At 39.9% G+C, this 118,927-nt stretch overlaps 4 protein-coding genes and 1 pseudogene across 17 annotated transcripts in view; 2 read left to right on the forward strand and 3 right to left on the reverse strand.

Annotated features, from left to right (window-relative positions):
• The first annotated feature begins 5,015 nt into the window (after positions 1–5,015).
• On the forward strand, positions 5,016–48,340 carry Lct (lactase). The gene is made up of 17 exons (XM_046463748.2): positions 5,016–5,655; positions 9,180–9,259; positions 14,231–14,314; positions 17,689–17,791; positions 19,463–19,541; positions 23,129–23,855; positions 27,479–28,124; positions 30,544–32,094; positions 32,757–33,025; positions 36,381–36,671; positions 36,931–37,129; positions 38,663–38,859; positions 41,009–41,118; positions 43,419–43,553; positions 45,000–45,223; positions 46,015–46,245; positions 47,020–48,340. Exons 1-17 carry the CDS (start codon positions 5,016–5,018, stop codon positions 47,241–47,243), a joined length of 5,790 nt encoding a protein of 1,929 aa, XP_046319704.1. The 3' UTR covers positions 47,244–48,340.
• LOC124106131 (ATP synthase F(0) complex subunit C2, mitochondrial-like) lies at positions 10,041–10,632 on the forward strand (annotated as a pseudogene).
• Positions 48,341–50,037: 1,697 nt separating the features above from the next.
• Ubxn4 (UBX domain protein 4) lies at positions 50,038–86,607 on the reverse strand. The gene is made up of 13 exons (XM_046463752.1): positions 86,450–86,607; positions 77,466–77,568; positions 74,735–74,763; positions 73,450–73,568; positions 72,126–72,303; positions 66,804–66,897; positions 63,030–63,084; positions 62,167–62,331; positions 61,009–61,136; positions 58,019–58,121; positions 55,978–56,109; positions 54,715–54,917; positions 50,038–52,333 (listed from the first exon to the last, which is right to left on the reverse strand). Exons 1-13 carry the CDS (start codon positions 86,529–86,531, stop codon positions 52,195–52,197), a joined length of 1,530 nt encoding a protein of 509 aa, XP_046319708.1. The 5' UTR covers positions 86,532–86,607; the 3' UTR covers positions 50,038–52,194.
• A 15,499-nt stretch (positions 86,608–102,106) lies between these two features.
• R3hdm1 (R3H domain containing 1) overlaps positions 102,107–118,927 on the reverse strand; it is a 174,547-nt gene continuing 157,726 nt past the window's right edge. For all 14 annotated transcript variants that reach the window (XM_046463695.2, XM_058585380.1, XM_058585382.1 and 11 more), the window contains 6 exons: positions 114,999–115,102; positions 112,442–112,614; positions 107,983–108,127; positions 104,891–104,973; positions 104,383–104,467; positions 102,107–103,439 (listed from right to left, as the gene is read on the reverse strand). In XM_046463695.2, coding sequence (XP_046319651.1) covers positions 103,084–103,439; positions 104,383–104,467; positions 104,891–104,973; positions 107,983–108,127; positions 112,442–112,614; positions 114,999–115,102 — 946 coding nt within the window. In that variant the 3' untranslated portion in view covers positions 102,107–103,083. The remainder of the gene's footprint in view (positions 103,440–104,382; positions 104,468–104,890; positions 104,974–107,982; positions 108,128–112,441; positions 112,615–114,998; positions 115,103–118,927) is intronic.
• LOC124106134 (RNA-binding protein with serine-rich domain 1) lies at positions 110,175–112,026 on the reverse strand. The gene has a single exon (XM_058585385.1). It carries the CDS (start codon positions 111,872–111,874, stop codon positions 110,957–110,959), a length of 918 nt encoding a protein of 305 aa, XP_058441368.1. The 5' UTR covers positions 111,875–112,026; the 3' UTR covers positions 110,175–110,956.

Below are 118,927 nucleotides of genomic sequence, written 5' to 3' on the forward strand. Positions count from 1 at the left end.
CTTCTGTGTTCTAAGGGAAATTTTTAAATTGCTCTTATAAAAGTAATGTCACTTTCTGTATTATAAACTTTGTCTTCAAATTTTATGACTTTTCTAGAAAAAATTATTGCTCTCCATAAGATTTAGCTATGACCCAAAAAAAAAACTTTTGTAATACTGGGATTGAACCCAGAACCACTGAGCCACCATGATGTCTTAATTTTTTTTCTCTTATTCTTTTTCCTTTTGTGGGGGGAGAGGTGGGAGGCCAGTGCTAGGATAAACCCAAAGCGTTATGCAGGGGCTGAGCTATGTCCTTAGCTCTTTTTTATTGATTTTTAGTCTCACTAAACTGCCTGGGTTGGCCTCAAATTTGTGTTCCTCCAGAGGGGGGCCCCAGGCTGGGACAAACCCTCTCCTCTCCGACAGAGCAAGGGGAGGCGGCCCCAACACCCTTCTTTTCAACATGGACCTCCTCCTCACTCTGCTGCAGCATCCTAGGGGCAGGACCCCCCCTTCCCTGGGACTGGGGTAGTAAGTAAGGCAGCCTTTTGCACCCCAGTCCCCCTTCCCCATTAGGAACACCTTGGGGAGAGAGGGGAATGTGGCAGAACAGGGGAGGCAAGAGGATGAACGCCTGGCACTGGTAGCGGCAGTGACTGGTGTCTAAGAATAAAACACTGAAAAAAAAATCAACACAACTGTCCAGAGGTAGTTTGTGAACAGAGGAAAGGATGGAACCAGAACCATGGGGGTTGGGGAGGAGTCAGAGAGGCAGTGTGGGCAGGGCAGGCTCCTTGTTAATAGTGCCCCAGCATGATGCCACCTTTAACAACAGATGGCCTTCTAGGGGTCTGCGCGACCAGTGAGTGTTTCTGTGTGGTTAAGTTCTCCAGTCAGGTACATTGGCATGTGCCTATAGTCCCAGCCTCTCAGGAGGCTGAGGTAGGAGGATTGCTTAAGCCCAGGAGTTTAAGAGCAGCCTGTGCAATGTAGTGACCCAGTCTCAGAAGAAAAGAAACCTGACTTGAGAATGATGGGGTGAGGCGATCTGGAATTCCACAGTAAATGCAGGGTAAAAGTTACCGTCAATGTATGTTCCTAATTAACAAGGTTGAGACACTGACAATGGGATGAGGAGGCTCATGGTAAAAACTCAAGAAAGCCCTCTCCCATGTCTAGTAGGAAGTTTCTTTTTTTTTTTCCCCCATCCCGCCCAGTCCCCTCCCTCCCGCTCCGCCCCTTCCTCCCCCCAACTCCGTCTAGCACTCTAGACACCTCTCCCCAGCCCAATTCGCTCCTCCCTCCCTGTCCTCCCCCAACTCCCCAGCCTCTTTCCTATTTCGCCCCGCCCTCTCGGGCCACACCTCTTTATGCCACGCCCCTCCTTCCTCTGGGTCTGAGCCCCGCCCCCGCAGGCAGGTCTCACGGGTAGGTGTAGTAGGAAGTTTTTTTACTGATTTGGGGTGGGGAGGTCCTGAAAGGAAACAACTTGACTAGAACTGAAACATTAATTTGACCAAACATATACCCCAAAGAAAACTTTAAACCCAGGAAAAATGCCTTCCTTTTTGGTGAATTTGTCCTCTCCCCTCCAGTCCTGCCATTAGAGAAGAGGGGACTCCAGAGCAAGATCATGACTGCAAACAATGAAATCCATTTTCATAGCTTACACATCCTCTTAATGCAGTACTTGGTAGGGAGCTAAAGTGGTAAATGGGTTATAGAACATGTATAAGATCTTGATGAAAATTAGAAAAATATTTAAGGTGAGTATAGACTGTTCCGAAAGGAAAAGTTTTGAATTTTGTAATGTTGTCAACTGATATATAAATTTAAAGGATTTTTAACCAAATGTCAACAGATATCCATCAGTAAGGAAATCATAAGTTGTAGCATTGGTTTACACACAAAATTACATAGTCATAGATATTGTGAAATGGGGGCTATCTCTAGGACACGTGCAAGAGGAAATATATAAACACTTCCAAGAAGATTCTGGGAGAATGCATGATAGGAGAGGCCTTGTCCTGTCAGAAAGAAAAATATACTACACAGGTATAGAAATTAAAATAGTGTGTTAGTGGTGCTGGAATAGGTAAATAGGTGGAAATCTATAAACTTCTGCACATATAGTTTTTCTTTCCTGGTAAATTAGCATTTCAAATAGTTCAGAAAGATGACTTGAGAGGTTGAGGCAGGGAATCACAAATTCAAAGCCGATTTTTGCAATTTGTTGAGACTGTCTCAAAGACTAAACAGGACCAAGAATACAAGTTAGTAACAGAGCACCCCTGAGTTCAATCCCTAGTAGTGGGGGGAAAATGGGGAAGAACAGCCTATTCAATAGCATATTAGAAATGGGCCTGCCATACAATATGTGCCGTTAAAATTCAGGGTGGGTTAAAGATCTGAAGATATAAAAAGAATAATCAAATATTAGGTAGGTTTGACCTGGGATATTTTTTTCTTTTTAGAAACTGGTACTAGTTAATATATGTTGAAGACACTAGGGAACCAAATTAGGAGAAAATTTTTTCTATCCTGTTTTTGATGAGATGTTCAACCTTAAAATTTTATATCAGTAGTAAGAAAATAAAAGTATATGAACATAAATCACAGAAAAATAAATGGCCAGTTTACAAGAACACCTCTAAATCAGAAAAATTAGAATCATTTTGGGGCAGTAGCTCAGTGGCAGAGCACTTGCCTAGCAAGTGTGAGGCACTGGGTTCGATCCTCAGTACCACATGGAAATAAATAAAGGCGTTCTGTCAATTTACAACTACAAAAAAAAAAAAAAGGAAAATGAGAAAATCAAGGAAGTATTTCATTTTTTCAAAGTGTCAAAATGTGAAATTTTATAACATGTTAGCAAGGCAGAGAGATTTAGGAATACTACCAGGAAGGATTTAAATTTGAAAAAAAAAAAAAACTTATTTTACTCATTTTGGGTATGCCTGGCATAGAATCCATCTGTACAAAAAATGGTCACAAATGGACTATCTGTGAATAAGAATATACATTTGAAGCATTGTTTATAACACATTAAAACAAGCTGTATGTGGTGGCACACGCCTGTAACCTCGGTGTCTCAGATAAGGCAAGAGGATCACAAGTTTGAGGCCAACCTGGTCAATTTAGCAAAATTTCATCACAAAAAATAAAAAGGGCTTCGATGTAACTCATTATGAGTGCTCCTGGGTTCAATTTCCAGTACTGGCAGGGGGATGGAGGAAACAACCTTAAAAGCAATGAAAGGGTTCAATATGCAAGAGGTTTAATTATGCTCAATCCTTAACTGGAATGCTGGGCATCTGTTAAAAAGAGATTAGTCTATGGAGCTGGGGTTGTGACTGGGGTTGTAGAGTGCTTGCTTATCATGTGTGAGGCACTGAGTTTTATTTTCAGCATTTCATATATAAAAAATAAAGGTCCATTGACAACTAAAAAAAAAAAAGATGAGTCTATTCTGAGATCACTCAGTTATTAAGTGAAAAAAGGAGCTTAGTAACAATGCATATGGCATGATTCCAAATACATTAATTTATGTCATATACTTTGAATGCTATATGCATATTTGCATTTTTATGTAATAATCACTGAGTTTCATTATTCTAAACATCTTACAATTATGTCCCATTACTGTCCACAATATATCATTCATTATCTCCATTCTACAGGCACAGAGAAATTACTTTCATCTGTGATTTTAAACTTTTTTTTTTAGAGAGAGAAAATTTTTTAATATTTATTTTTAGTTTTCGGTGGACACAAAATCTTTTTATGTGGTGCTGAGGATCGAACCCTGCGCGCCCCGCGCATGCCAGGAGAGCGCGCTACCGCTTGAGCCACATCCCCAGCCCATAAACTTTTGAATAACCATTATGCCATGTGGCCAAAGGAAATAGGAAGAAATTATAATGTGCCATTTTTTAAAAAAAAAAAAAGCAAGCTGGAAGAATCCACATTGTTGAAGGTGTTTATTCTAGAAAGAATATGGAAGTGATCAAAGGAGAATTTGCAATTTTCATAGATGTTTCTATACTTAAATATTTTACAAGATGTATTCATTGTTTTCTTTGTGTGTGTGTGTAGTTCTGGGGATTAAACCCAGGGACCCCTACCACTGCTACTTCCCCAACCCTTTAACATTTTTAAAGTTTTGAGACAGGGTCTCATTAAATTCAAGACTGGCCTAGAACACACATTCTCCTGCCTCAGTCTCCAGAGTTGCTAGAATATCAGTTGTGTGCCACCTTGCCCAGCTGTTCACATATTTTCAAAGTGGTGGGGGGAGTTGCTGAGGGACTTATTTCTGTTTATAATATGTCAAGAAATTTTGAAGTACCAGGTGCAGTGGTGCACACCTGTAATCCCAGCAGCTCAGGAGGCTGAGACAGGAGGATCATGAGTTCAAAGCCAGTCTCGGCAAAAAGTGAGGCACTAAGTAACTTAGTGAGACCTGTCTCTAAATAAAATACAAAATAGGGCTAGGGATGTGGCTCAGTGGCTGAGTGTCCCTGAGTTTAATCTCTGGTCCCCCACCCCACAAAAAAATAAATTTTAAAGTAATAGACAGGGCTGGGGATGTGGCTCAAGTGGTATCGTGCTCCCCTGGCATGCGTGCAGCCTGGGTTCGATCCTCAGCACCACGTACAAACAAAGATGTTGTGTCCGCCGAGAACTAAAAAATAAATATTAAAAAAATTCTCTCTCTCTCTCTCTTTCTCTCTCTCTCTCTCTCTCTCTCTCTTTAAATAAATAAATAAATAAATAAATAAAGTAACAGACAAAAAGTGGAGAATTTTTTCCCAGATATTTTCTAGGTTCTTCTGCTTAAATTCAATGGATAGTTTGAGGGTTTCATGTTATTTCTTATCATCTTTAAATTTTTAAATATTTGTGAACCATGTACTTCTTTCACTACCATAGATAACCAGGTTAAATATTGTTAATAATCATGTAGAATTTTACAACCTCAGCTGTTGTTATAAAGTCAGGATTCCTTCCATATACCTAACAGTTCCCTGAAAATGGAGCTGTCTCAGAATGTAGTCTTTATTGTTCTACTAAGTTTTTCATGCGAGGGGTTAGACTGGGAATCTGACAGAAATTTTATTTCAGCTGCTGGTCCTCTAACTAATGATTTGCTGCACAACCCAAGCTATCCACTGGGAAACCAGAGTTTGAATTTTGTAGCTGGGGACAAGGACATTTATGTTTGTCACCAGCCACTGCCCTCTTTCCTGCCAGAATACTTCAACAATCTTCATGCCAGTAAGATCACCCATTATAAAGTATTTTTGTCATGGGCACAACTTCTCCCATCAGGAAGCTCCAAGAATCCAGATGAGAAAACAGTGCATTGCTACCGACAACTCCTCAAGGCCCTCAGGACTGCGAAGCTTGAGCCCATGGTTGTGCTGCACCACCAGACCCTACCCGCCAGCCCTGTGCAGAGAAACGAAGGCTTTGCTGATCTCTTTGCTGACTATGCCACATTTGCCTTCCACTCCTTTGGGGACCTAGTTGCGATCTGGTTCACCTTTAGTGACTTGGAGGAAGTAATGATGGATCTTCCTCACCAGGAATCAAGAGCTTCGCGTCTCCAGACTGTCACTGATGCCCACAAAAAGGCCTATAATATTTACCATGAAAAATATGCTTCTCAGGGTAAGTACACATTGACCCTGAAGCTAATCCACCAGCAGCTTTGGCACACACCTTCCCCCATCCTTCTTAGAGCTGGACTTGGTATTTCTTCTGCTTACTTTCAATAGACTCCTCATATCTATACAGTGGGAGAGACCAATGTTGTATTGATTTTCCAGTGGAGGTAGGAAAGGGTAGTTTATATTGCATAATGCCCTTTGAAAAATATATTTTAAATTTCTTGCCCACTCTTGAAACTGTGCAGCCACTGATTGTCTCATTGTCCCCTCTCCCTTCACAAGGAGACCTGCCTTCCTAACTATCCAAGGCTTCAAGATTGCCTGTGCTTCTTCCTCAGCCCCCACCCCTTTTCTTATGAAGACACTAAGACCACTGTATATCCACTGCAGCTAGAGCTTACATTTCATCAAGGGAGACAGACAAACACAAAATAAAATGATGATATACTGACAGGGAATGAAAAACCATAAGGTGTTTTTTGTTTTGCTTCGTTTTATGTGTGTGTGTGTGTGTGGTGCGGGTTTGAAACCAGGGCTTTACTCATGATAGGCCCGAGCTCTACCTTGAACTATACCTCCAGCCCTGAGAATACTGTAAGTTTAATTGTTCATATTCCTATTTCTTAGGTAACCTGAAGTTCTGATTCAGTAGTTCTAGGCAGAACCAGAACATTTATGTTTTTAATAAATTCCCAAAGTAAATGCTAGGTATACCGATTTTGGACTATGTATGCTTTCTTCTTTCTATTATATACTATATGTATGTGTCTATACTATATAATGTATATGCACAATTTTTTTTGTGGTGGTAGCAGCAGTGGGGGTTGAACCTGGGGTGTTTTGCCCCTGAGCTAATATCAGCCTTTTATAATTTTTTATTTTGAAATAGGATGTGCCTAAGGTGCTGAGGCTGGCCTTGAACTTACAATCCTCCTGCTTCTCACATGCTAGGCAAATGCACTACCACTGAACTGAATCCCTAGTCCTTTTTGTTCATTTTGTTTTGTTTTATTTTATTTTAAAACAAAAAACAACCCCATGAAAAACAGGCAAAGGATTTGAATAGACATTTCTCCAAAGAAAATAACACAGATGGTCAATAAGCACATGAAACATCACCAATCATATAGAAATACAAATCCAAACCACAATTAGTTATCACTTTATACTCATTAGGATGGCCATTATAAACAGAGAGTGAGAAATAGAGAAAACAAGTGATGGTGTGAACATAAAGAAACTGCAGTGCTTATGCATTGAGGTCAGCAAAGTAAAATGGCACAGCTACTCTAGAAAACAGAATGGTGGTTCCTTTAAAATTTTTAACTTAGCCAGGCTGCATGGTGCTGCATGCCTGTAATCCTAGGAAGTGGGGAGGCTAAGGCAGGAAGATCACAAAGTCAAGCCTAGCCTGGGCAACTAAGCAAGACCCTGTAATAAAATAATAAATAAAAGAGCCTAGACAGGTAGCTCAGTGGTAGAGTACCCTGGGTTCAATTTCCAGTACTGCAAAAATAAATAAATAAAATTTAATTTAGGGGCCAGGTATAGCTCAGTGGTAGAGTACTTACCTAACATGCAAGGCTCTGGTTCAGTCCCCAGGACATAAAATAAATATTTAATTTAGAATTACCATATGATCCAAATTCCACTTCTGGGTATACACCTATAAGAATTGAAAGCAGACTGTTAAACAAGAATTTGTAGACCAATGTACATATTAGCATTATTCATAATATCTAAAAGGTGGAAACAAACCAAATCTCTGTCTATAGATGGATAAATATATGTGGAATGCACCTACAAAAAAATATTATTCAGCCTTAAAAAGGAAGGAAATTCTAACACAACAACATAGATTAACTTTGAAGATGACATGCTAAGTGAAATAAATCAGACACCCAAAAAAAGACAAATACTCTATGATTCTAATCATATGCAGTAACCTCCAGTAGTAATTCAGAGACAAAGTGGAATAGAGATTACCAGGGGCTGGAAGAGAAGATACCTAGGGGAGTTACTGCTTAGTGGGTACAGAATTTCAGTTTGGGAAGATGAAAAAGTTCTGAAGAGAGATGCTGGTGATGACTGCACAATAATATGAATATACGTGATGCTGCTGAATTGTACAATTAAAAGTATTTATGGGCTGGGGACATGGCTCAGTTGGTAGAGTGCTTGCCTCGCATGCACAAGGCCCCGAGTTCAATCCTCAGCACCACCCTCCCCTGCCACACACACAGTGTTTAAAATGGTAGATTTTGTTATATCTTACCACAATTTTGTTCTTGTGGTGGTGCTGAGGATTGAACTCAGGGCCTTGTACATGTGAGGGAAGCACTTACCAACTGAGCTACTTCCCTAGCCTTATTTTAACATAATTTTTAGCAAATAAAAAAGTATAATCTTTCTGTATGTGTTATAAACCTTCTACTGATTTGTTAGATGTGCTGCCAATCAGGAGGAAAAAGAAGATATGATTTTTGGCAGAGTTGGAGGGATGAGAAAAAAGTGAACATCCCTCTGATAGGAAGAGTAGAATCACACATAGCACCCCCATTTGCCCAGCATTGGGACACACTCCAGGGCAACATCTAGTAACCCCTGCCACACCTCTAGCAACAGCAGCTTGTTATTGGCCAGATTATTTTGATCAATGCATTCAGGGAGCCAGATATTGTGGTGCACACCTGTAATCCCCGCAGCTCGGGAGGCTGTGGCAGGAGCATTGCAAGTTCAAAGCCAGCCTCAGCAATTTAGCAAGGCCCAAGCAACTTAGTGAGATCCGGTCTCAAAAAATTAAAAAAGGGCTGGGGATGTGGCTCAGTAGTAAAGCATCCCTGGGTTCAATTCCCAGTACCATCATACCCCCCCCCCCCCCGCCAAAAAAAAAGTTGGCAATGTAAGGCAACTTAAGAAGAATACAGCTCAGTGTTTATCAAATTACGGTCTCAGGACCACTTCAAATCACATAGGTAGCTTGTGTTAAAATGTGTGTTCCTGGGCTCATCCTAGTTGGCTGACTCCAAATCTGAGGGTGGAGGTCTGGAAATTGGCATTTTAAAATAATCTTGGCAGGTGATTCTGATGCATACAAAAGTTTGAGAGTCACTGTTAGATTCCTTAAATCAAAACACGTTGCATACGGTAATATTCTCTTTGTTTCTCACTCAATACACAGTAGGACTTTATACTGAGATCTACACAGTGAACAAGGACAAAGTGACATCAGTTTCCTGAGTGCACCCTGCCTTCAGAGCAGGTTCTTCCCTTGCCACCTTTTATCTTGCTGGTGGTAGGGCAGGGATATTGTTCCTACAAAACGGTCTCTCAGGGACTTTTTCTTCCCCCACTACTTTGTTTTCTATAGCCTTTCAGATAAAATCATGTGAACTATTTCTTTCATAAATCCTTTTTAAAGTTCTACCTTCCTAGAGAAAGGTGGATAGAAAATGAATGCCCCAGTGGCTTCCTTGGTCAGAGCCTGCTGCTCTCGCTCACCTGCTCTTCTTCTGATTGTTTCAGGTGGAAAGCTCTCTGTGGTCCTAAGAGTGGAAGAGATCTCGGAGCTCCTGCTAGAACCATCCACATCTGCACTTGGCAAGGTGACAACAACCCAGAGATACAGCCTCTATAGTACCTGGGGGAAGTTGTTTGTTTTGTTTTTTGGGTTTTTTTTTTTTTTTTTTTCTTGGTACTAGGGATTGAACCCAGGGGCACTTTACCTTTGAGCTACATCCCCATTCCTTTTTAAAAATTTTTAAATTTATTTTTATGTTTTTAAAAATTAACCTTTAGTTTACTTGTTTTTATGTGGTGTTGAGGATGGAACCGAGGGCCTCACCCATGCTAGGCAAGCGCTCTACCACTGAGCTACAACCCCAGTTCCTAAATTTTTTATTTTAATACAGGGTCTTGCTAAGTTGCTGAGGTTGGTCTTGATCTTTTAATCCTCCTGCCTCAGCCTCCCCAAATTGCCTAGTATTATAATAGGTGTGTGCCGCCACGCCCTGTAAAAGTTGTAATTTTTTCTTTATTTGAACTCAGGGGCACTCGGCCACGGAGCCACATCCCCAGCCCTATTTTGTATTTTATTAGATACAGGGTCTCACTGAGTTGCTTAGTGCCTTGTTTTTGCTGAGGCTGACTTTGAACTTGTGATCCTCCTGCCTCGGCTTCCTGAACCACTGGGATTATAGGCATGTGCCACTGCGTCCAGCAAAAGTTGTGCCAAGTTTTTGTCTGCTGGTTTGACATTTGTATAAATGCCTTTTCTGAGTGTCATACATTCCCTAAATTCAGAATTGCTTTAAAAACAATATCTCATTTGTGGTATCCCTAGCTCTTGCATTGTCCGTGTCGGCTTGCTTATAACAAAGAAGCCAAATGCTTTCTGCTTGCCCTGATTCATTCTTAAAAGAATTCAAAAGTCAGGCACACTGTCTTCTCTGCACAGGGAGCAGCTTTCTTGCCACAGCCCCTCACTCCCTAAAAATATATGCCTGCTCCAAGTTCCTCTCCACCCACTCCTTGGTCAGGAGCACCTCTCAGCTGCTGAGCCTACCACTATCTCCCACGGTGCTGAACCGACCAGAGACACATAGGAGAGCTGCAACAGCTTGGCAGTCCCACGTCCCTTGACCTCACTTTTCCCTCACCCCAGCTTCCAAACCAGCACCATTTTAGGGGCCATCAACATAGCAGCCAAGTTCATTGGGGCCGGGGCTGCCACAGTCAGGGTGGCTGGCTCTGGGGCTGGGATTGGGATTGTATTTGGAAGCCTTATCATTGTTTATGCCAGGAACCCTTCTCTGAAGCAACAGCTCTTCTCCTACGCCATTCGGGCTTTTCCCTCTCAGAGGCCATGGGACTCTTCTGTCTGATGGTGGCCTTTCTCATTCCTTTGCCAAGTGAAGGAGCAGTCTCTGCCTCACATTATTCCTCCCACATCTTGTCCACCCTGTATGTCCCTTTCTAGGCAAAGTGGTTGGCTCAGGGTTTGACAGAGGGAAGACAAATAAATACTTTTTTAGTAAGAAAAAAAACAAAAAAGAGTCAGGCACAGTGGCACACATCTTTGATCCCAGCAACTCGGAAGGCTGAGACAGGAGGGTTGCAAGTTCAGGGTCAGCCTGGGTAACTTAGTGAGACTCTGTCTCAAAATAAAAAGAGCTGGGTGTGTAGCTCAGTGGTAGTGTGCTTGCCTAGCCTGTTCGATCCTAGTACTGAAAGAAAAGGAAACAACAACAAAAAAATGTCCAAAAGCTTACAAAAAATCCATTTATAGCAAAATAGATGTTAGAGTAGAGGGGTTTTAGAAATGTGATCCCTAGAGTATCTACCCTGGTTTCTACATCTCTATAACTGTCCATTCTAAAAAGAAAAATTAAAACATCTGAGCAGTAAGCAGGTTTGCCTCCTTTTGACTGCTGGGCAATGTGGAAAGCCATCAGAAAAAACAGCTGATCTCTGTAGTTCCTGTGACGTTGTCACGGTACTGTCATTACCCCATACTACTCACTGGGGGTTACATGTATCAGGGTTCAGTTTTCAGATTTACAAGTGCAGGAACTCAAACCCCAGATGTGATAAGATTCTGAATAAACAACTCTCTCGGGCTGATTGCACAACCAGATTGCTGCCTGAATTGATTTACAAAGGGTAATAACTGCTATCAGTTATAAACTCAGAAGACCAAAGTGCTCATCAGAAAAATGCGTGTCTGGCAGTAGCCTTTGAACTGGTCTTCCTACCTAGATGCATGCTGCGCCATGCTTCAGGGTAACCTTCCAAAAGCACAGTTTTTTCGGATCCCATCAGGATGCCACACTCCCCTGAATCAACAAATCCCTCAGGGCTTTCCTCTGTCTTCCTCAATTCTTATTATACCCAGTGTATACACTATGCTAGCTAACTCTCTTCAAGATGATGCATGACATCTACTTCTTGTCCTTCCTGTCCTACCTTCCTCAAATCTTTTTCCATCAAAATCCTACCTACAGGGCTGGGGTTGTAGCTCAGTGGCAGAGCACTTGCCTGGCATGTGTGAGGCACTGAGTTCAATCCTCAGCACCATGTATAAATAAAGAGATAAAAAATAAAGGTACATCAACAACTAAAAAAATATATTTTTTAAAAAATCCTACCTATTGTTAATGTCCATGTGAATGTGCTCTATTAGAAGGCCTTACTTAACCACACTCCCAACGCTTTCTAACTCAACCTGCTGAACTCTTTCCCCACTTAGACCCTTTAGCCATTTGTTTAGACCAATTCCAAAGCTTTGCTGTGTATCAGAATTACCTAGAGTTAGAATACAGAGACCAAGGCTTAGTGTGGTGGGACAAATCTGGGCCCTTGGAAGGCATCCACATTCCCAGGTGGGTGTGATCCCCACTGATGTTTGAATATCATCGGTGTGGGCTTTTCTTACAGCACGTCTTGTTTTCTGCCTTTTCTTCATGTAAGTGATGTCTGTATTAATTTTCCTTATTAACTTGTAAGCTCCTGTGAATTTTTTTTTTTGGGGGGGTACCTGGGATTGAACTCAGAGGCACTCAACCACTAAGCCACATCCCCAGCCCTATTTTGTATTTTAATTAGAGACAGGTCTCACTGAGTTGCTTAATGCCTTGCTGTTGCTGAGGCTGGCTTTGAACTCGTGATCCTCCTGCCTCAGCCTCCCAAGTCGCTGGGATTACAGGAGTGCGCCCTTCTCCTGTGAATCTTATTTATCTTTAAATATGAATCCCCACTCACGTTTCTAACACAATGACTTTCAGGAGTAGGGACTCAATTACTATGTATTATATGGAACTGACAAACAGAAGCAAGAACGGAGAAGACGGGTAAGGGAAATTCTGAGTGAGCACAGGCAAGTGTGAGGAGTCTTGTTGACACTGATGATAACTTGATTGGGAAAGCAGTGGGGAGCCAGTGATGAATCAGTTATCAAAGTCCATGACACACTTGGTTCTCACCAGATGTCCTAAGGGAAAAGATGATCCATGACGGGGAGAGGCAGGCCATGGCTTAACTATGACACGGTTAGAAATGTAGTAGCCCAGTAAGATTGGCAGCCATTATGAAGTCAAACAACAACAAGTGCTGGCGAGGATGTGGGGAAAAGGGTACACTTGTACATTGCTGGTGGGACTGCAAATTGGTGCGGCCAATTTGGAAAGCAGCATGGAGATTCCTGGGAAAGCTGGGAATGGAACCACCATTTGACCCAGCTATTGCCCTTCTTGGACTATTCCCTGAAGAAGACCTTAAAAGAGTGTACTACAGGGATACTGCCACATCGATGTTCATAGCAGCACAATTCACAATAGCAAGACTGTGGAACCAACCTAGATGCCCTTCAATAGATGAATGGATAAAAAAAAATGTGGCATTTATACACAATGGAGTATTACTCTGCACTAAAAAATGACAAAATCATGGAATTTGCAGGGTAATGGATGGCATTAGAGCAGATTATGCTAAGTGAAGCTAGCCGATCCCTAAAAAGCAAATGCCAAATGTCTTCTTTGATATTAGGAGAGCAACTAAGAACAGAGCAGGGAGGAAGAGCAGGAGGAAAAGATTAACATTAAACAGAGACATGAGGTGGGAGGGAAAGGGAGAGAAAAGGGAAATTGCATGGAAATGGAAGGAGACCCTCATTGTTATACAAAATTACATATAAGAGGTTGTGAGGGGAATGGGAAAAAAAAAACAAGAAGAGAAATGAATTACAGTAGATGGGGTAGAGAGAAAAGATGGGAGGGGAGGGGAGGGGGGATAGTAGAGGATAGGAAAGGTAGCAGAATACAACAGTTACTAATATGGCATTATGTAAAAATGTGGATGTGTAACCGATGTGATTCTGCAATCTGTATTTGGGGTAAAAATGGGAGTTCATAACCCACTTGAATCTAATGTATGAAATATGATATGTCAAGAGCTTTGTAAGGTTTTGAACAACCAATAAAAAAAATAAAAAAATAAAAAGAAATGGAGTAGCCATCCACTCACTGAGAGAAGTGGGCAGTGTGGTATCTTCGTGTTGAGACTCTGAGTTTTTTCAACATAGGCAGGCCAGAGACAGGGCCAAGGTTATATCCTTAATCAGAATGTAGACTAGGACCACGAGAGTCATGCTCTCAGTCGATGGGTCAAGCTAGGGTTAACTGGGGTGCACTTCAAACTGCTCTGAAACTATAACAAAACCCCAAACCCCAGAAAGGTCCACAGAGCTCATGAGGGCCTCAAGGAATGTGCTGTTGGGGACACCTCTGACCTCCAGTGCCTTCCCTTGTCTACATGGTGTAACCCACCATTTCTGGAATACTCATGTGCTCATTTATTTAACCATATACACTTAGTGAGCACTTTCTGTGTGCCAGGCTCTTGGCAGAGCACACAGATGAGGTATTCCCAAAAAGACATAGGCATTCCCCCTTCACACACAGTGGAAAACCTCACATTGTGGTATTCAGTTTAGAAATAAGGGGAGAAATAAAAAATACTTCTAAGCAGCATTTTGCCTTGAAATTTCTTATTCTCTAATGACCCTATTTGTTTATTTCTAGGACTCAGTTGATTTCCTATCTCTTGATTTGTCTTATGAATGCCATAGTGTGGAGAGTCTACCACAGAAGTTGAATATATTGCAGGTAATTTGATCCCTTTTCCCTTAACAACAATGAATAGTGAGGGTTCCTAAGAGCCTATTAGACCTCTAATGTGTTGGTTAATGTGTGAACTGAACTTCTACACAGTCAAAAGATCTGCCACGATGCATCTGGGGATATTTTCATTAAGAACATCCCTAAAGAACACTGGGTATTAGGCAGTCTTTCCTAGAAAAGGAAACAAGGGTTGAATTGTTAAGGTACATATTCACGTTGGATCTTCTACTCTCATTGGAATTGCCTGATTGAAATTTCAGTGTTCTCCGTTTTAAAAAGACAGTTCATTGATGGTAGTGACGATTGCTGTGAGTTCATTTTGTATACTACAACAAAATACCTGAGGCAAGCTAACTTTATTTTAAAAAGAGGTTTATTTAGCTCACAGTTCTGTAGCTTCAAGGATGGTGCACTGGCATCAGTTCAGCTCAGCTCAGCTCTGGTCAGGCCCCTCTTGGCTGCATCCCATCATGATGGGAGCTTGTGTGTGATGAAAAACATCAGTGAGACAGGAAGCCAGAGAGAGAGATTGGGGTCCCACAGTCAAGGGGACACTCCAGTTGCCCTAACACCCTCCCATTAGGCCCCACCTCTTAAAGGCCCCACCACCTTCCAATACCACCACCCAGGGAACCAAGACCCAACCCACGAACATTTGAGAGGACACACTTAAACCATATCTAAACCAACGCATTTGCACAAGTGTAAATCTACTTAATGAGCCTAGGTAGCCAAGGTCAGATGCTTTTTAGTAAGTGCTGGAGGTAGGATTTGAACCAGGGCTTTCTCATTCTAAGACACTACACTGCCTCTCCAAAACAAAAATAAGCAAAATGTTGGCAACTTTATAATGAAGGTTGAAGGTTGAATTTTTTTTTTTTTTTAATCGCATACTATTTTAATTGTTTTGTAAGCTTCTTCTCACCTGAACCTAAACTTGCTTGAGAACCACAGCCTGCACTTCTGGGCTTCCTGGATGAGATTTCTGGGTCTTAAACAGAATGGTGGTATCTTTGAGATCCTCTTATGCCTGACAACAAAATTTGCCTTTCCCTGCCTCAAGGGATTAAACCAGAGCTTGTGGCCAAGCTAAAGGCTTCAGAATCTAAAAAACATCTAAAAAAGCCCATCTCAGTTATTCAGATGCAGCTTTCCTCCAGTCAACAGGAGTATCTGCAGGATTTGTGTTAGATGATGTGGTTTACAGTGCTTCTTTTTCAAGATCTACACCACTGGTGTCTGGAAAATGCTATGAGACCTCAGTTCATAGCTGGCCATCCTGTGGACAAACTTGGGAGCCATATATTAAGCCCTGCAACAGTTCTTTCTTTCCTTCTATTTCCTTATGTAGGAATTCAATTCCAGATGTTGGACTTCACAACTCAGATGCAGCCTCAAAGATTTAGAATGGGGCAGGGGCTACAGCTCAGTGTAGAGTATGCCCTGTACATGCATGAGGCCCTGAATTTGATCCCCAGCATGCAAAAAAGAACAGCTGAGTTCTCCCTGAGGAGGGGGGCTGAGGAGCATCCACAGGAGCCTGCAGCATGCTGCCTGTAGCTTCTTTCTCAACATAACCTCCTTTCTCACCCTAGATGCCCCCACACTTGAAGGGGCCTCTCCCATGGACTACAAGGGGAGAGGGTGGAGGTGTTGTCGAGATCAATATACACTCACTTCTATCCCTCCTATCTCCCCAGAGCACCTTGCTGAGCCTCAGGGGCCCTCAGCTGCCGCTCATCAATGGTGCACAGGTATCTTAGGGCCTGAGAACATCCTCAGCACCTTGGTAAAGAGGCACAGCACAGCCCCAGCTTCTGAGTTCTGCAAGAGGCACACACTGAGTCCCATATCAAGTTATCAGAAAAGGCTCTGTTCACCCAGGGTACGCTTCATTCTGCAGAAGGCAGGGCAGGGGCCCCAAATATTTCTAGTTCATTAGTCCTAGAATGTCACAATTTACCCACACCCCCCCACCAGTTGTATGGATCCTTCAAGAAGGAAAAAACCCTCAGTTCTGTAAGTATGCTGCCCTCAGTTGTTTGGATCTCCTGCATTGACCCATCCCTGGGAAAGGACCGAACCTGTGTGGAGGTGCTGCTCCACCAACAGTGTGCTCATGGGCAGCTCACCTGGCTTCTCCGAGCTTTGGACGCCTCATCTGTCAAGAAGGGACATTGTCAAAGGAAGCTATGAGAAAATAAAGAATGTGACTGGCTCCTTTTAAGTAGTTGCTATTGGTATCTCTTGTAGCCTTTAATGGCTCAGAGGAGGAAAAATTAGTGAGAGGGAAAATAACCAGACAGATCCCAGCCTCCCAAGAAAGGGTAAGATGAAATGAAGCAAGTCAGCTTGGAGATACTTCCCGTGATACTAAAGTGGAGAACACCTGCTCTACACTTAATGTTCTAGTCACCTTTTCACCTCTGTGACCAAAAGACCTGACAAGAACAATGTAGAGGAGAAAAAGTATATTTGGCACTTACTGTTTCAAGGGTCTTAATCCATTGATGGCCAACTCCATAGTTCTGGGCCCAAGATGAGGCAAAACATCATGGTGGAAGGGTATGGCAAAGGAAAGCAGCTCAGGACATGGCAACAAGGGAGCAAAGAATGACCTCCGCTCAGCCGGGACAAAATATAAATCCCAAAGGCACGCCCCCAGTGACCTACCTCCTCCAGCCACACCCTACCTGCCTACAGTTACCACCCAATTAATCCAAATCAGTGATTAGGTCACATCATATCCTTGATTATGTTGTAATTCTCATAGCCTGATTGTTTTTGAACAATGTTTCTGAATGTTCTTGCATTGTCTCACACAAACTTTTGGGGGGCACCTCATATCTAAACCAAAATAGTTAACAATGACAGCTCTTTTAACTTTATTATGGAAAATTTCAGGTGTATCTAAAAGTAAGGGGAAAAGTATAAGGAACTCCTATGAATCCATCTGTAGCTGCAAGTACTATTTTTCCTATCCCCCTCTCCTCTACCTTCTAAACCAGATTATTTTGAAGCAAACCTCAGACATCTAAAAATATGGTGATGGTGGTTTCTTGAGTAACATGGGCTCCTCATGAGAGCAGATGGCCTTGTTCTTGGCTCCAAGACATTCCTTGTGTACCTAAGATGAAGGAAGGGTGCATGTAGGGGTGAGGAGGGTGGCCTGTGTACTAAACCGTGTAGGTCTTTCTCCTTCAAGGTCTAGAGTCAGCTACTCTAATTAACTGATATGGCGAGAGGTCATTTTCAAAGCTAGGGAATGTTTGTGACATCTCATCTTGAAACCCTGTCCCTCTTTTCAAAAGATACTTCCTAGGGAGCTTCATTTACTTGCTGGCCTTTATATTTTTCAGACCATTGAACCAAAAGTGAAAGTTTTTATCTTCACCCTAAAACTTCAGGACTGTCTCTCTACCAGGAAGAGTCCTGCCAGTCTGCTTTTTAGCCTTCTGGAAGGTAAGTGGGTCCTCATGGGAGAGATTTTGAGAGACATTTGGTTCACTAGCCTGGTGACTAACAGTCTTAAAAGCTGGGGTTTGAATAGGAGGAGGGGCACGGGAGGACGACTGGTCTAAGAAACCTACCCAGGTGGGTCTGGGGGCCCTCTGCCTTCCCTGGCAAACAGCTCCCATTGCCCCAAGAAAGAGGTGAGGCTCTGGGGGCTGGGGATGTGGCTCAAGCGGTAGCGCGCTCACCTGGCATGCGTGTGGCCCGGGTTCGATCCTCAGCACCACATACAAACAAAGATGTTGTGTCCGCCGAAAACTAAAAAATAAATATTAAAAAAATTCTCTCCCTTGGGGCTGGGGATGTGGCTCAAGCGGTAGCGCGCTCGCCTGGCATGCGTGTGGCCCGGGTTCGATCCTCAGCACCACATACAAACAAAGATGTTGTGTCAGCCGAGAACTAAAAAATAAATATTAAAAAATTCTCTCTCTCTCTCTCTCTCTCTCTCTCTCTCTCTCTCTCCCACTCTTTCTTTAAAAAAAAAATTCTCTCCCTCTCCCCACCCTCTTAAAAAAAAAAAAAAAAGAGGTGAGGCTCTATATAAGGCCAGGGATGCCTCTTACACAGATAAAGACCATTGGGCCTCGGATGTGAACTGTAAGCATGAAAGCTGATCTTTGTTTGCTAGTCTCCGTCCATTGCCTCTTCCTCCAGGGTCTTTCATCTCTGCCCCATTCTGTAGGACTGCTTCATGCCTGTCCCCAGTCAGTGCCTTCTGTTTCCCCTTGTCCCTCTGACCTCAGTTTGACTATAGCCCTGGGTGGGCACCTAAGCTGCTAAAAACTTTCAGGTGCAGGACCTGAAGCTCAGGGACCATCTTCTCAGTGTTTTAATGCAAATTCTTGACAGAATCTGATTGACCATGGATCAAGAGGCTGCTCCTGGTCCAGTTGTGCCAGGGGAAAGCCGGGGTCCATTAAGTCTGTGGCTGCTAGAGACTCCACAGGAAGGGGCAGAGGGACATGTGCTGGAGTGCCCTGAGACTCAGTCCCACCCCTGTCATCTATAGGCCAGGTTCTGGGAGAAGTCAGTGGTGCCCTGTTTCCTGTAACCCCTCCCCTCCCGTCCCTGTGCCTCACTGACTCCACGGGCCTCTGCAGCTAATGTGCACACTCACCTAATATCCTCACCCCAACTCATTTTTGATAGCACCATGAGTACTGTTTTTAAATGCCAGACCTTTATAAATGGTTAAAATGGTAACTTTTATGTTGATGTATATGCAAACCACAATTTTAAAATTCCACTGCTTTCAGATGTTTAAATTCTAAATCAACAGTTCTCAAATTTGCAGTTCCTGGACCAGCAGCATCAGGATCGGCATCACCTGGGGACTTAGAAATGCGTTTCCTGGACCCCCCCCCCCCAGACCAGTGTCGGAGGCTTTGGGGTGAAGCTGACAATCTCTTTAATCTTCAGATGATTCTGATTATACCATTAAGTGTGTAAGGAGATCAGAAATGTCTGCTCTCCTTAACCTTTTAGCCCTTGGTATATTCAGAGGGACCTGGAACTGTTGCTTGGAGTTTGGGGATATTTTATGAGTGAGGAAAACTGCTGATATCAGATGCACACGTTCTTGGTTGAGTTTCATACAGAGTTCAATTTCTTCTTTTACAGCCATAAATAAAGACCAAGTGCTCACCATTGGGTTTGATGTTAATGAGCTCCTGACCTGCTCATCAAGTTCCAAGAAAAGGTGATGTTAGATTAAGTCACTGATATTTTTAGATTATTCTGCTGTTCTTTCACATGGGATCTCTTTTTGGGATTGTTGGCACTGCTTATTGGACCAGCAGGTTTATTATGGTCATTCAAAAACAAGGAGAACGGGTCAGAGGAAAGCTGGAGAAGTTATCCCTCACTGGATTTTGGCTTAGGCTCTACGGTCTGGCTTCCTCTGTTATCAATTCACTCCAGCTGCACACAATTAGCAGAGCTGAGATTTGAATCCTTTCTTCTAGTTTAAGATCTTAGAAACAGTGCGTGTGGAAAAGAGGCCAGGTTAAACAGAGATCTGACCATCCCACTCGGTTCATGAAGTGAGTTCTTGCCCCCATTTCCTTAAGTGAAATGTCTTCTCCACTGGAGACAGTGTAGACAGGAGGGACAGTTTTTGCAGAAGGCTATCTTAAGAGTTCTCAGGATAGAGGTTTTAATCAATGATGAGACAGCAAAAAAATTTATCAATGACTAAAGTTTGTAAAATTACAAGGTTTATAAATTATATACTTTAAAAGAAATTGGAGCAGATTTAAGGTTAGCCCTGTAATTATATCATATCCCACATTAAATGAGCAAAAAGAGGATGGTGTGGAAGGTGGCACTGAGAATTCCCCACAACCTCAGCACTCCCTCAGGATGTCACAGGTGGACTTTATACACCATGCTATTATGTAGGACAGACTGGAGACCATCATTTGGCTCCCAGACCCTCTGCTGGAGCTCTCCTTGTCATTCCTCTGACATTTTGTGAACAGTGGTGCCATTTAGCTGTCCAGAGCCATAATCACTTCTTATTGTCCATATTTTCAACTCACTTCAAATCAGCAGTTGAGTTTAACAGATCTTGCTTGGGTAGCTGTCATACGTCAGACTTTCTGCTGTGTGGGCAAAATAGTGCCATGAGCAGAGAAGTCACCTTCTCCCTGACCATACAGTCCACCAAGAAGTGCTGGGCTATGTCTTCTGGCAGAGAAAAACAAAAAACAAAAAAAACAGACCAAAATAAAATGGATTCCCTGGGAGGTCAGTAAGTACAAAACACAAGTGACACCAGCTCTGAGGTTCTCTCCAACACCCTGACCTCATTGCATTTCTCCTGAAGGGAAGATCCAACATTGGTTTACAGCAGGGACCCTGACTCAGTTGGATGTGGATGGAGACCTGCTGGTGGAAGGGAAGCAGGGGAGGAGGATTCAGGACTACCAGTTTTCTCCCTCGAGAATTTTAGACTTCACAGGTGAGGCAGAGAGGTCCCCAAAAGACCAGAGCACAGCAGGGGAGACAGCCCTACATCCCAAAGGGACAGAAGAGCATTGTTTGGGACTCTCTGAGGTAGGTGGGCTGAAGCGGGGCACTTGGAATCTCTCTGGCCACAGAGTGCTTCTTAGTGCACTAAATCTTTCCCCAGGTTAGGCAAACCCCAGACTCCCTGCTCCAAGGCCTGTTCCACCCAGGGCAGTTTATTTCCTCAGACTTTCTTTCGTCTATGTCAGGAGTTCAGAGTCAGGGTCAGAGGGCCGAGTGAGGTCATGATCAGCCCAGGCTGTGTATGTGCGCAGCTGACTAAGCACCAAGCAGCTCCCACATAACTGGTCGGGCTCCACAATTCATGTGTTTGGGATAATCCACAACCATAAATGGTGGTCCCCCCCTCTCCACTGCTCTAGCAAATCTGGGGAAATTGATGCTAAGTAAAGCAGAGGGGCTTGGTCTAGAAGATCCCTACTGGGGGGCTGATTTGCTCTGGCATCCCCCCTTGGAAGGGAGACCCCTCTTCAGTGTCCCTGTCACTTCTGCCAGTTCTGTGCTCTGGGCCAATCTGGTCTAGTGTGGTCTCCTTCCACATGACGGCCCTCAGAGGTGATGCTCTTGACCTCCACCTTCTTTTCCCCATGTGGACAGACACATCCTCTTCTGCTAGCCTTTCCTCAAGGTTGGCTCTGCTGGGTACAGTTTGCAGTACACTGTGGTTGATGCTTTCCAGCCTGCAGGGCCCAGCTCACTGAAGGTGAAATCAATTTAGAGGATGACAACCAAAAACTTTTTTAAAAAGAAAGGAAAGGAATGGGAGACGGACTAGAATAAAATAGAAAATAGACTATGTCGCATGTAAGGATAGCACTTCACGTGTGTGTGTGTGTGTGTGTGTGTAAGATTTGCTTTTGTTTTAATTCTGAGGATTGAACTCAGGTGCTCTGCCACTGAGCCTCATGCATAACCCTTTTTTAATTTTTTGACACAGGGTCTTGTTAAGTTGCTTAGCACCTCACTAAGTTGCCCTCACTAAGTTGCCCTCACTAAGGCTTGCTTTGAACTTGCCATCCTCCTGCCTCAGCCTCCCAAGTGTCTGGGATTATAGGCATGTGCCTGGTTGATGTGGTGTTTTATTTCAAATATATAACATATACACATAGCAGAAACATTCACACATTCACATAATGGTACGTGGTTAAAAATAGAGACATTACTACCACTTGAAAGGTTTGGGATCAAGGAGAAGTGATGCTCACCAGGAGTCCAGGCCTCTATCTTGTTACATTTTCATCCTTAAGTTGGGTAGATTGGTAGATGGACGCTCTAGCTCCTGGCATCCTGTCCGCAATCCAGACAGCAAGAGGAAGAAAAGAGATTGTAGACAAGACTGATATTTAGTGGGTACCTGTCTGGTTTTTGTTTTCATTGTACGGCGATGAACCCAGGATTTAGCACATGCTAAGCAATCACTCTACCACTGAGCCATATTCCCAGACTCCTTTTCCATATTTTTTTATTGGTGCATTGTTGTTGTATGTAATGGTCTTCACTGTTACATATTTGTACATGCACACACTCTAACAATATAATTTGGCCAATATCATTTCCCAGTATTTCCACTGTCTCAGCCCTTGTTATTTTTTATTTTGAGACAAGGTCTTATTAAGTTACCCTAGGTTGGCCTCAAACTTGCCATCCTCCTGTCTCAGCCTCCTAAGTTGCTAGGATTGCAGGTGTGTGCTGCCATGCCCAGATAGTTGGTACTTAGCAGGAGAGCTATATCCACAGTTTCATTATTGAAATACTCTTGTCCCAGCTGGTAAATAGCTGCTGCCCCTGAGGCCCAGAAGGTATGCATTTCTTTAAGTCTGTTTCTCGCTCTGTAGGATGAAGATTAGTTGTAGTACCTATCTTGTAAATTAGTCATAAAATTAAATGAGATAATATACATATACTCTTATCACTGTGATTGGCACAGAATCTTGGCTCAAGAAATTTAAATCCTCATTATTAGTTGTTTTACACAATAAGTCATAAGAAGAATAAGTTCGGTATCAGAACTGAAGACAGTATTCAGGGTAGACCAACATGGGGATCAGTAGCACTGTTACTATTCTCAAGTAAGAACAATATTTAACAATTTCCACAACTAAGAGTCACTGCCTGCTATGACTTTGTGAATGTGGCAATTGACTCAGTGTTTCTGAAATCTTTACAGATTAAGTCCGTTGAACCCTATTCATCAGCATGGGGGTATTTGTAACTCCAAGTCACTAATCATTCCTTTGTGTCACTTCAACCCCACAGCGTATCTTTTTCTCTGACTGAAAGCCTGGCCCTTCAGACCGACCAGCATCAGGACCAAGAGATGGCAGTTGGGTCCTTGTACTCAGGCTCAGCCTACCAGAGAGTCTGGGAAACCTTTGCTAACCAGTCCAGGGCAGAAAGAGATGCCTTCCTGCAGGATGTTTTTCCAGAAGGCTTCCTCTGGGGCGTCTCCACAGGAGCCTTTAATGTGGAAGGAGGCTGGGCTGAGGGTGGGAGAGGGGCGAGCATTTGGGACCAATACGGGCACCTGAATGCCATCAATGGCCAGGCAACACCAAAGGTGGCCAGTGATAGTTACCACAAGCCAGTCTCTGATGTCGCCCTGCTCCGCGGCCTCCGGGCTCAAGTGTACAAGTTCTCCATTTCCTGGTCCCGGATCTTCCCCACTGGGCACAGGACCAGCCCCAACCTCCGAGGGGTTGCCTACTACAACAAGCTGATTGACAGCCTGCTGGACTCTGGAATCGAGCCCATGGTGACACTGTTTCACTGGGACCTGCCTCAGGCCCTGCAGGATCACGGCGGATGGCAGAATGAGAGCGTGGTGGATGCCTTCCTGGATTATGCCGCCTTCTGCTTCTCCACTTTTGGGGACCGTGTGAAGTTGTGGGTGACCTTCCACGAGCCATGGGTGATAAGCTATGCAGGCTATGGCACCGGCCAACATGCACCGGGCATTTCTGACCCAGGAGTAGCCTCTTTTAAGGTACTGCCCATTCCCACAGCTCCTAATTGGGCTGGAAGGAAGTAATTTTATCTGTCTCTTTTGCATCAGCAAGTCTTTACTTTTTGTTGTTTAAAGGTGATCAGAAGGAGGGAAAGGAAACCATAAATTAATTACCTTAATTTGTCCAGGCACTGTACTAGCTCTTTAAAAATAGAATTCCTTAGAATTGCCCTGATGGATGAGAAAATTGGGCTCAGAGAGGATAAACAATGTTTGTGATGACCTCACTGTTGGGTTGCAGGTTGAAAGACAGGTTCTGAGACTCCCTTCCTGACTCAAAGCAAGTCCCCAGGCTGGAACCATAGCCAGAGAGGGCTTGCCTACCCCTAGGTTCCACCCACAGCACTGCACTTATTTTAAAAAAAAAAAAAAAAAAAGCAAGTTTCTCATGTCACCTAGGCCTCTTTGTGTTAATCAAGGAGGGAATTTGTGAATTCAGCAAACTGAAAAATCTTGGTTGTAGCTTAGTCAAGATGGAACTTGATCATAGCACAGGAGATAGTTCCAGACCCAGCAGCTCTCTCATTTCCCTTATTGTCTTCATCCCTGGGATCCCTGGGCAGCCATTTGCTTTTGCTCCTATCTCCTGGTCTCTGGGTGACCACAGACACACTCCTGAATCCATCTCTGGATCTCAGCTAGGGGACTCGTGACAGGTATGGGCCAAGGTCCCAGGCCCTACCCACACTGAGAGATGGGGAGGTGGGACACGGAGGTGGCTTTCTTAGAAGGCAATCAGATATCGTTTCGACAAGATGGAGATAGACAAATGGGACCAATTTTTAATTTTTCTTTTCTTGAGACAGGCTCTCAGGTGTTGCCCAGGCTGGTCTTAAACTCCCAGCTGGGCTCAAGCAATCTGTCTTGCCTCAGTTCCCCTAGTAACTGGGACTTCAGGCATGCACCACAATGCTAGGCTCTGGGGACCAAATTTCAAATGGGTTATTATGGGTTCTTTCCATCATGTCCCTTTTTCTTTCAGAATCTCCCAGAAAATCCAGCAGCTTTCCCTGGTAAGATTCTTTAGAGTAGATTTGTTAGGCTGGCTTTCCCTTTCATATTTTGGGTTCTGTTCCAGGTTAAGGGGAGAGATCAGCCATGTCCTCAACATGTTATAACCTTCTAGGAGAGATGTTAGTGGCACACATAATAAACTTAGAACAATTTGAAATGTTCACAATTAGAGCGAACTGGAACATCATGTGTAAGCAACACGATGAGATGCCAAAGCCCCTCTCTCAAAGCTTCTGTTCTGCTCTTGTTAACAAGTGACTGCGTGCCTGGAAAGCAGCCCCTTTGAAATCAAAAGGTTTCATGCTTTCTCAGTGTCTGCCTGTTGTAAAACTCATCCAAACCTTTTCTTCTTAGGTTTTTCTTATGACTGAGACTTTCTTAGGCTTTACTATGACTCCCAAGATATTTTTAGAGACTTTGAGAAAGTTCCCTTCACTCTTCTTCTCAAATTCTATTTATTTAGGCAAACACTGTATCACTGAGCCACATCCCCAGCTCCTTCAATTGTTGCTTGTTATTTATTAATTAACATGTTTTAATACTGAGATAGTCTTAGTTTGTAACAAGATACCATAGGCTGGTGGCTTAAACAACAGAGATGTTTTCTTCACACTACTGGAGGCTGGGAAATTCGAGATCAAGGTCTCTCTGGGGAGGGCTCTCATTCCGGTCTGCAGACTGCCCTCTAGCTATGTTCACACATGATGGGGAGAGCAAGAGCACACCCTGATGGCTCTTCCTGTGAGTACACTAATCTCACCAAGAGGGCGCCACCTTTGTGACCTCCCCTAAATCTCTTTACCTCCCTAAGGCTTCCTCTCCAAATACCGTCGCCTTGGGGTCTAGGGCTTCAACATACAGATTTTAGGGTGACGCAATTCAGTCCATAACAACTATTAAGGAACAATGTCTCATTACTAGTATTTCTTTCCATTCTTGGCTTTTTGCACTTAGGCCTTGGTTTAGTGCTCACTATTTACTTGGCATCATGTTATTAGCACTTTCCACATTGTATCACAGTGACAATGACTGTTTCTAATGGTTGCCTAATGGCCCACTGAGCACCCTGCCCAGCACAGACTAGTTAAGTAGGGCCCATTCCTGCATTTTGGAAAGGAGAAGTTTGCCAGTAGTGTTTAGAGCTCAATTAAGGACTAACATTCAGGACATAAGAAAAGCCAGGCGTGTTGCTTCCCAGGCCACATTTTGATATGAAATTCTTCAAAAGTACGTGTCCATCTTTTCAGATGATAAAAAGAAAAAAAAAAAACTAAGATTTAGCAACCTCCCTTCAGCACTCCAAGTTTTTGCTTGGTGCTTTACGTATGCGAATCTCACTTAGTCCTCCTGCATAATATACAGTTCTTGTAGAAAAGCTGAAATTGAGGGAACCGATAGTTCAAGTTTGCAGAGCAAGTTATTGACAGTCTTGATATGAAAGTAATCTTGTTATACTCCATACCACTCCATTTTTATCCCTATTTTCCCATGTTCCACCAAGAAAGCTGATAACTTTTCCAAGATGATGAGCTAAGTCTATAAAGAGACTCTGGGGATGCAGCTCAGTGGTAGATCACTTGCCTAGCACGCCACGAGCCCTGGGTTCCATCCCCAGCACTGTGGGGGGATAGTTCCTGGTTGTGGTTTTTCTTTATACATTTAAGAAGACTACAGAACAAGTAGGTTAGAAAAAGTGGTCTTCTCCCTTGTGCATTAATTAAAATAATACCCCTTTACCCTGGACTAATTGTTCAATAATCACTTATTGAGTAGAGAGGCTGGTTTCGAACTTGTGATCCTCCTGCTTCAGCCTCTGAGTCACTGGATTATAGGGATGTGGATTACAAACAGGCCCGGAGTCAGACTGTCTTGGTTTTATATTCTCACATTTCTCCTGACTGTATGTAGCCTTGTAGTTATTACACCTACGTGGATCTTGTTTTCCTCATATGTAAAGTGATAATTGCTGTAACTTGCCACATGAGGTGGTTGAAAGGATTATGTGACAGGATTTATTGAGCAGTAGGTGCTCTCGACATGTTATGTTCAGGTGGTTGTTGATGCTGTCGGTGTTGATTTGTTGATGTTGAACGTTTAACTCGTTGCCTCCCTGGTGTTAACACTGATGTTGATAGTGTTGACAATAATGTTTTTTCCTCACCGTACTGGGAATTAAACCCAGGAGGGTTTTACCTCTGAGCTACATTCATAGGCCTTTGTTACTTTTAACTTTATTTTATGGCAGCCCTCACTAGGTTGCTGAGGCTGGTTTTGAACTTGTGATCCTCCTGCTTAGCCTCTGAGTCACTGGATTATAGGGATGCGCCTCACACCTGGCTGATGTTGATTTTTTGATGTTATTATTGACTAGTTGACATTATTGACATTGGTGTTAATGTTGAGTTGTTGATGACTTGTTGAAAATAGTGTTGATATCATGTTGACAAAGTGTTGTCTTCTCTGTTGCCTTGATATTGACATTGGTATTAACTCATTGATGTTATTGTGGCCTTATTTTTGGCTCATTAGTGCTATTGTTGACATTGTCATTGACGCTAAGCGCTGTTTCCTTCTTTCTTCCTCACAAGGTGGCTCACTCGATCCTCAAGGCTCACGCCAGAACCTGGCACCACTATGACAGTCAGCATCGCCTGCAGCAGCAGGGGCATGTGGGCATAGTGCTGAACTCACACTGGGCAGAGCCCCTGTCTCCAGAGAGACCTGAGGACCTGATAGCCTCTGAGCGCTTCCTGCACTTCATGCTGGGCTGGTTTGCACACCCCATCTTTGTGGATGGAGACTACCCTGCCACTCTGAAGGCTCAGATTCAACAGATAAACAAACAGTGTCCCCAGCCTATGGCCCAGCTCCCTGAATTCACCGAGGCCGAGAAGCAGCTCCTAAAGGGCTCTGCCGACTTTCTGGGCCTGTCACATTACACCTCCCGCCTCATCAGCAAGGCCCAACGAGTCACCTGCATCCCCAGCTATGATAATATCGGAGGTTTCTCCCAACATGTGGACCCTGCATGGCCCCAAACTTCCTCTCCTTGGATTCGCATAGTGCCCTGGGGTATAAGGAGGCTGTTGCGGTTTGTGTCCCTGGAATACACAAGAGGAAAAGTTCCCATCTACCTGGCTGGAAATGGCATGCCCATAGGAGAGAGTGAAGATCTCTTTGATGATTCTTTGAGAGTGGATTACTTCAACCAGTATATCAATGAGGTGCTCAAGGGTAAGGACTGTGGATATGCTGGTGATCGGAAGATGGGAAGTATTTTTCCTCCAAGTCATTAGAGTTCTGTTAATGGAACAAAGAAGGTCTCCCAGGGCAATGAAGCCCAAAAAGCAGTATTGGTATCAATAGTGGGGAGTTCTTCACATCATCCTTCTAACTCTATTTCCCTGAAGGCTTATGTCTTTATTCCTGGGTTCTTGTTCCCTAGAACACCACCCTTCTACATTCTGTCTACCTGAGTTTTAGCAACCATCAGTTTTATCTTCTTGTTGTTGTACCGGATATTTAACTCAGAGGGCACTTTACCACTGAGCTAGAACTCTTTTTATTTGGAGACAGGGTCTTGCTCATTTACTGAGGCCAGCTTTAACCTTACAATCCTCCTGCCTCAGCCTCCTGAGTAGCTAGGATTATAGGTGCATGCCATGGTACCTAGCAAATCTTACCATTTTTAATACACTTTAAAAACAAATATTGAGGGGCTAGAGTTGTAGCTCAGTGGTAGAGCACTTGCCTAGCATGTATGAGGCACTGGGTTCAATTCTCACCATCACATAAAAATAAATAAATAAAATAAAGGTATTGTGTCAATCCACAGCTAAAAAAAAAATTGAGTGCCTATTATATGCCAGGTATTGTGCAAGACAGTAGAGGTACAATATTGAACAAACATTATTCCTTCCATAGGGAATTCACAATCTACTGAGAGTCACGGGCAAAGAATTAAAGTGTAGGATGACAAGGTCATGCATGGTGTGAGGACTCTTAGGTGGCACTCCAGCCCATTAACTCTTCCCTCATTGCTCTAGCCACCCTGATAGCCATCTCCTTTGACTGGCTATAAAATCTGTATTCCACATGACCTGGTTGACTGGTACCTACAGTTTCACTCTTATCTAACATACCAGTTCATATGTCTTTTTATTCCTAATGAGAAAAGATGGCAAATGGGTTTCCTCTCACAAGTGAGTCATGATCCCTGGTAGTAAGTGGCTGGCTGTCTGACCACAGGGCTGTGCTGACAAGGGTAGGAAACTGTCTAAATTCAGAGAGAAAGTCAATCGGTAAGACCTGAGGGGATAGGCACCCTCTGCCCCTCACTGGGACACATCTCAGTGTTAGCTACAATTCTGTTTTTCTTTTTAAATGATCTTGGAATTCCTTTGAGACATTATCTCAAGGATCCTTGAAATAGCTTTGTCCAGTAAAGACAGCGGATACTCTCCTCACAGGACAACTGCAAAAACCCATGCTTTGAGAGACTGACATCCCCAAACAGGAAGTGATTTGAGCCAGAAGCTTTATTTCTGGCTCAGTTCCTCCCTCTGCCCACTAAGCTGTAATGATTTTATCCATCCTTGTGTCCCCAGAGCCTAGCATAGACCTTGAACAAAGTCCGTGCTTATTAACTTATTTATTGAATGAACAGTGTTTTCTACCTCTTATGCAAGCAGTTGGTTAGTTGAGAGGTTTGTATAGCTTGAAAACAAACAGGCCTAATTCTCCACTGGCTCCAAGCTAGAGCCCACTACAGCCATTATCTTTTTACTTTGGCTCTGGTTTTTGGTTGACTTACTAGATCATTTGGCAAATTGAAGGTGAGTGAGGCTGCTGTAACAAATTACCCAGACTTGGTGGCTTAAAATAACAGAAATGTATTATCCCACAGGTCTAGAATCAGGAAGTCTAAAACTGAGGTCTCAATAGGGCTGCTTTCCCTCTCAAACCTGCAATAGAGATTCCTTCCTTGCTCTCTGCAGATTCTGGTGGCTCCAGGTATTCCGTGTCTTGTGGATACAGGACTCTAATCCCTGCCTCCAGCTTCACATGACCTTCTCCTGTTGTCATGCTTGTTGTCAGGATTAGGGTTTACCCAGTTAACCCAGAATGACCTCGTCTTGAAACTGTAGATTACCTGGGGTTAGGACTTGGATGTATCTTTTGGCAGGTCACCATTTAACCTACTGTACCAGGGAATAAATTTCTTTAGTCTTTTTTTAACATAGCATGTGTCATCATTTTATGCCAATATTACTAAATGTAAATAGGGAAGAACAAAAACAGTTTAAAAAAATTCAGGGCTGGGGTGTGGCTCAGTGGTGGAGTGCTCTCCTGGCATGCAGGGGGCACTGGTTTGATCCTCAGCACCACATAAATGTAAAGATGTTGTGTCCACCTAAAACTAAAAAATAAATATTAAAAAAAAATTAAGGCTGGCTCGGTGGCACATGACTATAATCCTTGTGCTCATTCTGGAAGAGGAAAAAGAATTAAATTTGAGGGGTAAACAAAGTCACCTCCAAAACTTTCAAGTCAGGAGAAAAAAATTTTAAAGCAACACTAGTAACAGAGTTTACTTATATTTTTTTCAATAATGATTATTTTAAAATAACCCTAATTTCTGTCTCCTTCACAGCCATCAAGGAGGATGCAGTGGATGTCCGTTCTTATATTGTTCGTTCCTTCCTTGATGGCTTTGAAGGCTCCTCTGGTTACAGCCAGAGATTCGGGCTGTACCATGTCGATTTCAATGACAGCAGCAAACCAAGGACTCCCAGGAAATCAGCTTACTTTTTCACCAGCATCATTGAAAAGAATGGTTTCCTCGCCCCAGTAGTAAAAAGACTGCCTCCTCCTAAAACAGCAGACTTCCCCTCCAAGGCCAAAGCTTTCACTTTTCCATCTGAGGTGCCCTCCAAGGCTAAAGTAGTTTGGGAAAAGTTCTCCAAACAACCTAAGTTTGAAAGAGACTTGTTCTATCATGGCACCTTCAGCGATGACTTTCTGTGGGGCGTGTCCTCTTCAGCCTATCAAATCGAAGGAGCTTGGGATGCTGATGGCAAAGGCCCCAGCATTTGGGATAACTTTACTCATACTCCAGGGAACAATGTGAAAGACAATGCCACTGGAGACATAGCCTGTGACAGTTATAACAAACTGGATGCGGATCTGAATATGCTTCGAACTTTGAAGGTGAAGGCCTATCGCTTCTCCATCTCCTGGTCTCGGATTTTCCCAACTGGGAGAATCGACTCTGTCAACACTCATGGTGTCAATTACTACAACAGGCTGATCAATGGTTTGGTGGCAAGCAACATCTCTCCCATGGTAACACTGTTTCATTGGGACCTGCCCCAGGCCCTCCAGGATATTGGAGGCTGGGAGAATCCGTCCTTGATTGAGTTGTTTGACAGCTATGCAGACTTCTGTTTCCAGACATTCGGTGACAGAGTCAAATTCTGGATGACCTTTAATGAGCCCACGTTCCAGGCATGGTTGGGTTACGGCATAGGAGAATTTCCCCCGAATGTGCAGGACCCAGGATGGACACCTTACAGGGTTGCCCATGCAGTCATCAAAGCTCATGCCAGAGTCTATCACACTTATGATGAGAAATACCGGCAGGAGCAGAAGGGGGTCATCTCACTGAGCCTTAGTGCACACTGGGCAGAACCCAAGTCACTAGGGATCCCAAGAGATGTAGAAGCAGCTGACCGAATGCTACAGTTCTCCCTGGGCTGGTTTGCCCATCCCATTTTTAGGAACGGAGACTATCCTGATGCCATGAAGTGGAAAGTGGGGAATAGGAGTGAACTACAACACTTGGCCAGCTCCCGCCTGCCCAGCTTCACTGAGGAAGAGAAGGCATACATCAGGGGTACAGCCGATGTCTTCTGCCTCAACACCTACTCGTCCAAAATCGTGCAGCACAAAACAACCAGGCTAGACCCACCCTCCTACGAAGATGACCAGGAGATTACTGAAGAGGTGGACCCTTCATGGACTGCCACGGCAATGAACCCAGCCGTGCCCTGGGGGACACGGAGACTGCTGAATTGGATCAAGGAAGAATATGGTGACATCCCCATTTACATCACAGAAAATGGAGTGGGGCTGTCAAACCCAGCAGTGGAAGACACTGATAGGATATTTTACCACAAAACCTATATCAATGAAGCTTTGAAAGGTATGTGAAGGTTCAGTTCATCTTATAAAATCTGTATGTCGTGTGCCTGAAATGTTTTGGCAGTGTGCTTTCACAGTCTCACTTTTATGCCCTAACTCCATATATTCCTTTCCTGTTTGGGAGTTACACATCCACTGACAAGCTGGGGGAAAAAGGTATGATCCTTTCTCCAAGAAAAATGTACAAATGTATATACACATAATCCCCCCCAAAGAATATTTTCATTAGTCCATTTATTCATTATTGAGCAATTACTTTGTTGATAAGTTCTATTTTAGATGCTGGGGATGCAGCAGGGAACAAAACATAAATTTCTGCCCTCATGGAGTTTCCATTTACCTCAGAACAACACCAATAATAACAAAAACCCTTCTTCTTTAAATGCAAACACCTGTGCTTCTGAAGTGGACTGAGGCCTTGAATTCAGGACATGCCTCTTTCTCTTAACAAAAGAATTTGATTTTGCAAAGATCAGTCATTAATACTGTAGGGTTATCTGAGATGGCAAAAAGTAAGATCCACAAGGTGTTTGGCTCTTAGAGCTTATGTTACTTTGTGTACAAGTTGATAGTTTAGGGTTGAGGAACCAGCACTTGGTGGGGTTCCTTGGAGATCCTGCCTCTTGATGTAAAGCTCTCCTCTTCTCTTTGGGATGTTCCCAGCCTATAGGCTGGATGGTGTAGACCTTCGAGGGTATTCTGTCTGGTCTCTGATGGACAACTTTGAGTGGCTGTTTGGCTACACAGTCAAGTTCGGACTGTACCATGTTGACTTCAATGACACGAACAGGCCTCGCACAGCAAGAGCCTCAGCCAAGTACTACACAGAGGTCATTACCAACAATGGCATGCCACTGCCCAAAGAGGATGAATTCCTATACGGACAGTTTCCAGAGGGCTTCATCTGGAGTACATCATCTGCTGCGTATCAGGTGGGGAGCTGAGAGCCCATCAACACTATGACCACATCCCCAAATCCCTGCTCCTGCCAGATCCTAGGGGTCCAGCTTCTTTACTTCCCCAAATTTGGTCAGACCAGCATGGTTGGTCTGTGCTGAGATGGGTGCTTGTAGAGCCAGGAGCAGGGAGAGCCTGGACGCCAACACAGGTAAAGACATGTGCGTATGCAGAGTCTTGCTGGACGCCTCTCTTCCTTACCTGGTCCTTCCAAGCAGGCAGGTTACCCAGTTTGCTTCTAAACCTGGGCCTGGGATTTTTCTGATGATCTAACATGAGACTGTTACCTTATTTATGCCACATGAGGCTCAACCAAAGATATGATAAAGGGCAGTGAATGCCTTGCTGGGAAGTTAGTAGTGGGTCTCTACCTCTATTTATCTGATACAGTAATGAGCATTCTGGACCTGGGCAGGGTGCTGAGCCTGTGGGGATTTTCTACATGACTATCACTGCTGAAAATATTTCAGGAAGATGAGGGTTAGCTACTCCCAAATGACTGCGTTACCGAGTGATAAAGGAAAGTCTCAGGCCGAATTCTGCTAGATATTTATCAGCTAAGTTAATTTGTGGGAAAACATAAAAAAAAGTTCATGTGTACTGTTTAGAGGATCAAGGAAACCCCAGATCTCAGTCCTCTTAGGTACTCTGGCCAACACCAGAACACAAAATATTCACTTGAGAGAATGCCAAGAGGCTGGATCCTGCTAAATCAGGCAACCCTCTGTCAGAGGTTTCTCATTAGGGGCTGACTGATATTTTGTACGAATGATTCCTTGTCACGGGGACTCTCGTGTACACTATAGGATGTTCAGAAGCATCTGTGGCTTTCTACACACTAGATGCCAGTAGATTCTCCACAGCTCCCAGCCCCTCCTGGCCCCATGCCCATTGTAATAACTGAAGCTTTCCAAACACTTGTACAGACATTTCTAACTGTACCCTTGAGGGCAAAATGACCCAGGGAGAACCACTGTCCCCTGGGTTTACAAGGGACACAGGAAGGACTAGATTTCTCCAAGGCTACAAGCCTTGTTAACTTCTTAGACCCTGTCTTGCAACGATAGGGCATGACTTGAAAACATTTTAGCCACCTCACATCTTGAATTTTGAGTTGTCATTGAGTGTCCATTTCCATTCATCATGGCACAGTCAAAAGGCATAGTTGTCACCATTCGTGACACTGAATATTCTGATGAGCAAAGTGTGGGTATGAATCAGGAAGGATGAGAAGCACTTATAGTTTGGGCTGTCAGCGCTTCTCAGCCATAAGCCTAGAGCACCAGTCGTCTTCCCCTCAGGACTGTGTATTCTTTTTTATTTTTTTAGTGTTTATTTTTTTAGTTGTAGTTAGACACAATACCTTTGTTTTACTTATTTATTTACTTTTTATGTGGTGCTGAGGATCGAACCCAGGGCCTTGCATGCACTAGGCAAGCTCTCTACAGCTGAGCCACAACCCCAGCCCCAGGACTGTGTATTCTTTAAAAAAAAAAAAAAAAAAAACTTTTATTGGTAAATCTTTACAGACATAGAGAAAAGTTGCAAAAATAGTAGACTCCCATATACCTTTTCCCAGACTCCTCAATTCTTTATATATCTTACCATATTTACTTATCTCTATGTATGTACACATGTATATATGTGTGCATGTGTATTTTTACAAATACTCACATGTGTATTATATTGAAATTTATTTTATTACTTGAATAAAAATAGTCATCTACCAGGATTTTCTACCATAAAATCAATAATATCTATTTCATACTTAGAAGCATTTTGTGGGGAGCTTCTTGGAGACTGTAAATATGTCCCTCATCAAATTTTACCCACTAGAGCTGGGGTTGTGGCTCAGCGGTAAAGTGTTCGCCTAGCACGTGCGAGGCCCTGGGTTCAATCCTCAGTATCACATATAAGTAAATAAAATAAAGGTATTGTATCCAACTACAATTAAAAAATAAACATTTAAAAAAAAATTTTACCCACTAGTTTTAGGAACTGCTAATACTGTTTGCTTAAATCAATTATTACCATAATGATTAACAAATAGTGATTTTTTTCAAATTCCATCATTCCTTTTATATTAGGTGACAATCTTTTTTCTCTTATTTATTTACTATATTATGTATATATCAATATATGTCCGTATACATAGTGATGCTATATATGTAAATACACATATTGATATATATTTACATATATATCATTGTTATGACCTTGTTGAATCCTATTTTATCCAATGGATTATACTTTTTACTTACTTATTAATTTAATTTTAGTACTGGGGATTGAACCCTTGGGCACCTTACCACTGACCTATATCTACAGCTCTTTGGGTTTTTTTCAGTGTCTAGTTTGAGATAGGGTCTTGTTGCTGAGGCTGACTTAAACTTGTGATCCTCCTTCTTCAGCTTCCTGAGTTGCTGGGATTATAGGCATCTACCACTGTACCTGACTCATTATTTAGATGCTCAAATTGTCCCAAATTTTTCCACGGGGGGGTGGGGGGTGGGGGGTGGGGGGTGGGGGGTGGCTTTTAGCTGGATCCTACACATTTTTTTTTTTTTGCTTTTGTTTTTGGCTGTGTTACGGATTAAACCCAGGGCCTTGGGCATGCTAGGCAAGTGCTCTATTAGCTCTGAACCCTACATCCTTTTGACATGGCCCATGTCAATCACTTCTCATCTTGCACCTTTTCTGCTCCAGCCTTTATCCAGCCTTTTCTACAATGACTCCTGGCTCCTTTAAGTGGAGCATGGTATTTAGAAACCATGATCTGGACACTGAATTTGCTCACTATTCGGGGGTGTCATTTCTAGGCCCTCTCAAGAACAGAGCCAGGAAATATAAGTACATACACACACACAGATTTATGTATATTTCTGCACCCACCTGTATATACTTAAAACCATGAATTCACACCATTATCATCAATATCAGTCCAACTCCATAGGGTCAATGCTAGCCTTTTCATTTTCTGTATTTGTATTTTTGCTTTCTGGTGCTGAGAAATCTAGCTTTGAGTATATTCGATATAGTTCATTCGATTTGTTCATCTCACTGCATTACCTAATCTTCCTCCCAGACCACCATACACACTGATAGCTTATTTACGTGGTGGGTGCTCTCCCAGCCAATCCTGGATGGACACTCAGTGTGATGGTGATACATTTGTACAGAAAGCTATAGGAGTTCAGAAACTGGAGGGGTAGTGAGAGAAGGCTCCCAGAGGAGGTGATGTTGAGAAACACCTGACTTGGGTTTTCCCCCCTGACAGGAATTTGAAAATTGACTGAATGACTTAATTTGACCATATCTTGTCATCTTAAGATCGAAGGTGCATGGAGAGCAGATGGCAAAGGACTTAGTATTTGGGACACATTTTCTCACACACCACTGAAGATTGAGAATGATGACAATGGAGATGTGGCCTGTGACAGTTATCACAAGATTGCTGAGGATTTGGTCGCCCTGAAGAATCTGGGTGTATCCCACTATCGTTTTTCTATATCCTGGACACGCATCCTCCCTGATGGAACCACCAAGTACATCAATGAAGCAGGCCTGAACTACTATGAGCGGCTAATTGATGCACTGCTGGCTGCCAACATCCAGCCCCAGGTGAGGGTGGGCCTTCATCAAGCCCTGAAAAGGCCCACATAGAGGAGTGAGGAACTGTTATTATAAATGAAATGTTATTGTAAATGAAATGCTGTTTTCAAATTTGATTTTTGAATTGTCCAAAAACTCACATGGCATTTTCTTTCCAACCTTGACCCCCATTCTCAGGTTTAGCAACATTTTTATGTAGGTGCATCTCATGTCAGTTATTTCCCATGGAAAGATAATTGTTGGAACTATCAATTCGGTTTTCCCACAGGTGACCCTGTACCACTGGGACCTGCCTCAGGCGCTTCAAGATGTTGGAGGCTGGCAGAATGAGACCATTGTGCAGCGGTTTAAAGAGTATGCAGATGTGCTTTTCCAGAGGCTGGGAGACAAGGTGAAATTTTGGATCACACTGAATGAGCCCTATGTCATTGCTTTCCAAGGCTATGGCAGTGGGACAGGAGCACCAGGTAAATGTCCTACACCTAACTTCTCAGCTCTTTGGAACATGGGCATCTTTGCACCTTGAAGACATGAAATCCAGGTGACAGGGAAGGATATGGCTATAAAAGCCCCATGGCAGTGTCTCAGAAACCCTGCCTCCTGCTCAAGGCTGCAGAGGTTTCCCTTCTTTTTTTTTGGGGGGGGGGGAGGGGTACTAAGGATTGAACTCAGGGGCACTCAACCACTGAGCCACATACCCAGCCTTATTTTGTATTTTATTTTGAGACAGGGTCTCACTGAGTTGCTTAGCATCTTGCTAAATTGCTGAGGCTGACTTTGAACTTGAAATCTTCCTGCCTCTTGAGCCATTGGGATTACAGGCGTGCACCACAGTGCCCAACCTGTAGAGGTTTCCCTTCTGGCACCACATTTGCTAAACACAAATATCACATCTTAGTACCTCAAGATGACTTCATTTCTTTGCTCTGTGACTCTGACCTGCCTCGGAGGGAAGTTCTTTCAAATTGGGATGTGGCAGATTGTTGTAGAGAAGGGCAATTCCTCAGGCTGCACAGGTTCATGTCTATTGCTCATAATCCCCAAATCCTGAAGATTCTAGTTACTGATTTTGGCTGACTGAGCCCATTTAATCTTAGTGAAGTCTCACCTGAGCCCACATGAGCTGCTGTGGTCTTACCTCACAGTGTGAGCACTCCTGAGTTCAGTGGAGTTACCACTGTGTTTGATTATGGAGAGTTGTCTTGGGCCCTGGTAGAGTGGTGCTATATCCTGGTTTGTATATACAAACGTTATAGACAATGTTTCTAAAATTAAAACAAACAAAAAACTAAACATTTAATTCCAAAACACATGGGACCACGAGGGCTTTGAACAAGGGACTGTGAACCTGTTTTTGCCTCTTATAAAACATCCAACTTCTCTTTCCTTGGATTCTAAGCTGATGAGAGTAAATTTGTGTTCATCTTTGTGATTCCTCCGAATCATGTGTAAGAGCTGGAAAGAGCCATGGGGAGATGGCTCAGATCATCAGATCATCAACTGGGCCTTGGTTGGCATTTTAGTTTGGGCAGCCTTTCCCATAGGATTTGCTCTCAGTCATCTTCTTATCAGCTGCTTGCATTTGCTATGTTCTCCCATCTGGGTCCCCAGAGAGCTCTGAGACGTAACTCCTAAGGCACACGCTGTTGTGTGTATTCTGCTTGAGACATACGAGCCATTCTTTTAGGGGAGAGAGAGACAGAGCCAACATTCATCAAGTGCCTTCCCTTTGCCAGACATACTGGGTGCTTCACATACAAGGGACATACAAAGTCAACAACTTTCCTTCTCACCATCACTCTCTGATGCCCATTCTAGTGAGGAAGAAACTAAGGCTGAATTACTTGCTCAAAGTGACAGGGCATCTAGTAAGAGGTAGAACTAGGATTTGAGTTTGTCTTCCTAATGCCAAATCTTTCTCCCAAACACAGAGGGACTTTTGTATGCAGGGAATAACTCCCTTGGTCATGCTCATTCTGTTGACATGTGTCTGTTTCCAGGAATCTCCTCTGACACTGCTCCCTACATTGCTGGCCACAACCTAATAAAGTCTCATTCCGAGGTCTGGCATCTGTACAATGATGTGTACCGCGCCCAGCAAGGTGGCATTATTTCCATCACCATCAGCAGTGACTGGGCTGAGCCCAGGGACCCCTCCAACCAGGAAGATGTGGAGGCAGCCAGAAGACATGTTGAGGTCTGGTTTCCTTCGGGACAGTGTTCACTCTTATCTGTTTTCCTCTCTTGTAGTGGACCAATGGAAACCAAATTACACTGGGAATCAAAAATTTAGGATCTAGGCTCAGTTTTGCTATTACCCGATTTTGTGAGCTTGGGGAAACCATCTAACTTTCTACACCTTAGTTTTTGTTTTTTTTAACCTGTCAATTAGAGATGCCCTACCTATCTTGTAGGTTTGTTGTGATAAAAGATAACCCAACTTCTTATCACGCTTAAGTCCTAAAAATTTATTTGTACATGTAGTCTTTCCTGAATATAACACTGATTTGAAGCCATCTATAGAAAGAAATCCCATCTCTTCAATCTCTCTGCATTGTCTTTAGTGGCCAACAGATCTGGGGCTGCACACTTCTCTCGGTGTTGCCATCTAATTTTATTTGTTCCAGCCTAAGAATTCCTTAAATTGGGGGCTTTAGATTCTGTAAAACTCATTAGTAAATACCATGAGTTTAAGTCAAGGATGTCCATCTTGGTTGTGGAATCTTGCCCCTGGAAAATAGCAACACCAGTAGTAAGTTGATGGTAACATGGCCCACTGCATCTCAGTATGGCTCCTGACAAGAAAGTGGGGGTAAAGAATGGCCCTCATTCATGGGACAGCTTTTTCCCTGGATCCTGCTAGCACCCCTGAATTAGAAGGCACCCTCTACCAAGTCTTGGTATCAAAGGCAGGCATGGGTCTCCATCCTCCATATTGTTTCCCACTTTTGGTTCTGCAGAGGAGTCCTTCATTTCAGAATCACAGCACTAGTAAATTAGAGCAGTAATTTTACCCCCTGAAGTCAAAATCCCAAACCTCAGGAAATGTTAAGACTGTAGTATCATTAGATTGCACCATTTTTTGGGGAACTGTAGTACTGCAGCTCAGCACTACAACAGACACATCTCCTGTTAGTCAGCTTCCTCAAAAGGTCCAATTTGTTACCCTACAAGTGCACTGTACCAGGGTATATGTGTTCTAAGCCTCATCTCAGACTGAGTGGAAGGCTGCCCTCGCCCCACATTCCAGAATAAAGAAGCCTCTTAAGCTCTCTAGCATTATATATTTTGGTGCCACATATCCTCTTAATAAGGATGGCTTAGACCTTATTAAAGAAAATAGGTTTTCGGTGGAGGTGGATATAGTTCAGTGGTCGAGTGAATGCTTAGCTTGCATGAGACCCTTGGGTTTGATACCCAGTACATGTGTGTGCACATACACACACACACAAAGGTTGAACAGATCCCCACTTTGAAGGGGAGGATACTTTTTTGGGGGTATTAAACCTAGAGGTTCTTCACCATCGAGCACATCCCCGGCCCTTTTTATTTTATTTTGAAACAAGTCCTCACTAAGTTGCTGAGGCTAACTTCAATTTTGCAATCCTCCTGCTTCCACCTCCAGGGTTGCTGGATTACAGGCATGTGCCACAGGGTTTTGAACCTAAAGTCCATAAAGCAACCTGGGCAGCCAGGAAAGAATTGCAATTCAGCTGGGTACGGTGGTGCATGCCTGTACGGTGACTCAGGAGGATGAGCAGGAGATCAAAGCCAGCTTCAGCAATGAAGAGGTGCTAAGCAACTCAGTGAGCCTCTGTCTCTAAATAAAATACAAAATAGGGCTGGGAATGTGGCTCAGGGGTTGAGTGCCCCTGAATTCAATCCTTGGTACTCCCCCCACCCTCCCCCCACACACAATTGCAACTCAGCCCTTCTCAGAAACTTCTGGTTGATCTTTGATAAGGATTAAGTTATTAGTTCAACTGCTCTGCAGTAGGAGAGGGAATCAGTGGCCTAGGGGCTTTGAGTGTCTCCTTCCTTTTCTGTCCAACCCTTCTAAGGACGGCCAGGAAGCACTTGTGGAGAACCAAGGCCAGTGGTCAGTTTTTCCTCCCACTGTAATTACTGAGGACATAGCTCTGTCCTAAGAACCATGCTGTAGCTATGCAAACAGAAGCAGGTAGAAAGACCTGCAGAGACTTATTCAAAACATGCACATACTAGGGACAGTAGAGCACCAGGTCATGGGAAGGGGAGGTTTTGTAGGCAATGAGCAGGGACACTGCTCTCTCTCAATGACACTTATAATGCTATATATAAGGCTGACTGTTCCCCACCCCCAACAGTTTATGGGAGGCTGGTTTGCACATCCTATTTTCAAGAATGGAGATTACCATGAGGTGATGAAGACTCGAATCCGTGAGAGGAGCTTGGCAGCAGGACTCACCAAGTCTCGGTAAGGTCTTATGCCCACAGTGGTGAGCGCATGGGTACTGGGGCCAGAGAGGCATGTCTCAGTTAGCTTCTCTCTGAATTTCCTTGCTTGCTGGGAAGATTATATGTGGTGGCATATGTTAAGTTTGTACTTGACAATTATTATACTATTATTGTTATTCTTAGGAACATCCAGGGACTCTGTCCTAAGAGCAGCCATGTCTTAGCAATCCTACTAAGTCACTCCAAAGACAAATTGGCCAGCTTATCCGATCTTATTTCACTTATCACTTTTTGAGTCAATGTGGATAGCAATGGGTAACTGCCCATTTTGTGCATTTTGTCGGCAGAGGTGATTGTTTGAATCAAAGTATCCCCACTTCCTGGTCCACCCCACTTCTTGTCAAGGAAGTAATAGCAACAGCAGGAACTGCTATCATTTGTTGATCTTCCACTGGTACTTTTGTTCCTAATTTAAAGATGAGTAAACTGAGACACAAAGATCTGGGCAGGAGCTGGACATGGTGGCGAATGCCTGTAATTCCAGTAGCATGGGAAACTGAGACAGGAGAATTGCAAGTTCAAAGTCAGCCTCAGCAAAAATGAGGCGCTAAGCAACTCAGTGAGACCTCTTTCTAAATAAAATACAAAATAGGACTGGGGATGTGGCTAAGTAGTTGAGTGTCTTTAAGTTCAATTGTCAGTACCCCAAAAAAACCCATTAAGGCAAGTTCACTCACCTATTAAAGTGACGCAACTGGGATTCAAAGCCAGGCTGCCTGCCTCCCGGATCCACAGCGTAGGTCTAAGAATCATCCAACTGGTAGAAGTGTGGTGTGTGGAAGGGCACAGAGCGATGGTCACTGGCCTTATGGGAATATACACACTTCATGATGGCTCACAAGGGAGGGTGGTGAAAGGAATTCACCAGGCATGGGTTCACATACAGCTTTTAAGTCTTTTCCCCAAACGCCACCAAAAAGCCCATCTGTGAATGATTAGAAAATCCACTTCTCACTGTATAACGCACTCCTGGCTTGTTTAGGACAATCCTGCTGAGCAGGTTGTGCCTAAAGGTCTGATGTGCTAACTCTGGTCTCCAATAAGCAAGTGAGTAGTCTGGCCCATTCATACAACTTTGGTGAGCTGCTACAGGGTTATCTAGGTCAGAGCCCAGTGGGGGCCAACTAAGGAGAAGAGTACAAGTCTGGCTTCTCTAGTTGCTGACAGACCAGCTAGAAGACAGTATTCCCTGGAATTCTATTCTCCAATTTCTTCAGTACAAATAAAACTCAGATGAGATCAGGGTGTGCAAGATAGACCTAGGAGACTTCATAGATGAGGCAGAACATCAGTCGACAATGACTTGCATTTAGTTGAGTAGAGGTCATTCCACCCAAGAAGTGGGGGTGTGAGTACAAGCCTAGAGGTAAGAATGAAGTGTGTGCTGCTAAAAGTGGGGAGACGGAACTGTAGCAGTGAAGAAGATTGGGACTGCGTGGTGGGGGGTCTGGGAAGCCAGGCACAGGGCTTTGGAGCCACAGGCCCTGAGGAGCGAGGATATGAGAAGATGCTGGGCTTTAGTTTTTACGCAGCATTTCAGAAACCCTAGAGAAGGTTGGTTTTGATCCCCTAGGTTAATGATAGCAGAAAAGTCAAGAATGTGTTGAGGTCTAAGCAGGGTAACACCTGGTATATCTAAACCAGAGCACCAGGGTCTCCCTGTCAGCCTGTGTGTGCACTTGTGATATGGGTGAAAGGCTACCCTGTAGATACAAAACACAAGTGTGTGGTAGTCAAGTTTCATAGAAAAGTCTCCTCATTCAGAAAACATGGAAACCAAGTCCCAGGTACACGTTAAGCCCAAACATCTATTACTCAATTTGTAAAAATATTCCCTTACGAATTAAGGATAGACTTTAGAGAAAAGACGCCTGAACAAACCAACAGCAAAAATAGATGAACTTTAAAAAAACAAGGAAATACAAGTTATAAGAGAGAACTTTATGAACAAATAGTCTTGAGATATGTACCTCAGATATGTTTTTGATTTTGAAATTTATCACAGATGGTACATATCAGAATTTGCATGTTAATGCTGGAAGAAAATACACTGTGTGTGGCCCTGCAGCGGGAGCTTATAAAAGGGCAGTGAGGTTGTGGGTGGGAGGAGCCTACTTGGCCACTCCTACCTGCCAGCAGCCTCTAGCCATGGTCAAGTGCCTGGAATCCAGAGCGACCCCTCATAACATAAGGGGGTTTCCATAAAGGTGATTCTTCCTAAAAGTCCCTCACCCTTAATGCCTCATTTCACCCACCCAGGCTCCCAGAGTTTACTGAGAGTGAGAAGAGGAGGATCAATGGCACCTATGACTTTTTTGGATTCAATCACTATACCACCGTCCTAGCCTACAACCTTGATTATCCTCCTACAGTATCTTCCTTTGATGCAGACAGGTAAGTCAGTCAGTCTGTCTTTTGGAAGGACAGAAAGGTCCCCCTGATGCCATATACACAAGTGATGGGAATATAATGCTTGCTTTTCCTACATGCTTCCCTTAAGCAGAGGTGCTTGGTTTTCAGAAACATTTTCAAGTTTTTTTTTTTTCCCTGACAAATTTATCTCACTTCTTAGATTATTTCAGTCAAAATAACAATGAGCTCCCCCACGATCCCATTTCAAGGCAATAGCAAACTATTATTCTGTACTACACAAATAGTACAGGTTCATGGAGGAAACATTCGAAAATAAGAATGGGATCACCTGATCCCCTGGTACTGGGGATTGGACCCAGACACACTGTATCATTGAGATAAATCCCAGCCCTTTTTATTTGAGACAGGATCTTACTAAGTTGCTTAGGGCCTCGCCTCACTTAGTTGCTGAGGTTGGCTTTGAACTTGGGATCCTCCTGCCTCAGTCTCCCCCGTCACTGGAATTACAGGTGTGTGCCACCACGTTTCAAAGTTACATATGGGGAGCATCTACATCTTTTTCTACATATTACTTATATAGGAGTATATGACATGTAAATTATAACTATTACAATAAGCAGGACTAGTTTCTACATTATTTTGTTCCTTTTCAACAAGCATCTTTCCAAATTAGTACTTCTGAACCTGTTTAGGTTCTTTTTTCAAAAACAAGTCCTTATACCCCTATTACCCCCACTGTATTCTGAAATCACCAGCCAGGCTCTCAGAGAGGGGCTGTCAGTACTCTTGGTGCCTCATCGATCCAGGGACTATATCCTCCACAGACTTAACTAAAGCTTACAAAACAGCCCACATTTAGTTCAGCTGAGTAATTCAGGTACTAATAAAACTAAACTTTTTTTCCCTGAAAGATTTGTGTATAAGTATTTAAGTGGTTGGTCTAAGAGATGCCCCAGCATGGTGTCTCCCCCCACCCCCCAGCAAATACTCTTTTTTAAGTAGTTCCCTCCCTTGTTCATCACTGGAGATACCCGAAGCAGGCCCAAGCCTGTCCGTCCCTGTCACCACAGTGACTCCCAGTAAGGGTGCCCATGGCATTGACTAGACATAGGTGACTCAGGGAAACCTGTTTTGTTGGGAGATAGGCAGAGCCATTCATATCAGTATGAGGTGACATCTGTGAACAGGGAGCCCATGGAGGGTTAAGCTGCATGGGCAAGACCATTTCTCTGCATAGGTGGAGTGCAGAGAATGGGGAGCAGAAGTGGTGTGTCAACAATACATCAATATTGAGTGGGGCAATTAGAATGAATGAAAGAGATTTTGGGGTGATTGATTCTTCTGGGTTTAGCATGACCCTTAAGTTTAGAAAAACCTAAGGCTTTTCCTCCCATAAATCCTGTTTTGTGTAAAGAGCCTCTGAGGAGTCACAAAACAAAACCTAACCTTTAGTTTTTGAACTCATAGGGGAGTTGCCATAATTGCCGACCCTACTTGGCCAGAATCTGGCTCCGTCTGGCTGAAGATGACACCTTTTGGCTTTAGAAGGATCCTTAACTGGTTAAAGGAGGAGTACAACAATCCTCCAATTTATGTAACAGAGAACGGAGTGTCCCAGAGGGAAGAGACAGACCTCAATGACACTGCAAGGATCTACTACCTTCGCAGTTATATTGACGAGGCCCTTAAAGGTAAAACAGACCTACGACTTCTTTCACGTGCATCTTTCACTGTTGGAGACATGGCCAATATCTGCAGGGGAAGGCTAATGCCATATCCCAATGTCAAAGTAAAGACAAAGATAAGGCTTCTTGCTCCTATTGGGGCAGGACTCCCCCGCCCATCCCTTCTTTCCTAGCTCTACATTCAACGGGAAAACCCAGATGCTCAACACTGACTAGACCTAAGTTCTTGGCATGAGTCATTTGTTCCCCTTGATCCTATGCTGGATGGTTCTGAACGTGGCATCCCCAAGGCAGGGCCAAGAGAAATAGGCTGGGTTGTTGCAATGTAGAGTAGCTTGTTCCTCAAGCAAAACAACTTAGGATGGGACTTACGGGGGGGGGGGGCGGGGGGCAGAAAATGATTCTAAGTGAGCCATGCTAGGTAAGAAGATGGTCAGGAAATCCTTTCCTTCTAGGAGCTGTTGGTTTCCTGTAGGGAAGAACACTGACATTCTAAGGCCCTGACCCACACCAGTCTCCTATGCTGAAAAGAGAGGGGCAACAGATTGTTCAGTGGAGTTAGCTTAGTCTACCTATGTGCCCAACACCCATTTAGGGCTGAGTCTTTATAGAAAGATGTTGGTGGCACTGCAGCTTCACCACAAAGGATTTGCTAACAATCATTAAAAGTAAGGGGCAGCTCTTTTAAAAGGTAGGGCCTGGGCTCCCTTCACTCTCCAAGTTGGGACACAGGAAGCCTGGCAGAGAGGTGCCTTATGAGACAAGGAGAGCTCATGCCTGGGCCTCTGTTTGGACAGCTGTGCAGGATAAGGTGGACCTTCGAGGATACACGGTTTGGAGTTTGATGGACAACTTCGAGTGGGCCACGGGCTATGCAGAGAGGTTTGGTGTACATTTTGTGAACTACACTGACCCTTCTCGGCCAAGGATCCCCAAAGCATCAGCCAGCTTCTATGCCTCGGTAGTTCGATGCAATGGCTTCCCTGACCCTGCGGCAGGACCCCACCCTTGTCTCCACCAGCCAGAAGGTGAGAGGTGGCTCTGGAGGGATGAAGGGTGAGCGGGAGGGCCTGTTTTCATCTACAGTATTACCTTCCTCTCTGCCTCTCCATCTTCATTCATTCAACCAAGATTCATTTGAATGCTCCAGACATCCTTAGAATGCATGAAACAAAGGACACGTAGGGCTGGTGTTACACCCAGAAACTATAGAGACCTAATGTAGGAACAAGCAGGTTCAGATTCTTCTTCCAACCCTACCAATAACATGCTGTGCCACCTCAGGCAAAAAACTATAGACAAATGCTTTAGGCCATTACAAGGATCAAATAAGAGGACTGTGAAAAGCACACTGCAATGGCCCATTGTTTGTTGACTGCATAAATGTACACAATGCAATTTAGATTACATCCTAATTACTAATAGAAATATTTAAAATATAAAAACTGCCAGCCAGGTGCTGTGGCACATGCCTATAATCCCAGCGGCTTGGGAACCTGAGGCAGGAGGCTCACAAGTTCAAGGGGCAGCTTCAGTTGTCGCAAAAAGGGCTGGGAATGTGGCTCAGTGATAAACTGTCCCGGTTAAATCCCCAGGAACCTCCCAAGATTTAGAGGTTCTTAATACACCTCAAGGGATGGGCATCTTCACTGTAGCAACATGCCCACACTGGCTGTGCAGATTTGGGGTACTATGTAGCCCCCGGACTTCAAAGACTCAGCTGGGGCCTCTCTATTGTCCCAGAGATTGGATAACTTGTGTATGCACTGAATCACATACTGCCCTCTGTTGTCCTCTCCTAGATGTTGGGCCCACCTTCAGCCCAGTGAGAGAGGGAGAGGAGGTCCAGTTCCTGGGGCTGACTCTCAGCATCACGGAGGCGCAGACAGCTTTGTATGTGCTCTTTTCTCTTATGCTTCTTGGAGTCTGTGGCTTGGCATTTCTGTCATACAAATACTGCAAACGCTCCAAGCAAGGAAAAACACCAACAACCCAACAGGAATTGAGTAAAATCTCTTCATTCTGACAAGTCACCACTTCCCACACTCTGCAAAGCAGGCCTACTTTCTTGATATGTTTTTGCCAGCACCAAGCTCCATAAGGTATTGTATTCTGCCCATACTGGACTTCTTCATTAAGGCCTTCTACACTGTCAGAAATGACCTCAACCTTGACTGGACTTTGAGTTCCTGATTAAAATGGAATTACTTGCATCTTGCCACAGTCTTGGGAATTCATCTGAATGTTAGAGTAGCCCACAGGTGGTTCTTGTGGAAAAGTGCAGATACTGGTCTGTTGTATCCTTGAGTTTTTGAAGATGGAATCATGAGTAAAAACCGTAAAAATCCTTTTTAGAAGAAATCAAACCTACTGTATAGAATAACTATGATATCATATCACCCTCTCCAAGTTTTCTGAGCCTTATAATTTTCCTTAGAAAATAAAAAACTGTTCTATACACTGTTTTATCTCCTATGTCTGCTTCACCTAGAGAAAGGGTCAACAGAAGGTATAAAGTCTTGAGTCATTTAGCACCCTACTAACTTTCCCAAACCAGACCAAGGCTGTCTGCTTAAATTATACTTCCCCTACTGTCACCTTTTAGGTCATCCTGGCTCTCCTACAATATGACTTCTAAGGGCCCTGAACTAGGATTTCAAAGTCCAGGTGATCTGACCTGGGCTTAGTTAAGACTGTTCCCTTCTTCTTCTCCAATCTAAAATAGTTCTGACCATCCCACATTTCTTGTCTGAAAATGCTATTCCTTCTGCCTAGGATCCCCCTTTTTCTGAAAACACTCTCAAGTCAAAAGCAGCTCAAATAATGAGCTTCCTCTTCTGGATGGCTTCCATAAATTCCCCAGGCAGATCCTCCTTCCTGTAATTTACTTGTAAACATCCTCCCCTCCCCCACATTATGGTTAGACCACATATTTCATAATTCTCTGCCATTAGACCTAGTCAATGACCATTTCCGTCTTTGGCAAGTACCTGGGAGCAGAGAAAGATATGGTCTTCATCAATCCCCTTGAATGTTCTAAGAGATAACTGCACTGTCAAATATTTACAAAAAAGGTGGGGGTTGCAGCTCAATGGTTGAGTTCTTGCCTAACAATTGTTCAAACCTCAGCACCCGAGGAAAAAAAAAATTTAATTGGTTTTAAGAGTGATATGCCCGAGGGCTGGGGTTGTAGCTCAGTGGTAGAAGCATTTCCCTGGTACATGCAAGGCACTGGTTTGATCCTCAGCAATCCTTATTTAAATAAATAAAGTATTGCATCCATGTATAACTACAAAAAAGTGACATACCTGAAATTTTGTTTCTTGTTATCATCCCTCACCTGAATTATGTCTATGGAAAATTCCTACCAAAATGTTCCAATTTCATGAGTCCCAACCAGCCAAACTGTATGAGTCAGGTGTACATTTTGTCAGATGCAGTAGTTCTAAAATTGATATTAAAGACATTTCTTAGGCAGAAAGATTCACTATCATTAATCTGACAATTCAACATGACGTTTTTGGGGGAGGGATATCAACAACAAAAGTTTCACAAACTTTTAAGAGCCAGGATATAGAATGAAAAAGAATATTGTAACATAAAGCTAGTTAAGATAGTTTGGTAGGGGCTGGGATTGTGACTCAGCAGTAGAGTGCTTGCTTCGCATATGTGGGACCCTGGGTTCGATCCTCAGCACCACATAAAAATAAAAGATGTTATGTCCACCAAAAACTAAAAAATAAATATTAAAAACTTCTCTCTCTTTAAAAAAATAAAATAAATAAGTGAAATAAAGGTATTGTGCCCAACTACAACTAATAGTTTGGTAGTAGAGAGCAAATGGAAAAGATCACTGATTGAAAGCCTAGACATAGCTCCAACTACATATGGGAATAGAGTATGAGACAATGGTTGCATCCCAGTTGAGGGGAGGGTGTTAGATGAGCACTTAACTGGTGGTGAATCAACAGGGTAGCTCTTTAGGCTGCTAGCCATGGGTCTGGAAGGGAACTGGACCCCTTCCTTGGATACCACATTTAAATATAAAAACAACAACAAAACCCAGAATACTAGGACACAAAAAAATTAACTTTTCAAGTGGGAAAGGTATTTATGAGCAAGACTCAAATACCATAAACACTAACAAATTTGACCACATCAATACTGTGGTAGATTACCATCCACATATTTGTTCAAAGATAAAATATTTACAGTATATGCTACAAAAGGGCAAATTTTCTTAATGTACATGGAATTTTTTATAAATCAATAAGAAAACTATGAAAACAAAATTGGCAAAGAACAGCTCAACTTAAGTTAAAATGACCAATAACATTTAAAGACTTTCAATCTTGAGATGAACACAATGCATATAAAAATGCATGTAATTTTTCTTCTATCATGTTGACAAAGATGAAATAGTATGGTAACAGTGTTGGCAGGGGTGTGGGGAAACAACATTCTCATACACTGTTGGTGGGGGGTAGAATTCATACATCCCACTAAGGAGCCAATTTGGCATCTTTCTTAATCCAAACCACAAATATCCTTTAGCAAATTATGCAAAACATATTCTACAGGGATATTTTCACAATAAGAATATACCACCCCCTCAAGATGTTCATTATAGCAATGTTTATAATGGAAAAACAGGCATAATACACTTGTAATAGCCACTGAACGCCATCAGAGCATAGATAATGCCAGGGTACTTACATCAAGTAGAATGCTACTGCAGCCATTAGTAAGAACGAGGTAGCTATGTGTTGACAGGAAAAGATCTTCAAGACTTTAAGTAAAAAAAGCAAGATGCCAGGTAGTATATATAATATGATCCCATTTATTTAAAAATAAAGATTACATATTTGCTCATATATGCATAAAAATTTTCTGAAAATTACAGAAGAAACTGTTAATAGAGAGGTTACCTCTTGGGAAGAGCAGTGCTTGGAGTAGTAAGATGCCAGGGGAGAGACTTCATTTCATTTCATAGCCTTATATACTGTATTGGATGTTTTATTTTTTTAAAAGATAAAATTGAGGAAGGATTCTCCTACTCAAAGATTATGAAGCATTCTTTTATGTAATTTCTCTAAGACTTATATTTGATTTTCTTCAAGACAAAATGACTTGAGGTATTCAATGTTTTTGCAAATATATCTCTAAATAGTTACTAGGGTCACACCCATTTTGACAGTTTTTAAAAAATATCACCTACTGCTGCATTTTTAAAGATGACAAAACTTTAAATGGGATGCCTACTAGAGATTTTCAAACTCACTTTGTAAATTATGGAAGTAACGATCATTGCAGAAGACTGCGAAAACATAAGGGTGCAAAAGGAAAAACTGGAATCACATATAACCACTCTTACCATTATTAATGTTACACTGTGTTTTCTTCTTTCTTTACATATATATTAATACATAGTTCTATCTATATATAAAATTATTTTACAAAGCTGAGATCATACTGTAACTACAGCTCTGTATCCTGCTTCTTTTCCCCCAACACATAACAGATGTTTAATCAATACTAAAGTGAATTATTGAATTAGTAGTGTATCATTTCTCATCAAAAAGTAATTACTTCTACAGAGGACATTTAGTTGGTTTCCAATTTCTAAGTAAAACAAACATACAATGAGTATGTTTATGTGTGAAAAAGGTATACATTTATCAGCATTATTTTTAAAAATTACTGGATCAGAGTATGAAATAATCGTTAGTTTCTGAAGTTTTCCAGATTATATTGGTTTCTACTTCTACCAACAGCATAACCTATATCTCACCATTTCCTTGCCAACACTATTACCATTTTAAAAAGTCACTGTCATTTCATAGGTGAAAAAGTTTGCTGAGAAAATTCCTTCCTCCCGTTACAAAAAAAAAAAGTCAGAGTCTTCTTACACATTCACTCAAAGAGCAATACCTTTCAAATCTGAAAACACAGCAACTATCATGCTTACTCCCCATTTCAAATATCATTAGTTTAGTGGTCTCTATTAACAAACATACATAGAAAAAGTAGCATGTAAGTCAGATTAAGAAATAAATGAGTAAAAGTGTATCTTTATTCTATACTTCTCATCCCACACCACAGGTACTTAAGGTCCTAGAGAGGTCTTTATTACTGAATACAAAACTTCAATATAAAGGTGAGAGGAAAAACAGTAAGTCGTAGACTAGCAATTCTCAACTGTTTTGCATCAGAAGCAAAACAGATGAGAAGACCGACCATAAATTTATGCAAGCCAAATGATGCCTCAGTGAACTAGGAGAGACAGAATGGCATCGATGTGCATCAGAAAATTTCTTCCTTTGCTATTTAAGGGAAGACAGATAACTATTCTGCTGAAATAGCTTCCAGGAATTGGGGGTGGAGGGGGAACAGAAGAGAGAAATGTGACTTCATCAGAACCCTGTACAACAAAAAGATGCTTAAAGCAAAATAAGATCATTCTGATTTTTGGAAAAGACCTTTTTTTCAATGTTTATGTAAGATTAAAAACTAAGATTTAGCTTGCAGCTGATGAGCAAAAAGAGAAAGTTAAACATAAGTTGTCATCTGATTGGCTAGTTAAAATGCTCTAAGAGTCAAATTACTCAGTGATATACCAGCTACTTTGTGTGGGCTTAAGTGTCTTGGAGGAAAGAGTATTCTAAAAAAAACATGCCATCTGAGAGCACATGGTTAAAGGCTTTATGAAACAATGAGGAAGAAGCTAATGGAGGGAGGCTGTGGCAGACCTTTGGAATCTTTTAGGCTTCCTGTTGTTGGTTACCATATGCAAGCAGCTTGTTACATCTTAACTTTTCTGGGTTAAACAACTTTCACCTGCACCCACTCATCAGGAATAAAGACACATTTGTAGATCAGCTAGAAAACATAAAAAGCAGACCAACTTCTCCAGTAGAATTTTAGTTGAATTAAATCATAAGAGAAACAAGATTATTGTACATAATGTACTTGTTGCACTACATCTGCTGAGTAGAATTTCCATTCCAAGTGTTGTTTTCATCTTCACCATCATCTTGAGTCCTCAATCTATATATCTTCCCCTCCTTTTTGAAGTCTTCCCCTCGTTTTTCCAGCACTCTTTTTCTGACTGGTTCCCTGATATACAAAAGAGAAACAGGGAACAAAACACCAGTAATACAAACTGTTTTCTCCAAACTCCCATTAGTACAGGCAATTATATTTTATTTCTAACTCCAAGGTGAGGAAAGTCCACAGAGATAATTATGTCTACCAAAGCAGTACTAGATTTTATTAATCTTTAGTAGTTTAACTCTATCAGTTCTCTAAAACCCAGCAAAATCATTTTTCTGTTTCCAAATGTTTCGATGACTCACTAAGCTTTAGAAAAAAATATGTTCAATTGATAACTAATCTTTCCCTTTTTATGTACGCAAGCCGACATATTAATGTGACTCAGAGTATCCTAGAGACTATCCAAACCTCTACTCATAGCCTAAATGACAAAAATGATCAATCTGTAATTTTTAATCCTTTCAAAATCTTTTAAAATGACTTAAAACTAAGAATAAACAGGACTTTGTCACTTATATACAGAAAAGAGTTGGGTGTGGTGGTGCATCCCTGTAATCGCAGCAGAGGGGGGCAGAGGCAGGAGGATCGAAAGTTCAAAGCCAGCCTCAGCAATTCAGTGAGGCGCTAAACTCAGGAGACTCTGTCTCTGAATAAAATACAAAAATTGGGCTGGGGGCTGGAGTTGTGGCTCAGCGGTAGAGCACTTGCCTAACATATGTGAGGCACTGGGATCAAACCCTCAGCACCACATAAAAATAAATAAATAAAGATATTGTGTCCAACTTAAAAAAAAAAAAAAATTGGGCTGGGGATGTGGCTCAGTGGTCAAGTATCCCTGAGTTCAATCCCAAGAAGGAAAGGAAAGGGGAAGGGAGGAAGAAGGGGAAGGAAGAAAAGCAAAGAAATGGGATGAAATTTAAGCTAAAAAAACTTATAACAGAGAAGGGGGTGGGGTGAGGAAAAATAGTGGAACACAAAGCTTCACCCCCTTAAATATACATTCATCCCATTCTTTGCCCCAACCCAAGACATTTTTCCTTTATTTGATAGAGCAAGCTATCCTATATAACAGTATTAAGTGCTCCCAACCACTTTTCAGTAAGAGTTCTAAAATTCAGTATTAAAAACACCTAGTTTCAGGGCTGGAGTTGCAGCTCAGTGTTAGAGTGCTTGCTTAGCATGTGTAAGGCAGTGGGTTCGATTCTCAGCACCACGTATAAATAAATAAATAAATAAAGGTCCATCAACAACTAATAAAAAAATACATAATTTCAACTTGAGTAATGTACTATGAATGTAATTGTTCTTGTTACCTATTAGTCCAAAGTAAGATAAAGGCTAAATCAGTATTATAAATCATTGTCTACAGAATCAGTGGAACACAAAACTAGGGATCTCCACACTGACAGCAAATGGACAAGGATTTCCAATACTTATCACACGGGACTGATAAGAGACTTGTTTATAATGTCTATTAAAGGCCCAAAAGAATGTTCAACAGAATAAGTACATAATAAACTGTGCTACTATTATCAGAAAAGAGGGCTGGGGATATAGCTCTGTTGGTAGAGTGCTTGCCTCACATGCACAAGGCTCTGGATTCAATCCCCAGCACCACTAAATGAATAAATTAATCAATAAAATAAGTAAAATAAAAATAAGGGGCTGGGGTTGTGGTTCAGTGATAGAGTGCTTGCCTAGCATGTGTGAGGCACTGGGTTTGATCTTCAGCACCACATAAAAAATAAATAAAGGTATTGTGTCCATCTATAACTAAAAATATTTTTAAAAATACAATAAAATTACCAGAAAAGGGCCTAATCTTACCTTCTAGTAAAATACTTCTTATTGATCTGTTTCAATATAACCATCTAACATCTAACCAGAGAGATAAGCTAAAATTGTGTTATCTGTATTACCATTCAAACCTTTGTAATCTGCAGTAAAAGTATGTCCTCTGGATTAAGGCAATAGTTCAAAATAATGCTCTGATGGAGGCACCACTTCAGGGAAATACCTAGTTTTCTCAATTAGGTCCTTCTTCCAAATGACCCAGCCAAGACTGTCATCCAGTAGATCAAAGAACCACCTGGGTTAAAATTATCTAAGCACAGTGAAGAAATTATGCAAGATGGCCACAAGCAATTAATGAAACTATTTAGTTTCATTAATTGGGCAAACATGGTTAGCAAGAAAGATACATTTGGAAAACAAACAAACTGTCTTTATAGTTACGGGGTAAGGATAATTCATTGAGTAAAATCTGAATGAGTAAACCCAGATAGTGAACTTCCCAGGTGCAATGGTATAATACTAGTTTCTTCCATCCACCAGAGACTGAGGAGGATGGCAGAAAGAAGGCAAAGTAGCCCTAACATAAGTTTTCATTTTGATAAAAGTGCTGGGCATTACATGCATATTTTACAAATGGGGAAAACAGATACCTTTTTTCTGATTTGCTAGATGATGCAGGGTTTGAAGGTTCTGGCGATGTAGCTCTAACTGAAGTCTGTGCAGGAGGAGGATTACTAAATAAGAAATTGCTAATCAATCTCCAGATGGCAAGGAATGGGTAAAGTACTGTCCCCAACAATGTCCAAATGTCTCCACTGGAAGAATGTACAATGGATGTAGATGGTCTTCCTGCCTAGAAATTACAAAATTAACAAATCTAGGTAAGACTATATTATAGCATAATCATATCACTCAAGGTTTTAGATGCTTTTTTTTTTTTTGGTTCCCGGGACTGGACTCAGGGGCACTCAACCACTGAGCACATCCCCAGCCCTACTTTGTATTTTATTTAGAGACAGGGTCTCACTGAGTTGCTTAGTGCCTCACAGTTGCTAAGGCTGGCTTTGAACTTACAATTCTCCTGTCTCAACCTCCCAATTTAGATGCATTTTTTTTATCTAGAAAATGAGGCCCTATGGATTTCAGTTTACTGCAAAAAAGTAAAAATTACCAACTTTTGTTGTTTTCTAAGTATATATAAATTTATAGGAACTCTAGATTTTTGCATTTTAAGAGTAATCGTAATATTAAAAATTAGAAAGTGGTTCTCATTGGTGACATGAACCAACTTTTTAAGAAAATTAAGCTTCTATAAGTGAAATTAATAACTTTGATAAGTCTTTTTGAGGAGAAAAAAAAAAAGGAAAGGTTTCAAATCTCAGTTTATACAATGATATCCTACATTAGGTAGGAACATCTAGTTTAGAACAAGGAAATCCATAGGACATAAAAGACCCAGCTCTGGCACTGAAGGTGGGACTTTGGCATCATTTAACCTGTTTGAGCCTTTTTTCTTAATCAGAGATTAAAATGCTGTTGTTAGGATCAAATGGGATAATAAACTTGAAAATTAATGTTATTTTTATGTTAAAATAATGTTTTAAAAACTGCAAACAGTAAAGTCAGATATAAATAAAAGACATTAAAATCTGTAGACTAGAAACTCAACATTCCTTATTTTCTTCTACTGACCCTTTCTTGTGTATAAAAACAGGTGAGGAAAATAGCTGAAAAAACTATTTAGTGCCTCAAGAACATTAGCAATACAAATAAGTAAAACATAGGATAACTACAATAAATTGATCTAATTTTTAGAAAATTGGAATTTTAATTATCTGCAGTACACATTTGCCTTTCCCTTCTAATTCTAAGAAACGACCAAAAATAAAGCAGAAAAAAAAGTATATACATACTGGCAATAGTACCACTGAAGCACTTGGCGCAAGTTCCAAATCCAATAATTTCTTTTTATAATCTTCTTTGGTAAATTCCCTCCTGGGAAACATGGTTGCTAGTGAAAAATTACCATAAGTGTTGCCAACAGTCTGTAATATAATGGTAAGTTTTAAAATCTCACAAAGGTGCCTTTTAAAAGAAAGATACATATGTACATTCAAAACGACTGACTTAATTAGAAAGTTCATTTAAATGTAAACTAAAAATCATTTCTAAAAAAGTATTTATAACTTAGATATGAATAAATAGCAAGCATATAGTTCTAAAAACTATAACTACATAAATAAACTGAATAAAAATTATAATTATGGATGGGGATATATTCCAACAGAGCGCTTGCCTAGTATGCATGAAGCACTAGGTTATGATCCCCAGCATTGGGGGGAAAAAAAAGACTATCATGCCAAACAAAGTTCATCATTAGCATTTTCAGTATCATTTTGCAAACTTATGTTAATGTCTTATATTGGATTACAGGAACTCCCTATTTAAAATGTGGAATATACCAATATTTTCCTTATACCTCACTTTATTGCACTTCCCAGATATCATTGGTTTTTAAGTTTGTTATTTGGGATGAGTGTGTGGCATAAACAATGCTCTAGGTTCAATCCCCAGCACCATTAAAAAACAAAAAAAGTAAAATTTGTTTTACAAATTGAAGGCTTGTAGCAATCCTCTGTTGAGCAAGTCTAACAGCACCATTTTCTAACATTTGCTATTTTTAAACAGATTTGTTGGGTTTTTTAGACATGACGCTATTGTGCATACTTAACAGACTACAGCATTGTATAAACATGGCTTTTACATACATTTGGAAATCAAAAATGTGTGTAATTGATAGTCACTTTATTGCAGTGGTGTGGAACCAAACTCACACTATCTCCAAGGTATGCCTATATAACTTCAGGGATTTTGGCCACCTTCTTATCTCAAAACACAAATGATTCATAATCAACCTACACCATACACATGATTCAAGGTACACTGGGAGCACCACAATCAACTTCACAATTTTAAATCACCTATATTTGTAAAACCTTAAGACAACAGCTTATCTTTCACTAGAAAACTCCAAAGACTTTTTTTTTTTTTTTTGGTAATTTCTTTTTTGCTATAGATTATATATACTGGAAATTCTAAGCAGAAGATACTTGTGGGAGGCTCCAAGACAAAATAATAATAAAATAACCTACTTGGGGTTGGTTATACTATAATCTTATTGGAAAAGGATTCTGAACAACAGTTTAAAAATTGTCCAGCCTAGGAAGACAAAGAGCTTTAAAGAAATCTTTCTTCTCTTGGGATCCATAAGTGAGAGAAGACTAAATGGAGAGAAGTAATCTGGTGGAAAGATCTGAACCCAATACTCAATTCTGATGGCACTGGGGATTGAACTTGGGGGAGTTCTATCACTGAGCTACACCCCCAGTCCTATTATATTTTGAGATAGAGTCTTGCAAAGTTGCCTGGGCTGGCCTTGTGGTCCTCCTGCCTCAGTGTCCCAAGTAGCTGGAAGTACAGGTGTGTACCACCATGCCTGGCTAAGAAGATATTTCTTGTTAAAAATTACTGATCTTTTGTCTTGGCCAAAAGGCAGATGGTGAGAAAACAGCTAGTCTCTAAGCAAACTGCGGAAAATGAAAACAGAACCAAGTAAAACTGTTTTCTTTTGAGGGGTATGAGACAACTTACTCCATTAGAACTCTGGGAAACCATTTGCTTTTTACTCTTCCTTCTGAGTACATTCACCAGTGAGAAGTTACCAAAGCCTACTGTACAACATCAACAAATTCCATGTTTTCATAATAGGCAGATATGCTGTTCCCATATGCACTAATACATGACAGAAGCTTTACAATATCTCAAGATATATTCTGGATCTTCTATTTGGAGATCATGTCATTATTAATTCACATTCAAGTTCTGCTTTGAAATGAAATGTATCCTTCTACATTTTAATAACATATACATCTATAACTTGAGACACAAATTCACCTCTGCAGCAAATTGCCTTGCTTCTTCAAGAGGAGCATCAGAAGGAAACTGATTTGTAAAGGAAGAACCATCAGGCAGACGGAACTGAATTCTTGCAACGGTACTATGAAAAAAGAAAATTAAAGTCAGCATTTTTTACCTCTACATAGTTTCAAACAATATCATTAAAAGAGGAAAAAGAAGTGGAAATGTGTAATGACAAAAGATTTCTTTGTACAAAGTCAGAGTTTTTCATTTATTCTTACTTTTATCGAGATATAATTCAACGTTCTTTTTGTTTTTAAGAAAGTCAGCCCTCAGTGCTTGGATTTTGTTTCCCAATACTTTTATTTTTATGTGGTGCTAAGGATTGAACTCAGTGCCTCACACATGCCAGGCAAGCACTCTACCACTAAGCTGCAACTCCAGCCCATAATTCAACATTTTAATGTGCATAATTCACTGTTTTTTTTTTTTTTGGGTGGGGGTGTCCCATTCAATTTATTATTACTCTGTCTCTGCTGAGGTCACCCTTTGGTGAGCATTCACATGGGACACAAATATTTTCATGTCTTGTGCTCAGAGAGGTATATCCACATACCTCTTCCTCCAAATGTCTTTGTCACCAATTCTCTAATCATGACCCTTTCCAGTCCCTGACCATCCAGCCAAACTAAGGGTTGTAGCTCATGAAATTGTAATTTACTGTTTTTGTTTGGTTTTGGTGATGCTGGGGATTAAACCCAGGGCCTTGTGCATGAGAGGCAAGCACACTACTTTCTAGCTGAACTATATCCCCAGCCCCCTCACTTGCTTTTAATATATTCAGGTGTGCAACCATCACTATTAATTCAAGAATGTTTCATCACCCCAAAAGAGACCCAGAACCATTAGCAAGTATTCCCCATTCCTTCCTCCCCCAGTTCCTGGCAACAATTTACTGCTTCTATGAATCTGCCTATTTTGGGATATAGCTTTTTATAAGAGAATCACACAGTATATGGACTTCTAGTTTATTTCACGTAACATCATGTTTCTGAAGCTCATTCATGCATACATCATTCCTCTTTATTGCTTAATACTATTCCATCACATGGAATATATATTTTGTTTACCCATTCTTCAGCTGGGTTATCACCACATTTTGGCTATTATGAATAATGCTGATAACAGCTAGGTATTTCGGCACATGCCTATAATCTCAGCTATTTGAGAGGCTGAGGTAGTAGGATCACAAGTTTAAGACTAGACTCAGCCACTTAGAAAGATCTCCTCTCAAAATAAAAACAACTCAATTTTAGTTTGGGTTTTTGTGTGAACATTTTGAATCCTCTTGTGTATATATACTGAAGAATGACTGCTGAGGCTTGGGGATATAGCTCTATGGTAGAATACTTCACTAGCTTGTATGAGGCCCTGAGTTCAATCCTCAATATCTCAGAAGAAAGAAAAAACAAAGAGTGATTACTAGGTCATAAGCTAACATTACACTTAACATTTCAAAAAACTGCCATACTGTTTTCGAAAGTGACTATATGATTGTACAATCCCATTGTAATGTGGGAAGTTTCTAAATTCTCTACTTCCTCACCAACACTTGTTATTATAAGTTCTAGCATCGTAGGAGGTATAGAATTGTACTGTTTTGTTTTTGTTTTTGTAGAGGGGTGCAGTGCTAGGAAATTGAAGGAGGGCTTTGTGCATTCAAGGCAAGTGTAACCGCTGAGTTACACATTCAGCCACTTATTGTGGTTTTAATTGATTTTCCTAGTGAAGTAATAAATACACATACTTAAAAGAACATTTCTGTACTTTCCTTGGAAATCACAAAAAATTACTCCCAAGAATTTATACTTTATGTAGTTTTGTCAAAAGCACCAATTGTTGAAAAGACTATTCTTCCCACTAAGTAGTTTGGCTATCTTAATTTTGCCAGGTACAACAGCACATACCTACAATCCCAGCAACTCAGGAGGCTGAGCTGGAGGGATCACAAGTTCAAAGCCAGCTTCAGCAACTTAGCAAGGCCCTAAACAATTTAGTGAGACCCTGTCTCACGATAAAACAAAAAAGAGCTGGGGATATGGCTCAGTGTTTGAGCACCTGCGGTTCAATCCCTGGTAGCAAACAAATAGACTGTAAATTCAAATTCCTGAAGGTTCAACCCTATTACACTGATCCATATGACAATCCTTAGGAAAGTATGACAATGTCTTGGTTACTGTAGCTTTGTATTAAGTTTTAAAATTGAGAAGTTTTGAGTCCTTCCTACTTTGTTCTTTTTTCAGACTGTTTTGCATTTCTATAAAAATTGGGGGATTAAAAGTTTTGCCAAAGGGGCTGGGGTTGTGAGTCAGCAGTAGAGCACTTGCCTAGCAAGTGCAAGGCCCTGGATTTGATCCTCAGCACCATATAAAAATAAATAAAAGTTAAAAAAAAAAAAAAAAAAAAAAGTTCTGCCAAAAAAGCCAGCTGGAATCTTGATAGGGATATTTTAAGACAGTCTCTCTCTAAGCTGCTTAGGGCCTTATTAGTTGCTGAGGCTGGCCTTGAATTTGTGATCTTCCTGCCTCAGTCTTCCAAGTAGCTAGAATTACAGGCGTGTATCAGCAAACCCAGCTGTTTTAATACATTTTAGTATATAAACATCTTACATATGTATTTTAGTAAGTGTTTTGATATTTCTGAAAAATTGTTTAAAATAAGTTAATTTTTCTTCCTGGGTACAGAGGCACACACACCTATGCAGGCAGGAGAATCAAAGTTTGAGGCCTGCCTGGGCCACTTAGCATAACCCTGACTCAAAATAAAATTTAAAAAATTAAACTAAGAGGCAGAATGCTGTTGGATTCTATCCTAAGTACCCAAAAACATTATTAAACAAAAAAAAAGTAAATTTTCCCAATTATAAAAGTATAATACTTGCTAATTACCCAACATGAAAATACAAATAAATATTAACCATCCCCCACGTGCACAGATGTTTCAGGATGAAACACAGTAAGAAGTACCTTCTTTCTCGTGCATAGGATTCCCTCTTGACTTCCATTTCTGCCTGTTTGGCCAACAAGGCAGCAGTTTTGGCAGCCTCTACTTCTTCTTTTGTCTTTGCAAAACGAGCAGCTCTCTCTGCACGGTCCTTTTAATTAAAACATTATTAGACACTAATTACCATCCCTGCCAGGATGATCTACTTACACAGAACAAACACAAATATGTGTGGAATTCCTTAAAGTGATGTGTGAACTTCAATTGTTCTGGATCTGGTATTTTTAAATCTTACCAACTGTCAGGAACAAGACTTGTGATTAGACAGACAGACAGACACAGATATGAATTTACTCATCACTATATTTCCAGAGCCTGGAATGAGGTCTGGCACAAAGTAGATAACTCAATAAATATTTGCTGAGTGACTAAATAAATAATAAAAATTATGTTTTGGATTGGTTTGATTCTCTGCACCACATATAAATAAATGAATAAAATAAAGGTTCATTGGGCTGGAGAAATAGCTCAGTTGGTAGAGTGCTTGCCTTGTATGCACAAGGCCCTGGGTTCAATCCCCAGCACCACAAAATACTAAATAAGTAGACAGATACATAGATGAATAAATAAATAAGAATAAAAGCAGGGCTGGGGTTGTGGCTCAGTGGTAGAGCATGCGCCCAGCACGCCCTGTGAGGTGCTGGGTTCGATCTTCAGCACCACATAAATATAAATAAATAAAATAAAGTTATTATGTCCAACTACAACTAAAAAAATACATAACAAAATAAAATAAAAGCAATTATTGCAACCCCCTTCCTAAGCTTTATGTGAGTGAATCCTTCGAATATTCCAAAAAAGAATACTTTCAACTAGAGACAGCTAGGCAACTAATGCTTAGTTTGTTTCTAGGGAATTTTTGCAAGTTGCCTTTTAACTGATAAAACAGAACATGGAGAAAAATTACTTTGAAAAAATTATCTCTTAATTTTAACCTTAACTATTTAAATTCAATATGTAATTTCCAATAAAGTAAAGGTCAGGACTGATACTCTCTTTGAGTTGCTAATATCTATCATGTTTTTGTGCACCGTCTGGTTCTAATCCAAAACCACTGTGCATAGAAAAATATTTTAACAGATGTCCTGGAGTCAAGCATTAAAAATGAACTTAAGACTCACCAATGCAATTTGCTGTTTTATTCGCTCTCGAGCGGCCCTATCTTCTGCCTTCTCTCTGTTTCTTTCTTCTAACATTCTTTTTGTTAATTCTTCCTCTTGTTTTCTTTTATAATCCAACATTTCTTTTCCAGTTTTTCTCCTCTCGATTTCCTTCTTAATCTCTCTCTGAATCAAAGAGAAAGTACGTTTTATGAATCCAAAACATAATTTGTTAATCTGATGCAGATAATATTTTAAATAAGATTTAGAGAAAGCTGGTTGAGGGTCTAGTTAAAAATAGAACTTTGTAAAATGTAAAATGAAATTATTAATAGCATGGTTAATGGTCAAAGTCTATCAATTTATAAATTTTTGCTAGTAGTTGGGTTCAGAGTATAATTAGTCTTTGGTTTCTAGAGACAACATGACGATGATTTACTTGGCTTGAAGGAAATAACCTTCTTATATTCAAATAACAAAGAAATAATATATGAAGTGGAGTTTTCACTTCACTCCAAGGTGTATACCAGGTGTACATGGTGAGAAAAATGCACTAGGGGTGGCACAACATAAGAAAAAATTTAGCAGAATGTCTATGCATTTGAACTAAACATTTGATCTTTGGCCTTGAGTCAATTTAGCTCAAGTCCCTTTATATTAGTGTAAAAGACTCATTGCAGGAGAAAAAAAAAGATGATTCAATCTATTCTGAGCAATTTACAAAAGAACATACAAAAGTATACACTATGATCTGAGTACAAAAACAATTCTTTAACTATAACATTAGAACAACATGATAAAGGAAGCCATCCTATGTCTGCCAAATCGAACAGAATAATCTGAAATTCCCTCACTGAAGACAATACTAAGTGCATAATTTTTACCTGTTCTTCCTCTTTCCTCTTCTCTTCTCTCCTCTCTTCAAGTTTTTTGGTTAGTCTGTGTTAAAAATTTTTTTAAAAAAGATACATTAAAACACATCATATAGGGACTGGGGATATAGCTCAGTTTGTAGAGTGCTTGCCTTGCATGCACAAGGCCCTGGGTTCAATCCCCAGCACCACCACCACAAAAAAAAAAAAAAAAAAGAAAAAGACACATATTAATATCAAACTCAGTTAAGAGATATATTTAGCTTAATACAATTAGGGAAATATAGAAGCCTAAAAGAAAACTCCTAAAAGTATAGCAAGAATTTACCTGCTTGTTCCCTACAGAAATCCTTCAGTCAATGGGAACTCATCAAAAACTTAGCTCCATTAAAAAAAAAAAGCTTATTATTAAGAGTACCCCCACCCTTTTTGATTTTTCAGATACCGATTTTAAAATACATAAATAAATTTTCAAAAATATATGTCAATAGCTTGTAAATGATCTACTCCTTCTGTGTGAGTGAAAAGTAATATGGCACAAAACTGGTTAAAAAAAAAAAAAAACATGAGGTCAGCTTTTATTTTACTTTTTAAAAATATTTATTTTTTAGTTATAGGTAGACACAATATCCTTATTTTTTTTTTTAATTTTTAAGTGGTGCTGAGGATAGAACCCAGTGTGTTATGCATGCAAGGTGAGTGCTCTCCCTCTGAGCCACAATCCTAGCCCTGAGGTCAGCTTTTATAAAAACAAATAATACCAGATAGATTCTCAGCTATAAGTCCATCAATTATAAACTAATGATCTGGGGGCTGCAGTTGTAGATCAGCAGTAGAGTGCTTGCATAGCATGTTCGAGGCCCTGGGTTCAATCCTCAGCACCACATAAAAATAAATAAATAAAATAAAGGTATTGTGTCCAACTACAACTAAAAAATAAATACTAAAACAAAAAAATACCTAATGATTCTGAGCTAGGCACTGAAGCACACAACTGTAATTCCAGCTACTTGGGAGGCTAAAGCAGGAGAATTATTAAGTTTCGGCAACTTAATGAGAACCTATCTCAAAATAAAAAGGGCTGGGGATGTAGTTCAGTGGTGAAGTGCTGCTGGGTACAATTCCTAGTACCCTAGTGGAGGGTTCGGGAGGAATTACTTAAGTCTATCTTAAAGAATACCTTACAGGGCTGGAGATATAACTCACTTGTTAGAGTGCTTGCTTTGCATGCACAAGGCCCTGGGTTCAATCCCCAGTACCACAAAAATAAAAAATACGTCAGAGAATAATTTACCCTTTTTTTTTTTGGTTTAAGGACTGTCAAATAATAGTCAGACTCTCCTGACCTGATTTGCATATTATAAAAGGTTAATAATATGCTCAAAAGAGAAAATGTGGCATCTTTAGAACAGAGCAATTAAAAAAAAAAAAATAATAGTTCTTTCACGGATAATAGTACAAATAATTTGGAATATGTCCTGAAGTGTCTTTATCTCAATTTGTGAAATATAACACACGAACAGTGTGTTTATGTATAAGAACTTTTCCTAATTTAAAATGGCATATTGAATTCCATTTGCAGAACCACACAGGCAGACACCAGCTGACATAATATTAACAAACAACAACAGAAACTTCTCTTATCCACTGCAACTAATAGCATTTGATCCTACCTCCACAATAAAGGGATATCCACCCAACCTGTTTTTAACCTTTGCCTCAAGTCTTCAAACCCTTTTTCAGATTTTCAGTTTTCACTTCACTCCAAGGTGGTGCAAGTCAGGGTGCAAAATGGTTGGTCTGGTATTAGCAAACCAGATACAGAAGAGAATAAACCTCTGAGAACTTGGGGGTCTCTGCTGCTATTCTTCCAAACTTACACTCTTTTCTCACGACCTTGAGAGATCCAGCCAGGTTTTTACTTATTACTAACACAACTCCAGTAACAATCAGAATGTAGGTTTTGTTAAAAAATGAAGCTGGGCTGGACGCAGTGTGGTGCAGCAGCTCGGGAGGTGGAAGCAGAAGGATCGCGAATTCAAAGCCAGCCTCAGCAATTTAGTGAGATGCTAAGAAACACAGTAAGAACCTGTCTCTAATAAAATACAAAACAGGGCTAAGGATGTGGCTCAGTGGTCGAGTGCCCCCAAGTTCAATCCCTGGTACTCAAAAAGAAAAAGAAAAAAAGAAGAAGAAGCTAATCTTCACCAAGTCATGAGTGAACTCAGATTCGATATCACTGATCATTTCAAACACTTTCCCCAAAGTATTTTTTTTTAATATTTATTTTTTAGCTGTAGCTGGACACAATACCTTTATTTTATTTATGTGATACTGAGGATCGAACCCAGGGCTTCGCACTTGCTAGACACGCGCTCTACCACTGAGTCACAACCCCAGCCCTCCCCAAAGTATTTATGTCAACAAGAAAATAAATTCCCGTAAGGTGTGTGTGTGTATGTGCGCGTACACTCAGAATTGAATCCAGGTAAGAACTCTAAAACTGAGCTACATTCCCAGATCCAGCTGAAGAATTTTTAAACGTCCATATAACACTTAATGGTTTTAAGCCAGGATTAAAAATATTTCTCAGAGAATAAAATCATGGCCTTTGCAGGTAAATGGATGGAGTTAGAGAAGATAATGCTAAGTGAAGTCAGCCAATCCCAAAAATCCAAATGCCAAATATTTCCTTTGATATAAGGAGGCTAATTCACAGTGGGAGAGGGATAGGAAGCCTGGGAGAAACAGAGGGGTTGGAGGGGAAGGGAGAAGGTATGGGGTTATAAATGATGGTGGAATGTGATGATCATTATTATCCAAAGTACATGTATGAAGACACAAATTGGTGTGAATATACTTTGTATATAACCAGAGATATGGCTTTATATGTATAATAAGAATTGTAATACATTCCACTGTCATATATAAATAAAAATAATAATAATTTTCTGCATACCCATTAACCCATAATCATATTGTATGGGCTCTCTCTCGTCCCCACATCATACCATAAAAAACTACAATTTGGGCTGTGGCTCAGTGGTGAAGCACTTGCCTAGCATGTGTGAGGCACTGGGTTCAATCCTTAACACCACATAAAAATGAAACAAATAAAATAAAGGCATTGCTGTCCATCTACAACTACCAAAAAAAAAAATAGAATCAGAAATTTGTGTCTGCTTATTAGACCAACCAACAGAAAAATGACACAGTATATATTAGCACTTATGCAGAACACAAGTTCCAGACAGTCATAAAATGAGCTGAAGTTTTTGCCCATCTGGAGCTAATGACAGAGAAAAAGGAAGTGACAGATGGAAACACACATACCAAATCACCAGTGAAAAAGGAATTTTTCGAATGATCAGACCAACAGCTGACTGATAATTTCAGATACACGTCTTCTCTCTTAGAATGTAAACTTTATAAATACAAAGGTCAGGCAGTCAAAAATTTCATCCCAAAATTCTAAAACTTCACTTGTGAAATATTAGTTTTCTTTCTTTTTTTTTTTTTGGGGGGGGGGTACTATAGATTGAACTCAGGGCACTCAACCACTGAGCCACATGCCCAGCCATATTTTTGCATTTTATTTAAAGACAGGGTTTCACTCAGTTGCCTAGCCATTGCTTTGAACACGTGATCCTCCTGCCTCAGCCTCCCTAGCCGCTGAAATTACAGGTCTGCACCACCATGCCCAGCTAGCTTTTATTTAAATTAATGAAATAACTGAAAAACATTGCCTTTTAAAACAAACTGCTACTTGCAAAAATAAGAGCAAACCTTTCCACTCTGACAGTGAGGTCCTCTGTAGGTCTTGGATTTGAACATCCACTAGGCTCCTGAGAGGGAGTAGTACGGTCTGAATTTTCTCCTCCTTAAATAAAAAAGAAATAAAGAGTAGAACATTCAATGCAACTTATAAAATTTTGTTTATTTGGGGGGGAGGGTACTGAGGATCTTATTCAGAGTTGTTTTACCACTGACTTATACTCTCAGATTTCCCCTATTCCCCCACCTTTTTATTTTAAAACAGGGTCTAAATTGTTGAGGCTGACTTTGAATTTGCAATGCTCCTGCCTCAGCCTCCCAAGTAGCCACAGGATTACAGGCATGTGCCATCATACCTGACTGTAATGTAATTTTTTTTTTTTTTTAAGAGAGAGAGAGAGAGAGAGAGAGAGAGAAATTTTTTTTAAATTCTTTTTTTAAAATTAAATATTTATTTTTTAGTTTTTCGGCGGACACAACATCTTTGTATGTGGTGCTGAGGATGGAACCCGGGACGCACGCATGCCAGGCGAGTGCACTACCGCTTAAGCCACATCCCCAGCCCCTTAATGCAATTTTTAAAAGGTTTAACCTTCTGGGTTATGACACCTGTTAATAATCTTGTTTCTTAAACATTTCCCCTAAGAAAAGAATAGCAGGTATGTAATAATTATCAATCCTGAAGTTTGGATCTGGATAAAATAAGGTATAAATGGAAATAAGGCAACTATCTGATTGAAGGTCACCAAAGTAAAGGTCAGGAATAAAACATGAATAGAGATCAGTTTTGCAGGAGGTATACATGGCCAAAGGTAAGCTTCACTCAAGAGCAGTGCTATATGGTATCTAAGCTGACCAATACATTAGCCACTGGATATATGTGGCTACTGAACACTTGAAATCAAGCTACTATTGGTGAAGGACTAAGTGTATAACTGTATTTATTTTTAAATAAAATAGTCTCACGTGGCTCTACGGTGTGGAATACTGTTACTCTAGATGTTAAGTATGATCTTTATATGACTCTAGACTACACTGGTCTGAAAAATTTGTTTCTGTTGACTGGAGTGATTCTTTAGAGAGTCTTTTTATATCTATACTAGTATTCTTTAAGGATTTCCAAAGGCTAGAAGATCCTGTCCTGTTCTAGAAGATAGTCATGGCCTCATACTTCCTTTTAGAACCTGTTGTGTCCCTTCTTATAATTTGCCACCAACCTGTTTTTTCTTGACAGTTATGATCTTTGGAAGAGAAAGAACTACAGAACAGTGACTGGGACGCAAGTTTTGTGAAGTCACTTCAGTTATTTAATCTCTCTGTGTCTCATGTGCAAAATGGGGATAATAACTTCACACATTTGTTATGAGAAATATATATGTTAATACAATAAAATGCTCAGAACTACTAAGACTGGCATATAGTAACTCTTCAGTTACTAGGCAGCAACAGATATAATTAACATTACACCAAGTAAATCCAATGGTGTACATCTCATTTTTATTTTTTTGGTACCAGGGATTGAACCCAGGGGCACTTAACTACCAAGCCACATCTTCAGCCCTTTTTTTTTTTTTTAATATTTTCTTAGAGACAGGGTCTTGCCAAGTGGTTTAGAGCCTTGTTGAGTTGCTGAGGTTGGGTTTGAACTTTTGGTCTGCCTGCCTCAGCCTCTCAACTCACTGGGATTACAGGCATGCCCCACTGCATCTGGCTGTACATCTTCTAGGTAGCTGGCAATCAGCCATAGTGGGAGTAGGTACATTTGCAAATTACCAAATACCACAAGTAACGGTTTTAAGCTTCCACAGAACCTTTTGTTAAATATTTACTAGCACACTACTGAATATAATCTTTGGATAAGTAGTAGTAACCACTGGCAGCCAGCAATGTTCAATGGGAAATTAACTTTTTAGTAAATAAAATGAATGTCAAGGACATAATTATCATCAGCAACAAATTTAACAAAACTTTTGAAAAAAAACTTATGAACAAGCTGGGGATAGAAAGCGCTGGATAGCAATTCAGTTACATGAATTTATGATCCATAATCAAACGGAAATGGATAGATGTCATACAGAGAAATATTTCTAATCATATATCAGAGTTCTATTTTCAGTATTTTATAAATGAATTAAAGTTGCACAACATTTATCTCTAACTTTAGGGTAACCCAAAAGTGGGTGGAAGTTAAATTTCTTTAACTGATAAATACTGAATGAAAAGTTCTGGAATGAAAAAGAAAACTCTATAAGCTAAGACAATTGATAACATCTAAACATAATGAAAATATATTAGGGGAAATTCTAACTTTGGTTTAGAGTCAACTGGAATATCAGGTATAATATATCTCTTGATGGAAATATACACCATCACCTATAAAGTAATCCTAACAAAAAGTACTAAAAAGGGAACTTGAATCTGATACAGCCTGTAGCTTTAACTATCCAATTTAGAGGAAATCAAAAGGGAAAGAGAAACATTTACATAATAACATGGGGATGCAGCAAAGTCCAAATTCTAGGAAACCAGAGGAAAAAAATGCCTAATAGTAGGAATCAATATATTAAAGACCTATTCAACCAATAGCAATGTATTAAATTAACTCAATTAAAAAAAAGACATAAATATTGCCCCAGATAGGTGATGATAAAAAGGAATTTACTAGCTAGGTGTGGTAAGCACATGCCTGTAATCCCATCAGCTCAGGAGGCTGAGGCAGGAGGATCAAAGCCAGCCTCAGCAAAAAGTGAGGTAGCTAAGCAACTCAGTGAGACCCTGTTTCTAAATAAAATACAAGATAGGGCTGGGTATGTGACTTAATGGTTGAGTGTCCCTGAGTTCAATCCCCGGTACCAAAAAAAAAAAAAAAGAATACAGAAAAATAACTGAACTCCGACTTTTATATTCAGCAAAAATATCCTTCCAGAATGAAAATAAGATACATTTTTAGATAAGACCTGCACAATACCAAAATGCTAAAGGAAAATTTTCAGGCTGAAGGAAAATTATATCAGAGGAATCACATATCCTCAAAATGGAATGAAGAATTTAAGAAACATAAAAGGTTAATTGTTCTGTTGTAGACCTAAATGAACTATTTTCATAACAGAGTGTCCCAGTTCTGTATGCATTCAAAATTTGAAGAATCTGTGGGTGTAAAACCTCAAAATAAGACTGATAGCTGTTCTTCAAATATTCAAAATTGGTCCAGGTGCATTGGTGTAGGCCTGTAATCCCAGTGGTTCAGGAGGCTGAGATAGTAGGATCTAAGTCCAAAGCCAGACTCAGCAATTTAGCAAAGCCCTAGTCAACTAACTCAGCGAGACCCTGAAAATACATTAAATACAAAAAAGGGCTACGGGGGCACTGGGGTTGTGGCTCAGAGATAGAGTACTTGCCTACCATGTGAGAGGCTCTGGGTTTGATCCTCAGCACCACATAAAAATAAAGATATTGTGTCCACCTATAACTAAAAAATAAATATTAAAAAAAGGGGGCTATGGGGCCAGGGTTGTGGCTCAGTGTTTGCCTAGCACGCATGAGGCACTAGGTTTTGATCCTCAGCACCACATAAATAAAATAAATAAATAGGTGCAGGTGTTGTGTCCATCTTAAAAAAAAAAAAAAGGCTATGGGTGTGGCTAAGTGCCTCTGGGTTCAATTCAATTCACAGTACAAAAATAAATAAATAAATAAATAAAATCAAAACCTCCGTAAAGCAGCACTGAAGTTAATGGGAAGCTACAGGGCATCAATCACAGAACTTTTTAAACATTTTTTATTTTTTAGTTGTAGTTAGACACAAAACCTTTATTTTATTTAGTTATTGCTATATGGTGCTAAGGATCAAACCCAGGGCCCTGCATATGCTAGGCTCTACCACTGAGCCACAACCCCAGCCCTAGAACTTTTTTTTTAAACTAAAGTTGTTCAAACATAGAATAGGCTTCTTAGCAAGGAAAAGATGAGCTTCCTATCACTGAATATTCAGATACAGAGAATGGTTTGACTTAATGATTTTTCAACTTCCTGATGCTGTGAAAGCACACACATTCAGTAGAACACACTTCAAATTTGGATCTTTTTCTGGGCTAGTAATATACAATAACATTGTCTATGCTGAGTGGAATACACATCAATCCATAGCTCCCAGTCAGTCAATGATTATGAAGGTAAACCACTGTATTGATAAGTTATGGTGCTCAGTAGGTTAAGTATATTAAATGTCCTTTGGACTTAGTGTTTTTCAACTTGTGATGGGCCTATCAGAACATAATCCCATCTATACAGGGGATGATTATCCGCCTGGATGCTAGAGTAGGATTATATGTTAGGATAGTGATATTCTAACTTCATGATTTACCTACCTTTATGTTGCCTGATACAAAGCTTTTATACTACATAACTCTAATTCCAAATATATAATATAAAATTTCTCTTTTGCCTTTTCTACCAACCCTTTCGTAGTCATACCCTTTATTTCTATAGATGTTTCATATTTTTTATTCTAATTAAAAAAAATAATACTTTTCCCTTTTAAGCCTGTACAGCATTTCAGATGTTACGAAAGCAACTATAAATAAATTAGTTCATTTGAATCTTTCAAAATTCTCTAGGCTGGAAGATATTTATAAAACTGCAAAATGTTACAATGACATTCCTTGAATTATATAAGCACAGCAGCAGAATTTACTATGGAGTACCTGAGAATGAAGGATACATTCTCTGACTATCTTCTTCTGCCACTACATGACACAGATATAATTAAGACTACTCTAAAATGTAAAGTTGAAGGTAAAAAAAAAAAGAAAAACAATGTCAACCAGCACAGTGGCACATGCCTGTAATCCCAGCTACTTAGGAAGCTGAGGGAGAGTTCAAAGCTAGCCTCAGCAACTTGGAAAGACCCTGTCTCAAAATAAAAAAGAATTGGAGTTGTAGATGAATGTGGAGCACCTCTGGGTACAATTCCTAGATTATAAAATACAACAATAATAAAACCTAAATATATGCACATATATTTAGGTATATATACGTATATATATTTACATATATAATTATACATACATATAATTACACACATATATATATTTATACCTATACATATACAGTTAGGCAAGTGCTCTACCATTAAGCTACAGTCCCAGTCCTTTAGTTTTAAAAATATTAATCCATGCTCTTTATTTTTTTGTGGTGCTGAGGATCGAACCCAGTGCCTCACGCATGCTAGGCAAGTGCTCTGCCATTAAACTACAGCCCCAGCCCAATCCATGCTCTTTAAAATACAGCGAAGGGATATTTCTATTATACCCCAAAAGGTATTCTAAAAATTACCTGTTGCAACATCTGACTTTGTATCAGGAGAAGTAGGTGGTGTCTCACAAAGCTCTGTATTTCTAGACTGGGAGTTTTCAGATGTGTCATTAGGTTCAAATGAGGCGGATGGAGTACACATTGAACTTTCTGACTGGCTGCCATTTGCCACTGATGTTTCACCTTTTAATGAGTGCATCTAGGGAGAAAATAAATAGGAATTTAATTAGCATATAAAAATCTGAATTTACCATGGCAGATGAGACTAAAATATGAGTTAAGCCAATTTGTACTAGAGATAAGTACTAAACTTTCATAAGTAGACAAATCTAAAATGAATAATCCTAAATATGACAAAATTACATCATGGAATTCAATTGCAAGTTGGTAAGAGCATAAAAAGGTGTTATTAAATTCAAAGAAAAAGTTACAAGCTTATATTATTAGCCTCTTTCCCAAAGTGGATAGAAACAAGGAATTGAGTTTAAAGTCCTTAAGTCAGTCAAGCAATATATAGACAACAGGGCCTTAATGATAAAAACTCTCTCCTGCAACAAAATAATAGTGATATGCATTATGTGGTTAGGATCGGGGGCAAAAGAGAAAACTGAATAAGAAGTTACTCAAGTATTAGATAAAGGCATCTGTATCTTTATAATGCTATTTTCAAAACCAATCCAGGTAGCCAGGCGTGCCAGTGCATGCCTGCAGTCTCAGCTACTTGGGAGGTTGGAGCAAGAGGATCACCTGAGCTCCGGAGTTCTAAGTCAGCCTGGGAAACATAATAGCTCCTCACCCCCTTTTTTTTTTTGGTATAAGGGATTGAACCCAGGGATACTCAACCACCGAGTCCCATCCCCAGTCCGCCCCCCTTTTTTTAAGAGAGAGAGAGAAAAATATTTAATATTTATTTTTTAGTTTTTGGTGGACACAACATCTTTATTTTGTTTGTATGTGGTGCTGAGGATGCCAGGCGAGCGCATTACTGCTTGAGCCACATCCCCAGCACCCCCAGTCCTTTTTTAAAAATGATTTTCTTTAGAGACAAGGTCTCACTGAGTTGCTTAGGGCCTTGCTAAGTTGCTGAGGCTGGCTTTGAACTTGCTATCCTCCTGCCTCAGCCTCCCGAGTTGCTGAGATTACAGGTGTACACCACCACACTTGGGTTAAACAACACCTATTAAAACAAAAAGAACAGTCCAGGAAGATGGTCTTTATACTTTTTAAGTTTAATAGTATAGCAGATTCTTTATACAGAGGGTCTCTAAAAATATTCCAATGTCAAACTCTTGATAAAAGATCAATTTCCTGTATTTATGCAAAAAACAGTTCTATTCCTCCTCACCTGTCGGACTTTGTGAATTCTTGTAACGAGTTCATCTGCAGAAATACTTCCAGCTATTACTTCCAAAGGGATTCCACTGTCTCCAATAAAGAAACTGGATGGAACACATACTACAGGATCTGTAGTTTAATTAAGTCTAACAATTCATGTGAAACAAAAGGATAATTTCTGGAGACATTACTGATAACTTATTTTTGTGAATTTCATAATACAATCCACTAACATGTTTATAAAATAATTTCAACTACCATAACTATAGTGTATGTGGTAAATAAAATGATTTATGATTTACTTATTTTTATACTGAGGACTGAACCCCAGGGGAGTTTTACCACTGAGCTAAATGCCAATTCATTTTAAAACAGGGCCTTTAAGTTGCTAATAAGCTCAAACTTAGAATTCTCCTGCCTCAGCCTCCCAAATTGCTGGGATTACAGTCATGTGTCATGGCACCTGGCTATAATTGAAGACATACTCCCCATTCTTCTCCATTGTGATATATATATATATATCTTTCTACCAGCTGCCTCTTGACAGCTACTTCTAATATTTCAACCAAATTGTTCCATGTGGCTTTTTAGATATTCACATTAAAAGAACAAACTGTATTCTCCCATTAAACACATGTATTATCTCAAAGGACACTTTGTAATATGTTTCTGCAACTAAGAATTTAAGGTTTTCTGAATAAAAAACCACAATTACTAAATTTTATGAATTAGCCAAAAGAAAGGTAAATGTGTAAATTGTGTTAGTGAAGCCAGATTTAAAGTTAGGTAGTCAGTGTAGTTAGATAAATCGGGTCTAATGCCGAGTGAAATCTAAAATGGAGGCCATGCTGGCAATGATTCAGGGAAAACACAGGACAACTCATGGAATGTTAATGAAGTCCCGAAAAGGCCCTAGGCCAAAGTCCACCTCAAAGAAATGTTAATAAACAGCCCCCAGCAAAAAGGTGCTGACTCAGAAGTCCTTCCAGACCAGATTACTTCTTTGGCCCACCTGTGTCCCACCCCTCGGTCCTTCCCACCTACATTCCATCACTGAAAGAACTATAAAAAGGGGAGACAACATCCCTTCCACAGATTCCACCTCTTGGATCCCCTTCTTCCTCTGGGAGAAGTCTTTTCTGCTGTCCTTTAATAAACTTCTAATTTCTACTCTGACCTTGCCTCGGCGTGCTTCTTTGGTGTTATTCTTCAACATTGGGGAAGCAAGAACTCGTCACCAGTCAACAGCGGTAACATTAGTATCATATAAAACCAATTGTTCATTGAAAGGATACAAATTTGTGAAAATTGTAGGCAGGCTTCACTGTAAAACAAAATGGAAGAGAAGAATCACTAGATGAATGCAACTATTTCCCAAAACTGTTTTTTTAATAAAACTTATTGTATCAGTCACAACTCTTTTTTCTGAAATTAATGGCTAAAAGCAAAAATTGTAACTCTGATTTCATAAAACTTTTTGGGGTTTATTTTTCTTATAATTTTCAGATTAAAAAAATCATTTGCTCTTATAACCGACAAAACTGGATTTATTCAGTATCTACCATGATGCTTCTTCAGCAGCAAGTATACCTGAATACAAAATTTAACCTGTAACAAGATAGAATTATGACTTACTTGTGCATGTGAACATAATATTCTGAAACAAAGGATTCCAAAAAACCTAAATATCCACCAATAAAAACTGATTAATTATACAATCACAAAAAGGAAAAAGGTATAGAAAAGTGGATGAACGCCACCATTTTTGTAAAAAAACGGGAAGAATTTTCTTAATTTGGTTGTCCCCAGAGAAGGGAACTGGGTGGTTAGGAATGGGAAAGACTAACACCAATAAGATATTAATTTATGTAGAGTAATGTAGATTGATTCCAAGAATTAATTCTCATGTCTTCCATATTTCCAACAAACCCTTATATTCTTCCTGGCATTCGTGACTCTAAGAGGTGCTTTTTGGAAGACAATAGACAATATAAATAAAATGATATGATGTATTTGACTGATTCTGTTTTCAAAAAACAAAATAACAACAACAAAAAAAAAAACAACAGGGGACTGGAGCTGTAGCTCAATGGCAGAGCACTTGCTAGCATGTGTGAGGCACTGGGTTCGATACTTAGCACCACATAAAAATAAACAAAATAAAGGTATTTTGTCTATCTACAACTACAAATAAACAGGGATGGAAATATAACTCAGTGGTATAGCACTTGCCCAGCACATGCAAGACCCTAGGTTTGATCCCCTTGCCCCCACCCCCAAAACAAAGAAACAAACAAAAACCCTAGTATAGGGCTGGGGTTGTGGCTAAGCGGTAGAGCGCTCACCTAGCATGTGCGAGGCCCTGGGTTCGATCCTCAGCACCACATAAAAATAAATAAATTAAATAAAGGTATTGTGCCCAACTACAACTAAAAAATAAATATTTAAAAAAATAATTAATACAGCTCAACAAATGTAGTTTGGTGAGCTGGGGATATAGCTCAGTTGGTAGAATGCACAAGGCATGTGGGTTCAATCCCCAGCACCACACACACACACACATACACACACACAAAGTAATTTGGGAACTGTTGAATAAGGCAGGCCATACTATAGTTTTAATTGTAATATTTTTGTTAATGTAGAAATTTTTAAAAAATATTTCCTTTAGTTGTACATGGACACAATACCTTCATTTTATTCATCTTTTTGTATGTGGCGCTGAGGATTGAACCCAGTGCTTCACACATGTGAGGCAAGCACTCTAACGCTGGGCCACAACCCCAGCCCCAATGTGGAAAATTTCTAAATAAAAAAGTTTAAAAGCCCATAAGTTTAGTTAAACATTTTCATCTTGTGATTTTTAAACACATTATTTATTCTGATATTATCAATATCAAAAGGCAGGAATACCACTGTGTAATTGCTAATGAGTTACTCTTCCTAGGTAGTGATCACTATTGACTTCTAACATCACACAGAAAGATAACAAGGTATTATAGCACTATCTAAAAAGTGATCTTAAAGGGGGGAGGACGAACCTGAATCTATCTACCAATTTATAGAAAACAGGGGACAGAAGAACTAAGGAATAGAGTAACTGTACAGAATAAATGATTTATTTTTTCAAAACAAATTACAAAGTAAAAAGAGGTGAAGGAGAAGTCAACAGACTAAAAGACTTCAGAAAGATCCAAATGATCCTGAGTCAAAAGAACTATGATACATCAATTAATAAAACTATGACTTTGATAAGAAAGTTGAAAATGATTATTAATAAAATTAAATAATTATGAGTTTGTTTCTGAAGTATCACAGTTAAGTTTAAAAAATTAAGCACTGTTATCCTTCAGACACACGGAAGTATTTATAGATGAAGTGATGTGATGACTATGATTTCTTTCAAAAGCATATGGTTGGCCTGGGGTTGTGGCTCAGAGGAAGAGTGCTCACCTAAGCATGCATGAGGCACTGGGTTTGATCCTCAGCACCACATTAAAAAAATAAATAAATAAAGGTATTGTGTCCACCTACAACTAAAAAATAAATGTTAAAAAAAAAAAAAAAAGCATATTGGATGCCTGGTGTGGTGGCACACACTTGTGGATATTTTGTACTATGAAGGATCTATAAATGTCCCTATCCCTTTGGAATTAAATAGCTCCATCCCCAAAAATAGGTTCCAAGAAAGTGAAGAGATATCACTCACTTGCAGAGGTATTCAATATATGGCTTACACTTAGTTCCAAGTTCTTGAAAGCTAGAGACCACAATTCTTTTGCATTCCTGCTACATGTTACATGGCTGCTCAGTAAACTTAAAAAACCTGAGATTTTTTTCAGCTAGATGCAATGATGAATTTGGAAAAAAAAAAAACAACAATTAGAATTTCAGTTCTCACTATGCCTTAGATACCTACAAACATGACATCAGCATTCTTATAGTCCAAGAGTAAAATCCGTGAATCACAACAAAAGACCACAATTATCAAATAAAAGAAGTGAAAATATTAAAGCATAAGCAAACCTTTTGGTATCGATTTTAATAGCAACAAAACTGTTTGAAGATGCTTCTGTCACTTTCTCATCTTCCCAACTTGCAGCCATCTCTGTAGACTGCTCATCATCGCCTGTAAAACATTTTAAGAATTCTTAAAATATACAGCCAAGATTTGCTGAGTCCGAATTATTTTTTCTGGAAAACTGTAACTTCAAATAAAATATAATATCATATGTAAAAATCCATCAAGGGCTGATGATACAACTCAGTGGTAAAGCATTTGCCTAGCATGCACAAGGCCCTGAATTCGATCCCCAGCACCACACACACAGAAATCCACTGCTGACTTATATGTTGAGAATATTTACCTACTCACATTTTTTTAACCTTATACCTTTATTTTCTTTAGTTTTTGTTTTTTTTTTTAAATGTGGTGCTGGATATTGAATCCAGTGCCTCACGTGTGATAGGCAAGCATTTTATCACCGAGCCACAAACCCTAGCCCTTACCTACTCATTTTTATAAGCTGCTTGCTTCCAGTATGCACCTCCTTCCCTAATTCAATCTACCCTTTGCCTTCCCTATCTCAGGTATCTGTTTATGGTAACTCCATCCTTTCAGTCCTAAGGCCAAAAACCTTAGTTAAACTGGGCATAGTGGTATGTGCCTGAAGTCCCAGATACTTGGAAGGCTGAGACAGGAGCACTGCTTAACCCAAGAGTCAGAGGTTGGCCTGGACAACTCAACAAAACAAAACAAACAGGTCTGGGGATACAACTTGGTGGTAGATAATTGCCTACCATGTATGCAAAAACAACAAAACATTCCCAGTTTTCCAAGGATTCTTCATACTGCTTTCCATATTTTTTTTGAGAATTTTAATATTTTATTTTATTTTTTAGTTTTCGGCGAACACATCTTTGTTTGTATGTGGTGCTGAGGATTGAACCCGGGCCGCACGTATGCCAGGCAAGTGCACTACCGCTTGAGCCACATTCCCAGCTCCCATGCTTTCCATATTGGCTGCATCAATTTGCAGTCCCACCATCAATGTATGAGTGTGCCCCTTTCCCCACATCCTTGCTAACACTTATTGTTGTTTGTATTCTTAATAGCTGCCATTCTGACTGGAGATGAAATTTTAGGGTAGTTTTGATTTGCGTTTCTCTAATTGCTAGAGATGAACATTTTTTCATTTATTTATTGGTTGACTGTATATCTTCTTCTGAGAAGTGTCTGTTCAGTTCCTTGGTCCACTTATTGACTGGGTTATTTGTTTTTTTGGTTTTTTATATATTCTTTATATATTTTTTTAGTTCTTTATATTCTGTAGAGATTAGAACTCTATCTGATGTGCGTGTGGTAAGAACTTGTTCCCAATTAGTACGCTCTCTATTCACCTCACTGATTATTCCTTTTGCTGAGAAGAAGCTTTTTAGTTTGAATCCATCCCATTTATTGATTCTTGATATTCATTCTTGTGCAATAGCAGTTTTATTAAGGAAGTTGGGGCCTAGACCAACATGATGGAGACTTGGGCCTATTTTTTTTTTTAATAGATACAGTGTCTCTGGTTTAATTCCTAAGTCTTTGATCCACTTTGAATTGAGTTTTGTGCATGGTGAGAGATAGGGGTTTAATTTCATTTTGTTGCATATGGAGAATCCTTGGAAAACTGGGAATGGAAACACCATTTGACCCAGCTATCCCACCCCTTGGTCTATACCCAAAGAACTTAAAAACAACATACTACAGATGAAGCCAGATTTAAAGATAGGTAGTTAGTGTAGTTAGGTAACTTGGGTCAAACTGAAAATGAAGGCCATGTTGAGAATGAAGTCTGGGAAAAGCAGAACAACTTTTGGAATGTTAATGTCCCCAAGGCCCAGAGCCCATCCCAAAGAAATGTTAATGAAACAGTTCCCAGCAAACTTGAAGATGCTGACCCAAAAGTCCTTCCTGCCCAGATTACTCCTTTGGCCCACCTGTGCCCCACCCTTCCAGCCTTCCCATCTACATTCCACCACTGAAAGATAACAGAACAAAGGATGGGAATGGGGGGGGGGGACTAGATGAAGACCTTAGCTATAAAAAGGGGAAGACATAGCCCTACTATGGCTTCCACCTCCTGGGTCTCCTTCTTCCTCTGGGAGAAGTCTTTTCTAACGTCCTTTAATAAAGCCTCTACTTTCCACTCTAAACTTGCCTGGGGGAGGGAGGACTGGGGATGTGGCTCAATCGGTAGCGCGCTCGCCTGGCATACGTGCGGCCTGGGTTCGATCCTCAGCACCACATACAAAAAAAGATGTTGTGTCCACCGAAAACTAAAAAATATTTTAAAAAAAAAATTCTCTCTCTGTTAAAAAAAAAAATTAAAAAAAAAAAAAAAACTTGCCTTGGTGTGCTTCTCTGGTGTTATACTTCAACATTGGGGAAGCAAGGACTCGTCAAGGGTAACACAGGGACACAGCCACATCAATGTTTATATACAGCAGCACAATTCACAATAGCTAAACTGTGGAACCAACCTAGATGCCCTTCAGTGGATGAATGGATAAAGAAAATGTGGTACACTATACATAGTGGAATATTATTCAGTATTAAAAGAGAATAAAATGTGCAGGTAAATGGATGGAGGCAGAGAATATAATGCTAAGTGAAATAAACCAATACCCCCCCCCCAAAAAAAACAAATGCCGAAGGAAGTCTCTGATTTAAGGATTCATAACACGCTGCTGGGGGGCAGGGGGAGGATGGGAGGATTAAAAGAACTCTATAGATAGGACAAAGGGGAGGGAGGAGAAGGGAGGGGACAAAAAGGGGTAGGAAAGAGGGTGGAATATGATGGTCATCATTATCCTAAGTACATATATGTAGACATGAAGGATGTGATTCTACTTTGTGTACAACCAAAGATATAAAAAATTGTGCTCTTTATGTGTAATATGAATTGTAATGCATTCTGTTGTCATATATAATTAAAATAAAATTTTTAAAAAATAAAGTGAAAAAAACAAAAACAAAACAAATCAACTTTAGTTGTCCTTGACTCCAGTTGACCATCTCCAAAATATACTTGGAATGTAACTATTTCTTACCACTTCCACAGTACCACCCTAATCCAAGCTACATATTTCAGCTAAAATAGCTTCCTAACTGGTCTCCCTGTTGGGTCTATTAACATAGCAACTTTCTTTACAAAGAAAAGATTATATCATCCCTTTCTCAAATTTGTACAATAACTCCCCATTTTTCCCAAAGTAAAAGCCAAAGTCTTCTAAGGGCCATCGGCTCTACACATGGAGCTTCTAATTTACTCTCTGAATTCATTTCCCATTTTCTTTCTTTTTTTTTTTTTAAAGAGAAAGAGAGAATTTTAATATTCATTTTTTAGTTTTCGGCGGACACAACATCTTTGTATGTGGTGCTGAGGATCGAACCCAGGCCGCACACATGCCAGGCGAGCGCACTACCGCTTGAGCCACATCCCCAGCCCCCATTTGCTTTCTTGTTATTCCTTTCTTTTCTATTCTCAAATACAAAAGGCACTCCAAATTTCTGGTCTTCGATCAGCTGCTTTGAATTTTCTTCCCCAAATATCTACATGGTTTACTCTCAATTCTCTTTACCTCTCTGCTCAAATATCACCTACTCAGTAAAGTCTTCTGTAATTTCCACCTACAAATTATATCCTCAGATACTTGCAAAGCTCTCGTTTTTTTTTTTTCAGTATTACCTATCATTTTCTAATATACTATGTGTTTTACATTTACTGTTTATTATCCTTTTCCTCCAGCAAGAAAGTTCCACGAGAGCAAAAATTATTTTCCATGTTATAAATTCAAATCCCTAAAAGAGAACTTAGCATATAGTAAATACTCAGCATATAGTAAGCACTCAATAAGTATTCAACAAAATGAATAGCTAAACTTCTGGCACAGTAAGAATCTTACTCTAATGTACAGTCTTAAATAAACAAGCCAATAATCTAAATGTCAAAAACGTAAGTTCCTTCTTCATATTTTACCTGATTCTATTTACCAAAAAGAACCAATATTAACAGTTTGCTAAGTATTAAGGCTAAATATTAGCCAGGCATGGTAGCACATGCCTGTAATTCCCGTGGCTCAGGAGGTTGAGGCAGGAGGATCACAAGTTCAAAGCCAGCCCCAGCAACAGCAGGGGGCTAAGCAATTCAGTGAGACCCTGTCAGTGAGACCCTGTCTCTAAATAAAATACAAAATAGGGCTAGGGATGTGGCTCAGTGGTCTAGTGCCCGAGTTCAATCCCTGGTACCTCTCCAAAAACAATACAAACAAACAAAAAATGAAACATTGTCTGCTCTCTTTGGGGCTTAAAATCTAACAGTATAAAAAAAATTTAAACAAGTGGACAACTATAAATGCTTACAGTAATAAATACTATTAAGAAAAAAGAACTAAAAGAAAATGACAAGAGAACTCTTTCCAATTGTCAGGGAAACTTTTTCTAAGGTAACATTTAAGTTAAGACCTAAAGAATGAGAAATCTGGGCTGGGATTGTGGCTCACTGGTAGAGCATTCGTCTAACAACCGTCTAACAACCGTGAGGCCCTGCTGGCTTCAATCCTCAACATAAAATAAATAAATAAAATAAAGGTATTGTGTCAAATTATTTCTTTAAAAAAAAAAAAAAAAAGAAAGAAAAGAAAAAATCTAAGTCAAGCACCAGAGTTCCCCAACCAGAAAAAATACATATGCATGGAAAGGCCTAAGGAACTGTGACTGCCAGTTCAATGGGGAGCACAAGATGAGTTAAAAGAGTCAAAGATGACTCCCAAGGGCTGGGGTTGTGGCTCAGTAGTAAAGTGCTTGCCTAGCATATGTGAGGTACTGGATTTGATTCTCAGCACTGCATATAAATAAATAAAACATCCATCAACAACTAAAAAAATTAAAAAAAAAAAAAGATGACGACTCCCACACTTATGATTTATCCAACTGAATGTACAGTGGCCACTGAGAAATTTCACGCTGGGAGAGAAAAACATATACTTTTAGGCTTGAGAATCGACTGTGAGGGATCTAAATGAGGATGTCACTAGAAGTGGCTAGAAGTATGGATGTGTTTGTGAGGTTCCCTCACCTATAATGTACCATGCGGTCAGGATCCCAAACTCCACAATCCCATTGCTAGCCTTCTGGGGGCAACAGCTGCCACACAGCAGAGACAGAAAGTTGAATAAAACTTTCAACTCGGACCTTTTTTAATACTTACTACCCAGTGCAATAACCAATTGTCAACTTTATTATCTTTAGTTTCTTATTCTATTTATCACTCTATGAAGTTAGATGGGCCTATGATTTTAGGAGAAAACAATGTATCCTTGATAGTATTAGCAGTATCCAAAAGCATTTAAATTCTGAAGCAAGTTGCACACCTTTGTATAGCCTGCCCTTCCAATCTAAAAGATCAAATTGCTTAAAACTTAGCAATAGGGTCTATATTAACAAACAACAAAAATCAAACAAAACCCCCCCAAACAAAATGAAAAACAGTAAGTGGTGTCTGATATTAACAAATTTAAGCCTGCCTCAGGACACCAGTTAGTGAATAGAAATATACCTTCACTCCACACTCCTTGCTGGATTACTGCAACTAAACCAAATTATCTTGCTTTACCTCTTTCAATTTAAACAGTTACAACAGAAAATCCTTATTAATTTGCTGGCTAAAGTAGCAATAATCTTTCTAGTTTCCTAACATCGACTGTACAACATTCTTTAATTCATCCATGAAAATGTCATTAGAGGGTAGGGGGTTGTAGCTCAGTGGCAGAGTGCTTGCCTAGCCTATGTGAGGCACTGGGTTCAACTCTTAGCACCACATAAAAATAAGCAAATAAAATAAAGGCATTCTGTCTATCTGTAATGAAATTTTTTTAAAAAATTTCATTAGAGGGGCTGGGGATGTGGCTCAAACGGTAGTGTGCTCGCCTGGCATGCGTGCGGCCCGGGTTCAATCCTCAGCACCACATACAAACAAAGATGTTGTGTCCGCCAAAAACTAAAAAATAAATACTAAAAATTCTCTCTCTCTCTTTAAAAAAAAAAAAAAAAAATTCATTAGATAAAGCCAGGTGGTATATGCCTATAATCTTAAATATTGGGAGGCTAAGCAGGAACATCATTTGAGACCAAGAGTTGGAGGCCTGCCTGGGCAATATAGCAAAACCCAGTCTAAAAATACCAAAAAAAAAAAAAAAAAGCAAATTTCATTAAATAAAAACAACTCACCTAAAATGTCTCCCACTTGAATAGTTCTAGTATACTCTTGAGATCACTCCTTCTAACCATAAGGATATTTTATTACATTGCTCTTATTGTTGTGGGTCTCAAATCTAAGAAAATCACGGCAGTTCTGGATATATTGTTCAAAGTTATGAACAAAACTCTACGCAATCTGAAAGTGTTGCAGTTTTATGAGTACACAGTGTCTACATATTCCTAGAGTAACACTAATCCTACTTAGTATTGGGGATTAACCAGTAAAACTCTAGAAAAGCTAACTATATTTTGGAACAGATCAAGAGACAGATCTTGTCAACAATCTTTCTACATTCAACAGAGTTGTTAATATTCTCAATCCATGTAATACCTGCTCATCAGTATCAAAACCCATAACTTTACTCCAAAGACTTACAATAGTCTTTGGGTTTCTAAATATTTGTTAATCAAATCTAGCATTTTGGGCTAAGGATGTCACTCAGTGTTAGAACACTTGCTCAGTGTAGGAGGCCCTGGGTTTCATGGCTAACACTAAAAAAAATAAATAATTATTAATATTTCTTTTTTCAAATTAACTACCTCAAGAATGTCTTTTAGGAATGTTTAGATATCACCAATTATTTTCTGTTAAAAAATATGACTACCATAGTCCTAGATTTCATTTCTACACCAGTTTAAATTATTAAATAACCTATACCTGTTCAGTTTTTTGTCTTAAACAAAAGGTGCTGGGCACTGTGGCACAGGCCTGTAATCCCAAATACCTTTGAGGCTGAGACAGGAGGACTGAAGTCAGCCTAGGCAACTTAGCAAAATCCTGTCTCAAAATAAAAAGGGCTAGGGCTGGGGCTGGGATTGTGGTTCAGCCATAAAGAGCTCACCTAGCATATGTAAAGCCTTGGGTTCAATCCTCAGCACCACATAAAAATAAATAAAATATGTGTCCAATCACAACTAAAAAATAAATTTTAAAAAAATGGTGAGGATGTAGCTGGTGAAAGAATGCCTCTGGGTTCAATCCCATTTGGGGGGTGGGGCACACTTTTTTTTTGAAGTTAATAAATAAGATGTAAATTTGGGGCTCAGTGTAGAGTGCTTGCCTAGCAAACGTGAGGCATTGGGTTTGATCCTCAGCACCACATAAAAATATAAATAAATAAAATAAAGGTATTGTGTTCATGCACAGCTAAAAATAAAAAAAATCAAAAAGATGTAAAATTTTCACATGTGTGACACTGATATAAGCCACTTTATGACTGTGGACCCAAGTTCCTCATCCATAAAACAGTGATGATAAAACCTGTTTTACCTACCACAAGGATCAATTGAGATTTTATGTGAAAAACAATTTAAAGTGCCATAAACCTATTACTGAACTCATAATAAGCATAATGTCAACAATTTCACTTCATTTTTACCCATGTTTTTCCCAACTGCATTATAGCAGTAATTTATGAAAAATATAACATAACCCCAGAACAGACAGCCAATAAAAACTATGCAGCTCTTCTAATTAACAGCAATAAAAATCTGGCACAACGAAACAATTAATATTCCAAATTTAATGCTAGAATTCATTTTCAGCAACATGCTCTATATTTCAAGGAATAAAGGTCTAAGAACTACTAAGAGATATTAGGAAAGTTACCACTAAACCGTTACTAAACAAGTACCTGAAGAAATATACCTCAAATTAACAGTGGTTACAAATACTGGTCTCAGGAATGACAATGCGCAAAACCACAGCGGCAGGCGGTTTACTGTAAATCTACAAAATTTCAGTGATAAAACAGAAGCATATGGAGCAAAATAACACAGTGCGCAACATATGGTAAATTAATTAGTACATGTTCTAGAAAACACTGTTAATTTTAGGCTAGGAAAACAGTGGGAAGAACCACAGATTTCATCAGTACTTCTTTTAAACCAAATGTGAAATACAAAAAATTCTAAAAATCAACTTGCAATAAAGTAGTTATTCCATCTTAGATCACCCCCTCAGCACTATCATTAAAAATTTTTTAAACCTCTACCAAGCTCAAAAGTTTGCGTTTCAGGTGTTAACACAGTAACCCCAGCAACCGTGAACATCAGGTGGTTTCTCTTTGTTGCTTACCGATGACACAGCTTTCTTCCTCAGTCCATTACTAATTAGGATCCCAATCACTTGCCTAGGGCCTGTTCTCACCCCCACCTGCACAGGGGAACTGAAGGGCGTCCAAGCATTCCGATGAGGGACTAAGGGACTCGGAGGGGCGCGGGATGGGGGCTTTGGGGGTCCGCCAGCGTCGGCTCCTCGAGAGGCGCGGGTGAGAGCCTCGGCGGGGACGAGCGCAGCTGGGGGCTGAGGGCCTCGCTCTCGCGTCGACTGGCCGAGTGCAGGGAGGTTTCGGCGGGGCTCAGAGTGCTTTAGGGGCCAGGCCCAGAAGGTGCCTCCCGCCTCGGTGCCGGGAGAGGTGAGCGGAGGGGCGGGCCTGCTGCATCCCAAACGGACCGCGGAGGCGCTGAGAGGCCGCCCGGGCCTCTCGGGGCACTGAGGAAAGACTGGGGACGCCTGGGGTCCAAGAGCTGGGTGCCTGGGGGAACCTGGAGGCAGGGCTGCATCTGTGCCTGGGCGCGGGATGTCAGGCTGCGTAAGCCAGTGTATCCAGGAGGAAAGACCTGCGCCTGAGGCAAAGCAGAGGGCGAAAGTAGGCCCAAGGGGGGTGTCCCAGCCGCATCTCGAACCCTCCCCCCACCTCACCTGCCACAAACACCACGAAGACCGCGCCGCTCCTCTTAGCCGACGCGATGGCGGCGGGAATGGCGCCCTGGAACCACAGCATCGCTCCCCTCCGGCCCTGGAACTCGCTCCGTTTGTAGTCACAGCAGTACTGGAGCTGGCCCCGCCCTCCCCCTTCGTCGGGCCCCGCGGCCCCCGCAGCCTCAGCTGGCCCGGCCCCCGCCTCCCGCTCCTCACAAACGCGCACTCCCGTCAGCGGCCCCTGGGACGCGCGCAGGCACGCGCGTGGCAAGGAGCGCTCGCGTCACGCCGCCGTCGGCGCAGCGCCCAAGCGCCGTGTCTCGTTGGCAAGTCAGTGCGTGCGCGCGCCCGATACACCTCAGATTTTGCAATCCGGGAAGTGGAAAGAGGCAGTGAGAAGGATGACTAACCGCTACGGCAAGTCGGCGTCGCTGGCAGTTGAGGCATGGCGGGAATTGTAGTCTTAGGCGTGTTTGTGGTTTCCGAGGCACCACGAAAGGGGAAGTAGTGAGCGCCGCTACACATCTGTGAAGAGGAAGAAGGAAGCAAAAGAAGTGTCACTCTGACCAGACTATGCTATCGTCGGTTTCATTGAGCCCTTAAATGTGAAGATAGTCTTCCCCACATGAGATAAAATGAAATTTATAGGGATCCATTCCAAGGCTTTGGTTTCTTTTGAATTTAACCCGACCTTGTGAAAAAAAGATAAAAACTCCGACAATCACTTTTTGTAATATATAGTCCAGGCGCCTGACGACAGATGTTAGAATGTCGGCCTTCAGTAATTTCATGGACATTAGCTGGATATTATTAAAAAATGTCAAAATAGTAGTTATGCCATGCCACATCTGCTTTTTTGAAGTTGCATATGTGATTACAATAAACATTCTACGTCAATTAAATTTCTCTCCAGCAGTACAACCATTTGGCAATCTTTGAAGGATTAAGGAGGTGATATAAAAATACCCTTTTCCTAAAATATTTTACCTAAAAATAGCTAAGAAACTGCACTCCAGTTTTTGTACATTTTTTCATCCAAGTCTCTCAGTGTTATTATATACTGAAACAACACTGATTACAGTTGTTGCTTATATAGGGCACCATTTCTCAGAAAGAATTAGAGTTGATTTTGTGTATGTTACTGGGGAATGAACCCAGGGTTGCTTTACTACTGAACTACATCACAGCCCCTTCTTATTTGACAGGGTCTCGCTAAATTGCTGAGGCTGACCTCAAACTTGAAATCATCTTGCCTCAGACTCCTAGCCACTGCCATTAGAAGCATTGACCACCGCTACTGCTCCAGTTGTTCACTAACATCAACTTGAACTGCACTTCTTAAATTTCAATCAACCAACAAAAAGCTAGAAGGATTTGGTGTTTCTGTGTTTGTTTGATTGCAGTACTGTGCTAGGGACAAACTACCACTGAGCTACATCCCTAGCCCTATTTGTTTGTTTATTTAATTTTGAGACAATCTATCTCTATGTTGCCCTTGAATTTGCAAATCTTCTGCCTCAGCCTCCTGAGTTGCTGGGATTACACCTTCCTATAGATTTTGAATGTTTTTACCATAAAGAAATTATGAGATGTGTTTAACTTAATTTAAACATGATGTATGTATACATGCATCAGAATATCACATTGTATGTCATTACTATATAGAATTTTTATGTATCAGTTAAAATTAACTTAAATAAAATTTCAGTTAATGTAGAGATTCTTCTAGTAGAACTATGTCTTTAATTATTCCTAGTGTTAGAATTAAATATTATATGAATCATTTATAGCTTTTCATTCATTCATCAGATGTTTAGCTACTGTGAACTAGGCATTGTATTTGGCATTGATGAAGTGAGATAGACAAGGACCCTGTGACTGTACAGTTTAGTAAGTAGGGAGGATGTTTGAACAAGTGGTTGTTAGTAACGATGAATGCCACAAGAAGGAAAATTCAGAATGCTATAAGAATGTGTGATGATGAAACCAAACATGAAGTAAAGATCAGAAACCCTTTATGAGAAAATGACCTCTCAAAGGAACTCTAGCTAGAGAAGAATCATTCCTGACATAGGAATCACCTTTGTGAAAGCTGCCAAGCAAGCAAACAGTGCACTTGGGGTTGCGGGTAAGCTCAGTGGTAGAATGCTTGCTTAGCATGTGTGAGCCACTGGGTTCTATCCTCAGTACTGCAAACCAACAAACAAGGCAAGCAAACGCCCACAGTGCACTTGAAGAATGAACAATGCCCTTTGCGGCTGGAATATAGAAAGGGAAATAAGAAAAAAGAAAGGAAGGAAAGGAATTTCTCATTAAATCTTTAATTTTCAGCTGCAGAAGCATGACAAGTATTTTTTATTGCCAGTTTTATGACTTTAGCTTTTTCAGTTTGGTCAATCCAAGTCTTCTTACAGGATTTTTTTCTTATTTATTTATTCATTTTGTTTTCATAAGTGGATTGACATTGACATTTTACTAAAGTAAATATACAGCACATTTCAAAGATTTCTGGAGCATGTCTTAATTTTAAATTTTGTTTCAAACATTATAATTGTGGGGTACAGACTTAAATCTAAATATACACACACATTATATAATCAAATCAGTAAGTTGTATATGCTTCACCTCAAACATTTTTGTTGATATGGGAAGCAACTTAAGAATACTTTCTTCTAGTTATCTTGGAATATATAGAATATTTTAATAGCTAGTCTCCCTAGTATGTGATACAGCCATAAAATTTATATTCCCTATTTGTGTCTATTATCTCCTCAGAATACTCCCCACACTCAGGGAGCCATAATTGTACTCTGTACTTAAATGAGATCAACATTTTTAAAAAAAAATTTACACATCAGAATCAGCAGTGTTTGTTACTTCTTGTGTAACTTATTTCACTTTATTCAGTTTTCTGTAGGTTAAAAAGACATAATTTTATTTTTATAGTAAAATTGAGCATATTTTCAAAACAAAGAAGGGAAGGAAAGAAGGAAGGAGCAATGGAAAGAAAAAAGAAAGTACAGTACAAATGAGATAGTAAGACAGGCAAGGAGCAGATCAGACAAGGACTGTTCAGGATTGCAGACATTTTTCTAAGAATTGTAGAAAGCCTTTAACGAATTATAAATACAGTTGTTACAGTTAATACTTGGGTTTTAGGGCTGGGATTGCGGCTCAGTGGTAGAGTGCTTGCCTAGCATGCATGAGGCACTGAGTTCGATCCTCAGCACCACATAAATGTAAAATTGTGTCCACCTAGAACTAAAAAAATAAATATTAAAAAAAAACAAACTTGTGTTTTAAAGTTGCACTACGGCAAATACTTTTTATGAAATACCTTGTATAAGCAGTGAAATATAAAGAGACCAATTAAGAAGCTATTATCACCTGGCTCGGTGGTGCAAGCATGTAATCCCAGTGACTAAGGAGGCTAAGGCAAGGTTTGCAAGTTGAAGACAGCCTCAGCAAGATTTTAAAGAATTAAAATGTGGCTGGGGATGTGGCTCAAGCGGTAGCACGCTCGCCTGGCATGCGTGTGGCCCGGGTTCCATCCTCAGCACCACATATAAACAAAGATGTTGTGTCCACCGAAAACTAAAAAATAAATATTAAAATTCTAAAAAAAAAAAAAAGAATTAAAATGGCTGGGGATATAGGTCAGTGGTAGAGTGACCCTGGTTTAATACTCAGTAACCCTCCTACCCCCGCAAAAGAGGCTCCTCTCTGCATGAGGAAGATGGAGAAGTGAATAGATTTGACATTTTGGAGGAAGGCCCTATAGGTTTTCTTTCATTTTTAGTTTTAGTTGTAGATGAACACAATACCTTTATTTTATTTATTGATTTTTGTGTGGTGCTGAGAATCGAACCTAGTGCTTCACATGTGCTACTCAAGTGCTCTACCACGGAAATACACTCTTAGTCCGGCTTCCATAGATTTTGATTATTGATTAGACACATAAATGTCAAGAGGAGTCTTAGGGTTTCTGTTTTTTTTTTTGGGGGGGGGGTATTAGATATTGAACCCAGGGGTGTTTTACCTCTGAGTTACATTCCCAGACCGTTTTTTTTTTTTGAGACAGGGTCTCGCTAAATTGCTTAGGGACTTACTAAATTGTTGGGGCTGACCTCATACCTCAACCTCATGAGTTGGCAGAGATTACAGGTGTGTACCACCACACCCAGCCTGGGGTTTTTGTCTTGAGAAACTGTAATAGTATATAGGGAACACTAACGGGAAGAGTATGATGGTGGAAAGGAGTATGTGATAAGATGTGAGTTCAATATTAGACAAGTGTTTGAAGTGCTAGAGAGTCAGTAATATGGAGATGTTACCTGCAGATACTATTAGACTTGGAGCTCAGGAAACAGCTCATGACTAAAGATAGGAATTTGAGATTTCTGTATATACCAGGATGAGGCACTGGAGGGTGCTGACGCCTAAGGAGGTGGGGACAAGTGAGACAAGACAAGGATACGACTGAGGTCTTAAAATGTCCATAAACTTAGCAAGAGCGATTTTGGTGGGTTTCTCTGTGTGGAAGCTGGATGGCAGGGGTTTGAAGAGCAAGAAGAGATAAAGAAGGGAAGTCAATAAATATGAAGAGAAGGAGGAAGAAAAAGACATTATTAGCTGGACAGAGATTTGGATTGGGAAAGACGATGTTTTAAAGATGGGAGCGACGTACAAGGTTAAATGTAAATGGAAGGAGCTATTCTTGGAGAGATTAAATACACAGCAAAGAGGTAGGCCCTGTCAAAATGGGAGGGAAAATGGAATATATGGCAAAATAGCCTATCCAAAAATAGCCTGCCCAGCTATTGTTCTTCTACTGGGCCCTCCAATATTCCTGCTAGCCAAGTATACTTTCTCTGAAGCAAAACTGCCAGATACTTGCTTTTTCAACCTCCTCTTGAAATCACTAGGGCCTTGTGGAAAGGAGGGGGAACAGGAAAAGTTTTCCTAATAAGAACAACAATAATGAAAGACACCTGGAATAAAGTAAAAGGCTTTTTTTGCTGGATGTCCTAGCCCTTTTTATTTCTTATTTTGAGACACGATCTCACTAAATTGCCCAGGCTGGCCTCAAACTTGCAGTCTTTTTTTTTTTTTTTCAAAGAGAGAGAGAGAGAGATAATTTTTTTTTTAATATTTATTTTTTAGTTTTAGGCAGATACAACATCTTTGTTTGTATGTGGTGCTGAGGATCGAACCCGGGCCGCACACATGCCAGGTAAGCGCGCTACCGCTTGAGCCACATCCCCAGCCCCCAAACTTGCAGTCTTCTTGCCTCAGCCTCCTGAGTTGCTGGAATTATAGGCCTGCACTGCCATGGTGCCCAGCTAGATGTGTTTGTATGCAAATGATGCCTGGTACTGCTGCAGCCATCTTGTGGCCATGAGGAGAGACCATGCCTATAAGAGTAGCAGAATAGAATATGGAAAACGTGTGTTTATGGTGACATCACAGAGCTCTTAAACCACCTCTGGGACTGCTCAGCCTTCATAGTTCTTGTATTGAGGGATAATAACCATCCTCATTGGTTAAGTGACTGGAAGTTGGTTATAGCTGCCATTCTAAAGAATCAGAGTTTGGGCCTGGGGATATAGCTCAGTTGGTAGAGTGCTTGCCTCATGTGTATAAGGCCCTGGGTTGAATCCCCAGCACCACACACACAAAGAATCAGTAGTCCAGTGAGGGTGTGAGGAAAAGGGCACACTCATACATTGCTGCTGGAAATGAAAAATGGTACAGGCAGTATGGAGATTCCTTGGAAAACTGGGAATAGAACCACCTTTTCACCCAGGTATCCCACTCCTCAGCCTAAACCCAAAGGACTTACAAGCAGCATACAACAGGGACACAGCCACATCAGTGTTTATTACAGCACAATTCACAACAGCTAAACTGTGGAACCAACCTAAATGCCCTTCAGTAGATGAATGGATAAACAAAATGTGATCTATATATACAATGGAATATTATTCAGCATTAAAAGAGAATAAAAGCATGGCATGTGCAGGTAAATGAATGGAGGCGGAGAATATAATGCTAAGTGAAGTTAGCCAATCCCCCAAAAAACAAATGCCGAATGTCTTCTCTAAGGATGCTGATTCATAATGGGGATGGGTTCGGGAGCATGGGAGGAATAGACAAACTTTAGATAGGGCAAAGGGAGGGAGGGGAAGTAGGGGTAGAAGGGTAGGAAAGACAGTGGAATAATGTGGACATCATTACCCTAAGTACATGTATGAAAATAGCAATGGTGTGACTCTACTTTGTTGTCAACCAGAGACATGAAAATTGTGCTCTATCTGTGAAATATGAATTGAATTGCATTCTGCTGTCATATATCACTAATTAGAAAAAAGTACAATTTTAAAAAGTTAAAAAAAGAATCAGAGGCCAGGCAGATAGGAAAAACACTCAATTTTTAATAAATAGAGGAAAGAAAAAATAACAATGGACTTAAGTTTATAAGTTTCAGGACAATAATTTGAGGAAATTTTCACTTGAAGACTTTAGCTGTTTTTTCCCCCTATATGAAGGAGAGGTCATTTGCTGATAGAAGAGAGGTGAGGAAATTAGCGCCAAGGGTACAGGGAACAAGGTTTGAAGTAATGTTGAGTGCAGGGACAGGAAAGCATAGAATGCCAGAGAGTGCTGAGGGCCAGGTGAAATTGGTGAACCTAAAGTTGCCAGTTGTGTGATTTTCTCGAGTGGTAATTCAATCCTTGGGTGCAGGCATTTATAAAGTAGATGCTTGGATTATTGCAGGTTTGTGGGTACTAGACAGTGAGGAAAAAAAAAAGAAAAAGGGAGTTTAGGATATAAGCAACCAAATGGGGGTACATGGATTTTAAATTGGTTGGAGAGGGAAATGAATGCAGAAAGGAGCTAATTGATTTAAGGAGGTGAAAAAAAAAAAGTGGAGGAGAATTAATGTCCTAAAGGGCAAAGGGTGGGCAGAAGACTGGTCAGCCATGTGGGTTTTTTTTTTTGGGGGGGGGATATACTAGGGATTTTGTGGTTTTTTGGTTTTTGTGCTGGGGATGGAGCCCAGGGCCTTGTGCATTCAAGGCAAGCACTCTACCAACTGAGCTATATTCCCAGCCCTATACTAGGGATTTAACCAGGGGCATTTATCACTAAGCCACATCCCTAGCCCTTTTAAATATTTTTATTTTGAGACAGGTCTCACTAAATTGCTGAGGCTGGCCTCAAACTTGTAATTCTTTTGTTTCTGCCTCCCAAGTCCCTGGGATAACAGGTATGCACACCAATATGGGATTTTAAAATGTTAAAATTCTTCGGGAAGGACATGGACCCAGTCAGGAATTATGGAAAGGATTCTTGAGTTTGAATCATATAGATGCTAGTGAATACGATACATAAAAATGCAATTGCTATAGCATTAGCAAGGCTTGAGGCAGTAACAAAAGTAGTTAAACCTTTGAACTCTGGAAACAGCCTGCCCAGTTCATGAATGCCATTACCTTTTATTAGATGAGTAACCTTGGACAAATTTTCTCACCTCTCTTACACTTCATTTGTACCATCACTAAATTGGGGTAACAATAGAATTTGTACTTTCAACCACTCTCTGGCACTTACAATCACATAGCAACCCTTGTAAATGCCTTAGAAAATATTTGGTACATGGTAATTAACTGCTTTATAAATGTGAGCTATTAGTTTTGACTGCCTGCCAAAATCATGCTTAAGAAAACTACATATATGCCTTACAGGATTCAAAGTATTTGTCTCTGGCATTTTTTTCTTCATTTAATCATCAAACAAATATTTATTGAGAAAGGCACTATTGGTGTGGGGGATTTATTAGTAAACAGAAGCAATAGACACTCTCCTTGTTTCTGAAGATTATATTCTGATGGGTAGAAAAACATTAAGCAACTTAATTGGCCAGTTACTCATATAATTACCATTGTGATAAATGCTTTAAAGAGGAAGCACAGGAAATGATTAGTTTAGTATTATTGGCAGAAATGATTAATTTGGAGGACTGAAAAGGGAGCTCTGGAGGAAGAGTAGGCTACCTAAAGGAATAATATTTGAATTGAGATCTCAAGTATGAGTACAAATTAAACAGAAGTTGGAGGGCAGGGTGGGAATAAGTTTTCCAGGCAGAGGGTAAATTTCATGTGGAAATATCCTCATATTTCAGTGGCTTAACACCAAGGTTTATTTCTCATTCACTGGACAGACTAATAAATGGCACCTAGAGCCTGGCATTGGTGCAAGGGACTCTGTTCCACATAGTCATTGAAAAACTCAGGATCTTTGTACCCAGGGGCTCTATCTTTCCTTGACTTCTTTAGATCTGCCTGTAGCCCATAAATAATTTTCAGTATCCACAGATAACTTGGAGATTTAGTTAATAATGCAACTTCTAATTCAGTAGGCGTGGAGTGGGACTTAAGATTCTGCATTTGTGTCAAGTTCTCTGGTGATACTGATACTTGCTAGTTTATAAACCTACCCTGGTTAGCAAGAGCCTCTCTGGAGTTTTAGGGAGAGGGGATGGAAGTATATGTATCATTTCTGCTTTTATTTCATTGGTCAAATATAGACATATGGCTCACCAAAGTACAGGTGGCTGGAAAACCTAGTCTGGTAATATGCCAGGATAGAGAGAACCCCAATTCTGTTACAGACTGGGAAAATTCCAGTTTCAAGTGGATAACCACTATGTAGAACCCTTGAAATGAGAATGTGGTATGTGTGAGGAATGTAGGAAAGTTCAGTTGGACTAAATCCTAGAAGAGAGAGAGCATTTGCTGAATAAACATATAGAAGTAGCAAGGGCCAAAGCTGGCAAGACTTAAGAGGATTTAGGGTGATGGAAAGTGACATGATCAAGGGGCTGGGGATATGGCTCAAGTGGTAGCGTGCTTGCCTGGCATTCATGAGGCACTGAGTTCAATCCTCAACACCACATAAAAATAAAATAAAGATTTTTTTAAAAAAGTGACATGATCAAGGTTTGCATTTTTGAAAGTTCACAGTAATTGCAGTGTATGAACAGTGGATGATAAGGGAAAGAAGGGCAAATGGAGAGAGCACTCAGAACCATTGCCACTGTCCAGGTGACAAATTGAACAACTTCTTCTTTCTTCTTCTTCCTCCTCCTCCTCCTCCTCCTTTCTTCTTCTTCTCCTTCTTCCTCTTCCTTCTTCTCCTTCTTCTTCTTCCTTCTCCTTCTCTCTTTCTCTCTCTCTCTCCACCCCCCCCCCCCTTTCCTTTTCTGATATTGAGGATTGAACCCAGGGATTCTCTCCTACTGAGTGGCTGGGATTACAGGCATATGCCACTGTGCCCAGCAAACTTTACTCTTAAATTATACAACCCATTCTTAATTCTCACTATATTTGTAGTCTTTGATTGATCAACACTTATTCAGTATCTACTGTTCATAAGATTCTTCTGGATATCAAAGATACAGCACCTTATCCCAGTTTTCTAGGATAGTATTGCTGGTAGAATTTTCTGCAATGAAGGAAGTGTTCTGTATCTGCTATGTTCCATATGATAGTTACCAGTCACATATGGCTAATGAGCAGTTGAAATGTGGCTAGTGCAACTGAGATACTGAATTTCTATTTTATTTAATATTAATTAATTTAGATACATGTAGCTAGTGGCTGCCATTTTGGATAATACAGCTTTAAAAGTTGGAATAAAATGTTTACAAGGATGACTAACAACACCAGACAGTACCGAAGTCCCCCCTTATCCATGGAGGGTATGTGCCAAGACCTCTAGTGGATGAAGCTGGGGGTAGTACCAAATCCTACATATACTGTTTTTTTCCTATACATACATATGATAAAGTTTAATTTATTAGACACAATAAGGGACTAACAATAATAATAAAATAGAACAATTATGACAAAATACAGATAAGAGTTATTTGAAGATAGTATCTCTTCCACTCAAAATGTCTAATTGTATTTTTTGGCAGTGGGTGGGTACTGGGGATTGAACTCAGGGGCACTCGACTACTGAGCCACATCTCCAGCCCTATTTTGTATTTTATTTAGAGACAGTGTCTCACTGTGTTGCTTAGTGCCTTGGTTTTGCTGAGGTTGGCTGTGAATTTGCAATCCTCCTGCCTCAGCCTCCAGAGCTGCTGGGATTATAGGCATGTGCCACCATGCCTGGTTGTATTTTCACTTAAAAGAAATACTTTATGGCTTTTCTTTGTCATATCCAAATTGACAATCTCACTACTCTTGAACTTTAGGGCCATTATTAAATAAAATAAGGCTTACTTGAACACAAGCTCTGAAATAAGTGACAGCCAATCTGATAACTGAGATGGTTACTAGTAACTAATGGTTAGGTGGTATATAAAGCATACATACTGTGGTCAAAAGGATGATCCAATCATAGCTAGAACAGACTGGATTTTATCATACTACTCATTATGGTGCACAACTTAAACCATGAATTGTTTATTTCTGGAATTTTCATTTAATATTTTTGATCAATGGGAAATAGAACCATAGAAAGTGAAACCATGGATAAGGAGGGACTACTGTATGTGATGAAGTCCAAATAAGTCACATAGTGCAGTATAAACTGTTATATGCAATTAAGAAAGGGGTACTGAGTTTAGAGCATCATCTCTGGATCTGGAGTTCCAAACTGAATGAACTGATTTATTAGCTTTTAATTTTTTTTCTTCCAAGCTTCATGAAAATTTAGTTTGTAGTACAGTGGATTAGATGAGATTATATGTGTATGGACATCAGGTGGTTCCTTCACCCAGTGATCACAGCATTTTAGTTTCTTCTTTCCTCTCAGTTTCTGTAGCCTGGGTGATACCACTCATCCCTGTCCTCTAAAAAGTGAAGTACATGAGTCTGGCTGGTCAACTCATTCCTTTCTGAGTACCATGATGGATTCAGAGAGGTCTCTTGCCCTGAAATGGACCAATAATACCCAATTTCAGTAGTTTAAGCAATGGCTGATGACTGCCTGGACCAGGGTGTTGGTAATGTATATGAAGTAAATATAGATGAAGTAGTGTCAGTGGGATTTTTCTTATTAAGTATTTGTGTTTGTGGTAAATTGTTTTCAAAGATATCTCCTATTATTATTATTAATTTTGCCATTTCTCTTGAGAGATGATTTATTTCCTTAGTACTTAATTCTAGGCTGGTCTTCTGACATATTTTTGACTAGTAGAATGCAACAGAAATGATGGTCTGGAATTTTCCAGACCAAGTTTTAAGAGGCCTTTAACTTTTCTAGTTCTTAGGGAAGTTACGTAAAGATGTCTAGGACACAGTTGCTGGGGAAGATGAGACATCTCTTGAAGAGGTATCAGAGCTGAGAGCCAGACCATATACCACAGGCCTGTGAGTAAGGCCACTTTGGAACTTTCAGCCCAGCCCTGCCCTAGTTTAGGGCAGCTGATATTAGGTGGGAAAAGCCAAGCCATCCTCTAAGTCCTCCCCCAAATCCCTGACCCACAGGATTGTTGCTTGCTTGCTTGTTTCCTTCCTTCCTTTATTTATTTATTTTCGAGGTGCTGGGGATTGGTTAGGTCCTTGCTAGGAAAAAACTCTACCACTGAACTGCTTTCCAATCCAGGAATGTTGCTTTAAACACTAAATTCTGGGATGTTTATTAAGCAACAAGATACAGCTGAAACAGTGCTTTTTAAAAAAACATGTTATTATTTAGGTAACAGTGTCTAATCAGATTATTATATATATATATAAATAAAAATATTATCTAATTCAATGCTTTACCTGTATACAAGTCAAGCACTCTACCAACTGAGCTATATCTCCAGCCCCTATTTTTTCTTTACACACTCCCATGCTGCTATGCATGTTTATGAAATCAAACGAAAATGAATCCAAGTGTAGGCATTGAAGAGGGATATAAAAAACCACATACAATGCAGTGTAGGCATATGTGGGCATGGGGGTGGATTAAAGGGCAATTGTACTGTTTTTTAGGTCTATTGGCCAGAATGCATGCATGTGAGCCTCAGGTTCTATTTTAGCACTAACTCATAAAAGCTTCTAGGATCCCAAACATCAGGACCAGCTTTGAATCATGCTAGCATGTAAAGCACCTTTGTGCTAGTTCTGCACTGGCACTAGAAGACAGAATCCATGCCCTCTGCCTTTGAAGACTGTGGACACCATATCCTAACATCTATTGGAAGAATTGAAGGGGGTCTGGCCAACCTCATGAAGATCTAATGGCTGGCTTCTGCAAGTTGTGTGTATGTGTGTGTACCTTGCACATGCTAGATAATTGCTTTCCCACTGAGCCACATCCTATCCCTGCTGAAATCTTACATTTTTCAGTTGCTGACATGTGACGAATCCAACTGAGATGTTTCCCCGGCAGCTGTAGATGTAATGCCTTGATTCTTCCTAAGCCACTCAGGAATTGTGGTTTATATACTGTGTCTCCACATTATTCACATGCCCCAGGTCTCTCCCTGATGGGATCTGGAAAATGTTTTTTAGCTTGGGAGGAGGAATCTCCTCCCAAAATGCCAACTTTGATGCCAAAGTGTTTTTTATTATTTTGCAACTTAGGATTGATTGAATGCAGGGGTGCTGTACCACTGAACTATATTCTTAGACTTTTTAAAGTTTTTTTTTTTTATCTTTTTGAGACAGGATTTTGCTAAATTGCTCAGGCCAGTTTCTAACTTGTGATCCTCCTGCCTCAGCCTCCCAAGTAGCTGGTATAAGAGTGTGCCACAGCACCTGGCTTAAGTGAATTTTTTATTATTTTTGGCACAATGGCAAACAAATTTTGTGTTCTAAATTCACTATCACATACGGATTTTTTCCATATCCTTCATGGACCAAGGACTTAAAAATCATCAGCTGTGTTTTTATCTAATATATAAAGTAGTAGAAATGGGCAAAAGTTATAAAGTGATCTGTCATTCCCAAAGGCTACTAGAGCTGCTAGTATAGACACAGGACAAAATAACACACTTTATAGGTAGAAGTAACATCTGCCCCTGTTAAATGCACTGGGAAAACCCACAAATAAGGCTTATTTCATCTGAAGCTGTCCTTAGGGAAGTTCAGTCTGTGCTAAGTCACATCTTTTTTTTTTTTTTTTTTTTGCGGACACATCTTTGTTTGTATGTGGTGCTGAGGATCGAACCCGGGCTGCATGCATGCCAGGCGAGCACGCTACCACTTGAGCCACATCCCCAGCCCCTAAGTCACATCTTAAATGTCTTCCTATGTGTGCTTCCACTGCCCACCATTTTTGTATAGTTAAAATCATGGGCTGGGGTTGTGGCTCAGCAGTAGAGCGCTTGTCTCGAACGTGCGGGATAGTCAACAACACGTACAAATAAATAAGTGAAATAAAGGTACTGTGCCCAACTACAACTAAAAAATAAATATCTTTAAAAAAATCATATTTGACAAAAAAGAACAGGGCAGGGGCTGGGTTGTGGCTCCCGTTGACCACTTGCCTTGCATGTGTGAGGCACTGGGTTCAATTCTAAGCACCACATATAAATAAATTAATAAAATAAAGGTTCATCAACATCTAAAAAAAAATAAATAAATAAAAGGAAAAAAGAACAGGGCAACATTCAGACCCAGCTATGTGCACATATTTTTATAAGGTGGGACTGGCAGTTTCACTAATATTACCATGTGATTGTCAGAGAATAGTTTGACCTTTTTATTCTAGTTTCTTACCTATTTCCTTTGCAGTGTACTAACTCCTTCAGGGTAAACCAAAGGTCTAAAGCCAAAGCCCGGGTTGACTAGGATTCCTACTGTAGTAAAGAGAATATTCAGGGCTGGGGTTGTGGCTCAGTTGTAGAGTGCCTGCCTGGCATGTGTGAGGCACTGGGTTTGATCCTCAGCACCACATAAAAATAAATAAAATAAATGTATTGTGTCCATCTACCCGCCCCCCCAAAAAAAAAAAATTCAGAGAAATTATTTGCAACAAACCCTGAGGTTGTAGCTTACCTTCATCTCTAGGTAAGAGACTGATTTCCTCTTAGCTGCCAGCTTTTTGATGAAAGCCTGATTTCTTCCATGAAAATCTCTTAAGTATGTTACATTACAACTATGTTACATAGTTGTAATGTTATATTTCTTTGAGACATATGATGAATTTGTCTCTCCCTTACTTCACATGGGCAAGGACTTAAGTGGCTTACCATTACTCTAAGCCTAAAATGTTGTAAACTTTTTAAAAAATTTGCACTCTACCATTGAGGTATATCCCCAGCCCAAAAAACTTCTCATAAGGACTATAAGGCTTCTGGATCTGTGCTATTTGTTCAATCTCATCTCCAAGGAATTTTAAGACATAAAAATCTAGTTGAATTTAAGAAATATTTATGAATTCTACTTTGATCCATGTTCTCCTCTATGTGTCATTCCATTTCCTTGTAAACCTTGATGCAAAACTATAAAAATCAGTAGTAGTCTTGTTGGCAACATCTCTGCTGATAACTAATAGCTTATTAATATTTTGAATTTCTAACTGAAGATCATTGAGCATTTACTTTCAAGAAAAAAAGGTTTCATTTCTCCACTAATAGCATTATTTTTCTTTTTAAATTTATTTATTTATTTTAAATTTATTTTTTATTGTGGGTGAACACAATACCTTTATTATTTTATTTTTATGAGGTGCTGAGGATCGAACCCAGTGCCTCACACACACTAGGTGAGCACTCTACCCCTAAGCAACAACCCCAGCTCTATTTTTCTTTTTTTAGATGGAGTCTTGCTATGTGGCCCACAGTTGTAATCATCCCCCTCAACCTCCTAAGGACTATAGGAGTGTGCCACTGAACCTGGTTGATATATTTCTTCATACTGGCCCAAATTTGGGAGGTTTTAAAAATTTTTTGTTGAGATAGTGTCTCTCTCTGTTTCCCACACTGGACTGAACTTAGGTGATCCTCCTGCCTCAGCTTCCTGAGTAGCTGGGACTAAGAATGTAACACCACACCCAGTTTGTAATGATTTTTGAATTTAATTAAAAAAGATTTCACTAGGCCTTAGAAGTGTTTTCATAATTCCTCACTCATTCTCTTTCTCTTTGATAGGGCTTGTTATTCTGAAAAGATTCTAAGGAAGCTCCAACTTCTGATCTTGAGAGTACAATAGTCATAAGTGGGATGTGCCAGTCTGAGGGGGAGCCCTGGCATTCACTGGGGTCCTGAGGGGACTTTGTCAATGCTCTAAAGTGAGTGACACTTAATATCTTCAGTTTCACAGTAAATTCTTGGTATGGTATAGGAGCAAATCCAGCTGCAGAAAACTTGAAGCTGGCAAACCCCACCTTGCGGATATTCCAGTTGTGTGACTGACTATGCTTGACTGACCAATAGAGAAAAACATCTGTGAAGCATTTGAGCTAAACTAGACAATTGTGTGTAAAATATACGCTAAAAACAAATTATCTGGGGCTGGGGTTGTGGCTCAGAGGTAGAGCGCTTGCCTAGCATGTGCAAGGCCCTGGGTTCGATCCTCAACACCATATAAAAATAAAATAAAGATATTGGGTCCAACTACCACTAAAAAAATTATTTATATAACCAAACATAATGTTCTATTTTCAGTTGCCTGATTATGTTTTTAATTTAAAAGAAAGACAAAGTGGGCCTATCTTTGTAAACATTTATTCTCTTGAACTGAAAAAGGCTTGCATCAGCACACATTGTACAGCCTTGCAAATTACACAGAAATTAAAAAGAAGGTTCCTTGTTCATAAGTGCAATGAATCTTTATGTCCAGTTATCTGCTGCAAACAATGAAAAATTTTGAACCACTCAAGTTTCCAGCACTCATCAAATGTATTTCCTTAGGTGACAAAAAAATCCACGAGGAGGGGAATGCAGATAAGTGGCATTTAGTTATTGGAGTGACACTTATAAAAGAAAGTGGAAATATTTTCCTGCCTAAGATGATTCCTATTCCCCTTTGAATCTAAGTGGTTTGCTTTAGAGGCATCAAGAACATAATTTACTTTACACTTAACATTCATACTATCTAAGTGAATAAGGAAGGGACCCTATAGGAGAATTCTGTATTTTATGGAAAATGTTTCTGTGTTTAGAGATTCAGGGGAAGAGAAATCTATTTGTGGGCTCTCTTTAGCACCCTCAGGCCCCCAAAGGGATAGTACATGGTTTTGGCTTGGTTCTTCCATTCCTGCATTCTTTTTCCCCCAAATTCTTAGTTGGGTCATACTGTGCTGGTTGTAAAAAGAAATACAGGTTGCAACTGGTTATAATCATTTTGAATAATAATTTGCTGTACAATAGAGCTTTGGATCTGATACAAGAATTCAGAAATATAAAACAAAATAACTATAAAAGTTAGGAGGCATTTGACAGCATTTCCTTAGAAAAGCTGCTAACTCTGTATCATTCCGGTGTGGATTCCTATAGTCAGTAGGGAAAATGTGTCTTTCTCCCCCTCCCATTTGCTGGAACACTGGCCTTTCTTCAAAAGCTATAACACCATGACCACACATCCTAGGAGACTCTAAAAAATGTTAACAGAAGCTCCAAATACCAAGCCAATCAGATATGTGAGAGGGAAGGGGAATCATGGAGGTGAAAGGTCCAAAGGTGGCTGTTACTGAGAACTTGCCCTTTCCAAAATGTGAAAGTCATAATGCTTCTTGCTTGTTCTCAGCTTAAACTTGTTAACTGAATTAATTTGTTTCTTCAATGCATTCTGTGCAGCTGAAATGGAGGGAAACGTGGCTAAGACGGTGTATGTAGAGGCCAAGTCACTGGGTTTAGAGCACTCAGGGTTGACAGTGCTGTCCCCGCTGCCACAACAAAGGGGGTGATGACGTGGCTGGGACTGAGGGTCCCGGAGCCATCGAATCTTGGCGCCAATTTTAAAGAGTTCTCCAAAAAGCTTCTCAGCTTCCATGCGAGTTATTCCATCGGGTAGCTCAGTAATTTCTAAGACCTTCCCAACAACTAGAATGGAAAAGGTAGAATTAATATATCCCTGTTACCAAAAAAGTTAGATAAAAAGTACTGCAGACCCAAAGACAACATAGGTAATGAAGAAAATTTTCTGAAACTATTCAAAATCACAAAATTATAATTGACATGATATTCCTTCATTTATTTACTTATTTTTTGGTATAGGGGATTTAATACAGAGGCACTCTATCCCTGATCTACACTCCCAGCCCCTTTTCATTTTTCAGTTTGAGACAGGGTCTTGCTAAGTTGTCCAGGCTGGCCTTGAACTCACGATCCTCCTGCCTTAGCCTCCAAAGTCTCTGGGATTACAGGCATGCACCATAATTATGGCTATTATACCATTATGGCTATGGCCATCTTTTAAATCATTCCTATTCACCACTTAGGCCAGGGGTATGGAGCTAATAGTGCTAAGCTGCTGATCTCAAAGTCCTCACTGATAGTTTCACAAGTACATGCAACACTTTTCTAAATCAGGTAATATCAGGCAAATCTTTTATTGAATTTCATGTTTCCATTGTAAAATAAAGATAACCCTTGCCCTAACCAACCCAGGCTGTTGAGTAGAAGATTAAAGTATAAATGTGAAAGCACTACACCACAGAAAAGCCTAAATGGTTCATTCAGACAACCCCTTTCTCAAACAACACAGAGGCTGCTGAACTCTACCTGCTTCTCTTAGACTCCTCTTCTCTCTGTTGCCCCTTCATTGCTCCTAAACCCACCTGCACTTTACTATACATATTCTCCCATCTAAAATGAAGCAGAGTTAAAAGAACATATTCAAGAATCCTAACTTGGAGATTGCATAATTTCCTGGGACATTTTCTATGGGATTATAGGAAAAAGAAAGCCCATTTCTGTGGTGTGATATATTTTAAAACTGTCACCAATCTGTAGACACACATTCACTTGCCCCTCAGGGACATACCTGCTTCTCCTGCTCCAAGGTCTGTGGATGCAGCTTTCTTAGCTTGTCTCCTTCCTCGGTTTCCATGCCTGCTGCCAGACTGACCCTGGAAGCCCACAAATAGTTGAGAAATAAGTTTAATAATGCTGAAAAATGTGTTTGTAGTGCTTAAAAACTTAGCACGTAAGTTTTAGGGTTTAGTAAACTTGGTTAGGGTTTAGTATTCCTGCAGAAATAAATCAATCCAAGGCTCTCTGGATCCTGCTCCGCAGCAATGGTATATGATTGCTCACTTGCTGACTCTTTCATAAGCAAAGGTGCCCCAACCCTTAGCCACCTGGCCCCTTCTTTGGGTGGTACTAGTGAGCCACTGCTCAGCCAAGTACCACTGCCTTCTCTTGCTTTTGCTCTCAGAGCAAAAGACATGCAGCTCTTCTTAGGCAGTACCAACAGGTGGGTTCAGTGCCCCATATCTGACAAAGGAATATGGGATTCTGTGACAAAAAGGTTATAGAGCTGCCTTTCATACCTGTTGGTTTGGAATGTGCCCATGCAGAACAGTAGGAGGGTTATATTGCAGAGGTTGGCCGAGTAATGGATACCTGGCATCTCCTGAAAGTCAAAAACATTTTTACAGTTTTCTCTCAGTTATAATGCACTTCTCAGTTTCCTTTTCTCCCCCTCCCCACCAGAATTTTAGAAATTGTTCAAAAAACAAGATACAGAGGGGAAACATATTTGATAGAGTAAAGCTGGGGCAAACTTCTAAAAGGATTATGATTAATAACAGTAGTTATGCTGGGCGTGGTGGCACATGACTGTAATCCCAGCAGCTTGGGAGGCTGAGGCAAGAGGATTGTGGGTTCAAAGCCAGCTTCAGCAATAGCAAGGTGCTAAGCAACTCAGTGAGACCCTGTCTCTAAATAAAATACAAAATAGGGGTGGGGATGTGGCTCAGAGGTTGAGTGCCTCTAAGTTACAACCCCAGTACTCTCCCACTGCAAAAAGAAAAGAAAAGAAAAGAAAAATAACAGTGCTGATGAAGGATGAGTGGTAGGAACTGGGTGGCAGGAACAGATGGGAGAGAAACTTCTCTATATACTTTAAAACTATTTGTTGTTATTTGAACCATGTCAGTGTATTATCCAATCAAAAAAGTAAGTAAAATTTTAATAAAATTTAAATAAATTTTCAGGAGATAGCTTCATAACACAGAAAATCAAGGCATAGATTTCTTGCCACTCCATGGGCTCCTTTAGTTGAACAGGCAGGTCAAGATTGTTGGGTAGCTCCTGAAAAAGACACACCCATGACATACTCTAAACTCTTGCTGAAGGGCAGGTATAACAAGGGACTAGCACTGAGATCAGAGATGCAATGTTAAATTTTGGAGATGCATAAAAAAATAACTATGAAGAAGTCATAATTGAGTGTTACAATAATGAAATTGAACAATAAGGCTCAAAATTTAAAACAGAATAGAGAGAAAGATGCTTAAAAATTCTGGTACCTCCTAAATAAAGATACCCAAGATTTAGTCACATGTAGCAATATTCTTTTCAAATATGTTAAGTTGTGGTCAGCAATAAACAGAGACTCTTTCTTACAAGGTGGGTGAGGCAGTCCTCTGGGGTATTCATACTAGATCATGTATACCACCATATATGCAGAAATGCACTTAGGCCATTCATACCAGACTATATGACACATACCATTTCATCTTTTTTTAATGATAAGCCTTCTTTTTCTAGAATATTAAAGTAGAATTTTGTAGAAAATTCGGGAATAGAGAATTACAAAGGAGAAAATAAAAGTGTGTGGCTCATTTTACATGCAAGTACATTTTATAATTCTTTAAAAAAACTGAGCTAATTAACATGCAAAATGCACATTTTAATTATTAAATTAGGTAAATTCTAACAATTGTACAAGTCTGTGTAACTGCCTGGCATGGTGGCGCACACATGTAATCAGCAACTTGGGAGGCTGAACTAGGAGGATCACAATTTCAAGGTTGGTCTCAGCAACTAAGACCTTCAGAAACTCAGGGGGACCTTGTCTCAAAATAAAAAATAAAATAGGGTTATGGGATATGGCTCAGTGGTAAAGCACCCTAGGTTAGATCGCCAGTACCAAAAAAAATCTATGTAACCATGATTCCAAAAAGATACAAGGACATTCCTATTTTCCAAAGAGTTTTCTCTAGTTCCTTTTTGGTAAATTCTCCTTATCCTTTCCTCCTTGGAATTCAACTCAGGGGCGCTATACCACTGGGCCTACATCCCCAGCCCATTTTAATTTTTATTTTGAGACAAGGTCTTGCTAAGTTGCTGAGCCTGGCCTCAAACTTGAGATTCTCCTCCTTTAGCTTCCAGAGTCACTGGGATTAGAGGTGTGTGCCACTGTGCCTGGCTCATTCTTGTTTCAATATTTATTTCCCTAATGACGAACCACGTTGAGTACCTTTTCAAGGGCCTAACAAACATGCGTATACGTTTTTTGAAATGTCCATGTTGCTTTTTAAAATCACTTAATATATTGTGAGTAGTTCTTTTTATTTTAAATATTTTATTTTTTAGTTATAGGTAGGCACAATATCTTTTTTATTCCTTTATTTTTATGTGGTGCTGAAGATCGAACCCAGGACCTCACGCATGCTAGGTGAGCGCTTTACCACTGAGCCCCAGCCCCAGCCCAGTAGTTCTCCTTTAAATGATTCTTTAAACCATGAATTTGACAGTTGTACAGTATTTCTTTTTTTTAAATTTTAACATTTTTTATTTTTTTTAGTTTTCGGCGGACACAACATCTTTGTTTGTATGTGGTGCTGAGGACTGAACCCGGGCCGCACGCATGCCAGGCGAGCGTGCTACTGCTTGAGCCACATCCCCAGCCCTGTACAGTATTTCTTGTACAGCTATATTATAACTTATTCCTCACTGTTGAAAATTTAGGTTGTTTTTTTAACTTTTCTGCTATAGGAAAAATGCTTTTGTAAGTAAATCATTGTGTGCATTAATCTTTTTTTAAAAAATATTTATGGCATGCCTGTAATTCCAGTGGCTTGGGAGGCTGAGACAGGAGGACTTCGAGTTCAAAGCCAGCCTCAAAAGCTAAGCAACTCAGTGAGATGCAGTCTCTAAATAAAATACAAAATAGGGCTGGGAATGTGACTCAGTGGTTGAGTGCCCCTGAGTTCAATCCCTGGTACTCAAAGGCAAACAAAAATGTTTGCTGAATACATTTTTGAATTAAAAAAAAATTTTTTTGGGGGGTGGTGTTGGGGATTGAACCCAGAGGCCTGAGACCCTCCATTACTTATTTAATTTTTATTTTGAGATAGGGTCTCCCTAAGTTGCTGAGGCTAGCCTTGAGTTTACGACCCTCCTGAATCAAGTTGCTGGGATTATAGGAGTACACTATCATGCCTGGCTGTGAAAGTATTTAGCAGCAAAAACAAGGCTAGAAGAGTGTCTGGTAATAAGCAGATTTGCCTGAGGGAAGGTGAAAATGCAGTTTTGTGGGAAACAGAAAAGTAACAGTATCAAGATAAATTACCAAATGATTGGGATTGTATGCCTAAAATTCTCTGAAGCTGTGATTAGTTTCTGATGCACTTACCCTGCCCAGGGACAAAAGGTCTAGAAAACTGGGGCATGATGGAAAGTGGTGGTCCAGAGGGACGTATGGTTTTCAGGGTGGACAGCTGAGCTGGTGCTGGCGACTGAGCTGGTGAAATAATGGGACTGCTGAGTTGAGGGCTGTGCTGTAATTACAGTACATAGAGAAAACAGGTCAGCATTACTGGGGCACGCTTTTTGCAAATTTCCTTTTGGACAAAATTTCTTCTTCCTCTTGAGTATAAATATGTACTTGTTTTAAAAAACCCAAACATATCTTCCTATTCCCAAAGATCAACATGAGTAACAGACCATTTCTATACATATGCATTCATATATCCATTTTTTACCAAAATGGGAACAGATTCAATTTTATTTTTGAAATTTGCTTTTATACGTTGGCAATAATATTGTTGATATTTTTGCAAGCAAGAATATATATATACTTATCCCAATCTTTCTTTCCCCCATTAAAAAGTTTAACCTCTCATAAAGAATTCCCAGATTTCCTAAATGATGCTAAAAATGTATTGCATTTGTTTTCTTTCTCCCTGTAAAAATATTCATGAGTCACTTAACAATGAGGATTATCCTGAAAAATGTGTTATCTGGTGATTGTACTGTTGTGTGAACATCCTAAGAGTTTGCTAAGATAGCTAAAATGTCACTAGGTGATTGAAATTTTTCAGTTCCATAGTAATTTTTTTTTTTTTTTTTTTTTTTTTTTGCTATGCTGGGGATTGAACCTAGGGCCTTGTGTATGCTAGGCAAATGCTCTACCATTGAGTTACATTTGTAACTCAAAACTTTTTAATGTATTTATTGTTTTGGCAGTGTAGGATGAAGCCCAGGGACTCAAATATGCTAGGCAAGTGTTTTATGCCATATCCTTTTCCATTATAATATAATATGACCAATGTCATATATGCAGCATGTTGTTGACTAAAACATTGTTATGTGGCACATGACTCTATGTGTGTGTATATAGCATATGATATATATGTGTATATATATCCCCCCCATATACATATATATATTTCTGAGAACAATTCGAGTTGGATACTTGGATACTCTCTCTTTTGCTGAAATAATTAGTGTCTATTTCCTAAAAACAAGGACATTTTCTTATATAATCACAGTAGAATCAACAAAACCAGGAAATTAACAATATCTTTTTTATGTTCCAAACCTTGAAGCCTAATCCTGTATCCTCAAGACCCATTTTATACTTCCTCTGCACAAATCTTGGCAACCATTATTTTTCTGAGGAGCTCTGGTTCTTTTAGTAGACAATGGCGTTTTGTTTTTTTAAATTTTGTTTTTTAGTTGTTGATATAACTCTATTTTAATTTATTTATATGTGGTGCTGAGAATCCAACCCAGTGCCTCACACATGCTAGGCAAGCACTCTATCACTGAGCTACAACTCCAGCCCCCAACAATGGCATTTTTTAAAAAAATATTTTTAGTTGTAGATGGACACAATACCTTTATTTATTTAGTTTTATGTAGTGCTGAGGATCAAACCCAGGGCCTCTTGTACATGGCTAGGCAAGTGCTCCACCACTGAGCTACAACCCCAGCCTGATAATGGCATTTTAAAACTACCATCTGGGTAGTAGATATAATCTTATTCTTTTCAGTAAATACACTTAAGGGTATTTTTCTACAAGGCCTGGCTCTGGTTCAAATTTTTTGATAAAACTATTTCAGTGGTGATGATGTTATGTATTTCCTCTTACACAACATCAAAAGGTAAATAATGTGTGGCTGATCCACTTTTAGTAATGCTATAAATGATCAGTGAGTATAATTGATCAGTAGGTTCAATGTTGTTTGCCTAATTCATCTACTTTAAAGTCTTCCATGAACTTTCTACCTAAAAATGATTTTAATATTGGCTAATGATTTTTTCCTGATTCATTATTTTTTATTTGTTCTAATTAGTTATACATGATAGCAGAATGCATTTGAGTCATTATCCACAAATGGAGCACAACTTTTCATTTCTCTTCTTGTACATGATATAGAGTCACACCACAGGTGCAGTCATTCATACATGTATCTAGGGTAATGATGTTCGCCTCATTCCACCAGCTTTCCTACCTGATCCATTATTTTGATAGGGTTCTAAAATGTCAATTTTTCTGCTTCTACCATTGTTTTTGTACTTATTTTTTTTTTTTTTTTGCATTCTAATCCTAGGTTTATTCAATTCGTTTTCATCACTCTACACAACAAAGTACAAACACAACCTTATCTAAAATGCTACAAAGTTACAAAACTCAAAAACAAATTTTATAGTACTGACTGTACAATGAGGGAAAAAAAAAAAAAGCAATATACACGTTGCCAAGGTATCCTGCAAGACCACCACCAATGGCAGTCAGAACAGGGGGCTCTGTAATGACCTTGCAGAGCTGGCTCTCAACTTGCTCACCAATTTGAGAGTAAGGGATATGTGGGGCAGAGGGGTGGAGACGAGATGGAAAGCCAGAACCATGTACAGCAATTAACAGGTGGGGGGACAACCCTAGAGGTTGGAAGAGAATTCAAGTGTGTGTGGGGGAGGCCAGGCCTAACAGGAATGGCAGGTTGGTCCCCTGCAGACATAGCACAGCATCAGCAAGGGCACTAACCAGGTTTGCCAGACTAGCTCAGGTCATCTCTGAAAAAGCTGAGCCACACTGCCACCTGGAAACTTGCTGATCCCTGCTGGCTCTGCCACTGAACAGACTTAGGAACAGGAATGGGTGAGCTCTCTAGCCAGAAAACTGCAGGGCCCCTCAATGGACATAGCCCTGAACCATGAGCACTTCTGCAGTCAGAATCTGCCTGCAGAGGAAAGGCCTCAACTGCTGCTTTTGAAGCCTGCCAAGTGAGGGAGTCTTTTCTGCTGACCCTCCTTCAGCTAGAAAAGTGACACAACTGAGCTGGGTGGAATATAAGGTATAGATGAGCTTCGGTGGCCCTATTTATCGGGAGGAATTTGAACTGGAGCGGCTTCTGTGGCGGCGGCGGCCTGGAGAGCGGGACCGCCTGCGCATGGGGGACCTGCGTCTTGGAGAGCGTGACCTCCTCCTCATCCGTGGGGGTGACCTACGCCACATGGGAGGTGGCGGCAGCATTCTCCTGGGAGGGCTGAATCGCCTGGGGGGTGGCCTAGGCCAGGGGGCCAACACAGCAGTAGCAGTAATCTCCTGGCCATCAATTTGTCCTCCATCCATGTGCTTCAGTGCCTTCTCAGCTTCATCTGGATTCTCAAACTCCACATATGCATAACCTTTGGATAGATGAGGATGCATCCTTTCCACAGGCATGTCAATCATTTTAATTTTTCCATAGGTAGAAAATATCTCCATGATGTGATCCTTGGTCACATTCCTGGTGAGTCTTCCAATATGCACTTTGGTAGGTTTAGGGGAAGGGCTCCGCCTTTTCCTTTCCTTTTCATCTCTTTTAGGTGGCTTAGATTTGGAGCGGGAGCGCCGCCTGTTGTCGTGTCTGCGCCGAGAAGGGCTGGGAGATCCAGAGGAACTGCTGGAACTGGAGCTGCGGGATGTACTAGAGCTTCCCGAGCGGCTGGATGCAGAGGAAGAGCTGGAGCCACTACTTGAGCCTGTGCTGGTACTGGATCCTGAGCTGGAGGTGGAACTGGACCGAGACCTGGTACTACTGCTTCCACTGGAAGCACTGCGCCTCTTCCGAGTCTTATCCCTGCCACGGTCCTTCTCGCTTGACTCCTTGGTGGTCCCTTTGTCTTTAGAGCGATCCTTGGACTTCTCATCAGAGCGGTCCTTGCGTTTGGTAGGAGAAGGAGCCCTAGTGCTGGACTTTTTATTATTTTCTTTGACTCCTAGCAAGCTCTTCTTTTTCACTCCTGATAAATCCATTCTCCCCTTGAGGTGTTCAAAGCAGGAATGGCGGCCTCACTTATCTGAACTCTCACTTCTAACTTGAGTCTGAGAAACGATCCCTAATCGATTGCAATTTACGCCAAAGAGCAGCATCTTCCCGCCGCCGCCACCTCCTTCTGCTCTCCTCAGCCGCTCTGTTTTTGTACTTATTAACTAGATTCTTCTGTGAAGAATGTTTCTTCATTGACTATTTGGTTACACTAAAATATAGCTCAAGGGGGAATGGTAGGGTAAGTGCTCATTTTTTTTTCTTTAGAAAACTTTAGATCTAATTTATTTTATTTTTTTCCTGAGCTGGGTGGGCTTCATGCATACTAGGTAAATTCTCTACTACTGAGCTACACCCCCAGGTCCTTCTGATTTTTTAAACTTTATCCAGAAATTGGCAAATACTATTTGAATACTGAAATAAATGTCTGGATGCAGAAAATGTTCAAAATTCTCTGTCTGAAAGAATTCCAGATTCAGTGTCAAGGCACAAGTTGATCTTACATGATTAAAAAAAGCAAAGTTTCAAAGTGATAATGAACAAAAGCATCTTACCTGGACAATATTGTCTACATTGCTAAATTCCACACACTTCTGCCCTCTCTGGTGGTCACAGTAATATTTATTTTGTTTCCACTGGGGAGGAGAGTGGGCACGAGATTGGGGATTGTTTGGTACGCTGAGCTGCATCATCACCATTCCTCCACCAGGTGGTGGTGGTGGCATGGCTGAAAATTAAAATTAGGACACTACAATCAGTATATTAGCTGGTATCTCTGATCATTAGGATAACAGCAATGATTTCACATTTCTGAAAATAATTTTATTATTAGATATGCAAGCCAAATTAAAGGCTTGTAGCTATGCTACAAGCATTATGTGTTTCAAAAGACATTAAAATGAACACTTTAGGGCTACACAACTCACTTAACCTAAAAATAAAGGCCTATATTACTTAGGAGAGCCTAATTACCCCAACAGGATCTTACGTACAGTACTACAACATACATGATCTACAAAAGTCGCTAATTTTTCAAATAAATTAAAAAATAGGCATTCTAAATGAAAAACTTTGCAAAAATTTAATACTCTTAAGAAACATGGACAATAAAGCATTATCTGTATAGAGAATGAATTAGCAGAAAAAGTTTGGGACATGAGGTCAGAGAGCACAATTTTAGTACTCTGAAATATCCTTGGACTTCAAGAAAATTATTTCATCTCTTCTCTCACCTGAGAAAGGAGGCTAGGAAGGCTTCCCTGGATGACTTCATAGAGTTGTGAGGATAATGTGTGTGTTAAAACATTTTGCTAACTGTACATTAGAGATAATTGGATTATTATATCTGTATCTCCCTAACTTTTTTAAAGATTTTTTTTTTAGGTGTTGATAGACCTTTATTTTATTTATTTATATGTGTTGCTGAGAATTGAACCCAATGCCTCACACATAAAAAGCAAGTGCACTACCGCTGAGCAGAGCCCTAGCCCTGTATCTCCCTATCTTGATTTATGTCTCTAGTGGACAGGTACTGCAGCACAACTGGTATCAAGCAAGTACTTCACCTGATGCTGACCATAGATTTGTGAGTTAGAATTTCATGTCCTGACACCAGAACATTAGTTTGTACTGTTGTGACCATAAAGATGATTTCCAGTTCCCTAGATATAGAACTAACTTGACTGTCTAAACAACTAGGGGAAAGGTTGCCTCCTTCGAGACATCTCAAGGTTTTCCTCGGTCAAAGTGGTTTATGCCAGACATAGCCACTATTAATCATTTACTGATGATCAATATTTATTGCTTATCTGTTTTTCAGAAGCTTATATTTGTCAATAAATCATTACATAAAATCCAATATAAAGATCTGTTTAAGTTTCCCTAGAAGCAAGAAAAAATTTTCTCAAAGACTGGGAAAAGCCCTTGTAAAAAGGTGTTTTTTTTTTTTTTTGAGTTGAACTTTAAGGATGATTCTCAGTTAAAAAAAAAATTGCTGTGAAAGATTCAGGAATAAATTATATTGTACTTTTGTGTGTGTGGTGCTAAGTATTCAACCCAGAGTTTTAAGCATTCCAGGCAAATGCTCTACCATTGAGCTATATCTCCAACTCTCAAACTTTAAGGATAAGAAAGACTCGGGCAAGCAGAGAAATATGGTGAATGGGCAACAGGGCAGAATGACGAACAGGTGCAAAAGTACGTTTAGCAAGAAAACAAAGTTTTGTATGACTTGAATGTATATGTATAAGTAGGAGGCTTGTTTGAAAAGGAGTTTACATTGGGAATCCACTCAGGTTTTTTGTTCAGAGGATGGCATGAAGAGATTTCTGTTTCAAGACAATCATTTTTGAAATTCCTGGTATGTGTTTTGGGGAGGAGGAAAACTTGGGAGTGAGGAAAATATAAAGTAAATAAAACACGTAAGAAATTACTGCAAATAAGATATGGGGGATGGGGAGAACAAACAGACCACTTAGCAGTAGTGGGGAAGGAGAGAAGGTATCAGGTTTGAGGAAATAATGACTTAATGGGCTGGGGATACAGTTCAGTGGTAGAGCATTTGTCTAGTATGTGCAAAGACCTGAGTACCATGTCAATATAGCAAAAAAAGAAAAGGACAGAAGACAGTAGAAAAAAGTTAATTATGATTCTGAAATTTCTGTTTGGTCACTAGTTGGAGGGTGAGGTAAAGTATGTAAAAAGAGGAAAATACTGAGTCTAATGTGTCTTTGACATACCTGGGTAGGATGTTCAGTAGGCAGCTGGCTACATGATCTTAGCAGAAATAAGATTTGTGAATTGTCAGCAAAAAGCAGACATCTTTAAGTCTCAGGGCTGGTTAGATTATCTAAGGAGACTTGGAAAGTAATGAGAAGAGGGCCTAGGAAAGGACCCTGGAGAATGTCAATCAGGATAGCAGAGTGATAGCAGGGGTCATAAAGGAAGGCGTGGAATGCATGCCATAAGTTTGATTCAGCATGGCACTCAAACATCCAGACTATATCCAAGCACAAGTTGAGAACATTTTTGTAGAAATACCAAAGGACATTAATTGAACTATTTCTCAAATAGACAAACTATTACCTGCTTTTTTCAGTAATCTATTCATACCTGCACACTGGTGGCCTTGAAGCTGCTGGGAACTGCATGGTGAAGTAGTTTGAGGAAACTGTACTTGTTCTGATCCTGGATGTTGTAAGTAGCCTACTGAAGAGCTAGGGATGGGGGGAGAACCAAACACAAAAACAAAACACAATGACAAGATGATGACTGAAGAGTCTTTGAATAAACAATCCAACTAAAAATATTTTCAAATTGGTAGGTAATAAGTCAAACCCAATTTTAATATTTTCTCTGTAAATTATAATTACTTTTTTGAATAAATATTACTGTATGCTTATGGCACTGATTTAAAAATATCCAACTCCTAAATCTATTACTCTTATAGCTTTATAAAAATTATTCTAAATATCTTTTGTATTGTTCAAATAATTATTTTAAAAATAGTAAACTTTATTAATAAACTTTAAAAAATAATGCATTTGGATCTCACTGAGCTACTTAAAAGAGAATATGCAATTTGACACTATTCAGACTCAAAAAGTTATTTTATTTCTTGGAAAATGAACTAAGAATAAAGGAGGCAATAGAACATGTTCTAATGTATTCTAACATAAATACTAAAAATAATAAAATGCAATTAGTATAAAACCATTAAATTTGGCTATATTTTTGAACAGCCAGTCTTTGAGACTCAAATAAATAAGGTTTGTCATAATATGTCTCTATACAGTTTCCTCTTTTCAGCAAATTCTTTCAGGATAGTAATTTAAAGTTATAGAATAGTATAAAATTTGCAAATTATCAGGAAATTTAATTTATATCTAAATCCCCATTAGCTGTATCTTTTTTTCAGTCTTCTCTTTTTACTAAGGGAGTTTTTATTTAATAAAGCAGCATATCTTTTCTTTTGCAGTACTAGCGACTGAATCTAGGTGCATTTTATCATTAAGTCATATTCCCAGTCCTTTTTATTTTTTTGAGACTAGGTTTTGGGGCTGGGGATGTGGCTCAAGCGGTAGCGCGCTCGCCTGGTGTGTGTGCGGCCCGGGTTCCATCCTCAGCACCACATACAAACAAAGATGTTGTGTCCGCCGAAAAAAAAAAAAAAAAAAGAGACTAGGTTTTACTAAGTTGCTGGGATTAGAGATGGGTGCCACCATGCCTGGCAAAAACATTATTTCTTAACCAACTGAAATATTTTTTGTACTTGTATCTCATGTAATTGAATTAAAAATTCTATTTTAGATCCCTCTATGAATGAAATACACAGAATATAGGGAGACATTTCAAATGACACCATGATGAAGCAACCAGTCAGATTGAGGTTATGGAAACTCTAAGACAAATGTTTAAGAACACAAGCAATACTTAAGGGATATGTTTGATTTAAATAAGATTAACTGCAAAATGTTTTAGGATGTATCATAGTATATTTAGGGATACCTATACTGAAATACTATGAATGAAATAATAGGATACTTGGAATTTATTTCACAATAATATGGGAGGGAGAGGTAAAGATGTAAATAAAAATAGATTAGTCATTAGTTGATAACTGTTGAAACTGTTAGCGGCTGGGGGGGGGGGTGGTCAGTACACTTTCATTCTTTTTTGTTTATTTATTTAGGTGGTACTGGGGATTGAACCAGGACCTCACACATACTAGCCAAGTGCTCTACACTCAGCTGTATCCCCGTTGACTTTCCAACCCCTATTCATATTTATATATGTTTAAAAACGTCCAGAGGTTAAGGGGTATAGCTTAGTGGTAAATCATATGCTTAACATTTCTGAGGCCCTATTTCAATCCCTAGCACCATACATAAAATAAAGTCCATAATAAAAGATTAACAAAGAATTGTGTAATTCAGGCCAGGTGGACAATTCCCCAATTAATATGAATTAAAAAATTTTGCTTGGAGCTGGGGTTGTGGCTCAGCAGTACAGCGTTCACCTAGCACATGTGAGGCCCTAGGTTCAATCCTCAGCACCATATAAAAGTAAATAAATAAAATAAAGGTATTGTGTCCAACTACAACTAAAAAATAAAATTTTTAAAAAATTTTTGCTTCTTTTTTTTTGTTAAAGTGAGAATCGCTCAGTACAGTTCAATAAAAGAGAAAAAGAAAGGAATGTAAAGGGAGAATTTTATACAAAGTGATTTGGGTACTGAATATGAAAACAATATTTTCTGAATTTGGTAATATTATGATTGGAATATATGAGTATTAGCTACCAATGGAAATAATACAGCTTGAGAGTCTGAGAATGTGCTCATATTGAGGAAAACAGACAGTTCTCACTGGGTAAAAGGTGTTTTTTAGTTGTTTTTTTTTCCAAACCATGTAAACAGCTCTCTTGGGCCAGTGCAGAGCCCCTTACTCTGATTTTGTTCACTAGGCACATGCTAATATGGCTTACTAAAGTTCTGAGACATATGGGGTGACAGGAAAACACCCAGAAAAGGGAAGAGAATATTCAGGTCACCGAGGTGAACAATATAATCCATATTACTAAATTATAGACTACTATTTCAGTTTAGTGCTTCAGTAGGTTTTCATTTTAGTTAGTGTAAAACGTTTTTTTCTGTATGTGTGTGTGTGTGTGCAAAATTATCCTTAAGTAAATGAGTACAAATCAGGTTTCAGAATTATAAAATTGAGTTCCAGGTCCCTACTAATCTCCCCCAAGAACAATTCAAAGCAAACAGAGTAGGCAATGAGCCACAGTTTTAAATCACTTAAATATTCTAGAAAAGAAAATAGCATAGGGCTGGGGATGTGGATCAAGTGGTAGTGCGCTCGCCTGGCATGCGTGCGGCCCGGGTTCGATCCTCAGCACCACATACAAACAAAGATGTTGTGTCCACTGAAAAACTAAAAAAAAAAAAAAATAAAATAAAATAAAAAAAGAAAATAGCATAGAACACTGGGTTTGATCCTCAGCACCATATAAATGAATAAAATAAAGTTATGGTGTCCACATACAATTAAAAAAAAAAAAAAAAGAGTGCTTAGCATGCATGAGGCTCTGGGTTCAATTTCCAGCAATCCTCCCTTAAATAAAAAGGAGCTTTGAACTTTTTCAGTATTTAAACAAGTACTTGCATGAGACCCAAAAGAGTCTATGTTACACATTTTATGGAAATATGTCTTTGGCTTGAGAAACTGGAGGGCAGGTATCATCAAACAAAATCAACCATAATGATGTCTCTGGTGCTCCTGGAGAATGAGTGATTTTGAGAAGGGCCATATTCTGACAGCCCACTAGGACGAACCAGCCTTCATTGGCAGCTGCATTAGTGGCCCTGTTGGATATCACTTTAGTGGCTCACTGAAGTGGTAGAAGATATCTGCCAAACAATAATTTTAGTTTTAGTACAGTTGATATCCTATGTTGCTCTTTTGGGCAATAGTTTAGTCTTTTCTAACTCTGTTCCTAGACTGACATCATAAAACTGTATTGACATAAAGAACCATGCTCACCTGTCTATGTAACACAGCTAAAGAACACTTGTCTTATTCCTCTGATTGCTTCATCTCATTTTAGAAATAACAATTTTAAAAAAGAAGCCAGAATAATATCATTTCATACTTTCTTTTTTTAAAAATATTTATTTATTTTTTTTAGTTCTCGGCAGACACAACATCTTTGTATGTGGTGCTGAGGATCGAACCCGGGCCGCACACATGCCAGGCGAGCACGCTACCGCTTGAGCCACATCCCCAGCCCCATACTTTCTTAATATAAATTTCACCTATTGTAGAATAAGTGATATGACAATATGAGGAGTTCTGCTGACTTGTACCCCAGTGAAACCATGAAATTGGCAAACAAACAAACAAGATAGTCTTCCTTCTTTTTTCCTTAGTCTTTCTTTCTTTCTTTTTGGTAGGATTGGGGATCGAACCTAGGTGCGCTCTACAACAATTTCCACATTCCTATCCTTTTTTAGTTTGCTAAGGCTGGCCTGTCCT

Source organism: Marmota monax, unplaced genomic scaffold (assembly GCF_021218885.2).
Source record: "Marmota monax isolate L192 unplaced genomic scaffold, Marmota_monax_Labrador192_F-V1.1 WCK01_AAM20220418_F8-fsc00034, whole genome shotgun sequence".
Taxonomy (NCBI): Eukaryota; Metazoa; Chordata; class Mammalia; order Rodentia; family Sciuridae; genus Marmota; species Marmota monax.

Bases quoted from the DNA above. Each gene is read 5' to 3' on its own strand.
- Ubxn4 (XM_046463752.1), bottom strand. From the start codon at position 86,531: ATGCTGTGGTTCCAGGGCGCCATTCCCGCCGCCATCGCGTCGGCTAAG. The intron at 56,110-58,018 runs GTGAATTTGTGT...ATTATATTACAG, and splicing joins CAAGGCAATTTGCTGCAGAG to ACTGTTGGCAACACTTATGG. The intron at 52,334-54,714 runs GTATCTGTTTTC...TTTGTATATCAG, and splicing joins TCTAGCAAATCAGAAAAAAG to GGAACCAGTCAGAAAAAGAG.
- Lct (XM_046463748.2), top strand. From the start codon at position 5,016: ATGGAGCTGTCTCAGAATGTAGTCTTTATTGTTCTACTAAGTTTTTCA. The intron at 17,792-19,462 runs GTAAGTGGGTCC...CTTCTTTTACAG, and splicing joins GCTTTTTAGCCTTCTGGAAG to CCATAAATAAAGACCAAGTG. The intron at 19,542-23,128 runs GTGATGTTAGAT...TCAACCCCACAG, and splicing joins TCATCAAGTTCCAAGAAAAG to CGTATCTTTTTCTCTGACTG.
- LOC124106134 (XM_058585385.1), bottom strand. From the start codon at position 111,874: ATGGATTTATCAGGAGTGAAAAAGAAGAGCTTGCTAGGAGTCAAAGAA.